The 133,032-nt window shown below is 34.9% G+C and overlaps 1 protein-coding gene across 1 annotated transcript; it reads left to right on the top strand.

The window, feature by feature from the left end:
- The first annotated feature begins 12,197 nt into the window (after positions 1 to 12,197).
- Positions 12,198 to 104,454, top strand: LOC122570126. Its single transcript, XM_043732043.1, has 4 exons — positions 12,198 to 14,665; positions 95,521 to 95,784; positions 99,246 to 99,475; positions 102,456 to 104,454. Exons 1-4 carry the CDS (start codon positions 14,533 to 14,535, stop codon positions 102,789 to 102,791), a joined length of 963 nt encoding a protein of 320 aa, XP_043587978.1. The 5' UTR covers positions 12,198 to 14,532; the 3' UTR covers positions 102,792 to 104,454.
- The last annotated feature ends 28,578 nt before the right edge of the window (positions 104,455 to 133,032 follow it).

Genomic DNA, 133,032 nt, shown 5'->3' with positions numbered 1-133,032 from the left:
AATAGTTACGCCGATGCGTATATATAATTGAAATAAATGAGTGATTGAAGGTAGGAACTCGGTAGAACTGTTGATGCCTGCTCGGAGGTGGACTGGGAATGATCTTGAGAGCTTGAGAGACTGAACTCGACTGCTGAGCTGCCCTTAAGGTGTCTCGGAGGAAAGCTTGCTGTGGGTCCTTCCTTTGACCGAAGAACAGCCTTTTATGATGTACATGTGTTGGGTTTTTCCCGTCTGATGACTGTCCGCTTTCTCCGTGATGTTTAAGAGCGCCTAATAAACATCAAGGATCTTTCCAAGACCCCGCCATAAACTGCAAATATTTCTAGAATTAGGGAATTCTCCAGACGTGCAATTAGACTGGCAAGCATTTATGGGGACAATGCAGCTAAAGGCTAATGTCTTTATGGTGGGTCATTGCGTCTATTGAGAATCGGGATGGCTGTAGATTGACCGTTGGCTGCCAGGTAGTGAGGGACGTCGCGCAGATGTCCTACGCGACGTAACACACCCTTATTTTCAAATGAAACGTTCTTTTTATCGGATTCTACTCTCCATTTTCATAGTATCAAATGTTTTCTATCATATGAGAGCACTAGCAAATGGTATAAAATACTTGGACCTAATTAATTACTATGCACACGTTATAATAAATGTAATGGCGCACCAATACTTTTTATTGCTATCGTACATATGTATATTTCTAAAATTTCTATTTCTAAACGATTGTGGAAATGTATACAAAAATCACAAGATATTTAGTACAAGCATATATTTTGCAGAGATCGCAAAAGTATTTAAGAAGGCAATCATCCCTAACATCCTTCAGTCTGATTATCCTCAATACTTATCATGTGGTTAAAGTGACTATTCATGCTGTATACTAATTTCTTGCTAAATATAAGTTTGCAGTATATATATATATATCTTGCAACTTCTCTATTTTCAGATTGGTTTCAGATATCACCAATATGATCATCGATCAGTCGCGTCTCGTTATAATGCCAATGAAATTTCAAACTGTTTTATATAACATGCACAATATATACGTAAAAGTTTTCTATAGTAATTATGCGAATACTTTTGCGAGCCACCGTAGTTTGATCAGGATACCTTTCATACTATTGTAGAATAGTACGTCGAGTTACAGTTGGACAGTTCGACAAACGAGGAAAAAGGATACGCGCTTAAAGATCTATACGGCGTGGCGTGGCGTGGCGTAGCGTGGCAGGTGCAGTGCGAGCTCTAGGTAAACTTTGCCACTCGATAAATAACAATTTGCGCGAAAGTGACGCGGAAGGATTTACGTAACGCGGCTTTGCGGCCGCGGAAGACACGTTTCGCGCTTGGATTTTCAAATTTTCGACGTCCATGTTGAAAACGTCGAATGAAATATCGACCGTTGAATCAGTGGCCCCTCGATTACAGGAATTAACGCAAAATGTACTAACAAACGGCATCGGCTAAAAATAATTGATGACGTCGCTTTTACCCTTGGACGATACGTTTTGAAATTCCCGCCATTAATCCTCGTTTTATTGTTATTCACTGTACGTTAGCGAAGAACGTGTTGTAAGTTTTGATTATTCGTGAGGTTTGTATCGTGATTGGTTATAAAAAATGTTTAATGAAAGTGATGTAAAAAAATGATAAAAAATTGAAATGCAGAAATCGATTCATGGTTGATTAGTGTGATTGTTCAGGTGAGTTACATTATTATTATTATACGAAAATATTATTACATGGAAATCTTAAAAGCGAAAAAATGAGTTGTACGAAATATAAAATCGTTGTAAGTTACAGATGTTAATGTAAATTCATTCCTAATAACATGAATTTATGTAAACATCTGCAGTCCAATTATTACATTGTAAGGTAAAATTAAAGTAGAATTAGGGTAAATTAGAGTACGAAAAGGAAGAGATACTAAGAAAATTTGAAAAGAAAATGTAAATATGATATGAAAATTTAGGCAGGATGTATAATGTGTATAGTACAAACATAAATGAAAAGAAATTCAAATGAATATAAAGGAAAGAAAGCTTTCCCCTAAAAGAGAAAAGTGGAGAATAAATCATGCAATAAAGATACATGTATAATACGTATAATAGATACGTGTAATAAAGATAAGTATGGTATTGAAACATTCACTTATTATATTGAGTTTATTTTTCACATATTTCCATTTTTTCTACATATAAATTACTAATTTGTCTGTGCTACGAAGAAAGTTGAATTAAAACAATATAAAGAGAAAAGTACTAAAGTTAAAAGTTAATTCCGAGGGATTTTCTTGATCTTCTTTGTTCAATTTTTAGAGATATTTTTATACAGATTAACATTGGATCATCTTCTTTTGCTGTTTTAAAATTTGTTTCAAAATGAATACAATATTTTCTGTATGATAAAATAGACGTTGATATATAGGTATATAAATTCAGCTACTTATTGTGCAAGAATACAGAGCAGAGCAGAGCAGAGCAGAGCAGAGCAAAGCAGAGCAGAACAGAGCAAAGCAGAGCAGAGCAGATCAGAGCAGAGCAGAGAGAGAGAGAGAGATATGTTACAGCTTCGCTGATATTTGCAAAGGTACAATAAATGTTTTCCCTTGAAAAGTATCTTGCATAAGTATTCGCGAAATAAGCGAAACTTTATTAACTCTTTTGTAATGTTGCTCTTTTCAGAGCGACCCGTGTTTTACATTTACAAAATTCCACTCCAATCTGCAATAATAAATTAACGTATACCTCATGGTATCGACGTCAAACACTCCTAACATAAATATGAAAATGTTCGTAAATCCATATCGAATGCGTAGCGTGAAACTAAACATTTTAATTATGGATGATTTATATTAATATGTATATTAGTAATTTCGCTCGTGTAATTAGTATTCTGCAATTTAACCAAATTTAACTAAGAATTTTTATCAAAATTGCATTCTTGTGTTAAAAATATATAACAGCGGTGGTGTGGCATTCTAATGTTGATACCAAGAATTTCCCGCTTTTCTCTAACTTCGCTTCTGGATCGCCCGATTTAACTGCACCGGACTTTTTCTTATGGGGTTTTCTTAAAAATAAAATATACCTCAATTGAGCCAAAAGGTGATATTCGAGAAGCGATAGCGAACATACCTTCCGAAACGTGTGTGAAAGTGTAATGAAAAATGCAATTGAGAGTGGTCGACTTTGTACAGCGTCTGGTGTTGAACATATTTTCTCACATTATCTTCCATACGTAACTTCCAGATATCAATAAAGTCAAACTTGTATTAATCATCCATACAATTACAGTAAATATAAAAATTAAAGAATCACTGAATTTTCACAAAAGACCATCGATATTTGAAATATTATAAACCCCTGCAATGATAAATAATCCCACATCATTCATTCAAGTATGGTTTTGGAAACAAAAACCTCTGGTTACGTCTGTCGAAATAAATCCATCCTCCTCGAAGCTGCTTTTACAATACACTAAAAACCTACTATGTACATTGAAAAACAAATTTCCTCGAACCGACGTTCAATTTTTCCCTTTCCGATTTCGCCAACCAATCTCCTCTAATCATCATCCAACATTCTGCAGACGCCTCACCCTCATCCTTTTTCCCTCGACCTCGAAACAACGAAACAGTTCGCTCGATGGGGGAAAAATAATTCGCACGAAGGTAACGCAGATTGATCTGTCCCGCGTGGTCCATTAGCCGTGGCTATGATGCTCTTCCGAATTAGACAAGGTCATCTCTATGTTCTGTGGTGAGGGATGGCCTATGCAGGATAGTCACGGATCATAGGGATCATCTTGAACGTGGAACAGGAGATAGGTGATTGAGCTTGGAGACGATTCCATCCGTTTGGAGGTCGATGGACCAAGTCGATGTGTAAAATGATAGTGACTTCGAGTCACCCTCTTTTGAACGTCGTTACATCTTCGTCTGTTCTGACCGCGATAACTATCGACCGAGGGTGAAAAGCCGGTGGTTCGAGGAGAAATCGTTTTGTTAAAATCATTCTCGTTGCTCGATGAACAGAGAAAATTGTGGGTTGAGAAGATTGCGATGTTTTTGGAATCGTTCCTGACGTTATCGCTGTTGGATGGTTCTTTAACATATTTTCATGTGTTTAGTATACATATCGTTTCGTAGCTTGAGTTGCTCTATTCATAGTTATTTCTTTAAGTGGTTATTAAAGTAAAATTTATCTGTGTTTATAATTAGAATATCTATGGAACAGAGACTGTATCTGGGAAATCACGAAAATGTTATTTATTTAGCAATTTATAAATGATTGAAATCTTAGATTTTAAAGATCTCCGCGTTCTACAATTTGAATTTTCACATTTAATCTCGTTTCTAAGTTTCGAAATATGCTGCATTTCCTGCGAATGCTAACATCTCGCTAGTAAGATTTAAAACTTGTATTTGAGAATCGTTTTATTTAAATTCTGGGTTACATTATAATGGAAAAATAACTTGGCTCTTAAAGAACCGGAAAAGTGCGAGTAATTGTGAAATAACGTATTTAGGGAAGGAAAAGTTCAAGATAAGTTGACAAAGTTTTGAAATTGTTACGTCACAAAGTATACTTCCGATTTGATAAAGGGTATAGAATTAATTGTTCCACTTTAAACACGCGAAACAACGGGAAATTCATTAACCGTCCGCTACAGTTCTATTTACATTTCTAGGTATTTCTTTCGCCTCATTTGCTGACTTGGTAAATTTGAACTGTGAGCTTTCACACTGAACGATCAACAAACAACTTTCTACGCTGTAATGCAATTTACAAACTAACTAAAGTATAAGAATGAGAATTTTTTCTTCGTTTAATACTCTGGTAAACAGTATCCAATGTAATCATAATGTAAATAATTATATAAACATGAATTACTGATTTATTAATTTTGTGCTTATGTTACTACGATATTGCATAATCTATATTCATGCATCTACAATTTTTATATTTGTATTGCTTCTATTAGTATAAATTAATCTAATCTACGTGTATACAATACTAAAAACAACCTCTCAGCTTTGAAAGTTTTTATTAGTATGTACATACCTTCCTTTTCATTAAAATCCATTTCTACCATTGCCTGACCAGAGCTATATTTATACTACTTACGCTCAACTTCAGAGTGTGTTTCTATCATACATAAATTCTAGCCTGTTATACATAAATCTTTGAATCCACGATCTTTCTATTCAAAACACTCTCAAATAGCGATGAACAAATAAAATTTCATTTTTGTTTTGGAAAAGAATTTCGTATAAAAAATAAAAAAGTGTTGTGAATAATAGTGTTAACGTGGTTTCAACAGAATTGTGTATACATGTACTGCGGGTTTAAAACATGAATATAGGCTGCCAGTGTAGTTGCAATTGTTTTTTCAAGTTACGTCGAAAAAGTTAAACTACACGGTATTTAAAAAAAGATAACTTTTACTATAGTCAAACACCACTACATCACTGTGCAATTTCATTTTAATTCATACACTGTTAAATCTTATTCTCTTTCATTGTGAAAATCAACAATTAGCGCAAGAATTCTAAAAGAATTCGAAGAAAGATTAATAAATTTTTGTTTTACAAAAAATTTTTAAATTACCAAATTTTAGTACCACCAAGAAAGATATACGTGGTATTTAAGAATTTAAGACTACAAACTTAATTAGGCTACTGTTATATGATCCTAAGCATACTTAAACTATGTTTACGGTAGACGCATTCTGAAGAATAAAATATCTAAAATCTGAACTACGTACTTATAAGAATATTACTCATAAGAATCTATTCGACTGGTTTGATGTATTCGTCAGGACACATATTCACTATAACCATAATCTTACTCAGAATTAAAACGATTGTACACGTTAATATTAAAAATAAAATTTTTTATGATAAATCTACTATAACACGCGTGATATGATTAGAAGTCCTTGCTATAGTAGATCGTACAACAAAACTAAGAGTGCGAAATTCCTTTTTACACCCAATACAAGAAAGATCGATAGTAATACAAAAACTTAAATTCCGTCAGCTTCGAAACCGTTTTATGTCCATTTTCGCGTTTCCCAATGGCATTGTATCGAGTTCAATTGCAGGCTGGGGTCATCAATGATCGTTTTATGACCCTAATTACCATTTACACCGAGATCCATTAATTAATTATTAATTTCAGCTGGTATTGTCCTTTCGAAGGGAGGCGGCGATTTACTTTCGTATCCTGTCTCGTTATAACGTGATATTACGAATACAGTTTATTATGTGTCCCTCGCTTTACCATGCGAACCAACCGTTGCCATCGAGATAATTTAAAGAACAATATGATAATAAGCGAGCAACCATGGTTACAGGTATCAACTCGTAAAACATTCATGTGCTTAATATCCACTTGCTGCGCTCATTATTCGTTACTTCGGAGATCTACATCGTGTATTATGTCTTTGGAGACTTCCGACGCGATAAGTTTGTATATTCTGCATAATGAGATAAGTATAAAGTATTTTCGACCTCGTTTTAATGGCAAGAATCGTGTTGATAATACTCATAGTTACATTTTCTTGTATAAGTCAGGTTCGAAGATGTTTCAGGTTGTATATGTATATTAAAATTTATAGAAAGAGTCTTCTGTGTTACAAGTTCAATTATGTGAAATAATTAATGGCGCTCTTCGTGGGTATGACCAAATAAGTTTTCGGATACTATGATATTTTGAGAGACTCTCGTGCGACGGAATTCAGAGTATGAATACTTGATGAGAGGAACGAGGGTAGAATAGTGAAGAGTCTTCATTTTATATTTAGTTGTACTTAGGGCGTGCGATGAATAGCGTGTGAATTTTCATAAGATGTATTTGTTGTTTAAATATCATTTTTTTAATATTATCTCTGTTAAGTAATTTTAAGCTTGAAACATATGTTGAAATGTACGACACACATCACACGTTTGATACTGTTTAATGAAAATTGTTTTGTTTTCGTCAACTTTGCAAATGTACATACTCAAGTATATAAAATTTGCTGTATTAAAATCCAACACACCGTCTCTTGCGTTAAGGAATTCTTCAAACATATGTCTTTCGGAAAATGTAAAGAGAAAGATCAATTTTGTGGAACAAAGCAACACCGATGGGATTTACTATCGAGGAGACCAATAAGTTCTATTTGCACAACGACTTTATTAAATTTCCCATTTCTTGTTTTCGCGCGATACTCGTACCTTTTCACATTTTTTTTTTTTTTACAGAATCGTATCGATTTGTTGTTTTTCTCCTCTTTTTTTATTCCTTTACTCTAGAGCACGACACGATACACTGTACACTATCGCTCATAAGTACCTGAATACTGTGATCAATTTGTAATAGCAATATCTGAATTTTATCAACGTGCATAAGTTAATAATGAATAAGTAGTTAGAAGCCACGCTAACTACTTTTTGGGAATTATTAGATATAAGTTTTACTGTTTAGTACTCTATATGCATATTACACTACTACAATATGTATATATATACAATATATTGTAGTATATATGTGTGTGTGTGTGTGTGTGTGTGTGTGTGTGTGTGTGTATGTATTGTACTAACACACTTCATTCATAAATATTCTATTCTATCACAGACGCCAATTTTATTACTACATATCAATTTAAAAAAACTGCTTAATTCGATTATAATATTCTGTTACACGTAGCTGGGATGGTTATAAGGAATAACATCATTGCAGTTTGATTTAATCGTAATTAAAGTACATCTTGTTAAAAGTAAGCAAATATTCAGATACTTTTGAGGGGTAGTGTATATCGAATCGATGGTGGAACGCGCGAGAGCATACAAGAGTCCTGGCAGCAGCGAACGGGAAACGACTTAATTTATAATCGTTGATTTTAAATTCAATACGGGCTATCCCCACGCAAGGAACAATTCTCCACGGTGATGAATATTAATCGATGTTTAATCGATATTCCAGGAAAGGTTGCCTACTACGGAAAGCCGGCTTATTCTATTCACCTTCGTCTTCGCGTGCTCGTGGAATATTGTTTTCTATTTTCCATGTTTCACACCTTGGTGCAAGGTGTTTTGCATGTGGATAATGAATAAAGAAGAGAGATAAGGGAATAAAATATACAGTGTGAGAATTCTTTTGTTGGGCTGACGAGTGTTGCTGCAGCACGTTGGATGATGTATTTTTTGGTAAGTTTTATCTGTTTTCATTTTTACCTCCTTATCTTTTATAGTTTAAAGGTATATTCATATACTTATATTATACATATTTTTATTGTATTTTGGTGTTGAAGTTGTCACCACTTCTAAAAAAACTCTGCATTTGGTCTTTTTAGCTTTCTCAAGCATTGAAGCCATCGACAGCGTATAGACAAAAGACTGGGACGAAGGCAAACCACAAATAGTAGACAGGCGACGTTGGCTTCGGGGTTTTCAGTTATAGGGTAACGCTGCTAGGATGCGGATCTGGACCAGCTCAAATTATTTTTCCTACTTGTACTTTCACTTTTGTATTTAAAATATATTTTTCTACCTTACAATTTATCCACGCGTTTCTCTCTCTTTATACATCTAATAACCTCAACATTTGGAAAACATTCTGTTCGTTTTATCGTGAGGGATTATCGTTTCTACTGTATCGAGAAAAGACTCTTACGATATGATTGTAAATAAATCTCGACTTTTTCTTTTGATATTACCGAGCTTTTACGATTCGCTTGTGAAGAAACATTGAGCTTATTAGGAAACAATATTGATTGCATCTTTTAACTTGATATAAAATTTGAAAATAATTGTTACAAAGAATTATTTGAATTTAATATAAAATGTAGAAAATATGAACATGTTGGTGTATACTATATGTAAGTTTAAAGTTACTGAATTTGAGAAAGGAAAAACATGATGTATAACTTGTCCTTTTAGTTGTCGTTTGAAAAAGAAATTAACAATCTTAACTTTAACTATTTATAAATTTATTTTACAAAATCAATCTGAATTTACGAACTTATCTGTACCGAAAATCATGAATACCATTCAAAGCTCAAGTATTCAGATGAAAGATCCGCGGAATATTATAATACTAAGAATGTGCTTGAAGATTACTAAGATTTACCAAATCTTCTCAAGACTTACGTTCACGAAAGTCTATTCTCATTCAATAATCAACTTCCTTCCTAATCGCTTTAATTCCTTCTATATTCTTTGCAATACGAAGTACGCGTGATTTAAAATCTCCAGAAACACTAAAAAATTTAGATATATAAGATATGCAAAATATTTGAAGGAAAAGTTTCGTTATAATTAGGTTATGGATGTTTATGTACCTATATAAATTCCTATTTCTATGAGAAAAATAAAAAAAATGGAATTTTATCCCACTAAATAGAGATTTGTTTCACTCTCTAAATATTATAACTGAACTTCGGATGTTTATGCACTTGTGATACAAATCTGTATCTAAGGTCCATTTCTTCAGTAATTCAGAAATATAAATTCATATAAATACCCGCAGTGCACGTATAAGCAAATAAAATTATATTTATAGACTTAACGACATCCAAAAAATTTCAGAAACGAGCTCATTAATCGCATGAATCCATGAACAGCGACGTATTCTACGATTTAACCCAGTTACTCGCCGCTTGAAGCTGGCCAAGATTCCCTCCCCTAAGAGTCTTCCACATCTATCCCTCTAGCTCATTTATTTTTCTTTTTTTTTCGAAATTCCACGAAGGGAAAGATGGTTAATGCCGTTTCTTTCAAAAGACTGCAGCGTGAGGGAATTTTTCAATTAGCTTCGTTCAGTGGCCGTTAGATAACTGCATGACAAAATGGTGCGAGTACCTACCAGCACGATATTCCAGGCAAACTTTCAGTTGAGTCTGCGTAATTAAAATCACGATCTCATTGAGTTTTCACTGTTTAACCATATCTCTCGTCAAAAAGTTAAAAATTAAAATATTATACGCGAGAGAAAATTCTTAGCTTTAAAAAACCATGTATAAAATGATCTACTTTTATACATATATTATATGAAACAAGAAATGACTATCGTAATTATATCGATTTTGAATGGGAGCTGAAAATATATATGGAAATTATAAGATATTACAGATCGCCAAAGTATTCGAACACCTAATTTTTCGCTATATTAAAAAGCCAAAATATTTAGCGAGACCATCTTTTGCACTAATTGTATGCTCAAGACTGTTCGCGTGTACTAATTTTTCATTAAATACAAGGATATGTTTGCAATAGATATCTTGTAACTTCGCTATACACTTTCGGACACTGTTTCACATTTAACTGTTATAATCACGATAGTCGTGTCTCGTTATGGCGCTAACGAAATTCCAAAAAATTGCATGGTAAGTGTCCGGATGCTTTCGTGAGCTACTGTATAAATATACATCTGAGAGAGAAACGAGAAATCTTGGAATAATCGAAATATTTCGATATTTGCCACAGAACGAATAACCTTATCCCATTAAAAATTCCATCTATACAATGGCAGTTTTCCGATTCGCGTTATGGATAATCGACGATTTGACTCTACTAATCAAATAAAGGGGTGAAATCGGGGTATCTGATGCATGTTCTATAACAGATTATCATCTTGGTGCTCCTACGTGACTTGATTAATCGTCCGATCTGTATATTTAATTCCTTGGCGTGCAATCGATAGTGACTCGCGTCGCCGACACCGGAACAATTATCCGTGAAGCAATACTCGAACGTACGTGCTATGAATTTCCGGAGTTGACGGCCGATTTGAATAGGACAGTCCGATCTGTCCCAAGGAGATCGTTGGTCGTCGTAGTTCCAGTGGAACGTGAGACAGATTAAATGAGCTCCGTGATCTCGAAATTGAAAATGAGCTTCTGGAGTTCTTCTGTATGTTCAAATTCCTTGGTTGCTTCGAGTTCTTTTTCTTTCCAATGAGTAACGAGCTAATGTCAAATAAGGGTCTTGATATGATTTTCAGATTTTACGAATTTGGGTTGAGAATATTGGGTTGGCTCAATAGTAACGTCAGATTTCTGCAGTAGATAGTGTTCTTTTGCTTTTCAATAGTAAGAATACAGTAAGTTACATATCTCAGTAATAACGATATAATCGGCAAGTGAGGGATTTTATGTGAAAAGGCAAGCATCGATACGATTCAAATAAAATTGTCAGTTTCGAAATGTTCGACGAATTGCTTCGAAGTGTCACGAATGTCACGAATTTTCAGAATACTTAAAGAGCTTCAAATATGTCCAAACGAAACTGTTGATGTAGCTAAAAAAATTAGCGAAGTGCTCAGATCGTGTCAAAGTATTGAAAGCCCTCGACACTTGCACGGTATTAAATATCTCCGAAACTTCCAAAGCGTTAAAAATCCCCAAAAGTTTCAAGATACTTAAATATTCAAAACACTCGAAACGTAGCGCGTCGCAAAGGAGACTCTCAATCTCTACCGAAAACCATCTTCAACCAACTCAAGTAAGCATCAAATACTCTCTTACAAAAATCTCAAGCGAGTATTTATTATTTCGGTTGGACTTTATGCGAGTTGTTTGCTTGATGATCTCATATTCTAAAGTTTTCTAATACGATTACATACCTCGAATTTTTCGTGTTAATCGATACAAATATATTATAATGCTTTATAGGATAAAACCACCGAACAAACATCTCCCATGTAATCCAACGTAAGCCACTATTCACGAGACCTCTCATCGCTTCACAAGCAATTGTTATTATCCACCATAACCAGGTAGTATCACGCAAACATCTGATGAAACTTGGCCGTTGCGGAGTGCAGAGTCGATTTTCAACTTATTTCCCGCATTAATTGGTTTATGGATCAGCCGGGTGGAGCGTGTAGCACGTGCCTGAGCAGCGAGTTGGTAGGGGATGGTTCGTGATCGACGAAGGCAATGAACGAACAGCGGGGTGAGGCGAAACAGAAAGAAAGCGCGTTCAAGCAAAACAAGAAACACGCGGGCGACAAGAGAGAACGGTGAAGGAGCGCGTGCACTGGAATGGGGCAAAAGGGCGAGGTAAGGAACGAGCAGAGAGAGCGATAGAGCGCGCGCGACCGAGAGGGCACGACGATCTAGAGTGGAGGAGCATGCGCGGGTGGGAGTGGCACCTTATTCGTCGTGCAGCTCCCGCCAAGGCTTTCTGTCAACTACGAACTCTCGGACGGAAAAGATACCCTGTCAACATATCGCGACGTATACGATCGACGTGAAAATTTCTCTATAATCCAGCAGTTTTATAGTGAAACGTTTCGTTGACAACGTGACACTCGGACAAAATTCGATACCGTGTGCGATTGTGAACGTCGGTTTATGCTTCGTTTTGTATTCCGTGCGTGTAAACGTTGGGTAACATCCTTCAGTGAGATTCTGTTTACATTCCAAGTCGTGCCCAAGTATCGACACAACTTGTTCAGAAGTGTATATAACGGATAGTGATAGAGGAATATAATTTAATTACGAAATATCTACATCTTACGAGGATTATATGGGTTCATGGAGGACAAGTGATCGGATGCAGCAAATGTGATTAGAGTGATACAGTGATACTGTTCGATCGTATTGATCGATAGGAAGAGAGATGGTGACAATTAACCATATCGCGAGACAGTGTCACGTGGTGTGCGGCTAAGTGGCACGTGGCTGTGTCTCGTTTGAATGCGTTTTAGGGTGACGCAGGAAGCGTCTCTTAGTTTTCTGCAGCAGGTTACCAGAAGTCAACGCGGAAGCCGACTACTGCAGTACCGTAAACACATTGTACAATAGAGTTGTACGTAAATCATTAGACGAAACAATCTCTTTGAAATTGTATTTAATTCCATTGGAACACCTAAATGTTGTTTAATTGGATGATTAACGAACCGAGAGGAATATAGTCGAATGGTATCGTCGGTGAAAAACATGTGTCTTTCAGGAAAATAGTGGATAATTAATCCTGTTACTAATTAGTCGCTGACCAAAGTGGTAAATACGGGTGGCTGACGAACTGGTTGGTTCGGCGGATTTGCTGATTAAACTCGCCATCGGATGACCTGGTAGTGTTCGGATGAAAGGGCGGGCTAATGAGACCGGGGAGACGCCTCGAAAGCTTCTCGTAAGAACGTGGTAGATACCGGAAGGACGGACAGAAAGTATCGGCAAGATTGGCAATTTCCATCGAGAGTGGATAGAAAAAAGATGTGGGTCACTTGAAGTATATGAGCAAGTGCAACCGGTTTCTCTTAGCTATTATCGAGCAACTAAGCGATCCGTGAGCTTCAGTAGTGCGTATGGTCAAGAGTCTGGGATAATAGTGTGGTGAGAATTTTGAAAAAATTAAATGTTTTATCGTAAGGTTATAAAAAGTGATCAAAGGTGATTTAAACATAGTGTCCATAAAATAAATTGTTAAGAATATTTCAAGAATGAATTTTTAATATAAGGATTAAATGTATGTAAATTTCTCGAAGTCGATCTATCGCCTCGATTTATGGTGATCGAACTGATCTAGGTATCTATAAATTCTAATAGATTGGATTATTGGAAACGTTTGAAGCTTGTGACCCAACGTTACACGAAGAAAATATATGTACATCCGTTAAAGAGAAGCTATTTCCTCGATTTACGTTCCAGCGTGGAAATATAATTATAAAAGATGATCGACGTGATTTGTGTGTCTATAAATCGGATTATCGGAACTGGATAAATTGGATTCTTGTTGAAACATAAATCTCCTAAAAACCATCTATTTCCTCGACATACGTTCCGCTATAAAAACACAATTATAAAAAGTGACAAAAGCGATTTAGGTATCGATAAATTTTATTAGATTGGATTCCTCCATCTAATCGAGTCTGTGATCCAAAGATACACGAAAAAGATACGAATTGTCTTATGAAGGTCTTATTTCCTCAATCTACATTATCCAGTTATAATTATAAAGTGTAATTAAAGTGATTCTATCTGTCTATAAATCCCTGCATTAAACTGGATTAAAACGAAAGAAGAAGAAAACCTAAATCTTCGAAGAGTGACTTATATTGCTAATTTTTAAGCAAAGGATCAATCCAAAAGAGAAAAATTCGGATAATAGCGATACTTCTGATCAAGCCCAAAAATCAAAGTTTCAATGATCTGGAATCAGGAATAAAGAGCGGAGGAAACGTTCGAGACGGTATTACATCTCGTCACCTCGATCCAAACGATCCGAATGTCCCCGCCCATCGAACGTTTCGACGTTCGGTGTCGACCACGAATTGCTGGAAGAATTCGAAGGAGCCTTTGAAATTCTAGGACGAGATCGGAAAAGAGCAAGAGGATAAAAGGGAGGAGAGGAAGTGTAATCTAGTAAGGTGGAAACTCGCCAAGTGGTAAAGAAGTGCGAGGTGTCCTGGATCGAGGCTATCCAGGTGTCCCAATCGGTTGGATTAACAGTCGCAGGGTGCAAATTACAAGACGCGAGTGGTTCCCTCGAGGGACGATCGGTCTGCGCGGAGACATTTCTCAGATGTCGAGCGAACGATGAAGCACTCGAGGCGAGCGAGTGGCTCGAGTGTCACTTCGATCGCGAGCGATTCGTGTTCCAGGTGCAAGAGGATGTGTCCGACGAAAATGCGGCTAGTGCTACTGCTGCTCTGCTCTCTGTTCGGGACAGGTGAGAAAACGTCTCCACTTCTTTCTAAGAATTCGCTTAACACTTATGGGCAGAAGTTTGCAGAATTAATCGGAGTCGGAACTGGGGCTATAGAGTTAATTCCTATTTTGGATGAAATTTCAGCTCGCCGCACATTTTTTCTTATTTTAGAAGTCATTAACAATTTAATATATTATTATTACTAGACTGTGGATTTTTATTCATTTGTGGAAAATTCGAAGGCACAAAAATACACAGAATGCACGTAACACGCAAAAATATAAAATGTGTGAAATATAATATTCCTTGCAGTATTTAGTACGTGAAAGAATTTACTACTTAGGTACCGCTGCTTAAATTATGTTTATAAACATACGAATCTGCGTAAATATTTGCAGTATAATTATTACTGTCTAATAATAGAGAAGGAGCGGAAGATTTATCACTTGCAGTGGATATAAATAGCATTACAATGGTATTATTATGAGACGACAGTATTGAAATAAAGAAAATTAGAATCACGATTGTAGAATTTTTGTTCTATTCAGTCTATGATGTAGATTTTTAAATCTACTATAATATCTATAATATTGACTAATAGTAATATGTGGATAATAGATTGTGGATCAATTAAATCAATTAGGTTATACAGGTATCGAAATGAAATTTTAATTTTGATATTGACACTAGAACTGAACAAAGCATGGACAAAATGATCAATTGAAGAGATTTTTGAAACAGATAATATTTTGTAAAATATTTGGATAAAAGCTTGTTTTTCTCGTTATATTGTGTATTTTCTTGTATATCTTTCATTTTAATTTCACAATAAATTTAATTTCAATTTAATTTGGTTTGGTACAAATTTCATACTTTAGTCATGAGCAGTTCTAGTGTTAATTGTAAATTGAAAGATCGATGGAACGCGCGTATATTTCATTGTTTTGCTTTAGATATTGTGTTAATGCAGGAAATAGCTAAAGCAGTACACCACTATTCACAAGTCGCAGAACATATACAATACTACGTTTACGATAGAGATAAATGAGAATGCTCTGGTTAGGAAATGAAGTACACACTTGTTAGCCGTGTGTTCGGATAATATTAGGAAACGTAAATTGTGTTTCTATTTTACCGATTATTTTTTCGTTTTACGAATTCGTGCAAACATTCGTAAATACGTGTACACATTATTAACTTGTTTGAATATTTAAAATTATAAAGATTACTATACTACAATGCAGTTTATTCAAAATGACTGTCTTCTTTTTTTCCTGTATATTTTTACATTCGGAATTTTTTTGAGTACTTACTTACGAGAATATTTGATACACGATATCCATCCATTATTTTCTCAAATGAAAGAAATTAAATCCAATTAAATCATAAATTAAAGATTGTTTCGAAATCAGCAAATTTTGAGAAAATGTTTGATGTGAGACTGGAATCTGGAAGCAGGTTCTTCATATTTTTCTGCGAACTAGGAAACTTTGCAGCGATTGGGTACAAAATGATGTAGTTTAAATTCTTCCCTGTTTCTTCCTTTCTGTTGAATACAAAAGGCTGATGGGCTGGTAGAAATTCAGACGACAAATTCATCGAGGGCCATAAATTTCCGTTTCTTCTTAACGCTTTAATCTCTGACGCCCGACAGGGAATTTAATCTTCGCCTAGGATAATTGAAACTTTTTCACGGGTTTTCGCCTGCTGTTTACCGGCTATCTGACCGGATAGCCGAACGGTTGGTAAATTGAATCGCGTTTTTCGTTCAGACTTTGGCTTTGAGACGCTTAATTGCTACGGCGCGATTCAACAAGCTCTGAGAAATATAGCCGGCTGCTATATTCACCCGCAACGAAACATCCTTGATCCCTTGGCGTTTCTCCTGTTGGAGAATTCGTTTATTTTAGGGTGACTGGCAACCGAGGCGTGGAAGTTATTAACGAATGTAGACACGAGAATGATTCACGGGACAAGATTCTTCCATTTGGCCAGCCATCTGTTGGATTCTATAGAACGTAGTTTTGAACGTAGTGTTGGGTCTGAAAATATGCGAAATGGATGATAGTTGAGCGCTCTTGGGTCTAGATGTTTGTGATTTTGAACAGAATTTTTGCGGCACAAGTGTTAAGTTGGGAAATATCGAACTGATCAGAACCCTTAGGATGAAGGTGTTAACTTTGTGAAATGTGAAAAATAGCTGACAGCTGAGTGTTCTTGGATTCAGATATTGGGATTTGTGTTGGTATTATATATATATAACAATTCGTAGGATAAATAATTTTAATTTTATTATTATAATTTCAATTTTCTCGAAAACATTACAATGAAGCGTGCAATGAAAAAATACATTTTTTATTTTCGATTTAATTTTGCACGTAGAATCGTTTCCTTGCTGTTTGTAATATGATTACTGAGACACCCTGTAAATGAGTAACACCCTGTTAATGGAAGAAAATCAATAGCATTCCATCAGTAATATAAATATTCAGAAAACTCAATTATAAAATGGAACACTGCGCCTACTAGAATAAAAATCAAAAGATTAATAGGGAACAATGAGAAGTACTTTAATTTAATCCGTGATTCCAAATCTTTATTTTATTTTGTGTCAATAATTCTATTATATCTTCGTTCGGAAAGTAGATGGACGAATTGAAACGAAATATTATATTAAAATGCTGACGAAAAAATAGATTTCTCATTGATATAGTGTATCATAACAGAAATTGACAGTTTTCAGTGTATTAACTACATGCTCATCAATTTCAACGTTTGTCGACATGTAACGTTAGAGTTTAATTAAATATACGTCAAAATGAAATTTCCATATCGGAATTGACACAATTTCTGTCATCTGGATGTTTACTGGGATAACATCGATCCTAAGAGCGTATTTCGAATTCTAGAATATTTTATAGTGAATTATGTATTGAGATGAATGACACTCTCTGTTTTTTTCACCATGTTTTATACACTCGGTGAATCTGACATTTTTTGTTCTATACGTAGGTGGTTACGAGAATACTTTAAATATTTTTATGAATTTCGAGTGTAAAATATACCTCTTGAAAATGACGTTTATCGATCATACCAATGGCTGCTACACAATGTCTAAACACTGACATTGTTTTGCATACGTATTGGATTCCATAAATAGCATCTTCTGAGAAGAGATGTTGAGAAGAGGCGATTATTATTATTAGTTCAATATACTTTCAAATATTTCTTGACGTTTGTAATATCTATTCTTTGATATTCTGCGTCGTTACATGGAGAGCAAATTATATTTACATTTGAAAAAATTTAAATCGACCCATTTCAAATTAAGTTGTCTTTATTAAATTTCAATTTCATACTTATGAAAATGCATGGTTCTGTTGTTAGGATCAATATTCAGATTAAATGATATACGCGAAACGTGAAATTCATAGCAATGTCCCAATTAATTAAAACGTCTCATTTAAAATATCTAATAAATTGAATTAAAAATATTATTGTTCCTTTCATTGTTTTATTATTTTGATAATGGCTTATACAGCTTATGCATTTATTGAAAATTGAAAATTATATAGAATGCACATATGAAAGATATATGAAATACCTAAAGTACAATACCAGTAATATTTGGTAATATTTTGTAAAACAATTTTCTATCGAGGTTCTATATTTTTAACTATGTTCTAAAAAACATGAGTTTTCACAAGAATTTAGATACAGCTTAAGAAGTAAAAAAAAAAAAAGAAAAAAAATGGAAAATTTAAACTATTTCGACGTATTAAAAAAATGTAAAGAAATTCTAAATAGAATATATTAATTAAGGAGCGCACTGCATTCGCCATCATTTTATTTAATTCGTTGTCATTTTCAAGATGCAAAAACTAAATAACATGCGTGAAACGCAAAATTCGCGCCAAATGCAGCGATTACAACGAACTTTTCTAATTCGAGCTATTTGACGCGAACGTTTTCAGACGCAATCGCCTTCTCTCAACTCGTACAAAAGAGCGAGTTGAAAATCGTGGGCGAGGCTTTAAAAGCATTCCGTAGACTAACCGCGGCACTTGTTAAATAATGAGTCCGGTAATCGTCGTTTATAACGTAACGTTTCAGCCGCGCGTTTCTGTAATTTTCATTCACGTCGGACGATAAATATGAACGGAAATATATCTACAAGTGAATCGCGAGATGTATCGACGAACGACTGGTGATAGCCAAAGAGCGTGGATTGGCAGAGCGACTGAAATCCCGTGTAATAAATATTTCAGCTAACCAAATATTTTAATATATTTCACTTACGCAATTCGTTGTTTGACGAAACGAGGTGTACCAGGTGCAATTTCGCTTTTTATCGGGGCGATATTTGTTCCACGCGTTGTAAAACTCAAACGCATGATATTTTGGTTGAAATCATAACTGGAAGTACATATAGAAATCCCAAGCGAATCGCGTTAAGTTTGACAGGTAATTAAATTTTGAAAAATATCTTCCTTTTCATTAAGATTTTATTCTTGCATCGATCTATTTGGCTCATTAGCAGCCACGTTAATTTACAGAAAGCTACAAATCAAATGAAGTATTCTAACATGTTTCGAGAACTTCGATAGATCTGATTTTGAATTTATAATCAGAATCACTTTGTACATTTGGTACAATCTTCCAGTAGACAATAGCAATAGTACGGTGGAATTTACGATAATGACATCCACTCCAATGATCTTAAATTTTCAGAGGGAAATTCTTTCTAATTTCTTTGTGCAAATAATACCTTCAAGTTCATCCTTGAATTTAAATTTAAATCTTTTTTTCAGCTGAATTTTGAGCTTCTATGATCAAATATTTTTAACCTCGTTTCAAAGAAAGAGCTTTCTGTTTAATCTTGAGTTTTCAAGCTCAAAGGTTTGTTCAAGCTCTCCACGAATATGTGAATAGTCTTCAGTTTGACTTGAAGCTTCCGAGTGTTCCTTTATTTCCTACTTAAATTTGTGCTTTAAATATTAAATATATTTGCTTAAGCTTAGACAAACGTGATTTTGAAATAATTATATTTGTTCCCTTTTATTTATTCGTAGTTTTTGCTATTTTTTAAATTAATTCAACTATGACTTTTACATATGTTTGTGTATTTTAGAACGCAACACGTTTCGTCATTTGTCACGATTCGTTGTTTACACTTAGTTACCTGTTATTTTTAACAGGAGTACCTGTTTGCTTTAGCCGTTGTTACATCTGAGTGTAACAAATTGCGCAAATTAGCATGATGTGCGTACCATGTTCTGAACTCTCTCATCATTTCCATTTATATTCATGAATTGCATCCTTAGAGCTGAATCTGTGTTCTTTCGTTCCTTGTTATAATATTTTTTACTTGCATTTTATGGACTTTGAAATAATTCGAGAACTACAAAATTTTGCAATCCAATTAAAGAAATTTAATTTCTATTGGTAATTTTGTCAAGTTTAAATATTTCCTACGTTCATTTTTTTCTAAAGATTGGTATATTTTCGTGAAATAATAATTTTATAGTGTTATCTTTCAGGACTTAAATTTCATAATATTTTTACACCATCCAAAAATATCGATATTTATGTGAAATAGCAACTTTAATATTTCCTTGTATGATTGTTTCGCAAATAACAGTAGAATACTTTCGTGAAATATGTACTAACTTCAATTAATTTCTTTTGACAATTAAGATTTTTCAGACATTATATCGTGCATATTTTTCTCTATTTATAAATGATACAAAAAATTACAAATATGTAATAACTTAACAATTCAGATCGAAGTTTAAATTAAGTGTAATTTCTTGCACTTATTCCATTATTCTATTCTATTCCATTATTCCATTGCGCTAAAGATCCCAGATTTTTTTCCATGTTAGCAAATATTAAAGTGAAATATGTTTCTACGCGCAAATCCTTTACAACTGTAAAGGAATAATGGCAAATGGGAAATCGACTCGTGGCATCGAAACACCGGAAACGTTGTTATACCGAGTCACGTAGTGAACAAAGGGTATGTTGCGAATAAATTCGTGAAACACGACGCGGAAAAAAAAGAGGAAGAAAAAAACAAAGGACGAAATGAAGCGAAAGTAGCGCGCACCGTTGAAATGGAGGAGGGAAATCAATTTATAGAGGAGTATTTAATGTGTCGTCACAAGCAACGTTGGATCATGAAGTTGGCGAACAAGGTTTCGAACTCGTTATTGAACTCATTACTGGCTTAATTAAGGAAGAATAGTCCAGGTTAATTTTGAGCATATTCCCGTTACGTAAAATTGGAAGGGAAAGTTGTACTCCACGTATCATTCGTACATTCCGTCTGATTAAAATCGTATTTCATTAATTTTTCACATCAATGTGAATATTTTCCAATTTGAAATGTGACTAAATTATGGAAAATCGTTTGTGAATAGTATAAAAAATGAAATTCTTTATTCTACGTTAGGGGAAAGTATTTCCTTCCTCTTTTAATGTAAACAACAAGTGTTTCCCCTCATCCGATAAGCTGTGTATATTAATTCCGTGTCTCTTGGACGGAAATTCAAATTTTATTCATGGACTACGTGATATATACAAACTTAGTTGTCAAAATATTCTCCTTTATTCAAGGAAGTCATCTGAAATTACATGAACATCGACAGTCTTCCAAAGCTGATGTAAAAGGATAAAATACTTAAATTTAATCATCAGAAATGAGTAAATTTAAAGGGATCGAATTAACTTATCCACTTAATATCGTATCTACTATCTAATATTATCCATTTCACTCTTGAGGGTGCAGCAGATCCATGCTAAATATGTTCACATTGAAAATTCCACGCTTCAATGCGAATGAGCACGCGAATTTCGTTGTCTCTGCGAATATTTCGTCCCTTTTGCCTCTACAAATCATTTATAGGTGCGTAACCTTTTCTATTGAGACAAAAATTGTAAAGAATTTTTGTTTCCATCGTTTGAAAGGAATTTCTCGAATGGGGGCAGAATTGGTCGTTTGCACGATTTCTCGCTATCGGTGAAATGGGAACTGCTTAGCTAGCGTTTCTACAGGAGAAGTTAAATGACGTTGAGTTGAAAGCGTGAAGATTTCCTCTTTGAAAATCTTGTTCGAATCTCATTGCGACATAATTTGAAACATATATACATGTACTGCCACTCATGAGTATTCATACATTTCTAATGACCTGTGATAATAGTAAGCACGTGAAATTTAGCAAAATCTATAAACTGTAAGAAGCAATATTTACTACCTTTTTATGGAATTAAAATATTTTATATGGGCATTTTAATATTTACGCTGTATATTACTACATACGCTTCCAATTTATCCGTAAGTTTTTATACTTCTGAATGGTAGTGTACATGTAAAATTCTAATTCCACAAAATTCTTTATCCGTAACAAATGGCTGACATTCCATGGAAACTATACATATAAAGTTTTGGAATGTGACTAGAAACGTGTATTTCAATCAATCTAAGATTTGAACATTAAATTAATATATACACTTGTCGTTACTTGAATTAAAGCAGATAGTTGTCCATTCGAAATTTAGAAAACGAATACTGACGAATCTGTCTCGCGAGTGCTTAGGAGTGCTCGTCATTAGTCACCTTGAATGCAAATCTGCTGAATGTAAATCAGGCAATATATCAAGTAGATAGGTGACCAGATTGATTTATTGGTCCTCTGTTATTGAGCTCCCTAAGGAGAGGAAGTAATAACGCCTTCTAGAGATATCATAGCTTCGACAACGTGTATCGATCATGACTTGTGTTTGAGGATCTTATGATCGCTATAGATGCTTTTGTCGTTCGTGATTCTTCCATGCTAGAAGATCTTTGACAATTAAACGTTGTATCGTAGACTGATTTTAATGATCATATTTGATAATAACATTTGATAATACAACAACGACCTGATCACGTGTATATCTATTTGATAAAACAATTTAAACAGCTCGATAATATTTATTGTTATAACATTAATTAGACCCTTGGTTCTGTTCACAAAACCTCAGCATTATCGTCTGAACTGATTTGTTGCCACCAGATGTATTAAAACAATTTTCCTTACACATGATTTTCAAATAAAATTAATCTTTCATTCCGAATGAGTCACAGTAGTAACTAACCAAACATGGCTAACTATCAGCCTTAAAGGAACAGAAGAAGGAAACGTAACTGGTTTTGAAAATTCTACTTTATTTACTCTACATATTATACGTATGATATATAACCACACAATACATAAATTTTCCCTATACGAATATGTGCTCTTCAAACAGAATTAATTGCCCATGCTCAACTAGTAACAAAAGTAAAAAATCAAACGTGATTAACAACCTTAAAAAAAACCTTAAAATAACGAAAGGAGGAAACGTAACTGACTTTGAGGATTCCAGGTGTTTTATTTACTTCATCCACCACACGTATGCTATATAATTCCTACCTATCAATTTTCTTTATGTAAGATCTTCAAACAGAACCAATCTCCCATCCTCCATGCAGCAACAAATAATAACCCAAACAGGTCGAAATATCCGCCTCAATACCGTGAAAAACGAACGACGCAGTCTTTGTAGACTCCATTCTATTTACCCTATCCATATATTATATGTATATACACATACGATGTATAATTCGAAAACGACGGCGTACGGAAACGATCTTGCTCCTGTGATCGGGAAATCGATGGCTCCTTAGGAGAGCAGTAGCGACTGGAATAAATCAGACTGCATCTGGTCGTAAACAGCCGCAACGAAAGGAAGGATGGAACCGCGAAACGTTTTCATCGGTAGTGTGCCAGAGAGTGGCGCAGCGAAGGGCGGAAAGGGGTGACGGCATGATAGAGGTTGTGCAGAAAGGGAAGAACCGGCTGAGAAGCGGAAAAGAAGCTGCCTGCACACATAGAATGCTTCGGTGTGCACGCGAAGAAGGCCGGAGATTATGCAAACGGCAGCCAATTCGATTGAAGTGCACCGCAAATAACTGCAGTTTTAACCCATTCGACTAAATGCGTTCATGGTCCGCATAAGGGTTGCCGCCCATTAGAATATCCAACGAGAGAATCAGCGTAGTCCCGAGGTCACGCGACTGAAGCGCAGCAGCTTGGTGTCGACTCTTTCATTAAGTTTACATTATCAGACCAACCCAATGATTTACGGATTACGAGCTTCTTTGAACATTGTCGCCAGTGAGCTTTAATTCGTGCCTGATCTCCAGGGTACTGGATCGAACCGTCAATGTTTGGTATGCTTTTAAGTCTGCTTTCTGGTTTTCGAGTCTTTAGTTTAAAGACTGATAGTGGGAATTGTTCCTAAATAAGTAATTGTGTGCGAGTGAGATGAATGTGGGTCACTGGAAATATTAAATATTAAGGATAGTAGAAGTATTTTAAGTATTTAATACGAGAGATCGAATATATGGAGACTTCAAGGGGCATCATTTCTGTTTTTAGCTTTAGAGATGATGTTACAAGTAGCTGATAAATAATGTCTGAGTAAGGTAAACGTAGATTATCGGAAATGTTAAGCATACCGGGTATTTGAAGTTTTCCACGTCAATTCTCTCATCTCGTGCTGAAACGTTCGGTTCTCACAAAAACTGTAACCAACTAATTTCATCTTATCTGAAACAGAAAGTCTCGATCATGAGTAATCGTGCTCGTAACGAGTACGAGATAATTTTTCATGTCCGGATGCACCGCAAGAAAAATTGCAGCGGATTCTCTCTGAAATCGATCAGAGTAAGCTGACCGATGGATTCACGACGGAACGCGATCAATCACTTCGTAGTGATCCGCCTGCGAGGTAAATGAGCTTCCCACTCTTTCCCATGATCAAGCAAGAAAATAAAGACCGAAGGACAAGCATGGAATCGTTCGACCTCTGACTAACGAACCTCCGATGAAATTGATTAAGATACGCTTGACTGTAGATTCGATCGGCAATTTTGTCAAGACTTATGTAACTACTTCCAATGCAACGCTGCACTTACTTTGGTCTTGGTATTGTAGTAAAATTCAAATAGTGTGAAATTATTACTAGACTGTGGATTTTTTATGCATTTATAGGAAATTTGAAGGTTCAACAACGCACAGAATATATGATTTGTAAAAATACATAGAATGTCCAAAATATAGTACTTTTTGTAATATTTAGTAGATAAAACAATAGATTGTTTTAACACAAGAAAGAAAACACAAGATGTAAGAGTATTTTGTTACTTATACAAAATATAATTAACCTAAGTATAATGAAAACACAATGAAAGAACAAGGTCGAGTTGACATCATTTTATTTGCAACTTTTCTCTATGAAATATATGTTTTTGCTTAATATTCTTTCATGCTATCTTCTTTTCTAACATTATTATTTTATAATTTTATAAAGTATGAAAAAATTAAAGTACCTACCCGTAGCATTACGGTAGGTACGTATACAAATTTCCTTTCTCACAAATTTTCTTTATATGGAATCCTATCTATTTAGCCCTCCTTCCGCCCCCTAGAAATACAACTAGAAAAAACATACAGAAAGTAGTGCTCTCTACTCGTCGTTAAAGCACGTTTCGTTTCAAACATATCGCTTTTCGTTTCTCTATGTTTTATTTCGAGATACTTTTTACTTATTCGTGAACGTTTAAAGCGGAAATGTAGAAAATACAGACCGTTTGTAGCGGTAATTCAGCGAAACAAAAGGCGTCCGAAAGATCGCGCGAAAGTGTTGAAGCGACATCGTTTCGTGCGTATTCATATCGAAATTACGTTTCCAGTCGTCTCGCGATCTGAATAGCATCGCCGCCAGTAGGGATATAAACAAATATCATTCGGGGAAAGTTGGTGAAAGAGAGCAATATACAGACCGCAATATTTCGACCTTATATTGTGGACAATTTTCTGGCTTTTATCGTTTTCATAAGCACCATGGTTGGTTCATCCGACTCTAATCCCGCCTCTTTCTTTCATTTCCTACCTTTCATTGACGCTTTCGAAAAGTTGTTCAGAGCTGGATGATAAGCCTCTCTTTAACATCCGTCTAACTTTCATTTTATCCTTTAGACTGATTACATATTCCTTTCAAAGGTTAAAATCTCCTTTTCGAATATCATTCGACGATATTTTCCAATTGGAAGTTGTTAACGAAATCAAAACTTCTTCAAATCAAAACCTCCGATCTTGTCTTTTTGTTTTTAGGTATTGAAGGATTATATGATGTGATAAAAATAAATTAATATACGTAGTCATGTTTCTTAATAAAACCCAATATTATATTAAATAACGTTAGATAATAAATTGTAAAGACAAGAGATATGAAATCAGACATTTTGATCGATTTAATAGATCTAACGTTGGAAACAATTGGAATTTATTGGAAAAGAAAATTGAAGATATTAAAGCGCACATTAATTTCTAAATATATTATTAAAGTTCTTTTTTTACAGAAACAAGGCGAAACTTAATAAAGGTCGCTTTTATCTTTCAACCTTTGCTCGAGATATTTGTCCTCCTTTTTAAAATTTGACAATTCAATGTCATATAAATTCAGTTGATCTGTGGGATACGAGCTACATCGTTTTTATTCAGGGGGAAAGCTATACGTGTATCTACATCTACTAAGAGATGTTTTATTAAAAGGTGTCAGTTCAAGTGAAAAGTTCTCTTTGCAGAGTTTAATAAAAACACGTAGCAAGTGCCAAGTTGTCGTCGAATAATCCGTGGACTTCTTATGAATTTCTCAGTTTGCTTGGAGAGAAGTTCAAAGTGCACCGTTGTTCAAAGACGCTTCGAGTCGAACTGTTCTGCCTGTGATTCTCCAAATTCTCTTCCGATGTCTGGATACGACAGAAAGTCCTCGAGGATCGTAGATCTACTAGGAATGTCGCATTGAATAACCTTTTGTCACTGAAAGAAGCTTTTTTCTTTTTCTCCTCCTCGAATCTACCATAATCTGCTATACGATCATCAAGATTACTAATGATTCTATTAGTATAAAAAAGAAATTTCTTTAATTCATCGACTGTAAAGTATAAATTTGTCCATTTTTCTTTATCTTAAAGAAAAACTCTTCGATATCGTGGTACTTTCAACTTTCTTATCGGCTAATTATATATTTTACATTTTCTGCTCTTTGAATATCTTTATCAGAGCAAAAATTGATCCTTTCCCCCGCCAAAAAGGTTTTTCAATTGTACGACATTGTTGGTTTTCTTATCAGGTGGCAAAGTAGTATTACCACCATCAAGTGCTCATGAAAGAAAATCTCCCTCTTTTCTCTTCTGTTGAATGTTCCTTTTCGAAACAATGTGAAAGATTGCTAATGAACGATAGAACTTTTTCTCTAGAGTACAAATTGATTCTTTTCTCTAGCCTACAAATTCCTCCTTGCAAAAAAGGGAGCTTTTAATTTCACAGCATTTTTAGCTTTTTTTACTAGGCAGCATTGTGGTATTTTCACAATCAATTGGTTATAAAAGAAGCCTTTCATCCATTGTTTTGTTACAATAGAAGATTATCGATGCTTCTACAGAACTCTAAAAGTTCCCTTATTAAGTAGCACAAATATTTTCTTCATCCCTCGAGCTTCTTTACCGAAGCGCATCATCATCCTGTTTTCCTTAAATAACCGATATTTATATTGCATAACGTTTTTCATATTATTCGAAATCTTCTCACCACAAAATTTCCGTGCAGCTTTTTCACCAAAGTACAACTTTACTTTTCTTCTATCAGTCCGCAAATAAACAATATCTAAATTCTATGACGTTTCTCATATTTTCATAAAAATTTCCCTTTTCCTTTATCCTTGAATCCTCTTGACAACAAATCTTTCCGGATCTTCTCTTCGCTTCAAGGAAATAAAGTCTTACTATAAATCGATCCTCGCTTCACGGAAAAACAAGTTTATCCCATTCTCTTTCAGCGAAAAAAAAAGTACAGGAATATATTTCAGTTTCATGCCACATTCGAATTTTTCTTATCGCAAAATTACTCTCTACGTCTCTCAAACATTTTGTCGATTTCATCCTTCATCCCCTCCGCTGAAACCTTCACTTCTGTTACATCCATCGTCCGTATGTATTTAAAACTTCCGTCCTCGTAGAATTAACTTGCAGTCCCAGTGGAAATCCATCCTAGAGGCCGACTCTCGATCGGATACCGTCTAAACGCTACGCATTTCAATCGTACGCAACAAGCAAAAATCAACTAGGGAAAAAGACAGAAAAAAGTAAAAAGAAGCATCGAGAGATTACGCGCAGTGTATTAATCACGATGTAGAGAGGGTCAATATCGGTCGTCCTTTTATCGAGGATACTCTGGCGTTCGTAACGAGCGGATTCTCGACGAAGACGACTCGTCTCGGCCATTAAACGTAGCAGAGGAACTGGAATTGGCCCGCGTCCTCCGGATTACGGTTGAAGACGAGCGAGGAAACGCGTTTCCCGAACGTAAACGCCACTCGACCGCCTTATTGGCCGTGTTACCGAACCTCTTGGTTCACGTAAAGCGAACGTTATCTCGCGACGAATTTCGTACTTCTATCTACTCGACGAGTATCGAAAGCACCGATTATCGTCTGGTAGATTGCGCGCGCAAGAGGAAGTGTTTATACGGTACCAGTTCGTCCTCGAGATTTAACGGCCGAAAGATTATGCTGCAAAGGGGGTTGAGTTTAAGGATGAAATAGCAGAGGAATCGTCGAAATAGCTTTCTAGATACGAATGATATATTTAAGCTCGTTTCTGTATAGTACGATATTATAGTTGATTCTGTGTTTGAGTAGTGGGTAGAATGTTTGAATTTATCTTTCAGGGGAAGGTGCTGGTTTCTAGGCTGAGCGGAAGTGGAACGGTTGAATTTAGTTTCGGTGGAAGTAAGTGAGATGCTAGGGGATTTAGTTTTACTTGAGAAAATTAGCTAGATACGTTGTTCGTTGCTTGTATTTTAAATTGGAGGTTGTTTGGTGAAATTTCGTCCTTTGGGAGGTCAACTCCGGAACTTTGTAAATGCTTCCCTCTGAGTTGCGGATAGCAGTTTGTAAAATATAATTTAAAACATAAAATGTATGTATCGCTCTCTTAAACGGGAAACTGTTTGAAGTACTTCCGTCTTTCGAGAGATGGATTCTGAAAGTTCGAGATGCTTTACTAAAATGTAATAGCCTTATAAAGAATTATACCAAATGAATTTGTATCTTTCTGACTGTGCCAGAAACTGTGTTTCCAATTTACGGTATCTCGAAACTTCATACAATTTCATTTTCTATTTTTGCATCTGTCGAAAAGAAAGGAAACAAAAGGATGCATACTCTTTAACATACTAAAATATGTGTTGCTCTTTGAAGTCAATCAGTCTGTTGACACCTACACCAGCAATTTCCAGGAATCGTGTAATTTTCGACCCATTACATCTCCGCGAGCCCCTTTTATTCCATTAAATGAATAAAAAATCCATTTGACGTTGAAAATGGACGGATACACCTGCAAATCGCTTTTCCGCTACATTGTACGATTCTCGTGAAATAGAAATGAAATTCCTCTCAAATTACGTTAATGACACGCAGTAGAACGTTTGATCCAATCAAAGTAAGCTTCGAAACGATGGAATCGGCGTTTTTCTTTTTAACTCGAAAACAAATAATGAAAGCTTCTACGGAATTTTCATCTTAATAGCACATTTTTCGAATTCTGAAGAGATGAAAGAGTGTCGCCAGTCTTACAGTACCGCAAAGAATGATTTACGACGAGCGTGGAACCTTTAACGAAACGTTGACGTGAGTTGAAGGATGTTACTACGAAGACTCCGGTTGTGACGCCATGAAATTTCAAAACAGACGACGCTACGCTTCTGTATCTTCTGCTTTATGTACGACTCTGCTTCTTCTGCGAAACTCTTGTAAAAATACACGTCGCGCAGCTACGCTTCAGAGGCGAATAAGAGTAAATTTTTGCGCTCGCGGCATATAGCGAAAATAGAGGGCCTCCTCGTGAATTCTGCAATTCGAGGAATAGTGACATTCTTGTTCCGTGCAATGTTTGCTTTAATTCAGCAGAGAGCCCGGAAAATTTTCAGTAACCATTCTTCGAGGTTTTTCAAGTTGCCCTCGTTTCGTTCTACTCACTCTTCCTCTTTTGACTTTAAACAAGGTTTTCTTTGTGACTTTTTGCTGCTGCAATTCCTATGAAATGTTCGTGTAGAAAGTATAGATCTGTGAAGTGGATCAAAAGTAATTTCATTTTGAATTCGTTATAAGAAGAACAAGATGCTTTATCTTTACGATTCTTTTTTGAAGCGTTTTTTTAGTTCGTGACCTCGGAAGATTAATTATTATTATGTCTTTGCGTGCTCGGCGAAGCTTATCGTTGTTTTACAATTATCCTCGATAATATTAAGCAGTGTTTTCTATTAACGACGGTTCTTTGTTCTTCCTCTAGTGAGTTACAGCACTTTTCTCATATCATATCGTCCTCCCTTTCTCTTATTCCAAATATTTACCGCATACTTCCTTTTCATAATAGCGAGTCAACAAATCTTCCGATTACTTTCTTTCGTTTCATCTAAATATAAACTGTCTTTACTACAATAACCTCCGCGAAGACCTCATTTTCCATTGCACCAATCGTATAAATAGCTCAGCATGATTCCCTTTTCGCTTCAAATTCCATTACAGCCGATTAACCTTTCCGATTATCAAACATCTTGCTCTATTTCTAACCGCGAGTCTTCCATGTTCGAAACGACTGCGAATTGTATCGACAACGAGGACGTTTGACGCGCTCAGCCACCGCTAACGGACTTTATAAATCAGTTAGCAACGCCTAATACAACCTTGCTCGTACGAGAATCTCGAAAGTTTCGAATCTGTCTCTGTCAGTTAGTCGTCGGATGTCTTCAGCGCAGCGATTAAAGTTATCTGTCTGCCGCAGCTCGGCGGCTGTAATCGCTCGTACAAATAAGCGAAATAGTTTATGTCGCGTTCCCATTAGGAGAAAAACGAATTCCCTTACGCTTGGTTAATGGATTAACGCAGGAATTATTCTTTCTGTCCACCATCGTCCCATAGTCGTAGTCGTGGAACGTAAAACGAATGCAAGGAATGCCAACAGAGGGGTGGATAGGAGCTGACACTATAAACTGTCACGGTTTATGAGCGGTAAAAAATTGCAAGGCGAATTTGAATGTACGCCAGGTTGGACCAGCTTTAATTACACGGAACGCGGCGGGAGACCAAGGATTAACGCGATGAACTAGGTTAGATGTTTTCTTGGGACGCTAATGTTACATTAACTTCCGGGCATATTGGAGAATAAGGACGTTACAAATATGGCTGTTTTCGATTAGAATCGGTAGACAGGAAGTCTTACGTAGCTAGGACAAGCTATAGCTCTGGAACTATAGGAGATAGAAAAATATTTAGCTTTAAAATATCATGAAATTCCTTGAAAAAAAGTAACGAATGGATACGAATAAGTACTTGTATAATAGATATAGTATACGTACAGAAGAGATGGTTGTTATATAGTCAGATGCCGAATAATGGTTGGTATAAAAGTTACTAATACTCACAGGTAAATACCAATATTAAAGTTTCCTTTTACCGTTCTTGTAAATATCTTGTAAATATCTTTCAAATTTGAGGTTTTAATTTTTGAATTTGCAATATGTATCGAGTTCCGTCAATATAGAGCGTAAATTTGCATTCGTAAATTCGCATTTAAAGTTAGAAGCAAAACATTAATATGGAGTTTTTGTTACATAGTAATTATTTGTTAGCTGTAATATGTATATTTAATGAAAATTTGATCTCTTCGGTAGAGATTCCTTGCTGAAGTAGATTCCTTTCATGCGTGTAATTTTGTTATTTAAACGTGAAAGTGTGTATATGTCTGTGTGTGTTAAGAAATAGAGGATGAATTTGTAATAAACATTTACACGTTAATTATTACGTATATAATCTACCATTTGATGAATTCCGTTGAAATAATAAAACATGTTTCAACTGAAAATTATATATTCCTGTCATTTTTTAAATTAGATAAATGTTTGCGAATAAATATTTATTTATTTACGAGAGCCAGAAAGTATTTTTAAGCTTGTTGCACTACTTTTAATTTGATGACTCTTTCTAACATTACTTTTCTAGGTCAAAATTTTAGGTAGCGAAGTTTAGCGAATAGATTTTCCCTGTTTGTGATTTTTTTTATTGGAATATCACTTACACCAGATGGTGTAACTTGAACTTTTGTAACTCTAAGCTTTATTGGAGTATCGCTTATACACCAGGTGGTGTAGCTTTAAGTTTAGCTGATAGGAATTTGGAAGGACGTTTATAACAAATTAGGCAAGTAAGGAGACTAAGCAGTGTGCAAGTCAGGGGTGGAAGAACGACGATGATATATCTATGTCAGGATAATAAAGTAGAATGATTGAGAAGGGAGTCAGTTGATAGAGAAACTGAAAGACTACTAGACGGTAAAAGAATTTTTAATTGTGAAATTTGAAACAATCAAACAGTATAAAGCAATATTATAAAAGAAGCCTAACACTTGGGATTCATATATTTTTCTAAAATAATAAACCTAAGTTGTGGGCTTGCAGATTGTAAAAGTTAATAAAACTTCATTCATGGTCAAGTACGACAAGTACGATTAATAATATTAATAACGACACTGCAATTAAGAATTTATAATAACAATCTCACAGAAATAACAGAAGTTGCGAACTAATAATTAGGCGAAGTTTCGATTTAGCGACAAAGAATCTTCCTGCGCACCCAAGTTTGCATATCTATTTTACCAAACGACCTCCCAAGACAGCTATGGTTCAAAATATCTGTAACAACATCCGGGAACCTTCAAACAATCGATACCTTCGTAATTATAGCGAGTAATATCTCTAATTAAGAATTTAAAATTAATAAAGGAAGGGAATTTCTGGTTTAACAATTATCAAAGCTTTGATTCGTCAAGAAAGAATCTTTTTCTTCCTATTTTTACTAAATAATCCTACAAAATAGCCACATTTTGCGATATCCTGTGATTACAGAATTAAAAACTACAATTAGTAGCGAAAAACGAAGTTTGAACTTGATACTTGCGAAGCTTTCTCCATATTCGAATATTAGTTAAACTTTCCCCATAATCAAATATGAATTAGAAGCGCGCAGCTCTTCTTTCGAGCGGATTCAGAAGCGAGATTACTGTTCTAATTTTAACTAGACATTTTTGAATATTTTTGTGGACTCTTCAGCGTGTAACAAGATTATTAATTTCACCTAATAATCCTACAAAAGAATAATCCATACTTCGCTATATGGGCAACGATATCCGGAAAACTTCAAATAACCAGTCTTCATTGATATCCTCGCATCTAATCCCTTTAGCTCGATAAATCTCACCTCCGGTTTAGCTGTCTTCTCGGAGAAAGGTAACGAAAGCAGCCAGAAGCAATCAGACGGAGCACACGTAGTTGGTCTGGTAATCCTCGCGTCGTCAAACTCTAATCCGGCGAAAGAAGTTTTGCCAAACAATCCCCGCTTTTTTCTCAGCCGTTTCCGCCAACAATACGTGCCTCACAACTCGCAACGATTCGCTCCTTTCGGTCGTGATTCGACCGTGTTTCCGTGTAGACGCTTCCGGTTAGGATATTATTGTTCCTAGAAATTTGTACAGTAAAGTATCTTTGTCACATGTTCTAGAGTTTTTGAGGCTGGGTTGCATTCGCTAATTCGACTCGGTGGATGCCATTTTATGTTCCAAAGAATCTTCTTGTGAAATTTCACGAAAGCGATAGTTTGTTATTAAAAGGACATTAATACCAAACGCTTTCTTTTATTCTTTGGTAGGAGAGATTATAGGATTTGACATTTTCCATATTCCTGTTAAGTACCTTCTTTTTGTACCTGTTTTTTAATCTACTATTATTTTACGAATTGCGCGATATAATCAATATTTATTATTGTAATCTGGTAAATTATGGACAAAGTAAAAAATGACACTCCTTTTCCTTTAGCTTTCTCAAAACCTTGTGAATTATTATATTTGCTAATAAAAAACTTTTGATAACTTATATAGCCTTTAAGTGTTAAATTCTCCATAAATGCATAAAAATTCGCGACGTTCTTATCTAATCATTACCGGTATCCATTCTCCATCCTCCATCTTCCAGAAATCATAACATCGCCTAGACATGAAGCGAAACCGAGCCACAGAAACGAGCTTAATTATGCGCGTCTCTTTAAATCTGATTAGCTGGAAGCAATTTGCGCTGCCGGTTAGTTCGCAAAGGTTCACGGTCCGAATGATTTCCGGATGTAATAATACCGTGGTAACGAACGTATGCGCGCGCGGAATACCGTTGTAATCAAAAAGAGAGAGGCGGACAGAAACTCAGACAGAGGAACAGAGATGGAAATTCTCGACAGGAAACACGAGTAACCCAGAGTAACACCGAGACGAAGAGAGTCCTTGCGTCTACTTGGGTCGCATCATTTTCATACGTAAACATGTACGAATAAAGAGAAAACGGACGGGGCTGGGATACGGCAATAAGACGAATGGTTGTTGCTGTTATCCCGGGGCGGTTTCGCCGACCTAGCGGATTTCTACTCTGTTTGAATTACCACAAAGATAATGCCACTGTCTGCTGGAAAATTCAATTTCACGCGGGCTATTAATTCGAAAGAGTCAAGGTGTTCGTCTCGTTGATTCTTAACTTGAAATTGTAAACTCGCTTATTCGATACAGATAATTCTTATACTATTGTTGTAGATTTCTATCGTTTTAAGGATAGTTGGAAAGCTGATGGAGAGTTGCTGGCGATGAAGGAATTTAGATGAAACTTTAGTAGCAGATAGAGGTAGAATGAATTTATTTGGTGATTTGGGGAATGAAGTGTAAAGTTTTGAAATAGTCTAGTGATTTCTGGCTGTTCTATTGTTTCAGCTTTTGTTCGAACTTTGGTGATACAGTAAGGATTCATAGTGTCTGCAGTTTCAAACAACTGACTTGATTAATTTACTTTATCTTAATAATAAACTTGGCAAAATTTCTACCAAATCAAAGAGTGATCTGGTTTTTAAAACTCCTCTATAGTATCATAGCAAGAAATCTGTAAATTTCGCAATAAAATTCATTCTCTTCATTCAAAGCCCAAATTTCAATTTCCTATCTGCAAAGCATCATCATACATCATCGAAAACTTTCTCGAACAAATCAATGACAAGAAATTCCTTAAATATTTCTCTCGGTCCTAGTTGGAATTGTTCGTGGACCGAAAGCATCTGTAACATCCTGGGAGCTAGACACTCTCAGGGGTTGCCATTACGGCAGCGTTTTCACCGAAGACTGCGCGATTAAAACGCCGCCGTCGTCGTAACGAAACAGTCCGGCAATTTCATTTGCCAGTAATTTCGAAATGCTATTTCTTCGCTGCCTTGGGCGCCGTCTTCGCAAAACGCTCGAAGATCAAAGAAACGCTGTTAACTCGCTCGGAGGAAACGGGACTAGGCAGAGTAGTACAAGATAAATGGAACTTTTATGATGATTATTTGGAAGTTCTCGAGTCTCGTATTCAACCTGATATTTTAGTAATCGATAAGTACAGTTGTTTTTAATTAGTAAATCTTGATGCACTGCTCCGATGCCTTTGATAAGATGGAAACGTAAATTCTCCAGGGTGAATTTTTACTGTATGTTATGTAAGCTGGCTTTAACTTCGGTATCCTTTGGTGGAGGGTGCTTTTTGTGAATTATAAAGCTGAAAAGGTATAATTGTTCCTTTGAAAGGAATTATGGGATTTAGATGTGAGATTAGGTACTGCTATTAAGCTTGGGATTTTAATTAGGAATTTTCAAGCATTCAAAGAAGGGTATTTTTATAGGCTTTTTAGCGGAGGAGATTGGTAATTCAACGTTGTTTCGCTCATTGAGTCATTTTCCATCGAATCTTTTTTTTTTTCTTTTTTTTCTTTATAAAGTTAAGAATTAAGTTTCTAGGTCGTGTTTTGCTAACCATAAATAAATATCTTTCTTGTTATTTTGCAGATGGTGGTATAAACTGGTATAAAGGGTAGAAACTGGTATAAACTCTTTCTGATAGGAACGTTTAAAGTTTAATGGAAAATTTAATGAGCTTCTAAAAACATATTATGTACGAAATTACTTCACTACCGATATTAAGTCTCATTATAACAACATAGAACTTCCGCCTTAATTACTTCACACAATCAATTTACATATAGTTCGTACACTTAATAAACAAACTATAATTAAAATTAAATATTTTTATTTCGGACAAATCTTTGAAAATTATTTTACTTGAGCCAATTTCAATTCTTGGAAATACATGTAATATATACAATATAATGTAAAAATTCCAGCTCGTGAAATACTTGTAAAATTATTATTTAAATAAATGATATACCTCTCTCTTTGGCTAGACTTTATTTTGAAATAATTATCTGTTGGCTTATTTGAACAAGCAAATGATATTTTTTTGAATTATTTCATTTGTAGCGGCATATGAGTGTAGAAAAAGTGAACGGAAAATTCGAATCTGGCAGAGACCCATATTATTATGCCTTTGTATACTAACGATTGTTTTGGTTTACAAGGTCTAGAGGCAAACGAATTCGGGACAGATTGTTATTGCCGTTTTTTGTAATCTTCAGCCGGAGTGACATAAGAAGTTTGGGACAGAGTATTGTTATTCTTTTTTCGATCGGCATAATAGCATTGAGCGAGCGACGATTATAACTGGAATACGCTATCTCTTGTACTTATACTGATTTTAATACATCGGACTATTACGAATTTATCCACTCGTTTCTTTACAAAACAAACCTACACGTTTAATCCACCTCACATTATTTACTTGTACTTTTGTACTTTAGTAATAGAAGTTTCCTAAAATAATATCTCAAATTCTATAATGTCGATATTATCAAGTGCATTAGAAATACCAAATTTACCACAGTATACACAAACTCAGACACGTATTATTCAAAAGTAATAGAAATTTTAGAATAATTTGGTTATATTGATTGTAATACAAACGCATGGAAAATATAATATCTAAAATTCAAATTATTAGTCATTTCAATTTAAAATAAAAAATTATTTATTTGATGTGGACAAAAGCAATTGCTCTATGTTAATTCTAGAGTAACATGATAAAATAGTTAGAACGATTCGTATATTAAATTACTATTTCGTGCCTCTATTTCAAATAATATTTCAAACTTACATTCATTCATGAAAATAAAATATTTTGTTCGGTCCAAAAATTTTGCACCGGTACCATACATACATACTCTGACAATCACACCATCCGTATTATACGATTCCATTAAAACTAACGATGTTTGAAATTGACTCAAATATAATATAATTCCTCGTCTAAATCATAATCACAGTTACATTCCAAATCAAACGCGGAAGGTTTCGGTCTACGAACGAGCTCCTCGGTTCCTTTTATTCCGTTCCGGCTCGACCTATGTCGTTAGCCTGAGGTAAGTCAATTATCTACTACACTTCCAACTTGGTAAGTTGATTATACACCGCCAAATTAGTAAGTGTATTAGCCATTATCACCAAAATGCAGAAATTATAAGATGTAACAAAATTACACTTTAAAACGATTCGTTTCAAATAACGATATATCAGAGATATTCTGTTTCTTAGCAATGACGGTATATGATTCGTTATCTCGACACAACCCCGCTCAAAAGTCTGAGAATGGTTTGTATTTTTTATATTGGTTTCAAAACTTTAATTTTTAGTTAAGTTAAGTTTATGTCAATTAATTGGAAAACATTGATTATCTCGTCATTATTCGAAAAGTACAGCAAATTTTTTAAATCTGTTCAGGACATCGTGTTGTGTATAAAACAAAAAGGTGAAGCTTTATCTTTCCTTGTTTCTCTCGCAAACTTGTCATTTACAAAGCAAATTAAAGGCTATATATAACGAAGTGAATACTATGTAATTTCGCAGAATTGGAAACAGAGGAATTAATGAACTTCTGGTGCGGACATGCGTTGTATAATTTGTGACGTTTTAACAACGTTATTAAAAATCTACAACGATAAGCATTGAATCGAGATTTAAAATCCGTGAAATGCCCGATGATTTATGTATGAGAGTGTACAGGGTCTCATACTACGCTCGTCACGATGCTCGGATTCGATTCGATACGCGCGCACAATGCATTTCCATCCTACTGTCGGTCTCTTTCGTTTGCCTGTAACCTGCACAAAACATGTGGCATTAACTTGGTCGGACGGCACAGTGACCCCTGGACAATTAACAATGAGACTCGCATAATAGCGGCGCATAAGCCGATTGCGAAATTATCGTCGCGCTGTCGCACGCGCCTCGAAATCGCGCAGCGTGTCGCGCTCGTTCCACGCGTGACTAATCGTGAATGATTCTGACAGAGTTTTGCGAGTCGCGGATCTGTTTTCGATTGACAGTCAATTGAAAATTGTATCGTGAATGTTTTATTTCGGAGTAGAATTTGACTTTTATGAAATTTTAATAATGTTATACATCCACTGATTCGTTTATGGATCAGTTGTGTTGCAAATTAAAAATCAGATACTTTATTTACGTAACAAATATTTGTATTTTCCCTCTTTTCATTCGTTACTTTTTCGATAAGCTTCAGGATATGCGAAGTACATTCTTTTCTGATAATTTTGTTTAATATATATACTTATACAGTGGTTTGCTTAGCGATACGCGTGTGTAGCTCCTCCGGATGTATACTTAAAAATTTATCATAGACATTACTAAATGTCTCTCGCCTACTGTCAAACCGACATTTATTGCTTCGTTGCTTTGAAAAATCTTCCAATTCCAAATACTGGAATTCTGATACTTTGCAATTTAAAAGCATTTAATTCCAAATATCTCAACTCTAAAATCACTCAATTTCTAATGCTTCGACTCAATCCTTCCAGTTCCAAATATCTCAATTTTAAAATTTTCCAAGTCCAAATACTTCAATTCTGAATACTTCGATTCTAAAAGGTACATTCTAAAATCTTCCAATTCTAAACCATTCCAATAGCAAACATCTTAATTGTAAATTCTTTCAACTCTAACGCCTTCCTAGTCACAAATATTTCAATTCTGAAATTTTCCAATTCCAGATATGTTAATTTAAAAATCGTTGAATTGTAAATACCTCCTAATACCCTGCAACAGCCTCGCGCCATTAACATTCCTTATTCAAACATCGAGAACCCCGTTGCATTCCGATAATATTCGTTGCTAAACCGGTCTGAATAGAATCGAAACCAAGTCCCGGTCTTAACGGTGCTAAGGAGATTCGTCTTTGATCAGCGACCAACTCGAAAGCGCTGCTGCGCGTGTCTTAAACACAGAAAGCCAACACGGTGGAAGCAGCGCGTTTCAAGGGATGCTCGAAGAGGTTTTGCTCCAAAGTCAGACGCAAGGAAATATGTAATTATGGTTGCGCGGTGTTCGCATGCATTTGTAACTGTTGTCCGTAGGAGAGCTTAAGGGACGAGAAAGGGCAAAAGCGGTGGAGGTTGTCTTTTGGGGGTTACCGTTGAACCGCTTTCTGTCGGTTGTTGCGTTCCTAAATAACTGTTTACTTTGCCTGCGCCTCTGCGCAGCCAACAGTAATACCTCTCGCAATGACATTGGAGAACTAGATTTACGTCTGTTTCGTGTCACGCGTGCTTTTCCCTGCCGTCGTTACCTATTTTCTCTCTCTCTTTCTGCTTTTTTTTATATTTTTCGTCTGTTTCAAATGTTTCACTGTCGAAGTGGGATCAGTCTACAGCAAATCTAACAGAGTTCCTGGCTTATCTGGCACTCGTGATTTTTATATCCACTCCCATTCCTGTCACTTCCTGTATGTTTCGTTTCTCCCTATTTTTTGGCTTTGGTTTTAGTTGTTTTTTTTTGTGATTTTGCTTCCTCTTTTTTTAGTTTCGGTCAAATTATATTTGTTTGTTTACGCGTGTGTATTGAAATTATGGTTTGGAAGGCGTTTTGGAGAAAAATTCGAAATGATGATTAACGAGTGTGGCAGCACAGTGCGGCTTCGTGGCGCAGCGTTTATCTCTTTTCCGATAGTCTGATATCCCGGAGCCAGGGAAAGAGGTTACTTTCTTTGCGACTTGACGGCGGTTAAATAGAAACTGTCGTTAAGACGTTGTTTTACGGAGACGCGTCGTCGTAATTTTGGTTTTATGTATCGAGAATGAAACGTTACAGTACTATTAACGGTTAATGTGAATTTAATAACACTGGACTTCCATCTCTTTATCTTGATTTTAATTTTTTCGAAGTCTTTAGTCTGCACACTACACAAATTTTCTTTCTAAACGCAATAGAACTTGAGAAATTTCGAAATTCTATGTAGAATACATACTCTTGTTAGTTTAACATTAAAACACTTACAGGAAATAAGATAAGCTTGAGAAATCATTGGAAATTATTAAGATTTTTATAATTGTTATTTTATTTTAGACTGCGGGTTATAGAAAATCCAAATATTCTATGTGATAGCAATAATCCGTAAATGATAGTCTCCCTTTTGAATCGCTGTTTTAATTCCACATGTGAAACTTAAATCTTACGGGCTTCACTGATTTTCCCGATAAATTTATCAAAAATTCTCTCAATGAAATTTAAATCTAAGGGTTATAAGCACCTATATATAATCGTCGACGTATTATTCGTCGTGGTTCGAGAAATGGCTTATTCAAATCTTCTCTGCATATCCTGGATCTATATTTTGCATGAACGCATAATTCTGATTGATTAATCATTTCCCCGAGAATCTACGACTACTATTACGTTTTTTGCGAGACAGCAAGTGTCTTTCAATATTTTTGAACGTTCTCCATAAACATACGTAAATACCAAAGCCAATCAATACGATCGCACGAGAAATTCCCGAAATTCGCGGTGAACCGAACTGATGGAAACACATCGCCACGGTAATAGAATCCTCATCAGAGGACATTAGAGACGCCTGGCGAAGTATCACAGGGAACACAGCGATGGAATATTCCGAGTGGCACAAAAGCAAAACGGGTAACCCGAGTTGCCTGATATCTCCGTGTTGCAGGAGACATTTGCGAAGAAGAAGTGTCCTGCAAACTTCATCCTTTTCGGATTCGCTTGAATATTTCAACGGCGCGGGTGTCAGATCAAAAGGCACACCAAGACACGAATTTCTACGATCTTTACAACAACCCAGTAGTATTTCTCTTTTTTCCTCTCCACGCAACATCGAGCCACGAATTTCAAGAAACCACGATGTCACCCGAAAATTCTAAGGATTCAAACTTATTCGCCCTCTTCAACCGTAGGCTTGAGTATTAAATTAAAATTATCCAGAAAGGCTCCTTTGGTAATCCCACGGAGAGAAGGATAATTAAACCGGAAATCAAGGATTATCCTCAACGAGGCTTTCGTTTGTCGAAGTTTCTGACTTTCTAATTGATTCGATGAGATAGCTTGAGTTTTCGGTTAAAAGGAATGGAACGCCAATTTGCAAGATATTGTAGGAGTTGCATGCATATTAGGTTGATCGAAAGTTTATCGTTAGGTTTTAATTGTGTCTTTCTAAGTAATTTACCTTGGAATCTCCGAAAATCGCGCGCGCCATCGAAATACGTATACGTATTTGTAATTATATGAATATAATTATTCTAAATAATTTTCATTTGTATTTTTACCTTACATTTTTATGTTTTTTTAAGGGCACATTCGTAGTTGAGTAAAAACTGACTTGCACACGCATTTTTCATCTGCATCTTCCTTCCCTTTTTTTAGACTTCTTTCACATTTGATTAAAGCAGACTCTGCAGATATTCCTACAGGACATTCAGTCACGTCCGCTGAAAATCTTGGGTGACCATGCATTTTACTTTTATACCTCAAATCTGGAATATACAATCCACTCCTAACAGTGAAAACTTTGTTACTCGCTTCAACGCATTCGCACGAGATACCTGTCCTTATAATATCTTTTAGCAGGTTTTTAATTTTAATAATATAAAGGTTAATGTTTGGAAGAAAAGGCACGTTTAATATTTTTACCCCCTCCTAAAAGCTTTTACAATCTTCGATTTTTAAGGGACTACCGTTAGTTAAAATTAGTCTGTTAAAACTAAAGCAATGAAGAAAAAAGTTTCCATAATCTCGTCTGTAAATTATAAGATACTTGGAAACTTTAAACACGATATTTATAGAAGTAGGCTTATAAAAATTTAAAATACAACATAACAAGTGTCAACTTTATTGTATAATTAAAATATTTATCTTTATCGTCTACTTAAATATTCTAGTTATAGGTACTGAGTAAATCATGCATACTTAACATACTTAAAAAGGTCTCAGTAAACCTTCTTATGTTGTTAAGGATACAAATCTATTTTAAGCAGTTCCTTCGCCCTTCGAATTCGAAATTAGATTCTTCTCAAATAACGGAGCATTAAAATTCAAATAAAATCAACCACTTCATTAACATCAAAAATTAATTCCGCTGGAAGAATCTTCTTCGGCAGTTTCGAACCGAAGAAAGCCAACTAAACAGACCTTCGGTTCTTCTTCCTGAATTCTACTTCTACCTTCTTCTACTTGCCTAATTTAAGCACGCAATATGACGGCATCCAATTTCAATCTGTAAGAGATCTTTCTTATGCATACTAATTTCTCTAGGATATTCATCACGAAGAATTCCTACTGCTTTCTCGTTTTCGCGAAAACGATGACCCGACGTGTTGAAAGGATTAAATTTAAAGTTGCAAATGTTTATCTAGATTAAGGAGTGGGGCCGAATGCTGAGGCGCGCCAGCTAATCCCTCAAATAGAAAACTGGAATCCGGACCTCGAATATAACCGGCAAAGTTGACCGGCTAACTTCATTATCTGTTTAGAAAGTTCGTTTATTTTTGGTAAATGAGCTGTATTTCACGTGGTATCTCCTGTTAGCGCCCGGAATACCAACGCGAAAACTCTCCACCTCGTAATTTATTCACGTTCACGCGCGAATGCGCAAACATTGCTATGGCTGCCCGAGAATCGCGAATTCGGGCGATATTTTCTTCGTTTTTTGGCATCCTTCCATACGCATCACCAGATATGTTTTGCATGTTATATTAGAATGAATGGAATTAGAAAAAAATTAATTTTCCAAAACGTATATATGTGTGTGTGTGTGTGTCTGTGTGTGTGTGCGTGGGAGTTTTCGCAGAATCTTTTTATTCCACATTTTCGGGCAGGAATTTGAAAATGAAGGGGAAAAATGTATTTTTGTCTGCTTACTGATGAAATCTTCTTGAGATTATTATTTCGAATGTATGCCAGGAATTATCGCGGATGTTTGATTAATTTCTGTTTTATTCTGTATTGAAGAGAATCTTTTTAAAAAATATTTCCATCGAAGCTCATTCTCGAGAAACATACGAAATTTCTCAGCAGAATTTTTTAATTAGATGTGAATAGAAGCTTGGCAATAAGTAAAATGGAAAAATATTTTGAGATGCGGAATGCAATCTTCTAATAGAACCAGTTTCCTCGCATAGATTCGATTTATATATGATTAAAATCGGCACGTAAGTAAGTAAGAATTGAAAAATAAGAAACGAAGGATTCTCTAAATAAGTTGAAAATAAAAATTCCCCTAAATACAAATAAAAATCCTCGAACAAGAATATCAATCGATTTCGCTGAAAAGAAGTTAGTTCGTTCTACGTACTTTGATAAACGTGAACGGCTTATTATCATCTTCTTCCGATCTAAGCAGAAAGACGTAGCTCCTCTATCCGATAACGATCTTCTTTTTCGCCATATTTATTCGAGGGAACGATACAAATGCTGCAGTAAAGTATTCGTAATATTCGAATAGTAGAAACATTTGTATGATTTATAATGTATGAATATTAGCGAATTTAATTCAGGCAGAAATCGCATAACTTTTCTAAAGAAAAGAAGATGGCAAGGAATAAAAGTCTGTCGACGTCTATTTGCGAGAGTGAAACTAGTTCGCAGCTGTTTTGGATTGTCGAGTTGCTACAACTTAGTGAATGGAAATCGACGATTGTTAATTAATATCTTGATTATGCCAATTCCAACAAGTTGGAAACGTCTCGTATCATTTTACTTAGAGACGAATCTTTTCCTTTCTTTCTTTGTCTTTCCCTTCTTTCCTTACGTTTCTCACTTTTATTTTTGAAGAAATGTAAACAGATTGCAATTATTAGATATTTATATTGTCAATAACAAGAGAATTAGTCCTTCCTTCCTTTATCTTTTACTTCTTTTTACTTTCATTTCTGGGGCAACGTAAAAAGATTTAAGGTATTAGTACGAGGAAATAGTAGAATTTTCATTTCGATGCTACACGTGTAGGATGGTACAATTCATTACGAAACATCAAGTTGATATTTGTATTACAGAATATGAGAATTTATTTTATTCCTCTCTCCGTTCAGCTTGTTTTTATGGAATCAACTTTAATTCAGACTGAAAACCGGAAGAAAAAAGTGTTGCGTTATTAATTTACATGTGAAGTGCTCTTATTTTGCCGTGGAAAAATTCAAAATGAAAAAGCGCGAGGAAATGCGAAATCGAGTTGTATCAACTATTCAATGCCGTAAGGAACGCGGAAAATTAGTAGATATGTGTTTTTCTCGTTGGCGTGAGAAATTTAATTGATACAACGTAATTGTATAGGACAATTACAATAAACTTTGTAAAACAGTAATTACAGACAAATTTATTTTGAAACAATTGACAATGCCTACTACGAAGATGAACGATCCGTGAATCGTCGATAATCTACGAACATCGAATCGTTTAAACATCAAAACACTCGTGGTGGAAGAATTCATATCAGAGAGTTATCGAATCGTCTTTCGGGCAAGTAAGCAGGAAATTAAAGTCTAAATCTGTGCGATGCAGCCGACGAGAAACCCACGATGGAATCTGCCATCAATAATTGTGCGCGTTTGGTCGCGTTTCCATCGGGGCGAAGAAATCGCGCTTCACGCGTGGATGTCGCGAAAATAATTCGCGACCTGTCAATTGATGCGACATTGGTGCGTGCTGACGCGTCATCGCGGAAAGAAGTATATAACGGAAGTTACCGCCGATTCATCAAAATCACCCTAGGCAATCGACACTCCGGAACTGAAAATACAACAAAAAAATATATAGGTATATACCTATACGGACGAAAATAAAAAACGGTGGAATCGCAGAAAGCGAAAACTTCCGAAAAAAAAGTGAGAAATGAAAAATCGAAGTCGAACAACCCTCTAATATCGATTCGAAATCGAAATGCAGCGATCCGTTTGACGCGAGATTATTGGACGTTCGATCATATAGCTCGAATTGTACGAAGAATAATTGGAAAACGTTGGATTGATTTCCTATCTATCTATTCCATAAAAGTGTAGCAATTTTTCGTTCATGATTATTAACTCATCATTAATTTGTACATTTTAGTTAAATTCACGTATTTTCACTACAAATGAATCAAAATGTGTCTACACTTATCAACGATAATATGTGTGAATAAAATCTTGCTTTCTCCCACGAATTATATATCTTTTCATATGTATTTCATTTTAATCTCTTTGAGATACAATCTTCGTAAGATTCGCGTTTTATTTATCCACAATTCCAATGCTTAAATTCAGACATGCTTTTTTAAATACAGCTGCATCTTTCCTGCAGTAATCCGATTGTTGTGTCGCACGTTTCACGTGTCGATAACAGGCAGTATCCCAACATTGCAAATATTTGTAGTGTCACTAATTTGATGACGAGGCAACTGGCATGTGAAAATGATCGTTAAGTCTGGTGCCGTACGTTCCACCGAGAGCCTGTTCGGCTGATTCCGATGAAACTCTCGTCGCGGGGATCCTCGATCCGCGTGACATCAATTTATCGAGCTTGTTCTGTTCAGCAATCGGCTTGAAATGCCCGACGATTGTCGAATAATCGGTCTATCTGGAGTTCGCCGCACGGACGTGATCGAGTTGAATCCGTCCAGCCGATTATCGTCGATTGCCGCTTCTAATTTATAATTTATCATGGTTTATGTTTCCCTATTGCCCACGCGGTACGTGTTCGCGCGATTGACTCGATTCGTTCGAATAAATACGGTGAGAAAATATGTATGGTTGTTGTTCGATTGTTTGATGTATCAATTAATTTCCAAGCCATATGTGTGCTATAGTGAATATTTAAATGAGCAGCATTCGATTTTTTATGTTTAATAAATGTCAAATTTGAATAATAAGGTTTGTTGTATTCTAGTATTATTTGGTGTTTGTTCTTCATGAAATGTTATGTTGAGTTGTTCCTAGAAATATTCAATTTGGATAGCTGAGTATGAATTAATTTCAAACGAAATTGGAATGATTGTTTGAATGGATTTTGGGTATTTTATACGACTTTGTATACTTTGAACGTTTTTATATCTTTAACAAATTTATGCATTTATTCGCAGCTTAATAAGAAAGATAAGATTAAAAATACAAATATCTTTCCACTAATAATGGTTAATGATTGTGTATATATAATTACTTTTCTTGGAAGAGGAAGAAATAAAGTTATCTTTTTTGGTCCTAATATGTACCGGTAATACCGAGAATACACCATTAGAAAAGACAAAATCATTCGGTATCTTTCATCATTTGGTATAGATGAAAACATAACTAAATAAAAATTCTCACGTTAATCAATACACCTATCTATAAAGAGATCAATGGACTGCAAAATAGAATTAAAATACCTCCAAATATAATGAATTCAACCAGAAAAACCACAATAACGAATTAAATCTCACAAAAAGCCCGATTCTTCATTCCCTTGCTAATCCAAAGTGCCAAAACCACGCTAAACCGCGACGGTTTGTTAACGCGTGAAAGTTTGCGTCCATAAAAAGTGGTGAAACGCTATTCAGACACGGTAGAACGGTAGAAGCGGTGAACTTTGGTCGCGTGTTTACGTCTGTACAGGCGTGACGGGGCTAAAACAATAGAGAAAAAGGGGAAATGAGAGATCCGATTATTATTCGCGTGCAGCCAGCTGTGCAGATCGTCGATAATTCGATATACAGCATCAGAAATAATAGATACTCTCTCTCTTCCATTCGCTTCCTCCGTCATATTTTCATTCCACGAAACAGTCCCCTCTCCGCTCTTCCACTTCCCTGTTTCAACATCCGGAAATCCGGAAATACGGAGAATACACGGAATTTTATATTTTGAATCAGGTACGTCCTTTGTCGTGTCTTTTAACGTACGAGAAGCAGTTTTCTTGCTAGAGTATCGAAAAAAACCTTATCTGAATTTACAAATTTCCGTGAAAATACATGTACGAAGATTGTATTAATAATAACCATTATCGTGTGATGTTCGATCTTTTCCATGATGCAAGAATCATTGAATACGATCAACGATAAATGTACAGATATTGATCTCTATTTTTTTGCCGATGTAAGACTTTGAACAAGCAGTGTCTTACGACAAAGAAAAGCTGTTGTAGAAATATTTGGGACACTACCCAAGAAGCTGCAGTTCAGTTTCGTCGATACTTTTCAATACCTCTCAGCAGTAAGAAGATTTCCCTCTATTCCTTTTGAAGCCATGCAACATTCATTCGATCCGACTTTATCACGAATAATAACATTATCTCGAATCTATTATAGTCCCTCCGATTCTACCATCGAAATCTTTCAATGTCATCCATTTGCTTCTCGAGCATCTACAAATCAAACGTATCGAAATCATGCGTCTTATCGCAGCGATAAATTACAGTAAAAGTCGAAGACGATCTTCATTGCTGAATCGCGTGAAATATTAGGGTAGTTGAAAAATTCTATCAGCTTTCTCTTGTATATTTATAACTAGGCTTGAGCAAATCTGAGTTGAGATAGAGATAAGAGATGATGAAATTATTTCTCTATCGTCAAGATTTCGTACATTTTTGTGCTTCTTCCTCCTATGCGAAAGAATAGTAGGTCTAACTTTTTGTAGAAAATAAATACTAATACTTGCGTTATGTACGATAATTCTTAAGCTATGAAATTTGCATATATTTGAGTCGTAAACAACGTAATCAAATTATTTTACAACTGATAATAATTATTCTACCATTGTTCTACAATAAAATAAACTACGATAAACACTTCGATCCTTTTACTCTTCGCGCAAAGACAGACCTGCAGTGATCACATAGACCCATAAAATCATGGATAAAAAGCTTATGATGCTCCCAAATGCCAAACTCCAAGTACCATTAAACGGTACCAAAAAAATTCATCTTCTCCAATTTCACCAACCAAGCGTAATCTCGACGAATCTCGGTATCCCGTGAGTTCCATTCGCATTTTGAAGAATCCACTCTCGTGGATATCTCGGCACACGAATAAATCGTCAGTGGCTGTAGGGGAACGCAATAAAACACGATGATCGTTCAACGTGGAACGCTTCCGTGGATCGATATAAAACGAGATATGCCTGGTCGCGACGCTGCGAATGGGCCTCTCTGATCGAACGAGAGAAAAGAAAAAAAAAGAGATAGCCAGAGATGAAACGACGATGATGTAGAATGAGATGGGCTGTGGGAAAAAAAGAAACGAACGAAAGCGAAGATCCGTTTATTGGCGGTGGCGCGTAACAATGGCACCAGGCCTGGTAATTGACAATGAGGGGAAAAGGTAATGGAGGCGGTTCTGGTGTCGTTCGCCAGGTTCCTCTGGTCGATCTGATCGTCGTGACTCTGATCGCCATTGTCCCTTGGATCTGTGCTGGACTCGCGAGTGGTCTGCCGAGTGGGAACTCGAATTTATTATTCGGCCGCGTGCTTCACGTCGGCCGCAGAAACAATAGGAAAACGAGAGAGGAAGCGGGCCGCTCCGCAAACGTTCGAGAGCCACTCTCATCTGTCGATCTCCTCTCTCCTTTCGTTTCTCATTCACTCTCTCTCTCTCTCTCTCTCACTCAATCTATCTATCTCTCGGTCTCGAGTTGTCTACTCTTGTCGGCAATGTGGCTGGTCCAGGGACGCGCTACTGCACGAGCTGGACAATCGATCAGAGCCATCGACGCGTGTATGAATCGAGAATATCTTTAGGGTTCAGTATGCATGGTGCCTCACGACAAGGTGAAATGGTTCGAGTATAGATTGAGTTTATACCCCTGTTCATGAGTTTGATGACAGCCAGCAAGATCGTACAAGATGCGATGATTAGTTCAGATTAATGATGTCTCATAATTAGACTGCGGATTTTTATGCAATTTTATATTTTCGTGAACACGACTAGAGAAATATTTGAATGGAGATTTGTTGTACTTCTTAAGAATTATTGTGATTCGGCCGTGGATAATTTATGCGTTTCTGTATATTATATGCATATAAAAATCCGCTGTCTACTCGTAATATATGATAAGTTTAATGTTCTGCGCAAAGTTTAAAATCGAAATTTAAACACAGATGACTCAAAAATAACTCTACCTTGCTATATCGACAGTTCCACTAAAAATCATATAAAAACTATATAATTTAAAATTTGTAGTTTATACCTGATAGAATTAGATAGATTTCTTGTTAAAAAGAAATAACACAAGGGTTTTGAGCGGGTGTGTACATTACCGTACACACACAGGTATATACATGTACATAAGACCGTATGCATCGTGCACGTACGTTTGACGATTAACAGCGTATCGTGTTAGCTTCGATGGTCCTGAAGATCGTGGAAGAGATAGAGAGGATGATTGGAATTTCATGCCTCGGACGATTTTCTTCTCTACATTCTTTTCTCTTGATTTTTACTTGGTTAGAAAGGTTGTGACCGACGGCACGCGAGTAATGAGATTGACGAAGCGCAGGTGACGCGTTAGCGCCGCTTCGGTAATCGAGATCGCTACATACAACCTTTGCTGGTGACACCGACGCTCTTATTTTAACGACAGATTGAAGATTTTATGGTAATAGTCTGTGTACCAGAGAAGCGAGCCGTGATAGGCTGTTGAACCTGAATCTATTCGCACGCGTGTTTTTATCTCTCTGTGCATGATATGAATATGTAAAATAGAAGACTGTTCCTCGTATAAGTTTGCATCGGTATTTGTATACTGGTATGCACTTAGTGTGTGGTATATTTTAGCTTTTTCGATATTTCTAGAATCGAGGATGGCTTTTAATTTGTGTTGAATCTGCGTCTTTTTTTAAATTTTAGATTTTTAGCATTTTTGTGGATTGCTGCGTTTAGACGTTTTTTGATTATTGCTGGTGTTGCTTGAATTTCTAGATTTGTAGAATTTTTTGTTGGACTATGTGATCAGTGTTTTTAGAACTTTAGAATTATATACGAATAATGTAAATGGTTTCAGTGTTCGATACTTTAGGTATTTAGTATCCTAGACTTTTGATCATTCCGGTATTAATAACTTGGCATTTTCAGTACTCTTGAAATTTGATGCTTCCCATGTTCCATATTTTAGCTATATATATTTTCGATTCTACATTTCTTGATGTTTGAGAATTTTCGATGATTTCTCTATTGGTATTTCTGGTATGTATGCAATACTTTCGATGACTTTCATCGTCGATATTCGCTTAAACGACTCGTCATACAATCGATCATCGGCTATTCTACTTACAAATCACAGGACCTACTTACAACACCCAGATGTCTCCACGATTCTTTCATCCGATTACTAAACCCCTGTTTACCAAAGGAACGAGCTAGAAGCAGCAACTTTTGTACGATTACCGTTCATTACGACGTATAACATTCATTCTCATCCAATATGACCGATAATCCTACCGGAACGAACGAGAACTTCGAATCACTTGGGTCCCATGAATGTACACCAAAAGCATCTCGGTTCGTCGGTTGGTTTCACACCCTTAACCAAACATTGATATTCATTTACTTTCATAGTCTTCAACGAATGGAGGAACATCAGGCTACACATAACTTGCAAATATGCGTAATTAATGGCGGACGAGCGTAGGTGGTGCTGTAGCCATTACACGTGCAACATGAAGCAACATCGAATTATTTTCACGTGGTTCCCAGCGCGACTCTGCAATTTCCAGCTTTTTTTTCGATATCAGAGTTGGTTTGACGATAGGAATACTCGTGGAAACACACACATCACGCAAAACTTTCATTTTGTTTAAAGTGTATACGGGAAACCGTGTAACTGTGGAGAATTTTTCGAATTTCTTTGTCGAGCGTGTAGTTAACGTTATCGTGTCGCTTTTGATTTTTGTTTCTCTTCCGAAGATTCGGAAACGTTGGGACGATAAAACCGTGTAATGGTCTCTGCATTGTTTCCAGTTGTTTCGAGTAGCGTGGCGTGGTTAGAAAGTTTTGAATGGTGGTTGTTATATTTTTCTGGAAGGTAGTGGAATTTTAAAGTGTCAATTAGAAGCATATTCGAGTATCGATATTTTTTGAAGTATTTATAATTTGAATTTATCTTTGTGCTATAAACAATCACCACAATGATTATCTATGAATTGAACCCTCTTACACTCTTGTAGACAATTCTTTAATTCAATTATTGATAATAGAAATATATTTCTCCTGATCTTAAATTAATAAATCTAACCGATTAATTACAACAAGTATCTTAACATTCGTAAACACGAACATAAATATGAGCACAATTAAAACGAACAAAATATATATCTAAATAGATTACAAAATATTAGGATTAAAAAATCAGACTGTATACTACCTGTGATACTGTGATACTGTTTTATGTGATACGTGATACGTGATACGTGTACGTGTTATATGTATGAATACAATCAAGTCAAAAAAATAACGTAAATAGACAAACAAATATTTAAAAAATCTTAATATACATACCATATCAATACACGAAGAAAATAAATTAAATCGCACGCCAAAAACTAAAATGTGCCAAACATCCGGACGACGATAGCATCGACGAGCCGGTCAAGCGAGCGAGCGGTCATGAGTGGACGTTAAATCAAAATGGAAGCATCCGTGAAACACGGTTCGGTTCTCTGACGCGCATTATTTACCGTATACTTTTACACCGTCCTGCCGATTGTTCGACAGAATCCACCGGTACGTTCGTTGTTAAATTAATGATTAAATCGGCTGACGAAACGTGGTAGCGCGCGCATATTACAGGCGTACGCATGAGGACCGTGCGTACGTGTGTGCAATATTCCACGACCGCGTTTTACGTATGCTTCACGGCAGATCTGAGCGATCTATAGCGCTCGAGGTCGTATGGTAGTGTGTGTTAGTTCACGCAATACGTTGCCGATTTGGTGCAACATTCTGGTTGACTTGCGTCGATGTGTTTTCAACACGTGCAGCAAAAAGGTTCCTTCGAATTTGTTTTTTCGTATTTTTTAATGTTTAATCGTAAAGCAACTTTGTATATTTCGATTCGTTTTACCGTAGTTATACCGTTTGATTAGTAAATCGAGAAATAGCTCTGTCCTTTTGGAAAAAGTTTCATTGTCTTCGATTTCGTTTGTCCTTTCCATGTCCTTTTACATTTTTTTATTTTAAGCATACAACGAACTTAGAAATGAAAACTTGTATACTTTAAAAATTCCATTATTTCAATGCTTTTTAAATAATTGTGTCCTTACACGCTAGATAAAACAATGAGTTTCGTATAATAAATGTTCCATCCTTTTCTGAACCACCATTTCCTTTCTTTAACTGTAAAGAGAATATTATCATGAGCTTTAATACTTTAGAACTTTAATTACAGAAAGTTTCATCCCCTTCCCTTAACTTACATTTTTTAATACTTTTTAGTCCATATATTTTAAAGGAACTTTTTATACGTTAAAACGAATGCTGTTACTTGAGAATTTTAATTAGAAAAAGTAGCTTCGTCCTCTTTGAATTTATCTTCCTATTACTTTTCGTTTCCTTTTTCTAATGGTTTATTCTTCCACGATGTAATGAATCAATTAATATGTATGTTCTCTGGTATAAAAGTATTGGAGGGTTTTAGCAGAAATTCAAAACCGAGTTGGAAAAGAACTGTGGAACGGATAATTGTAGGAAAACATTGGTATTTTGTTCTATTTTTTATGTGGAAGTTATATAGATCCTGTATCAAAGAATATTTTCGCTCAGCCGATGAAACTTTTAACTTTGATGTTCTACTTTACGTTATCCATTTGATCTGTACTTGCCATAAATTAGATGTTAATCAGAAATGAAATACATACTAAGAGGATTAAATTATGGGCAGAGATTTCTACTAAACGAGAACGATCAACATTTTTCAAGTTATCGATGCATTGGATATAAAAAGTTGAAGATTACGTAATCCAGAATTTTTAATGTAAAACATTGAAGATTGAATTACGGATAATATTCGTTAGATATTTTATTTCTTCTGTTTGTACAATAACGTGAAATTTTGTAATCAATTAAAAGAAAATTATGCTTAGAAAATTCATATGAAAAATTAGTTTCGACCATTTATAGATATAAATACCAAAATTATCATAATATTTCTTCGATATATTCAGAAAATTCAATAGAGGAAATTAGGTACAGATTTAATTGAAGCAAACAGAGAAGTTTAATCCCGTCCTTGCTTCGGTGAAAGTTCAAATTCTTCATTAAAGACAACAGCTTACAAGACAACAACACAAGTTTTCAAACCTTTGTTAGAAGTTTCCAGCCTTCGTTACAATGCTTCCACAAATTAAAACTTCCTTGTTTATATTTAATGTAAGTATAAACATAGACCATGTAAGCTCCATCAAGAATCACAAAACTGGAGCTACAAGACTACTCACTTTTTCCTGATGCTTAATTAGAATGTTTGAAAACACCAATTCTATGTCGTGCTAGATTGAAGTTTAAACAAGAAGATCGGAACGCGAAATTTTTCTGGAATTAGAGTTTATTTTGACATTTAAATTTAATTAACAAAACGAAGAAGAAGAAAATAATACAAAGAACGTAAGTACTTAATGTACAGAATTTGATAATCTATAGAGTGTATACAATGTGTTACTAAAATCCGAGAACGGCGGTAATGTTGTACAAGTGCGTATCAGTAAGCCGATTAGAATGAATGAGGCCGCGATTACGCGAAGCACGTAGATTATTCACTATTTACCGCCAGATCGCGATTGAAAGTGCGTAAGCCGGTTGCCGCAGCTTGTTGATTTATACCGCTCCGTGCCCTTCATCTCCGTGGCCGCGAAAAGAAAAATAATTACCGCCGAACACTGCCGAAGGTAGACGAGCATTGCCGTTAGAACTTCGGAATTCGAAGAACAATGATCAGCGGTTCGAAAATAATGTGTACACAGACGCGACGGCTTAGTCGGCTGGGATGCAAAAACTAAGCGCTAGGCCCAGCGCTGTGATTATCGAAGCAGAAGCGATCATTGCCTCGAACCTGCCGTTAGATTCCTTGCCTTTAGACTTGTTCTATACAAGAACATAAATTTTTATGACGAGTTACTACGATATCCTGTTACTTCTTAATTAGTAAAATTATTTACTACAAATTATTTACTAATTATTACTAAAAATTTTCTAGACTTATTTATTGAAACTTGTAAATCTATCATCGAGGTTCTTGGAAATTCAAGATTAACGTAGTTCATAATTTTAGACAACAATTGTTGGCCGCTAAGTTGTATGTACACAGCACAATCGGGCAGAAAGTTATTCTACATGCAAAATTAAGTTCGAAATTCCTGCAGAATACAATCGTCCCATTTGAAATCTCGTTTACGAGATAATAGAACTTAAAAAGTTATTCAGTATGCATGTATTGGACTAGCATTAAAAAAAAGCTACATTCAACATTTCAGAGATATTTTCGCATGCAGAATAACATTCTGTACAATTGTTCCCTCGTATCCTGCGGTAATTGATCAAATTCGCTATTTGACAAGCTTCCAAATTCAATTAACACTTTTATATTTTTGATTTCAAACGGAGCTTCGAGTGAAAAAATGTTCTTCTATATTTTTCAACTGAATGTTCGTACAGAACAATTTCCTATTTGGTTGTAACACGCATCCTACTACACGAGTATGCATAATAGAATACGTCGGTTTCCATGTTCATTCTACTGACCAAAGTCAGCCAGTTAATTTCACGTGGCAACGATAACGGATGGCTTCTTGCCGCATCAGTCATAAATTAAAAGCCGTGGACAGTGGACGAATGCAAATTAAGAGCGGTAAATAAATCAGTGCGCCCATACGCGCGCGTTTTATGTTCGGAGTAGCGCTAATTACAACCATCCTTTGGAGCGGTGGCGCTGTGTAATTAGATACGATCGCGTGGAACATACGCCCGCGTGAAGAAGAGGAAGGGGGAAAAGATGGGAGAAGAGAGAGAGAGAGAGAGAGAGAGAGAGAAATTAACGTCCACAGAACGGACGTTCAAGGGGTGCACTTTACTACGGTGAAACGAGTATGAGACACACGTTTGTAAGAGACGAAAAGGTGAATCGAGTGTCACTTTTATGTCGATGTTTATCGTGTACCTTTATGGTATTAGTTAGAATTGCCATTTCTTTGAAAAGTTACGTTCAAGTACTATTGCTTTGTTATACAATTGATAGGAGTAAGTTTTGTAGAGCATGTAGCAAATGCAGAAGTTTGAAACGTTATACAATGGCTACAGAAAATATTTGAACATACCTTTATTTCCCCCTGAAGCGACTTTTTGTTAGATTTTACATTTTATTACAAATTTAATATATTTGGACTTAATTAATTAGCATAAAAATTCTATAATAGATACAATGGTGTACAAATAGTTTGTAACCACTGTAGTTAGATTTGGGTGTATATTTTTGAAAATTTATAAACATTTCATAATTTTCATTTATTTTCATTGAAATGCGTGAAAATAGATCGTAACATCGGTTGTTGTATGTTCTTGTATTATTAGTAATTAATAATTAATTTGCGTATATAATGATTCATTATTAAAAGTAATTAAATCTGGTTTGCATAGGGGTGAACAAGCCAATGCAAATTAACAAATGATTATATGATTGCGGTGCACGATGATTGAAAAGCGTAAACAAAGTGATTAAAGAGTATACAAAATGAGTGTACCTGAAATATGTGTTTTAATAATTTTCAATAATATTTGAATTCTATTATTATGAAATATTTTTTTCTTCGTAGGTATATCTTTAAATATCTGTTATTCTATAATTAATTATACAAAATAATTAAAACACATGTTCAAACATTTATACGTATATTTCTGATTAAAGAAATTTTATCTCTATCTTTACGTACGGAACGTTTTTAATTTTAATTATATCGAAGAGTTGGAATTGGTGGAATTCTTAGATTTTGTAGAGAATGCTAAAATCTTAATTTTGCATTCCTTTTAACTCAAAGAACCCGCATGAAAAATTCAAAATTATTTTTTCCATCTCATTTTCTTTACGATATTCTACGATATGTAGGATTGAAAAAATGAAAAAATTTTAAAATTCGCATTTCGTAATTCGTAATAAACGTCAGTTATCGTTTATAAGTCTCCTACAGACATCTCTAATGACAGTTTCCAGGTTTAACGACCACTCCAACAACACTCTGTACTTTACGAAAGCTCCTTCATCATAAATATTAATTATCCATTAACGTGTGCTCCGTCCCGTCAAATATCTTCTCATTAATACCATTTTCCATTTCTCAAAGAAAACACAGTAAATTCCTACAAATCGTCTGCTAACTTCAACATCCACTTCGCAACTCCAAGATCCTTCAATCCCGGAAACTCGTGAAAATTACAATGAACAAATTCAACTCGCGCAATTTCCTTTGCAAGAGTTCCAAGAGGGGACAATATCTCACGGACATCGTTTCTCCTCAGTTTCTTCTCAGAAGAATTTCCTTATAAGATCACGTGACAACGGGGTCCCGCAATCGAATCTGGAAAGAGACGCTCAAGCAACCAGAGGACTTTCGCCAACTTTCCAAACGTAGAAGCTTCCCAGCCGTATTTAAATCTGCCTTCGAGAAGAAGAAGAACGAAAACACTGGCAACGAGCTTGTCTAAAAGGGGGAAAAAGTTTCGCGACAGCTCGTTGAACCGATAAGAACAATACGGTTGCGAGTTTCGCGGCTGACGAAAGATACCAGGACTATTTGGTTATCGCGTCGAGTCTCGCGCTGATTGGACAGTCTTGACTGTTAGCTTGTTACTTGGACGTTGGTCTTCCAATTCTCGCGATTGGTACCCCTAGAACTTTCGATTGAAATTGCATCGTGTCCCTAATTAACGGTAAGAATTTCGTCGAAGCGATCCTCCAGCCACAGAATTGCCCTGATTGCTATTTACCTTACGTGCTTTCTTGTACCGAATCAAAGAAATATGCTATATATAGAATATATATATAGAAAGAATAGCCTCTTTTATTGGTTGGTTGGAACTAAACGGGTGACTGGGGACGTGGGGACTCAGTTTGTAGTAGTTTGTGAAGGTTCGTGGGGCAGGTTAAGAGTAAAATCGTGAAAGTTTGATGGAGTCAGTTTGGCATTACTTGAAAACTTGGGTACAAATGAGATTGGTAAGATATTTAGAGTTTGAAGTTTGAATTATTTCTGGAGTTGTAGAAGTAACATTAATTCGAATGGTATTTTTAGAATTAAGAATTTTGTAATGATGGAATAATGACAATTTTTACATTAGCTTCTCTCGTTTTTTAGTCTTTAAACGAAGAGCATTTAGTAAGCATCTCTTATATGGATAAGAAGTTTCTTCTTTTCGATAGTTTTAATTATTATTTTATCTCCTACAGTATAACAAACTTATAGTATATATAAGATTAGTGTGATATGTATAGCGTAAATGCTACTAAAATACATAAATATTCCTGTCTTTCAATATATAAGTTTGATACCATATTGAAAAACATGTTGCACATATTTAATAAAAAAAAAGTGTATTGAATTTACATTACGTATTTGTGTCTCTGTACATTTCTGAGATAATCGAGAAAAAATTAATCTATATACCACCGCACGTAAATTTTTATTGTTTCACAATTTCTTTTCATTTTTTGACAAAGGTGGAATTACGGAAAGTATCAAGATTCGCCTTTCTCTTTATTGCCACGGATTAATCAAGGCTCAGAAACTTCTACCACCACGCGGTCAGACATTAAAAAATTATTCCTCGCTCTGAATCCATTAATTTACATAACTACATACTAATTTACCAAACACTTATTTTCCAATGTATCAGTCTTCCTCCTGCTCCATATTCAACCCAACCAAATTAATCGAAGCTAATAACTTACTGGTGAGATAATCACGAGCTGAACCTTTCCTTTTATCCCATTCACCTGGAAATCCCTCAAGGAAACCACTTACAAATATTAATCTTTACCGGTGATTCCTATCGAGCGTGTCGTTCGTTTCCGCGCGTATATCATATCGCGCAAATAAAACCACCTGCAAATCTCAGAGAACACGAACATGCGTTTGTACGAGAAAGAACAAACAAATTTCCAGCAAAAGCGCGGACGATCTCGGCATTTATTCCATACGTAACCGGAATAAAAATAACGGTCCCGATTTTGAACAAACCGTGTGTATCTATTGCTAAAAAGAAAAGTCTGTCGATACTGTGAAAATTCGTTCGAATAGGACGAACGCGAAACGGATGCACGAAACGACCAACCGAACGACAAACACGCGCGCAAAATTCCAACTACGTATGGAACTTCCGGAAAAATGAGAGCGAACGAAAACGTAGAAAGAAGAGTCGCGGCGGGAGAAAACGGGGCAAGCACATTGTACCGGTTCCCCGTACGACGTGTACTTACAATCGTTCATAATTATGAGAGCAACGCGGTTCTGCGTCCTAACAAGAAGCATTATTCAACGAAAATGCAACGGGGCTGCGATACATGTAGCAACTACGAGACTATGAAGGATCCTCTGCATATATTCTCTTCTTCATCTACGTGGATTCTGGTTATAGAGGAGATTGTGGTAAAATTTGAAGCTTGAGAATAAGGTTCTGTAAGTCTGATATCTAATAGAATATCGGTGAAATTAAGATTTCAATAGAATCGTTCGATATTAGTATAAATTGAAAAATATGCCTGAGTTTCTGAGTATGGAAATTGGTCTACTCTATATGTCTAGTAAATTTCTCAATTTTATTATTTAGTTTCTAAAAGACGTATAAACTTGCTTCAACGCATTTGTTTATTCGTTAAAAGAAAGTAACAGAAATGATCGTTTCAAATTAAATTTGAAGAAGAAACATTTGCAGTGACATTACTTTTGTCTTCTTTGTCAATTTATGAACAGTGATCAGTACGGTTTCAACTATTGCTGAAGGATGGGATCGTGTAATTTCGATGTTAACAAAATAAAAGGCGAAGAATATCATGTAACATTGAATTGGCCAGAAAATTCTATCTTCCTTTTCTGTTAAAAGATAGTAAATCATTTGTCGTTTATATGAAAGTTGTAAACATCGAAGGGCGAAGAGATGCGAGAAAAGAGCGAACTGGTAGAGCAAAATAAAACAAACAGTAGGAAACCTCGACAAGCCAGGAGAACGTGAATGAGAGCAGACAACGAGTCGTACCCCGCTTGAATTGGAGAGGGTGTGCAACGTTCTGGTGTCGTCGACGACGATGTCGTAGCTGCTTTTAATTGCGTATTCGGCATGTTGCTAAAAAGGACTTCGTTATCCTGTGTATCCACCGATACACACGAACGTGCAATAAAAGACTGCAAACGGAAGCATAATTAAAAATTACGAGGCACGTGAAAATCGTGATACCTCGTGAATGTCGTACCTTTTCGCGGCTGGCGGGTTGGGAATTTAAGGGAGATAAGAGAACAGCCTCCAGCAACGATCCATGATATGTATATACTGGCGTTCCCTCGTAAAATCGTCGCGAAACGTGAGATAAGAACTAACTGCCCTCTCCGAGTCTTCGAATGACGTTCGCTAATCTTGCGGTACAAGATGAGGTGATTGAGGTCTACACCAAGAAAACTTTGAAAAGAATGAGGGAATAATGGTGGTCAAGAAGATTACAAATGATTATTTTGTGCATCTTTCTTTACAAGTGTTTACAGTAGCCTGATGATTACTGTATCAATTTTTATTGCTTTCTTTGAGAAGAGATTTTTTATCGAACTCTTTACACGATTGTATAACTGAAATATCGTAACATCATATGATTTGAAAGTTGTGTATTCGTACAGGTATGGGTACATTTTTTAGTTCTTACTTTGCTTATTAATCGCTGGACCAGTATACTGTGCCATTGAATTAATACGCTATGGTGTATCAAATAATTTATTCCTGATGGTAATAGGAATTCTGACATCGATCAATTTTTGCAACCTGGCATAGATAAGAATTTCAAAAGTAATCCCAATTTTTATATAAGAACGAGAATCGCAGTAATCAGTCAAGCTTTAATCTCACAAGGAACCGTTTCAGTTATACATATAACCTGCAACGTAGAGAGGTAAAAAATTTCCTCCTAAAGACTTCCCTGCTCCAGAAAAGACAGTATCCCAATAAATACCTAGATACGCTAAATAAACCAAATAATACAATCTAACCAGGCGCCGAATCATTCGCAGTTTCCCATCGACTGTTCTTAGCCCCGTATGCTTTTAACATTCGAACTAGCCGTAAACGGAGAGCACGGCAGCAACAGGACGAAGCAATTCGAGTGACAAAGGTGAGAGGCGCGTCTTTGTCCGAGGCAGAACCGCGTGGAAATGCGAAATTTATCCGATGCGTAATGAGGCAAAATTAATCAATCGTCGATATTGCAGCTCGGCCGCTTCGGGAATCGGAATCCTTTGTGAATTACGGCCCCGGTGAATGGATGTGGCAACGTACGGACGCATAGATTACAAATTCTCGAATGCCCGATAGCTTCCGGTGTCGTCGCTAGAATGGAACTAGCGAATCGAAAACATCGAATTCATCCGAGACTTCCGGTATCTTTTTATCGTTCGAGATTAAAGCGTTCATGTTCCATCTCTCTCTTTCTCTCTCTCTCTTTTCTCTTGCATTCTTACTTTCTCCATTTCTTTGCGCGCTTTAGAAAAAACGCATTGTTCGTGGCAGACGAGCAAAGTGTTCCGTAACGTTAAGCCCCTAGATCCTTTTTTGTTGCGAAAAAGAACCAGGCTTCTCTTTCTCATCTTTTTTTTTTCTCTTCTTTACGATGTAATGAAAAATCAATCGAGCACACGCCGACCGATTAAATTATGTTATTAACGTTATCGTTATGAGGGAGAAGGGAAAAGCGATCGTGAGAGCAATAGCGAATTTTTTTCGTACAAACGCTGTTTTTGTGTGAGAGTATGTATAATGTATACAAGAGCGCTTAAAAATAGAAGATCTGCTTACCTTTGGTGGGATACAGCTTTATTATAAAATAATAGTAGGTAAAATGGGGGTTTAATAATTTCAATCTTTTTTATCTGTTATACGATAACTCTTAAAAATAACTTGATATTTGTCCATTTTCCATAGAATGATAATTAATCATAGTATTATTAGTAAAAGAAGGTAGGGCGATTTTATTTTTCGTTATTTACTTTTGTAATAACGTTGCAATAGAACTGTCCCAGTTGTTTGATATATAATATCGATTGTGCTGCACAAAAATAAAACTGGAAAGAATAAAGTCCCGGATTCTCTTAATGAAATGGATGGAACTGATTGTTATTCAGTAAGAATAAAATAAATTTCGATTTTGTAGATTTTTTGTGTTTGCATTCTGGTCTACGGCAAACACTGTATTTCGAAAAAATTGTATGGATGTGAATACATATGTGGCATGCGAATAAATCCTGTACGGTGTTGACCGACGCGATCCTATCTGAAGTAGGCCTGTGTTTATCTGGCACGCTATCATTGATGACATGAACTGTAGAATTGTTGTTGGAAAACATTGAATTGCGCTAAAATAAAAAAGATAAATAAAATAGTAAAATCATATAAAGAAAAAATAAAAATCGAGAGAACCATAGAATTTTTTATCTACGTTCATACGTGCTTTTCGTTTTTTATACCTATTGCATACATACGAACATTACACACAGTACATATATCTTTATATATATATTTTTTCGAGAAACATTTTTCACGCGAATTTTTAGTTATTTGAAGTCGTCAAAACCAAGATACTCGCTCCGTATATTTATACGTTTTATTTGACAATTTCATTTCAAACTATACCATTTTTTATTTTGATCTAGTTATATTTTATATAAAGAAATTGAATGAAGGATCACATTTTTACAAATATAATTTTACAAGATATGTTGCTAATACTTTTTTGTTCACTGCGCGCCTAAAGCTATTCTGAATAATGTTTAATCAAGATTTATGAATAAGAGTAATTAGAAATGGATCGCTATTTCGGAAGCTGCGAGTGTGATTAATAATTAGATAAATTCTTTACACTTGGAACAAACAGAGAAGGAATTTTTCGCTATCTGAAAATTATGCCGGTTGAAATTCACTTTTTATATTCTTCAACAAAATACACTGTAGGGAAGCATGAAGCCAGAGGAGAAAAGTTCATGGTGAAATCTCATTACTTTTAACGCGCCTGCATTGTTTTCGTATGAAAGGGATCCGTCGTTAGCCGAAAAATTGCAATTTTTCAAACGAAAGATCACGACGACAGAAGATCGAGCCGTGTCTCTGTGCCACGTGTAATTATCATGCTTTTCTCATTTGAAACCTTTACAGGATGTTTCACCATCGCAAGCACATGTGCACAATCGTAAACAGGCTTCTCAATTCCATTTTACGGAAAGTTATTTCTCATCGCGCGTGAAAAGCCATCCTTCGTGCCTTTTTAGTGTCACTGGACAAAAATCAAAAGGAATTTCCAAATTCTGTATTCTGAATGAAATTTTCAAATAATATATAATCAATATATCAAATAATAATATATAATAATATATAATGATAATTTAATTCAAATCGCCACGCAGCTATCCGATCTCTATTCCCAGCATCAAATTATACAATATGCTTTCATATCATATTGCAAGCTCAAATATCTCGGTTTTTCAAAGTTTGTTTTGCTCCAATATTCCATTCTGTATATTTTTAATACGAAATTCGAACTAAACGAAAAAAATGCGTAAAATGTAAATCTTCGCTTGCAACGCATGAATCGAATGTTGTACGAAAATGTTTCAAATATCTTGTACATACAATTTTTACAATGAAACATCTTGTAAAAACGATATAATTACAACTGTAGTTCATAGATCCACTTGCTTTGTTATAATAGCAAATGAATAATAAGAATATATGAATGTAGAATGAATAATAAGAATATAAGAATGTAGAATCTAGAATGTATGAACTAATGACAAGCCAATAATATAAGCCATACAGATTTTGGTCTTCTTTCAATATTTTTTACTCTTGCATTTTACTATTTTTTACTCCCTTATTATTAATTACCCTTGTACGTTCTTGGAAAAATAGAATGGACGAATAATTGCTTTCGCCGAATGAGAATTTTTCTATTGGTTTAAATTTTAATTGTGTTAAATAATTTAGTAAAACGTTGACTATCATCGTAGCAATCATCGTGTTAATCTTCATAAAACAACACAAAGACGACTAAAACAATAAGAATAGAATTTAACCAATTTTCATCAAGTGTAACCCTCTTTCTCGACATCAATCATCGCGACATACGTTACTCGACGCAAGAAGGGGCCAAGTAACCATGTCCCACGATGATTAAAAAATTAAAGCTAATTACGAGCAAGGTGCAGCCTTCGTCGCAGTGGAGGCAACGAGACGACGCGTCGCGTCTGATCCAAAAGGAAGCAACGGAAAGAAGAACGGGGACGCCTCTGAAAGGATATCCATTATATCCGTCGGTCTGCGTTTAAAATTACTGGCTGCACTCCGCTGCATTCTGCGTTAACAGACACGAGGGGAGTGCATGATTGTAACGCCACGGCCTGTAGAATGACAATGTGGGAGGACAGTAATCACGACAATGAAGGAATAACTGCGCTCGGTGCTTGCTGGCTCGTATAACGAGATTGCTGATGACGATGATCGCCACCGGGGACACCCACCTCCCTTCTCCGACTCGGCTGGCTATTAATTAACATCGAAGAAAGGGGGACTAGAACGTTCAAATCGACTCGATTCGATCTGTTTCGACGGCGTCGATCTATTTTTTGTCTTTTCGTCTCTTAACGCTTGATCGTGTTTTGGATTGGAAACTTTCTCCAGTGTATGATGAAAACACGTTTCACTTTAAAAAGATGTATATATATAGCAGTTTCAAGTTTGTGGTAATTTTTAAAAATATTCTTGTTGATTCTTATATTTAATCGATATTACATATCACTTGAATTCTTGTTTTAATTCATAGGAATACCGATACTAAAAGAGATACAGTTTGCATAAGAAGTTGTTGAAGATATGTTAAATTTGTTGAAAACGAAGTATAAACAAATGGTAAAAGGTAATAGTCATATGTTATATTATGTCAAGCTTGATGAAAGCATGAAGATATGTAGGGGAAGAAATATAAAAAAGCAGACACATACTGCGTTTAGAGCAATCATCAATCGTTTATAGGAAAGAATGTTTCTTCAGAAAATATTTTACCTGTGAAAATATTATATACTATATATGTATTAAATTAATTAATTTTGCCTTTCCTATGAATTTTAATAAATCACGAACTTTTTCGTCTTAGAAGTCGTTTGAATATGTTAATTTACAATCATCGCGAAGATAAATGTATGTACCGGTATTGTACTTTGAGCGCAGTTTAGAATTAAGTGGTCTGTTATGACTAGCGTGCTGCATTCCTTGCGTAAGTGGACTAGTTTCTTTGTCACAGGATGAATATGGCCAATTGTAATGCGTAAAATAACTACTTGATCCATTCTGGAGAGTATAACGGTCGATTCATAGTCCTTGAAGAAATATTTCATAATGTTTTTCATACAGGTGATGTCATGGAAGTGTTTGCTTCTATGTTATTAATTCATTTTTTTACTTCTATTACCAAAGCATTCGTGAACAATATTATTCCTTTTTGTTTCGATATAAAATATAAATTCCTAAACATTTGAAACTTTCGCGAGATTTTAAACAGTTCTAGAAATATAAATAAATAGTTTGTAGAAAGAGAGATTGCAGTTTTCTTTTACAGTTATAATTATGTAAGCAAAAAAATGTATTGCTCTCTTAAACGATAGAATATATATAGAAGTTTATTCTATTTGATTCCATTACATATAGAACCTTATTCTCTTTATTATATTTTTTCTTATATTCTTTCTATTATATTATATTTCTGTTTCTTTTATTGCTCATACTGCTGTAGTCTGTTTCTTGAGTCCCTTTCTTATATCAACTGGTACGTAATCAATTACGACGGAACACCGAAAAGCTACGGGACAGGAGGTTCTGCCGTTATCTGACCAAATTGTCGTAATAATCTCGTGACGTAATCGAACGGCGGGAGAGTTGCCCAGAAAGAACGAAGAAAACCATCCAAATAACGAAGCTCTCTAATAATATCAACAAAGATACGGGCTACGGAACACCATCTGTAGCTCTTCCATCTCTAGATCCACCAGCTGATTAACTACATTGTAATTCTCAAGTGTCACGAATAGAAAACCATTATAAAATATATTAATAAAATAATATTATTTGAAAATTATTGAAGAAGAAAAATAATAATAAGTATTGTTACATTATTTACGATGAGGTGGTACTAAACGTGTTGGTTTGTTTTATAAAGAAACGAGTGATGAAATCATAATAGTCAGTTATATTAAAATCAGTGTGAATACAAGTAAAGCGATAGTGTATGCCGGTTATAATCGTCGCTCGCTCAATACTCGTATGCCGATCGCAGAAGGGATAACAATTTAACTCTTCGACTCTCTAACTATTCAAATATTCAACTATTCTAGAGAGCACGTTCGTACATTTATATCGACATCCGATATACAGAAAGTTCAAAGTTAAAGTTTTTGTGTAACTCCGGTTGAAGATTACCAGTAACGACAATAATATTTTGTCGGGAGTTCGTTTGCCTTTAGACCTTGCAAACCAAAACAACGTTGGTATTCCAAGGCACAATAATACGAGTTTCTCCCGATTCAAATTTTCCGTTGACTCAAGTGCCGCTACAATGATAATTTTATTATAGAATATTATTTTAAATAATAACGGAATAAATTAACAAAAATTTTAATAATAAAATTCAATTTCAAATAATAAAGTAACTTTTTCCCTATGTAATTTTATTTTAATTAACCGTATCGCTTTCTGTGGAAAGGGCATTCTTTCAAAATTATTCTAAATAGCGATGAAATATTATTCAAAATAATTTTACTACGTGACATTATTTTAAATAACAATGTAATAAATTAAATATTTAAGTAATAAAACTCAATTTTGACGGTAATAACATGGAAATAGCAGAATAATATGAGCTTTTCATCGGACAAATTTTTCACACAAAGTTGTGGGGACTCGCAATTTGTCGCATCCTGTTCTTTAAAAAAAGAGAATGTTTCCACGATTTCAAGGTTTACATATCGTATTACACCACACGTATCCAAGCCGGATATAATATTCAACGCAGAAAAATTCTGGTTAATAATAAAAATTCATGCGGTCAAGGCACCGTAGAGCAGCGAAACTGCACTGCTGGATATGAAAACGCGTCCCTATGAATTAGTAAATTCAAACATTCCTCTAACAGAATGTGCGTTATGCTAAATGCGAGCGCGGCTGTGCGACGTTCAACCATTCTCTTTTTTCAGGCGTACAATGCGGAAAATTTTCCCGGTGTCTATGTATTTTTGTGATTACGATACAAACACACGAACGTAGAATAACTCAGGCTAAGATGAAGCTCAATTTTAGGAATGTTTCGTACTTAAATATTTCACCGATATTGAATATTATTATCTACTGAATTTATTGTTATTTCTTCACTCAGAGGTAGGATCACAATAGCTATTATTTTATTCAATGGATAAATCTATCACACCGTTCTGAGCCAAAAAAATTTTTATTGCACACTTCTACATGGACTAAGGATAAAAAACAAAAGATCATCTTAAACCTATCGATTAAATCTATCGACTAGAATTATCTTCCAGTTACTATTTCTTGTAACTAACGCATCTGCATATGGATGGCGAACACGAACTCACGTTGTCATTTTCAACAGAATTCATAACCAAAGTAAAAAAAAAAATTGTAAGTACGGTGTAAATGTATTTAGTATAATTCACTTATTACGTCTAGCCGTTAATATAGGTATATATTTTCTATTGCATTTATGGCTAGATAGGCTCACGCTAATGCTCGATGGTACTAATGCACGCATCGAATATTAATCTCTACCGATTCGAAACTACACTGTGTTAAACCCTGGATTATGTTTTAAATTAGGTAATTTGCGAATTGTTATCCGAATATGAATTACACTAATAGGCGTGCAGCTTTCTGTTAGGTTTTTGAAATTTTTCCGGAAATGTTTCTACGAAATTGCAAGAGGTTCTAGTTACCAAATTAACGAATTTTCTGATTTATCGTTCAAATCTTCGATATTTATGAGTAATTCCCATCATTTCTACTAATGAATTGTTAATGTAAACATGAATTATGCTTGAAACTGGCTAGATGCAACAATTCAACCTCGATGTTATATTATTTGATAGGATTTCGGGACTCTGTATATATCTAAATACACATTTCTACCAAAATGTAGATTTCTATTCTCTTCAAATTCTTTTGGCTTATTAGCTTATTAGTCAAAACCGTACGTTTTCCAATTTAACCATCAGAGCCACAAAATTTATGATTCAGTATGAGGAAAAGAAAATTTCGTAGCCGAAGGGAGGAATACATTTAAAGAATAGAACAATTCGCCACTTGATATTTACATTGCACGGGAGATTGTTCTTCGCACGATCGACAAACTAGTAGTTCCAAACTACATACATTTGAACTAGAGAATCAGAAAAAGGTGGGTTTACTCGTTAAACAAATTCAGTCCAACGGGAGCTGCTCGGAACTTTCTTCCGGAAAAAAAAGAAAAACACGCTGGGGCACTCTAACAAAAATATTCTCCGTTACTACTGTTCGTAAATTCTAACCCAGATTACTTTTACGATTCAACACTAGTGATCCGGTATTCGTCTGTGCTGAAACTTAATCAGGTATTTCCATTGTTCTTACAGCGATGGAATTAGGCTATCAGCCCTGAAACAAGTTGAATCTGCACCTCGATAGGGTTAATGGTCACTATATGCATTCGCAGAATACACACGCGTCTGGTTGCATTTCCGGGATGCCTGGGTGGTTGGAATTCGATTTCCATTGAATTATGCTAATAAACGGAGCAGAACGGGAAAGAATGTTGCGTCGTATCGGGGTACGAACGAACACGAAACGGAATAGAAAATGGACGACGGAATTGGATTTCTTTCGTCGAACAAAGGACGTAAGGAAACAGAGAAAAAGTTGTTGAATTCGAAATTATTCTCACATCGTGAATAATTAGGTCAGGATTTGTGTTTGAATATCACGGAACTGCGAATTCGACAGAATAATTTGCTCCTTTTAGATATTGTACGAGCTTGGTCAAACAAACAAGTTATTTTAATAGGCGGAATTTATACCTCACCTCTTCATTTCCGACAAAAATATTCCTTTTTTCCACGTTTTATCCAAACTGATCAATAGACAAAGTAGAATCGATCCATGTTTTCGACGAGTTGCTTACGCTGCATTCTAAGTATATATTATAAGTATTAAGATATATTGTTGCTCTATCTGTCTATTCAGCAAACTGACGATTCTTAAATTTTTCAGTAACATTGTAACAAATTTTCACAATTCGTCCCATCATATCTCATACTGCGCAAATGTTCGAATACTTACAGTGGCGAACAAAAGAAAGTTTATAAAATAAGGAATATAGAGAGGCCGCAGAATTTTACAAAATGTATTTCTATTTAATAAGAGCAATGAACGAATGCACATATATATTATCTATACCACAGAACAGACGACTGTTACCAATATGGTGAACACTTTTTAGTATAAAAGTTACTAAAATCCATAGTGTAACGAATTTTAAACTTTCGTGTATCCGCCACTGTGTACTGAACGATCTGTTACACGTGACACACGCGCTCTCCTTCTCTTTAAACCTACGTCGTATAATCGAGTTATCAGCCGCAATTCCGCTGCTATGTCCGTTCAACGACGCTCGTAATTCATCATAAAGTTCAACGAAACATCGAACGATGCCGATCAAACGGCGAAACTTTCGATCAATTTCCGTCGGCGGATGCCGAATCAAGCGGAGCTAGGTTGTAACTGGCTATCGAGCTCGAACAGATCGCTAAACGCGGCTAATCCACTTTCGTGACACCGATATCGGAGTCGATTAACTAATACTATAATTGAGCCAACCGCTGGAACGCGTTCGGCGGTAAAATAAATTTCACAATTAAAATTACGCGGTATACATGGCTCGTGTGTACGTTAATTGCGTCGAGTCGAGCAATAACACGAAATTAATTAGCCGTTAACCTGGTTTGCTTGATACGATCGAATTATCTCTTGGTTTCGTTGTGAACATTGCACCGTTCGCCAGATCTCTTGTTAATTACAGGTTTGTAAGGGGAGAGATACACGATGTGTGCCGTTGATTGTTGATTTTTGGGATTGTTTGCCTGGCATAGAGGCTATGTTATAATTAGGCTGCGAATCTTTATGCGGGTTTATATCTTTATGGACATAAATAAGGGCGTGGAAATTAAATAAAGATGTGCATCAGTTAGTGAATGTTATAAGGGATAGCTTAGCTTGGGGATTTTATATATTTGATTTGAGTAATTCCTCAAATAATTTTTTCGAAATTCTTTTCATGTTGAGCTAGTTTTTGATTATTATTGAAGTACGAATGAAATAATATCATTCATACAGTTGTAATTTTATTGCAAATTCTACCGTATGTTTTAATTAATCAGACAGCGATTTCATGGTAGAATTAAAAGAGTCGCAATCAACGAATGAATGTGAAATAGAAAATGAAGGTCTTTGATCTCGTAGTCGTCATTTAATGAGGCACAATAGAAAGAATCGTGATAATTGCGCATTTTTCTTACGAGATAAATGAAAATTTTCTAGTAAAACAGTGATTCGCGTTTATCATACTTCCTTTTTTCCTTTATTTTATTATGCGAAAAATGCTCGTCCTTTATGCTTTTACATTTGGTACGGTCGACGTCGAATAATAGGGAGGATTTATTGTACCACGCGATTTCTTTGAAAGAAAGACAATCAGACAGAAACAATTATAACATAATTACTTCTGTGGCAATGTTTCATGTTTCATTACGCTTTCGTTGGGAGATCATTGTTGTAAAACGTTTCATGACGTTTCTGTTACCGCAATTAGGGCAAATCGATAGCTAGTGGTTGCGTGGATAGCTCTGGGAATCTATCCCAATTCACTTCTCTGATAGTTTACTATTTTCTCTTTTTTCAGTATTATGTTACATGTTAAAATAATCTCCTAATTTTCTTGGATCATCTAATTTTAATTGTATGCAAATATACTTAATTTTATTTTTACGATAGAATCCCGAAAACGTATAACAGTGCATATAAGAGAATACAAACGTGATTTTTAACGTGAAAATTCAGTACAAACGGCTTATCTTTAATTAAATCCTTATTTTATTTTTATTCATTCGAGTACATTTCTTATTGTATAGAGATACACAAATAATTATAGATATACATGTAAAGACAATTATTCTTCAGAAAGAAAAAGTAAATTTAATTCACTTTTTCACAATGGACGAATTCTTTTACCCAACATTGATATTAAATTATTTTCATCGCTTGAAACATGAAATAACAATACAACAGAAAAGCTGTGAACACAAAGGATTAAAGTCGGTAGTAGCAATTTTAGTAAGGTATGATTTAAACCACGTTGGATCAAATTAAATCGTGAGAATCAGAAAAAGAGAATTTGATCGTGTTCCTAAATTGTATGTTAAAAAGATCTTTTCAGAAACAGAATTAAACGTATACATATTATCCCGTTTAAAATACATCCTAAAATACAGAAAAATGCAAGACAATTTCGTTTATTTATAAACACAATTATAATTAAGATATTTAAGATAACAATTCTATGTGTATCACTTCCCGAATTCCAAATTAATTATTTCGTTGAAATTATGCGACCAGACTGTTGCTCTTGTCGGCTGCTCTTGATTACACAGATAACAAGCTTTATCAAATAAATACTCTTAAATCGAAACTTTCGGGGTAAACATCGAGAAGCAATGTATGCTATAATTGTTTTACAAATATATTATTTATAACTAAATGTATATATATTTATAAATATATAATAATGTGTAAAACAAAAGAGAAGAAATTAAATCAAATACAATCTCTCCATACGCGACTTATAACTCCACTTTATAGCCAACTACCGATATTGAGTCCGAACAAAATGCACGAGATTCAAAATATCCAAACGATAATGTAACATTGAAAATTCTTCGAAAAAGTTACACGTTTCAACAATTTCCACGAACATTCTTTCCACACTTTCTACGTTTCCCTCCTTCTCACATGCTATAATAGCTTTCCATTACCTATGACTCGTCATACATATATACATGCAAAAGCGATTAGTCTCAAGGGAACTGTTAAAGATAGGTACCACAGTACGAGCACCTTCAAGTTTCTGTAGACTGTGGACCGGTGACGGCGTTTCAGTTTGCCATCGTTTCAATCCAAAGTTATCTCTATAGTGGCTGTGTTTGATTACTCAAACAAGGACGTGTAGATGCAATTATGCAACATGGTGGACCATCATGTATGTACTGTTAACAGCACAGTGTATAAGATGTCTAGAAGTAATTGAGAAGTTCGGGATTTTTAGATGATTGGAAATTGGTTGGGAAATGTTTCGGCTTATCGATTGAAAATTTCTCTTCTATGAATAAACGTTATTTATTCTGTTTGACAAAATTTATATAATTTCATAAATATAAATCTGGAAAACTTGATGAGTTCCATCGAACTAATTGCTATTAGAGTAGTTAACGTTACATCAAATCAAAATTTACTGATATGAATCTCTATTCCCACGAAAGATTACAAGTTCTAGTCTCAACTTTAAAATTTCGACTTGAATAACAACTTATTTTACTAACCCGGTGCTTCTTACAAAATCATTTAGCTCCATACCTCCTTGCTCGATCCATGAATCTGTGATTCTCATTTTTTATAGGAATCTATCTAAAGTACATAAGCAATGTTTTACAATATAGAGAAAGCCAGATAAAGAAAACCAGACAAATATTGAATCTACACAAATTATTTATTAACAGAACTGCGATCAAGCGAGAAAACACTATCAACGCGAAAATGCTACCACCACTACCTACTAAAGAACAAAATCTGTATTTCACTATCTACAAACACGCCATTGGACTCCGCCGGAATGGTCACGAAGCAAAGGATTGCTCATAGTTGAGTAAACTCTCGTAAGTAATTATCCGAGCGTGGCCAAAGAGCGGCTGATACGAGAACAGCACCGACGGCATTCCTTATTCCTCTCGCGAGAACATTCCCGAATTAATGCATAATCCGTGGCTAGAATATCAGTGCCGTTCGGTTCGACCAACGAACCAGCTATGAATTACTCCGAAAAAGGAAACGCAACGTAGGCGTGGCGAGCAGCCAGTGGACGCACGACTCTTGAGAATCAATTATCGAGACTGCTCTCTGTCCTTCTCTCTCATTAAAATAGAATTAATAAGGCTTTGCGATTTTATGCATCGCGCACCTTTTGGCCGCGATTTCCACGCAATCTCACGGTTTTTCATGTGAAATCCTTACTTTACGGGAGATAATGTTATTGCAGCGTTATTGTTACAGAGATAGGGAATGTCGTTTTTCATGGAGTGCTAACTGGTTTTGTTATTAAACGTGGAGTTAATTGTTTGGTATGTTTGAATTGGGAGCACAGAGAGGAAATTTAGGAAGAATTGTGATCACTAAGATGTTTCCTTGGTGATCTTAACCCTGTGACTTAATTCAACAAAAATACGAAGAATAAAACTCTGGATTATTAAAAGATTAGTATCGATTAGACTCATATATTATCTCGGAGTCATAGGGAACACAAAAAGTGCATGAAAATTTGAAAAATTCGAACTTCTGAACCAATTAATAATACTACTAATAATAATACCTAGATATGTAACAAGAGTGATGTGGAACTTTCTCGTTGGAAGCTTTGTTTTGTAGGAAATCGATATTGAAAATTGATCAGATGCACAAAACACTTGGCTATCGTGTTACACATTTTTGCATACATATTATATGCATTTTGTGCTTCTATAAACTTCCCATAAATGCATAAAAATCCGTAATATCTACCCAAAATACTTTGCTATAATTCCATGTCAGGCTTGTAAGAGTGTCCCCAGTCAATCAATTGTTGTCAATATTTCAAAGTCCTCAACGAAAATGCGGTTCGTTACTAAATATTGACAATATTTCATTGACGATACATATTTCCTTTTTCCTTCTGAATCTTGAAATATCGACAATATGTATTGATAGTCTGAGGGCTCGCTGATAGAAACACTACAAAAATTGTGAAACTTTCTTTCTCATTTCAACGAATGGAAATTATCGCCTTCAATTTTTCCTTATTCGCTCTTCTCTTCTCGGTGACGGTATTTTTTCATGGGAAGGAAATACACGTACAATGTGCGTGCATTGTTTGTCAAAATATTTTTCATTGCATTTCCTTCCTTTCTATTTCTTTTTTCATTCACGGTAAAATAAAGAAAAAATGTTTTAAACAGATTTGACCTCTTTGTTTCGAGAGAAAATAGTCGCGACTACTCGAAATATAAATGATCCACAAGATATAAAACGGAGACGAAGAAATTAGAAAAATTAGGGGTTAGTCTCTCATCGTTTGCAAGCAGTCTTGCAGCGAGCTTGCAAGACAAGTCGATCGAGCATTTCCTCGTTATACTTCGAGGGGTTCTTGGGAAAACTGTTCGGAACAGATTATGTAACTCAGGCCGGGTACGGGGTGGCTCATTAAAAGGACGTCCTTGGTACAATATAGATGCTCTTTCGCGAAGAAATTGTGAGACTTACGACGCATCAAAAAGTTCTCTCTTCGGATGAAACTTTTTTCAGGACGGTATCAATATTATTCGTGTCTCCTTGTAGAATTGTATTGTTTCGTTATAAAATACACGGGGTGGAACGAGATAAGAGACTTAAATGTTTATATATTTGTGATTGAGAAAATGAATTGATTTGATCGTGAAAAAATGTAAGTAGATTTTAATTTTATCGATATGTAATTGGTCCTTGAAAGTCCTTAAAATATTTAATATGTGTCTTTTTAGAATTAAATGCTTTCACATAACAATTAACTATTATTTTACTCTTCGATCCTATATTTTCTTAGCCCATGTTATTGTTTTCTAAGGACCTCTTTTAAATTTATTTTCTTTCTATTTTTTTCATTCCGTATTTATTTTCATCGTCTTTTATTATATCCTTTTAAAAATAAAACTGTATATACATATTCTTGCTTTATTAAATTCGATATCTTCAACCCTTTTCTTTATCTTCGAAGAGCCTTTCTATTTATTTTTCTTTTCTTTTCATCTTCCCTTACACGGTCTTTGTTTTTTCAGTATCAAATTCTACGCTTTAACCCGGATTATAATTTATACAATTTCCCCCCATTTTCATCTTATTTCCTTTTATTCTTTCAAACTTCTATTGCTCTACATTCTCACAGATCATTTATTTTTGTTACTAGACAAGATTAGAACAAACTGAAAGGATCCATATTACGACAAAAAATACATACCTGTAACAAATAAACATTAAACACTCAATAATAGTCGAGATTTTATCGAATCACCTTTGTGATATATTTTATTTTTTTATAAGTCATGCCGATAGCTGTGCGTATTAATCGAACAAAATTCGATTCCAACGAAGCATTCGAGAGTTCGATTTGTACGAGACACACATGAACGCGGCATAGCTAGCGAAATGGAATAGTTATCTGTGATCAACCGTGCGTATGTTAACTGATATTCTATCAAACTTTATCGCAGCTGGAGTAAATGCGGATTCGCGTAAATATACCAGTAAGTAGTGAATATCCGATGCTATAGTATACTCTGGTGAACCGTGTGCAGTGGCCAGTAACGTCGACAAGTTTGTCCGTGTCCTAAAATTATATTATCGCGCAAAGAACAAACGAAACTTGCCTCTGGTGAAATCGCCTTCGTTAGAATAGCAACCCTATGGTTATCTACGTGCTCAGAATTGATTTTATGAGACTTATCGGAGTTCACTGTATTTTGTGCTGTTTTCCCTTCTTCCTTTAAGATTATTTTAAGTTTCATCAAGTGGAAATGATTGACTTTATGAAGAAAGAAATTTAAAAGGTTCTAGAGCTTTGAAGTAAGAAATTAGGTGTTTTAAAAAGAAACTGATGGTTATTAATTTTATGGATGAAGAAATACGTGAAATATTTTCTTTGTGGAACTTATCTTCATTTTTATGTAAAAATAGAATATGTAATTAAGAAGATGCAAATAAAAAAGTAAACATATTTCAAAATTACAGGACGTATGGGGGATAAGACTGTAAAGAAAGTTTTATTTAAAAGATACGACTTTAGGAGTATGCAAAGGTTCGACTATGTGGAAAATTAAAAATATAGGAGAAATTTAAGAATATAGCACTATTGTAGTAAAATTATTTCATTTTTATAAGAGATTTTACTTACTACATTTTTTAATCTACTAATTTCTCTAGAAATCAAATACTTGTAAAAGATTAAAATGAAAAGAAGTTTTCAAATATTTAAAACTACCTTTTATTTAATATTTAAATATTTAAAACCTTTTACATCAAGTTAGGGTTTTTTTCAAAATAAAATATGATATAGTGGGCGTGAGATTAAAGGATGGTTTAAATCATCACTTCGCTAGCTTCGAATTTATTTAAAAATATATAGAGTTTCGAATTTTACAATTTTTAGAAACTGTTATAAAAACGCTGTTGAATTCAATTTTTTATTTTTTATTTTTATTCTTCGTTCAAATGTATAAGGTTTGACGCGTTCTAGCAATATTTTTTGCTACGTCATATTTTATTTAAAAAGAAAATCCCCGACATCCACGTCAAAAAGTGATCGATTTGACATGAAATGACCCGAATACCTAATAAGTCGGCAAGTAGACTTAAATATGAAAAATAAACAGGTAAAAGATTCTTTAGAAATATATTAAATATCCAAACTGAAATACTTGTCAAAATATTCGAAAAACGAAAAATACTATTTCTTTAGACATATATATATATATGAGTTTGAATGAACATCGGCTTATACAAGGTGAACGTAAGAGAGAATTAGCTGGATTTTAAACACTTCAATCTTTTGGGACAAGATCAAAAGCTCGCTCTTTCGCTGTCAGATAAATATAGCTATTATATTTCCTTTCGATGGATTCCGTGGATACAATTTCATAGAAAATGGAGAACAAAGATATATACGGCTTTGTTGCTAGGAGAGCAGAACAGGCGTTTCAATCGTTTTGTCATTTTCTTTTTATCCTGCTCCCTATATGCGATCTTTACGTGCGCGATCGATAATACATTGAAATTTATTTACGATATAACAATCGAGGATGCATCGACAGAACATGCTCGGACTGGCGACCTGAATTTTTGCATAAATGGTTGCCTTTGTTGTTGCTCACCAAAGATTTCCTTGTGAAAACGCAAACTGATTACATTCGAATTTATTCCCGGCGAAAAATCCTCGCAATGCAGGCGGAGGATTTATGTCCACCCTCTCGTAATGCCATTACAATAAATAACGACGATTTTCATATTATCTCAATGAATCAAATTCTGTGATCGTATTATACGAAGACGCTGGTTCCTTTTATGAATTGTAGAAACGTAAAAACTGTAGAGCAGAACAGGATTAGTTATATTTTTTTTTAGACGAGAAATTTTTAAATTTAACGTATTTGAATATATTAAACTTACTTGTATTTAATGGACTATTAATTTAAAAACTTTCAATGCTACTAAATTCTATATTGATCAAATTTTATGCTTTTCAAAACTATACTCTGTGTTAGTAAAATTTTATGCTATTCGTAGTATGTATTCCCCCTCAGCCATCAACTGACGCTAACATTAAAAAATCAATACAAAAAAATCTGGTCTTCATACGTATGTCTCTTTCAGTGATATATGCAGCGAGTTATAAACGGTTAGTTTCAAATACATTTTTTTCACAGTCTGTTTATGTTTTATCGTTCTTTTTTTATCACGTTGTCTGTTTCGAGCTCTTTTATGAACACGAGCGTTCAAGCCAGGTGATAACAGCTGGCCCAGTAAATCAATTCTTTTTTTACCACTCAAAACTGTCACAATGACAATTTATGTCGACGAAAGACTCTTTCTACAGATTCAGATCTGCCTGCTAACTCTATTGAAAAATTTGTGCATCAATGAACTGTTCTATCTTCAGATCACTAAGAAATTATATAAAATCGTAGATACTAAAGTAGTAAAGTAATAATTTCATACAGTAATAATATTATCACTATATTACTGTTAATTAAATAGAAAGATATAATACCTATACATTAAAGTAGAGGATGGCAAATAATAAAATTGGAAAATAAAAGGCAGTGAACTAGTAAATAGAAAATACCGAAATAGGGGACTCCATTTATCTAAATCGTTCGGGGAACAAGATGATTCGGACAATAGGAATTCATTAACTCTTTGCGCTATTTCTTTTTCGTTAGTATAATAAGAGCTGATGTTCATATAACTGGATTTACACTGATCTATTTAAATTCATAGACAGAGTTTGAGGAAACTCGAGTTTAAGGAAAAACGTCCATTGTCCTTCAAATGCGTTGCGATTGTTCCTACGAATGTCGTGAGTTCGAATGAGCGGTATACCACGGCAGTTGATTCACGCAAGAGCTCAACGAGTTTGGTAAATCGGCAATTCTGATTCTGACGACATTGATTTGGCTAAATAGAGTTTGAATAAACGGAATCCCATGGTATATAAAATAACATGAAATAGTAGAATAATAAATGGAGAAACACATGTTAAGTAACAAAAGACCAAATACTAAAACGATAAGTAATAAAATGTTAAACAGTAAATCACAGTAAATACTAAAATCAGCATGATCCATATTACAAAGTTTTCAATAAACGAAAGTTAATCCGCAGATAAATTATATTCGTAAACGAACGAAATATTTGCGCGATCAAATAATGGTCATGAGTGCGCAGGCTTGGAAAAGCATGGTGCGCGCTTGAAAGCCACGAAGGATTAATAAATCGACGAAGGAGTGGAGATTTCGAAATCTGGCCCTCGAACCACCCTCTCATCTGAACCGTGCTGCGTTTTAACGCCCTCCACGCCCTCTGAACTTATGAAATTCAAACGCGCACACCCTCGTGCCGAGCATTATTTTCATACATCACGGTTTGCTAGTCGTTATAACGTCATGCACATAACATACTATGTAATATGTATTAACTTACGTTAAGGGTACGTACTATTACTCCGCAGCGGAGGTCCTATTATCATTTATAGTGACACAGTCATGACACCCAGGAGGGCTCCATATAATGTTCAAGGTATATTAACAGGAGCAGAGTATGCGCGAACCGATATATAAAGTAGTATATCGGGACATCGATAACACATGCTGATATCTATCGAATATTCATATCTCGTGCCGTTATTCAGATTCGCGGATTATAATTTCGACGTTCCAAAGGCTTATACCACGAGGATTGTTACTTTGTAAGATATCTACGATATCTGAAATTTAAGATATCTGCGTTTCAAAAATCATTTCTGGGCTGATCTTTTGCTTTCAAGTATCATTGCTGTTGAGTTTACACCTTTAATTGGAAGGTTAGATGGAATTGTTGGAAAAGAAGATCTGTGTCAAGAAGTTTTACTTTTAGATCGATTTTTCGGTTTCAAGCGTTATGGCTGTTAAGTTTGGATCTCTGATTGGAAGGATGAGTGGGAAAGTTGAAAAAAGAGATTGTTGTTAATTTTTAAAATATATCCATGCATATATACGTTCCGAAAAGCTTCGTTTTTGCGTTGATTTTGGTTTGAAGTTAGATTGGTCTCGAGTTTGAATGTTTGATGAGAAGATTAAATAGAATTATTGGATGAAGTGGAGGATTTCTCTGATAGAGAGTATACATTTCACTTGAACGCTATAGACAATTTTAGCATTTCCATTTTTACAGACTTAAATGGAGAATATGTGATAAAAAGGTGTGTTATAGTTTAGTTAGCACTTATGTGTATATCATTACATGCTATCTTACGATAATCATAAGGAATAAAATTAATGAAAAATCAGACAATGGGGTAAGAGAATAAATACGAAAGCTACTTTCAGATAAAATAAAGTTAAATTGAGCTTGATAGCTGCTTCCTTTTGCGAAATCCGACCTTCCACGGAGTTCTCGAGTGCTCGCGAATTTGTTTCATTATTGAAATATCCATCCAATATATTGCTTTATCGTTGATATCAATTTATGTCATTATATTCTCTTCCAATCTCGTACATATATCACTATCGTTTTAAAATTTCAATTACAAATTTCTTTCGAATTATTAGAATTCAGGTAGATATGATAAAACTTAAGGATTAAGAATTATTGTTATTTCACTACTAAGCTTGCACATTTTATAAACGTATTACAGTAAAATCCAGCTATTAGAATTTAAACTCGCTCACTAGCAGAATCAGAATTTCACTGATGAAATTACAATAAAGAATGAAATTAACGTTAGTCTATGATAGAATTAAGCAGTAACAAAAATTAATTATGAAAAATAATATAATTATAATAAATTAATTGCAAAATTAAGAACGTGTTTAAGTTACAAAGATACAAGATAAAAAAAAATGTTTGACAAATTTCTTATAACGGTAAATATTAATTTTATACGCCATCGAAACGTACAATATACGTGCAACTTACACTTGGAAATTTTTGCTTCATGAAAAGTACTTAATTTCATTACAATAAAAAAAGAGATATTTCTCCGTTATCCTACTTCATAATCTCGTCAATATAATTTTTTCTATCTTTTTCTACGAAAGTAAACGAATGATTACTATAAATTAATTTCAACGACGAGCAAGCTTCTCAAACTCGTCTTAACAGAATTATTCGTCGTTGTGCAGCGTCACATTTGCCTTTACGACCACGCACTTCCGTTCGAGTTGTACGTCTTGTTACAACCTATCCTGCGTAGATCGGCCAATGAACGAGCAACTCGGACGACCAAAATTGGATAAAATTAATGTTGCTAGTTTACCCTCACGATTACGGCTGATATTCTACTCTCTTGGATGGTTCGAGTCAACTATCGTTTGAAAACTAATCGTTTTTAATAAGCACTAATCAACGAGGCCAACGAAAGGTTCCTATAGATGGAGGCCTGTTGTGGAACAGTTATTTATTTGCTTCGTCGTTTAGAGAATATTACCCACTGTGAAGAGAATATCAAGTGACGTAGAATATTAATTTAACAGAGAAATATATTTTCTTTTTATTGCGATGAAGTTAAGTATCTTTTTATGAAGTCAAAGTTTCTAAGTGTCGAGGTTAATATTTATTGTATCTTTGTGAAACATAAATATAATACATTCAAGTGCATTTCGCCAGTTTCTTGTGTCTATGTGAATCATTTTATGAAACGCTGAAAGTCATTACGAGAAATCAAAAAAATTAATGAATATTTCTCAAAGTTGACTATCTTCCATTTACGTACGACGACTCTACCTTATCACGTGCATTAGTTACTTTCTTTGTGATATAGAGTATCAGATTATTCTACTTCAGATTATTTATACTTTTCCGGCTTTGAAGCAAATATAATGACTGTTACAAGATTTTTAAAAGAGTTGGCTAATACTGAGACATTATTAGGAAATTATTTAAAAACCCCTTTTAAGAATTCAACATTAAAATAAAATTCTTCTCAGTTTTTTTCGTCTACATGTATTTACTGTAATTGTCGGCCGCTGTTGTTATCAGTTTTGGCATTCGTGTCATTAGCTTTTTCGTAGTATTTGTTATTTGAATCAAAGTGACTAACCCTATTCTATAAAATTTCTAAAATTTTGGAGCAAGAACACTTGATTGATGTTTATACAATTTCAGGAATTTTCTCTGTTATTTATTTTATGGAATTAACAGAATTGGCAAATAAGCGGTTCATTAGGCAGTTTACCATAATGACGTTATACTTATTCGATACTTTTTCATTCCCGGTTTGTGACACATCGTCAAAGGAATTTGACGTGGTGTTCGACAACTTTCAGAAAGGGAATATACCGTGAAAATTTCAAGACGCAACGTATAATACGTCGTGGAGGATTTTCTGGCGACAAGCAGTCAAGAAAGACTCAATTTCCTCCTTCAAGCAGCTTCCCTTTGCTACTGTTACAACTAGTTTTAAATGCAATCAGAATAGAACGACAGCGAGTTGCTATTGCTCGTTAGGCGAGTTAGGAAATTGTGAATTCTTCGAGGTTACAGTGGAACTTTCTCTGTTGCATAATAAGCTCCGCTGCTTACTATAAGCTTATGAATTTCCTTTTATATTCATTCTTTTAGGTAGCTGTGATATTGTTATTATCATAATGTTTATTTGGTTGTATTAAATTGGGAAACAATGCTTTACTCTGTAACTTTTCCGTATGTGTAGAATGAAATATCGTATTTCAAGAAGAGAGTATGTATTGTATTTCTCACAATGGCACCCACGATCTACGAGAATGTTTAACATAATTTTCATAAACGAACTTATATATGTATTAATGAAACAGCTGGGTGAATACTCGTATTTGGGAACAGAGGATAAAGTTTGTAATTGGGAATATTTAGTTGGGGAAGATGGAATATGGAACTGAATATTATTTCTGCGTGTTATGAGAAGTATTAGCTGTTACATTCTCACGAATTAGAACGTAAGTTAGTTATTACATAAGTCTATTTATTGCGATAGGATGTCGTAAATAATCAGAAATTCCCAGGTAAATTTTAATGAATAAGATCTGCAACACCATAACTTGTATTTGCTTTTCAATTTGTGGAATTGATGAGATACAATTCAAATTACATGATCTACAAAACCAATACTAAAAAGCATTAGATTAGTCTACCAAAAATCTCGTGTAAAACGTTCTAAAAAATAATATCTAAGCCCCAGAGCTAGTATATTCAGTCTACCTTTTAAAAAAATGACATATTTCCCGATATCAAATTCATCACTCTTCCCGATGATAACAATTTTCTACGGCTCTGAGATGCAAAGTAGTTTCGTGTCGCCGGAGGAATTCCGCTTTGAAGCGCGTCCGTTTACCCGAAAAAGCCTCTAAATAGTCAGATGATGCATTCGGTTACAGGCTCGTCTAAACACAGAGAACAGAATATTACTAAAGTAGAGGATCCGTGTCAACGAAAAACAATGAATGCCACGTTCACGTTCAATTAGCGACGCCACAAATGAGAACGTTGACGCTGGCTACGGAGGAGAGGGTGGGGCCTTCGCTTAAGAAACGCTCGCGAGCTCGTTAGCTCGCGATTTAAGCCGCGCGTTCGCAGCCGGCTGCTCGCCGGAAAACGGAATACGAGGACGCGTCGTTAAAGCACGCGTATATGGCTCGGTTTTAAAACGACGTCGTATATAGACGTCGTAAACGGTGACGACCACAGCAACGTCGACGAGGAAGCGTCGTCTTCGCGGCGACGAGCCACGACTTACGACGGCCAGCCACTTGACATCCCGACCCGCCCACATCTCGTACACTGCTCCATACAGCCCTTCCCACAAGTGGTCCAGAAATTTACAGCAATTCCCACTAATCTTCCCGCGTCCACGAGACACGAGTGCCTCTATTCCGTTGCCATTGCTAATTAATGGCTCGACCAAGGGAATTCTTCCAGATATTCCTTCGAGAAGAGTGCCATCTACATCCGGAAATTTCAATTTTGGTAATTGAAAGAACATTTTTTGTAGCGAGAGTATGCTTTATTTGGGTTAGTTCGAAGTTGTTTGAGAACACACGAATTTATTTAAAGGGATAGAAGGTTTTGTATGTCTTATGAGGGAACTGGATATAGAATCTTATCTCCGAATTATTTTATAATTTAAAAACACGATATGTAATATAACGTACAGTTCAAGAAATAATCTGAAATAAATAAAACAATAATAAGAATGAACGGATTTCTTCCAGATATCCCTTTGGAGAAAATACGATTTTCATCCGGAAGCTTCAATTTTGGTAATTGAAAGAGTTGTTTTTAATAAGAAGATAATATCGACTGAGTAAGGTGTATATGTTTGATTTAGTTGGGTTTAGTTGGAACTTGATCGAGAAGGTGTAAACGTGTTTGAGAGGATAGAAGATTGATACGTTTTACAAGCGAACTGGATATAGAATAATGATTTTACTCAGAAATTATTTTACATTTCGAAACACGCAATTTGTGAGACAACGTAATTCAGAAAATAATTTTTAAATTGCACATAACCTGTCGTTTTTTTCACCGACGTAATCTAGTTTGATCCACAACAAAGTATCTGATTTTCTTCCTTAAAACCCACCGAAATTCATTCACGACCTCTTGAGAAAACACCGTTTCGTAGACATCCCACGGAAATCCTACACGGTTAGTCCATAAATCGTTGTTTATGTATCGCTCGATTTAACCAGGAATTTATCCGGTCGCTAGTGGAACGATCGCGCAGAAGAAAGCAACAAAATCTGAGAAATAAAGAAGAGAGAAAGAGGAAATAGAAGAATCATAGGAAGAAAGAGGAAGGAAAAGAAGAAGGAAGAATCTTGAATCAAGTAACAACATGGCACAAGTCAATGGGTAAACGTGCGAAATAAACGGGGCACAAGCCGTTTCCAATAAAGCCTACCGGCTGTCTGTCGAATTTATTGCACGCTTAATTAATGGACAAATAACGCGATTAACGAGAGAACGACCGGCACGCGATAGGCTGTCGTAGCCGGTTGGGAACACCGAGGATGCCAGTGCTGGAAAACTGTTGCTCGCAGAAAAATGGCCGAAGTATTTTTGTCGCGGCACCGCCGCGAAAAATGGGAGACGACTAATTGCTCGATAGATTTTATTTTAACACGATGTCCGAACATATTGCCATGGATTCTTGTAATTTTTTATCGATAAATAATAATTTTTTTCGTGTATTTCCTTCTCTTCTTATTTCTTCGAGGGACTGTTTTTCTCGTCGTGACGCCACCACGAAAAATGGAAAACCACTAATTGCCTGGTACATTTCTTTACGCCATATTTAAACGCGTTGCTATCGATCTTTGTAATTTCTTAGAGGTAAATAGCGATTTTGCTCGATTTTCTCTGTATGTTTTGATAGGAGTTATTTTGTTGGAAATGAAAAAGAAAACATTGTAGCGGAAGCTTGAGATCGTGGATTCAAATTTTTCTTTATTTTCTTTTTCGTTTTTAGAAGGAAATTACTTCTATAAAAGACAAGAAGGTGGTAATAAAAGTTTGAAAATTAAAGCTGGGTTTCTTATGTTATGTTTTCATGCTTTGAAGGCAATTGATTTCACGTATATATTTTATATGTAAAGGGATATCTTATAATTGTATTGCATGGGGGGGGGGGGGAGTGGATGGAGAGTGATAAATGTGAAATTCTTATCTCCATGTTTTATGCAGAAGTACTTCGTTACAATATATGTAGAATAGGTAGATTATAAAAACTTTTTTAATGCGTAGGGGATCTTGGTATCTTTACTATATGCACGCGGAATTATTGTACTTACTGTTCTTGATTATGAAATATTTGTCGTTGGAATAGTAAAAGTTAAATTCGAAATTTATACCTTTAATAATCCTTTGAGACAAAGTAATAATACTCGTATCTAAGTTATACGAGTTCCTATAATTTGATACAAAGTAATTTTACTTTCTCCTCAATTCGGTTATATAAATAATTCCGAATAACAAAGCGACACAAAAAGACAATACATACGAGATTTTTCGCTCTCCTAAATGGAACAAGAGAGTTAATTTGTTAAATCGTTAAATCAATTAACTACGCATCTAGCCAAAATAATTCCAATTCCCAATCCCATCACTATTATCACCGTTCCATTACACATTTTTTAAAATAATGATAATAATAAGCACCTTTATTACACACATCGAAGTACACGTTATATCTATCAATCTTAAAATTTTAGAATCTATTAAAAAAGAGTGACGCAAGCCTTGATCCTAATAGAAATAAGTCTGTCAATCCCGTCTTCAGGGACTTCTACTCTCATGAACGCACACGCACACGTTTTCAAAGGTCCTTAATCAAGCAAGCAACGAACGGTGGTCGTTCAGTGACAGACACTCACTGGGAACACTGCTTTCAGCTGCTCCATCTATTGTCCTCTCGTCTCGTTCCGCCTCGTCGCGTGGCATGTTAATTAATCCGCTAATTATTAAACTAATTGCTGGCTTAATTGGCTCGCGAAAAGCTCGCTCCTATTCAGCTCGATCTTGATGCTAACGGAGGAGACGAAAGCAAGATCGAAGGTACAAGAGGGATGGAAAGGGTCAAGATAAAAACGAGCGAGAGGATAAAGAGAAGAAAAATAAGATAAAGAAAGGGGTGGTTGAATAGCAGCGTAGTTGGTCGCTTGGTTCAACATCATCGATTCGGTATTCTCGACAGTGTCGCGAAAAGCCTGAGGATTCTTGCGTTTTATGACTGTACAACTGCTTGTTGAGAACCAGAACACGAAGTCAGAAACGAAGTTAGCAAAATACCTTCTTTCTGTTCATATTTCTATATCCGATGATTTGAATATTTTTCGCGATCGCGTTTGTAATCTAATGTGGAATTTATTTTTATGGAATATATAAATTTGTGTGTTATTATATCATTTCGTTTTGCGTAATATAATGCACAAAAAAGAGATTGTACATGTTAGTTTTAAAAATTGTATAGTCTTACGCTGTATGGGCAAGTCGAATCCTCTTAAAATATTCTTCACGGAAAGTTTCACGAAATTCGTAGGAATTTCATCTCTGTCATGATACTAAATAACTGTACAGACTGCCCTCTCAGATCTTCAAGACCTCGTTGTTCGTGTCTCTAATTGCCATTGTGTCTGCTCTCTCCGAGGGTGCTCGAACTCGATGACGATCTGTGTCTCAACTCAAGAAGGGAGAACTGCTTTTCGAACGGCTTAACGTCAACTTTATTCAACTCCTATAATAAATTTGAATGAGTTTACTTTGAGATTCGAATGGTTTCTTAGAGTCAGACTATTTCCCATTGTTAATTTCAGGCAGCATGTATTATAGGTACTTGATACGATTAAGAATTCTTGCCATTGTGTAAACTTCGACAATTTGATTGGGTTGTTTCTATCGGATAATAGAAATAACATGTATGATGGAGGGAGTAATCGAAATGAAAGAGCCAGTTTTGAATGAAGACAAAGTTGAATAAAATCCACGCAATTATCGCGACGATCGCGCTTTTTGAATCGTCCTGTAGGACTGATTTAGTGCGTGCTGCGTAGCAATTGCTATCAAGATATTGCTTCAATTGATTCGTCGGTCAACGGCAAAGATAAAATACACTGGGTCGATGGAAAAATCGACGGATCAACAGGTTAAATTAATAAAGACTCGCAATTTTACACGGCGCATTGTATCATGAAAGCGTACGAATGCGTTTCAGTGGCATTAACAGTTTACACGGACCAGTCTATATGGATCAAATAAACTACGTATCTCAAATATCATGTATTAAAAAAACGTTCTATCTTTTAGTTTTTTAAATTTCGTAATTTCATGCTACACACAATATATCTGTGTGGACAAAATTAATCTTTATTCTTAAAACAATATTGATCGCAACTCTCACGAAAATCTTAAATATCCATAAATTTCTGTAATTAAACCAAAAATAATTTTCGAATAGAAATTTCATTTCATCTTCAGGATATGAACATTCGAAAAAGTAATATTTTAAAATAGTAACCGTGAGATTTTAAGCGTGCAGAAAATAATTTTTCAAACAGCGATTTTAAGACTATAAACACCGGAAAAAGTAACCTTTTAAAACAGCAAGTTCGTCGAAAAAATTCAATCTCGTCGACAAACCTACGCATCCATTCACTTCGACCGTATTCCTTCGCTTCAATTGAAATCCTTTTCCGAATCACAGAAAAATAATCGACGAACCGCCGTGAAACATCGTGGAAAAGTAACGTGGAACGAAAGCAAAATGAAAGAAACGTAGGAACGGAAGGAAACAAAGCAGGATCGAAACATATCAAAATTTTAACTGCGCCCTAGATCCCGGAGCTCTTCACTGGGAAAACGAAAGAGAGAGAGAGAGAGAGAGAGAGAGAGAGAGAAAGAGAGAGAGAGAGAGAGACTCCGACATTGTACCTCGTATTCACCAGGAACTCACGATTCGGCTTGCATAATGCAATAACTTGTCTCAACGAGCGACGGGCCCACGAATGAAACAGAAACAAAAGAATCGGTCGCCGGTATTTTTCTGTTTGCGCCAGACAAAGACGAAAAACATGGCAGGCGGCTGAGAAAAAAGAGGGGTGGAGTAGGTCCCGACGAAGTAGGAAGGGTACTCGAAAACCCTAAATGGAAACACCCCTGTTCGAATCGTAGCCTAACTATAAGGGGTCTGGCCTTCATTGTACCACGGTTTAACTGCTGCTTACTGTGGCATAAATCGTTCAAAAGACAACGAATTATTCAAAATGCCTCGTTATATTGTTCCCTAAAGCCGTCACGTCCATGGATCCGGAGCCAGACTGTTTGTCGCTTATTGGGTAAGAGAAAAATTGTTGCAGTTTGAGGATCGAGGATTGTTCCAGTTTGTTTGGATATGGGTTCGTCGAGCGATTGTCGGAAATTTTTTTACGACTCTTTCGTGTTTTCTCGTCTTCCTTTTGCATCTTTATTTGGAAAGGACGAGTTCGACAAAGGATTTTCGGTGAAGTCAATCAATCGATTGTTTCAGTCAACCGATAATTTTGCAGTTACCTTTTTCAAATGAAGTATTTTATATTTAGATTAATTTTGCATCGTTTACGTGTTTTATGCGAGTTGAATGGAGCAGGTGTGTGTGTTATATTTTAATCCTTTTCCTGTTTCTGTTTTGGTATTTTACTTCTATTTAGAGGGGATTCGTTATTTGTCGAGTAAGATGAAAAACTGTTACAACGTGAAGAGAGAATTGCTAGGGATTCGTTGAACGATTGTCGAGGTCTTTTTACGATTCTTCTAACTTTCCTCTTCCTCTATTTTTTGTTTCCGTTTGGAGAAGATAAGTTCAGTAGTAGATCTTTTTGTGAAATAGTTTCGAAGTTTTGTAGTTATTTATTTCCAGTTAAGTGAAAGATTTATATGAGAATTAAGTGAGAGATTTATGTGTGATGTATTTATGTGTATGTATTTTACTTCAGTATATATTTAATATATATCTAGTATATATTGTATTTTACTTTCATCTAGAGAAGGTTAGTTACTTATCGAATAAAAAGAAAGATTGATGCAATTTGAGAATCGAGGATTTGCTAGAAGTTTTTTTGGAATTGATTGGACGATTGTCGGAAATGCTTTTATGATACTTTTACGTTTTCTTTCCTTATACTTTCGTTATTTATGGATCTGAAAGTAAAAGGTACAAAAATATTCCATATTTTTATTTCCATTTGTAACAAATAGAAACTGTGGAAAATTGTATTGAAACAGATAAAAGTATTTCCATCAAGAAACTATCATTTTTTCATCAAATATAGAATAGAGATTCGATCTTCCAACGAGAAGAACTAGACGTATAGGCACTTTATTGGCCACTACCAGACAGAACTGTCGCTACAAATGGAACGCATCAATGAGTAACCGGTCGCTTGGGTCTTCGATCATAATGTTTCGTAGAAAGCAATCTAACTTGTCGGGCCATTCATTCTTGTACAGCTCCCCTAGTTTTCTGTTTATTTGCTCTTCGTTGATTCAGTAGCTCATGATAAATTAATCGTTATGGCGGAATAAAAGGAACCTGTCTGTCACTTTAAATCTACTTATTGTTTTATGAAATGATTTTTCTTTCTTTTATTATGTCCTGTTAATTTTACAAAATATAAGAAATGAAGTAAGAATAGAATGAATAAAATTCAACATGTTGCACTACGATCTTGATGTTCTTTAATTACGTAGCATATACTTGAAAATATTGAATATATAATTTTGTTTCGAAACTGATTTAGTTAATATTTAAATGAATGCTTAAATTTTACTTAAAATACTACTTTCGTGACCTATTTCGCTATTTAACATGGGATAAAAAAATAAAAAAATGGAATAAAAGAAAATCAAATGTCTAGTAAAGTCTTCAAAATTAAAAAAAAGAGAACTTCGTGGCTTCTTTCGAAAATTTTATTCATCACCTAAAAAAAAAAAAAAAAAGAACAAAGAAGTATATATTTAAAAAAAGGATTTTATGAAACTTTATAGTCTATAAAAGAAATTTTTATCATCTGTCGTCGTTCTGAAGTATAAAGCGACTCGAAACAATCTTGCAACTCGGCTCAAAAATTTCTATCATCATCTGCGAAAGAATACCTCAATTTACGTTGAAAGAGGTTTCTCCGTTTATTACGCTGGATGAAATTAATTCCATATTTTATTCGTATAATATCTTGTGGTTTCGATTTATTTTTCGACCGAAGCCCGGAGTTCTTCGGCAATAAATGTTTAATATGTCCGGCTTTATTTCGAGCGCGGTTCTCGTAATCAGTAAAAACCGACCAGAGAAGAAACTCGTTTCTGAATGTAAAGTATCTCGTCAAACTTTCATAACGCCGGATTAAAAAAGCACCTTGAATTTACAATTCCATCGCATTCGCAATTTTCTTTAATATAAACTGTGGAAACAATCGGGCGGTGTGAGCCAAGAGCGAAATATGTCATGTGTCGCACTGTCTTCAAATATCGTCAACCAAACTGATAAAACACTCTTTTGTCCTAGTGCCTTTAAAAAAATATTCCCTTGTGCTGCTTTATATTTTTGTTATTTGAATTGTTTTAGCTATTGATTTTTATTCCTCGTACTTCGAAACTGTTTTTATATGTATATCAATTATTTTTACTGTCCTTTGTTTCTTTTTCTTGAACGAAGATAAACGATTATATTATCTTGCTAAATATGGTAGGAAATTGAATGCTTTGCGGACAGTGTCTCGTTATCAAATTTTAAATGAAGGATACAGTAAAAACTCTAAAAAGTTCAGAGTATAATACGTTGCGCCCAGCTTTATTTTCTCTAAAATCAACGTTGAAAGCTTGCGGTGTAGGTGATGCACTTGACTAGAAACGCTTCGTAAACCTTTCCCGTGGACGTGAAAAGTTGACAAAGTCAGAAGTTAGCCCATTCCGGGGAAATGCATCTTTGTGTTTAACTTTTGTCCTGATCCCTTGCAATAATCCATGTGTCAGCTTAACTTATCTTCAAAAACTTTCGCAAGCATAAGATTCGCCGCAGGTAGAATTTTTTCTTTTCAATTCCTTTAACTGTTAAATCTTTTTGTAAATGCTTTTAGATCGACATATTGTTCTATGATCATGCGCTAATAATAAATTTTTATGAGTTCATCGTTCTAAATAGAGGACAGATGTGCAGTACTTTGCGGTAATCTTAGGTCATGTGTGATAGTGATCTCAGTATAGTAAAAAATCATATTTCCAAGAATTCTTTTGCATGTTGTTACAAAAATGTAATTCACGAAAATATTTAAACACTCATTGAATACTTTTATGAATATACTATGAACATATTACACAAAATATTTGAAAATATCATTAATACTGCACGTAAATATATTTAATGGGATACAAAATTCCGCAACTAAATGAATGAACAGTTTTAATAATATAGAATTTAGTCATATGTAATTAACTATCGAAATTTTTAATAGTTTGTCGTGTTCCTTTCCCGTGTATAGATTGCTCTTATTTTTATAAATTAAAACATCCTTCATACAAATATTGCCACAAATTAGACTCACCGCATTTCTCACGTACATTGCGATGTATCGTACGAAATAGATTCGAAGAATTGAGAATATCGACCAGAAGTTGAAATTTCTGCAAATAAATTTGCTTCCCAGGCAATAGTTATTCGATGCTTGAGAAATTTCTGCGTTTACGATTCGCCCATAAAACTATAAGCCTATTCGCGTCGGATCGTAAACAGAGAGTAAAGATTTCTAACAATGCACAGTTTCTCGCACGATAAGAGATTCAACAGACTGCAGAAATACTGGAGAGATTGCTGCGTGGAACAATCACGGCTTTACGGCCGTTTCATTGCCTTTGGACGACTTCTTTATGCCGTTAATTGACGGATTGCTGGAGGTATTTCCAAACAGAATGCGCGAATGAATTTCAACCATGGTTAAACCGCTGAGCAAATTTGTGCGGTGAAAAATTTGCGAATGCAATATCCGTATATGAAAGGTGGACGTGCGGTGAATGAATTTTTTCAAATAATTCTGCATATTTTTCTTTTGACAGTTTTTAATTTGAACGTGTGGATAAAGTTTAGATTGCAAATGTAAATCAGATGTAGATAAAATGTAAATTTTAAAATGTAATGTAATTGCTGTTGATGGGAATACAAAATATTGTAATAATACATTAGAAATATTTCGTACAGATGAGTAATATAAAATAAATAACTCGACAAATTTCTTTGAAAAATATTCTATATTTACTTCGTTTAATATATTGTGGAAATATAGCAAACAAGTGGTATAAAATAATTCATTTTCAGAATTCTGTAAAGCGTAACGTTATGTATATGTGCTGGTGAATGTAATTATAGTAAGTATAGTAAGAGCTTTTCTCTATATTTGTAATTCCTTTTTTCGAGAAATATTCAAAATATATATTTTCATTCATCGTCAATCCCCGATTGCTACATAGAACAATCGCGTCTTTGTCACCAACTTTTGCAATCTGTTTATGAATTCCAATATTATTTAAACTTTCGAAGAGATTAATCTACAACCGTGTAATCACTTTTTATTCTAAGATCCGTCCAAAAACTACGTCTTCAAATGCGAATGGGCTCTTAAAATAAAACGACACTTCTAACTGAGAACTTGCACAGAATCATTTCAGAATTCCAAGTAAAATGCGATTACTTTCAAAGTAAAAAAGCAGAAGAACAATAGTCTGGCCATTCGCCTGCTTAATACCGGGAACCAGTTCTTTGACGCCTTTGACGCAATCGTTTCGTCGCGATTGCCTCCTCCATACCATGGGCTAAGGTAATTCCGCTTGTTCTCGCAGTTTTATCGCATCCGCTGGCGGTTCGGCTCACGTGCCAAACGCATGACAAATTCGTACGATCTGAAAATCGTTTACGATCTCGCACATTTTGACGGTTTTAGCTGCACGTCGCGACTGCAGAATTACTTTTCACGTTCCATACTCCCCCTCCCCTTTTTTTCATTTTCCTTCCTTTTTTTTTACACCCGCTCTCTGTGTGGACGTGAACGACAGACTAGGTTATTGTTTTAAGTGGCACGTAGCTGGCTCGCGATTTGACGCGGAACGAGTGCTACAGCCTCCAGGAATATCGTTTTTGGCACTGGTCGCCGAATTCTTCTCTAGGTGGTCCCTAGAGGATGGCGATAAAATGGCTTACGTGAAATTGACAAGGGTATAGTTTGGAGTTCGGCAACTCGAGTTGCAGAGGAATTTCGGCAATTAAAAATCCTGGTAGTCCAGTTTCGTAACCGTGAAAACGAAATCATTAGAATGCTCAACATTTATTTATCCTTCACACACAGCCATGCACGCATTCCTCCAATAACAAGCTAGCTTTTAAACCCTAACAAAATACCAAATTACGCTAATAACTGTTATTAATAAACATACTTACCAGCCGAATAATAAATAACTTCTTTTAAACTTTAAATCTCGAGTAATGTCAAAATCCGAATGGGCTAGGTAAATGTAGAAATTACCGCGATTTTGTGGTACAATAACTCTCGATATCGGTAAAATCAAGTCAAAGGAATGTTATGCAATTAAACAAGCGTCCATTTTCTCCAACTGGGAAATGTATGCAAACGATATTCTAAAAATGTCGACGCGTTGAAATCGCACAATTGGCTGCAAAAAGGGAATATCGTGGCGCCATTTCCAAGCAGCACCCATTTTGGAGCCTGTTGGATTGCTTTTTGGAGGACGATAATTACACGAACCTCGTCGATCGGATATTTTTAATTAGCCAGACTATTCGCAACGATTGCTCGGCGAAGCAGGGGGATAAACAAATTAATGCAATCGCGTTAAACACTCGATCGAAGGAAGAGAGAAAATTATTCCCTTGTAGAGATTCGGAGTTCCACGATTTTTGTGCTTCTTTTTTTTCAACACCCACTCATTACGCCGATAATTGCTATTTTTTTTGCGTTCAACCAACCGATAAACGAAGTTCGACTAGGGGCGAGCTGCTTTCAATGTAAACTTTTTGTCGTTTGTTTACACGATTGGCCAGCTGAACAAATTCTGTCGCATTTACATCTTTCACACAGCCGTTCGTTAATGAACTAGCTTTTTTTCAACGCTTTAAATATTCTCTGTAGCTTCGCCCGGTGATCTCTTAATCAGAATAACGCCGATTATTCGAACGAAAGGATATTAAATGCGTAAAATGAAAACCTTTTATACAAAATTTGTTTTTCGAGAAATCCATTACGTGAATCTTTTGCCTACCTAATACATTTACTCCATTCACCAAAAATTTGTAATCGTTTTTCCAATTGTAGCTAGGATTGTGCTATATCGATTCATTTGCCAATTTGATATTAAAAAGTAAGAATATGAAGTTATTTGAGAATTAATACTACGCGTTTCAAAGACGATTTTCTCCGAAATGAAGCTTGAAATGAGTTAATTACTCCATATTTCTGATTTATTCTTGCATAAACGATCATCTTCTGCCTGTATAATACTTTTGACCTCATTATATGTAATGAAGGTACTTTAAAGTATACCACTTTCGTTAAAATCCTGTTATAAACTAAATGTGTTTAGAATCCTAATAGTACTTAGGTGTACATGCTACTGCTATGAAGGAACTTCTACGAAGTTCTCATTTCTTGGAAGGAAGTTCTGTTCTCTTGATATCCGTGCACTCAGTGCTAGCATGTCTAGTATATGCGTAGCTGAAGTATATATTTTGAAGTATCTGATTTGAACAAGACAGTAAAATATATGAATCGCACAGTTCAAGTTTAGTAATTGAGTGAATTTCAATTACTAAATTTTGGTTAAAATACGAGATTGATAGAATCGCGGAAATATTTCTGAACGAAAGTAATTAAAATTATATACATTAGAGTGCTACATAAACTAATAAATTTTCTTATGGATTAATTCTGGTAATATTAAATGTTTATTAATTCTTTGAGTTACACATTGACAACAAGAAATAAATACACGTAATAACAAAAATAGTGCAAATTAATTTTAACTTAAAAAATAATAATCCCTTTGACGTGTAGATAACAGCGTAGTATTTTTTCCTTATACATAATATCTTCACTGAGAAAGGGATCGTTGCAGTAAACTTTTACTCCCAACGTTCCGAAATCATCGAACTCAGAAGCATTGATTTATCTCTCCTATTTACATTCTTCGCCTTAAAGAAAACCGGTAGAAGATACCGATAAAAGCTCACCGCTCTTCTTTCTCCTCCCATGAAATACTCTTCGTCTCAAACATAGTTCCACAAGGAAAACCAAACATCAATGGAAACCAATTTCTCTTTTACTCTCGAGCTTTGAAATTTACTGCCTTTCTTTCACCAACTTTCGACCTTTCTATCCTCATAAAACACCCCTCCATATTAAAGAGAACCAAGGAGAAGACATTCGAACACTTTTCTCCACTTTCAAAATTTATATCGGCGTAACCATTAAAACTTTATTGACGCTTGATGTCGTAAAACGAGTTACAAAGTAAGATAAAAAAATAGACGAATTTGCATAAGTTAATTATCACCACTTGGAGTGAATTCGAGCAGCAAAAGAAAATTCTGTAACACGTAACTGCAATGGCTACAAAAACTACACACACTTATTCACCAACGAAGCATTATTTTAGCAAATCTTAGCAAATCATTTTCACAGTATCGATTTATTTCTAATCGTATAAAAGTACTATTACTTTCCTAATTTTTTACGGTCATACGAAGGTACTATTAATTACTTAATGTTTTATAAACATTATATGATATGAACGTACTACAAAATTTAATATACTTGAACCTAATTAATCAGTATATGTATGCTACGATAAATACAATGGTGCATACCTTTCGTAACCACTGTACATACGCACTGCGTATCTTCAAAATCGGATAATTTTTCGAATTTCCGAATTGAGGACCTTCCCTCCTTTCCACGCACGTCCTAAGGGAATTACGCCGTGAAACCTTAAAATTCTCAATTATGAAATCTAACATCATCACCGTGCTTTTTTCAAAAATTCTCAACGTATACGAAACTTTTATTTTTCCAGGAGCCTCCATACAACTTCTAAGGCTAGATGTGCCGAAGATGGCGGACCCAAGATGGGAGAAGGTAATACTAAAATGCGAGTACGATCTGGGCGGTGAGGATTTGTATTCCGTGAAATGGTACAAGGACGGGGCTGAGTTCTTCAGGTTCATGCCAGGCTCGAGACCTCCTGGCCGTAATTTCTCCGTTGATGGAATATACGTTGACGTGAACAAGAGCGACAGCAAACAGGTGACGCTGTTGGGACAGGCGAACAATCGAAGAGGTTCGTAGAGAAACGCGATTTGTCCCGTTTGCTCGATTTAACGATCGTTGTTCGTGCGTACTCGACGAGGCTTTTGCTTGTGCGATCGTAGTCTAAGGGGAAATTCACGAGCATCTGAGGATCGATGGATTTCGAGGAAAGGGGTGTATCAGGTGAATCATGCGCGACAATCGACTGTCGAGGGTTTGTCGAGCGAGAGGTCGTGAAGCTGTAGCATCGAAAGCACCGCAATTTAGCAAGAAATTATGCGGTTTAATGTGCATGGAGTGTTGATAAATTGTTAACTGCTGCGGGGAGTGTTTCGAGCTGAATTGAATGTCAACGAGGTTGCGCGTTTCAGGTTCTGTATTGGTTTGCGCATTTCAATGCCGATAAGAGTAAGATGCTCTATCGCGATTTGTTTCTACAGACTCTTAATTTTTCTGAGAGGTTTGAAGTATCCTGCATTTGAATATTATCTGGATTCTTTTGTAGAAGTAATATTGTTAGTGAAATTTAAAAAATTGTTTGGTATAATGATAATTGAGATTGGTGATAAAACAAGCGAAATTTTAAAAATAGATCTTGGTAGTTTTTGCAAGACATTTAATTTTATGAAAATCTTTTACAAGGAAAACTTAAGAAAAAGAGTATAAAATACAGAATCGTAAGTTTTTCTCTTCAACTCTAATGAATTTCATTATCAGTCCTAATATATCTTTTCTTCCGACTTTTCAACTCATTAAACTCGCATACATCTTTCCCATCATCTTTTATCCATTTATCATACAGGCTAAATTATTGAATTTGTATTTCTAGCTTTACATTTAATTATCTTTAGCCGTTCAGACACCTAGAACTCACGTTTTCCATCACTTCTTTACATCCATTTAAGTTTTTCATCCAAAATACGGTAAGAAACGCGAATAATAAGAAATTATCTGCACTATTATATTCTTTAATCTTGCAATTAACTATCTTCGTTCCCTCAAACTGTGAAAATTCATTTCCTTCTTTTTATCCCCATATCAAACTGTAATACTTTTTCTTAATGTCTAATCAAACGTGAAACAGGAGAAACAAATCTTCTTGAAACTCGATTTTTTCGCAATTTTAGATTAAAATCAAAACAGTAATTCTGCGAGATCTTACGAAACTTCAGGCGATGAAAGTTAACGGGCTGCCTGAAATTTCACTTAAATAACCAACGAACTTTCCTCGTCGCGAATGAAACTAGCCCCTATTAAATTTCTATTCCCCCCCCCCCCATTTTTCACTGGTCCACGAGGATCCACGTTCTTCCACCATCCTTACGCCTCCTATTAGGTTTCTAATCTTCAAGGTGCTTGCAATCGAGCTTTCAAAGTAGTCCGCGTAACTTTCTCAATTCATTATAATCGAAAAGGCTGATCTTGTGATGAATTTCCACGACGCGATGCCTTATTCTTTTCTATTTAGCTTCGTTCGTCGACGATGTTTTTCTAGAACAACGTTTCCCGACGTTTTGCAAATCTTGTTACTTAAATTTAAGAAAAAGTTGTATTTAATGGAGCGAAAACATGTTTTTTAGGACTTGAACGGGTATACGTCTCACCTGTATTTTTACTGCCATCTTATCGCTCTTTCATTAAAAAAAAAGGATTATTTTAAAATATTTGAAAATTGACTCTGTTCGTACAATAATATCTTGTTTACTTTGTAATTTATCAAGCTATAGAATGTAAAAATCTATGGATCCATGCTCTTTCGAATATTTAATTCAGCACAGATTAAACACCCAAAGGCATAAAAATAGATTTTTCAGAATATTGTAATTTAGCTATATCCAGATATAATTGTCGAAAATTTGTCTAATGAAATTTCGTTCGAAACAAAATTCCAATTCAAAATGATCATATTGATTTCCCAGAAAACATTTTGCAGTTCCCTCCAGAGTCACGTTTCACAGATTGGAAATCTAAATAAAATCTGAAGTATGCTTTTCAAATCAGTCTCGCAAAAAGAAGCACGAGTTCGTGTTTAACCTCGTCGATGGGGCAACGGCAACGATCGAACGTTTCCTTAAAAGGAATTAGAGCGTGTTGTAAGTCGTGAAAGAGAAAACCGACAGCATGGTAATTTTGTCTGCGCTAAGGCTTTTTTGAGATTGGTGCTATCGAGAAATGATTGGGAGTGCTACGTTTCATCTAGATATTGTTCGTATCGCGACGAAGAAAAGTTTTGGATAGGGGTGATCGATAGAGAGGCTGTGTAAAAGAAATTTTTCAAGTTATAAATTATGCGGAAATATATATCTTTTAAGCTATGGCATACAGTATTTGAAAACAACGTCTTTCTGATTTCATATCAAAGAAAGAAAGTGTAATACTGTATCATAATGATCACTTGATATCTCGAGATAAACGAAGATATAGAAAGTAAGAAAATAATTCTGTTTCCTTTTCCATTTCAAAACACTGGCTCGTCATTTCAATATTATTCCGTAATTGTTTAATATTTTTGAATTAATCCTGTTGTATTTCCCACTTTTGTGGAAATATCATACGAATATATAAAATGTCATATTGTGTTAAAAATAAGTAGGTCGAAACAATACCAAGACATATTGTAATATTTGAGAAAGAAGTTAATTTTCATGGTAATGAAGTATTGTTAATTCGATACAGTAAAGAGCAACAGATTAATTCGATTTATTCGTTTAAATATCCTCTTTTACTGTTATTCAGGGAATTTAGGTCTTAACAGAGATAGGGGAATGCAAATTTTTTTCAATTTAAACGCTCATTAATTAAACACGCGTTAATCGGTAGGACATCAGTGAATCCATTTGATACAAGCAGAGAGTACAATTTATTCGAATTTTTTACCTGTGCACATGATTATTATACGTTGTATTAAACGTTTTAATCATTGTTCGTGCATTGTTGTTATATAAATGCAGTTGGATTCATTATCAGTCACAAATGGATTATAAGCTTTGTTTTTCTGTCGCTATCCGTTATGTATATTATTTTACTCTTGTTTTGTTGATTCTATATTGACAGGAATTTTCTGTCATGAAATCTACATCCGAAAAATGTTCATTTCATTTAAAATCGATTAAAAGTCATTATATCCAATACTTTAGTAACAGAAACTCCTTATATTATCCCTTCGGTTCTCAATTATTCCTCTTCTTTTATATCCAACGAATATTCAATTCGTATACATATATAATATTTGTATTCAATATTTTTCTAAAAAGTGGCTCGAAAAATATTTTTCCGATATTCGAAAAAAATATTTTTGTGCTACTGGGGTAGGTTATACCTTTTTGAGTTTTCAAGGTTGCTTTTACTTTTTGAGGAATAGGATTTATTCATAAGAAAAAGATTCAGCAAAATTGACCAAGATGAAGGTACGAAGACGATCCAGTCACCAATGTATTAATCGAATAAAATAAAATAAAGAACAGCGATGTAATAAAGTAATTTACACGACAGGTAAGGTGAACCTCATGGGATCGTACGGTTGCGAGGTGTCCTCGGAGGGACCGAGTTTTCTTACAATCTACGGCGAGGCAAACATGAGCGTTGCTATCCCGCCAAAGGAACGACCCAGTCTGCGCGGTCTTCGACCGTCTTACGAAGTGGGTGAGACACTCCAAGCGGAATGCAGTTCCGCGGCCAGCTACCCTCCAGCCCAGCTCGTCTTTATCCTCAACGGGAAAGAGGTAAGAGAAAGAAAGAGTTTTATGAGAATGTACGGGTATTAGAGCCTGGAGAGACATTTCGTTGCCATCCGTGAACTTCAGAATTCCTGATTGTAGTCGGCCTGAAAAAACGACTCGCTCGAGGCGGACTTCTTTTTCCTCAACTCTCTTCCGCGATTCTGATTTTTCCCTCATGTGTCTTTACACTTGTGGGTTCGTTTACCTAGTTCAACGCTTTAACAGTGGATCCTGTTGAATTTCTTGCCATATTAGGAATTGCATAATTATCGATTTAGTTGTAATATAATTTAATATCATCCATATAATTCAATTAATTTTTATTTGTTTCTCTTTGTTCGTTTAATTTAAAGTTTCGGAAGTTTTGATTCCATTCTATTTCACTTAATATCACTTTGTTAAGCATTCGACCTTTCAACGTGGATCATAATTTAGACCTTCGATTCTTCATCCAAACGAAACTCGTCGATTTGCATCTTTGAGAACAAGCTGTCGTCATCCTTCTTACAAATTTTGGCTCGATTTAACCCGCTGAGAACCGCTGTATTTTCCTGACACTGTTATGAACGAGCACTTGCCCTGTTTCTCGCGATTTAACACACTGCATGTCGTGTATAAACATTTATTATCTGTAAAACAGCGTGAGATACGTGCGGTCCGTTTGATCGCGCGATATCCAATGTGAAATACGGTGCAGTCTATCCTAATGTATCGCATAGACCAGATACACGAAGAAAGGTGCTCTCAGGCGATTCTCTGATCCCAATGTTTATCGTTTCCTTGATAAACGATCGTCTGTGACGATAAATATGATTCCGTCCCACTTTGTTTTAAAGAATCGTTCTTGTATCGAGTTGGTCGATGTTTCACATTGCTTGTTTCAATAACAGAACTGTCCTAATTGCATTCTCCTTTTTCAAAAGATCTCCTAGCCATTAAACGAACGGGTTTTCTAAAGTATGTTTGTTTTAAATGTTTGATTAAGTAACTTTGTAACTACTTTGTAAGTAAAAAATACGAAAACATGTTTCGGATGAAAGTTCGATTTGATGGAGGAAACTTAACAAGATATTTTGATTTTTCTCTTATATTCTCATTTAAACAGATTTCAATGCCAATGTAGCTTTCTTAAATGGAATTAAGATACCTGGATCGAAAAATTTAGTTTAAAAGGTATTTTAACTCTAATCTCGCAAGACTTATCATATGAAGAACAAGGAAAAGAAATAATACCTAAATATAGAAAATAAATGGTGATATTACGTATTGAAGGGTCAATTTTTAGAAAAAAATACAGGTAATGGGTATGCATGGATATTTAATCTGTTTTTTCTTAATTGGAGAATTTTTTGTATAAAAATGGAAACAGTATTTATTCAAGTGGAATCATTTTAATTGAAAACAATGATGAATATTGAATTCTTTTAATTGAGAGACGATATACACAAACGATACTGAATTATTTTTAAATTAAAGATTGAACAATCGTTTCATGAATTTTTACTTATTTTAAATCGGGAATGACAACTCGAGTCCGGATGCTCAAACATTTCTGAGAAATTTCAAAATGCAAAAATGTCAGGACTGGATACAATGTACGCAAAACTATATAAAATATTTAGTGCATGTGACAAGTATATAAACAGTTACTTTGTAATAAAATAAACAAATATATATATGTATGCATAGAAGGATACTTTAGAATATTAGAATAAAATAAATATATCGATTTAAATAAAAACACTAATTTTTATAAACGTCTATAATCCGATAATATTGTACATCAATCTGTAACATTGCTGAGTGATCAAAAACACGATTAAATTGATTTTGACGAAAAAATTGATAGATTTTGATTGAGGCGTAGAAACTTGCAAACATAGAAACTTCCCCAGTTGGGATGGCCTCGCGAAATTGACGGTGTCGTAAACGCAACAACGTAAAACAACGAGCGCTGAACTGGAATGGGGTGAGGATTGAGAGTAGAAAGTCCTGGAAATTAAGAGAACGCGCTATGCCTTTGAATTGCAAATTCAACGCTAGCCAAGGATATAAAATCATGGGAACCGCTTAAAAGGTGCTCGTTTAGTGTTCTCGCGACCGCGCCCCTTTATTCAGGCCCCTTAAAAAGTTCGTCGTGGTGGGGCATGGAGAAATTAAAACCGTCAGTTTAGACTCGAGCATACTTTTAAAGTTGCTTGCTGTGCATTCAGCTGCTGTTTTCGTTTTTAAAAAAATAACAGACGGAAAGCTGCCCTATTAAATTTGCCTCAACCATCAGCCGAGAAAGTCAGTTTAGTTAGATGGTCGGTTAACGTCTTGCGTATTGCGATGGTGTTTTAAGAGCTGTTATTAATAGAAGGCGGATTTTTATGAAAATTGATATTTTTATGCACGCAACTAAAGAAACATGACTTAAATAGAAATTTGTTTTATGTACTAAGAATTATGACAAACACTCTACTTTGGATATTTTATATTCTTTTGTATATTATGTACATTCTATGCATTTTTGCGTCTTCAAATTCCCCATAAATGCTTGAAAACTTGCATTCTAAATATTCATTTCTTTTCTCTGCATTATAATATTCTGATAGAGAATTATTCAACGATATTTCTAAACAATTAATCATCCTGTTGGAATTATGATAAACATATCCAGCTTAATTTTATCTATTAATCTGTATCAATGGTTCCTATTAATTAATTCCTATTAATTTAAATTCACTTTAACATTTAAAATGACTCGTGTCTAAACCGCGCATTAATAATCCATTAAATCCATGCATCCCCTAATTGCTCAAATTTCTCTAGTCATCCAAATACGTTATCTTAGCGTCCCTCCATTAACCAGAAAATTTAGTGCAGAGTTCTCTAGTATACTCGCCATTCATCTCTCCACTCTTGCATGAAATTTCACCTCGAAAGACAAGGATCATCTCACTACCATCTCACTCTCACTATCACCCTCTGTCATCAACAGGTGAACAAAGTGTTGACCAGAGAATTGCCAAGCTCAGCCTCCTCAGAGGATAACATCGTATCCTCGACGCGACTAGGGCTGACTCTACGCCTGGAACGACACCATTTCCCCGGAGGAACTTTGAATCTCAGCTGTCAGTCCACTTTGCCAGGGATCATGGACGCGAGAGCGCTTGAGAGAACGGAAACCGCAACGTTGGCCGCCAGCAATCAACGACTGGCGCAAGAACCGCCTAGATCCGGATGCATCGTAAACCTTCCATCCCTGTTCGTCATGACCTGCTGTTTCTTACTGCGATCGTTTAATCACGGTATATTAGCACTTTCTTATGTTTAACCCACGACCAGTTGGAAATCGCCGCTGGAGCTCGTTCGATCGCTCTGGGATCACTTTGTTCGGTAATGTTGCTTTACAGGTTTGGGTATACTCTGATTGAAATATAAATAAAAATATTGTATCGTTTTAGATACTTTATTAGTTTTATTTTAGAATTAATCAAATGTTTAAAAGTAACATAACAACTATTTTGTGCCAAAATTCGATAATTGTATATTTTATGTTTTAGTCAATTCTTTCATACAAAAGCATAAATAATTTGGATTTTAATATAAAATTGAATTTTAAATGGCATGTGTTTGAAACTTATGTGATACAACTAGATTGTTATATAATATATATAACAAGATTTGCATTCAGAGTAATTTTATATGTAATTATGTTTTAATAATACGTATTTGAAAAATTATGAAATAATCGGTTCTTGAATGTTTTATTTACATAAAACACATTCACGACTATCAATCGAATATGCCCAAACTTGTTGCCTCCCAAATATCGAAAGAAGCCAAAAGATCCAACTTTTCTTCATTGCTAGTGTGTGATTTCGTTGCTTCTGCGGAAGCTCTTGTCGATATTTCGCGCGAGCAGTTTTTAAGAAATTTCCTTAATTTTTCAATGCAACTGAAAATAAAAAAAAATTAGATTTTACTAGCCTTTTTAAATTTTAGGCCGATATTAGCCATAAAAACGAGTTTTTTTTTTAATTCTTCGCTATCACTGTGAAATTCATCGTATTACAGAAAATTGCTCGCATTAGATGCCTTCTCGGTCACATTCGCGGGCAAAAATTTTTTCTTAACTTTTCACCGACAAAGAGAAAATCTTACAAAGAAAAGAAAAGATAAAATTACTGTTTCTAGGCTTTTTGAATTCGTTTGTTAGGCGAAAATTAGCCTCGAAACGAATTTTTTCTTCACTGCCACTATGAAATTTCGTTGCTCATGCAGGAAAGACTCTTGTTAATGTAATTTCGTGAAGTAATTTTACGTACGCGCATTTAATATGTTAATATACGTGTGAATAAATGCATAGGATGAATAAAGTACGTGAAGTATATGATTCAAGTATATCGATGGTCATGTAGAGGAGATGGAAAGCAAAGATGAAAAAGCCCTATAGCAATATAATTTAATTGAAACAGCGAGTCGTTCACGCGAGACGCGACATTGTACATAGTGTATGATTGTGAATTAGATTTACGACGGTGTGTAATTAAAAAAAAAAAAAAGGGAGGGTGGGTCGGGGTAAACACGGTGAAAGTAAGCAGGAGAATTCATTAGGAACTCGATGAGGATGGAGTGATATCACAATCACGCGACGTGTGATTTGTTTTACGAGTATTAAAAAATAAAGCGAGAGAGTGATTGGTATCGAACGACAAAAGGCATAAATTTGAATCGATTGGCGGTTGAAGTATAGGGTGATTCACGTTTATGGCGTTCGGGATAATTGAACTGTTCTTTTTTTTCTCTTGGATCTCTGGACGCATCCTTTTTGGTGGCGTACAAGAATTTATATATACATACATAAATATATTATATATATATATATACATATACGTATATGTATACACGATGATGAATTCGTCATATTTACGTTTTATTGTAATTTTACATGATCCATATCTGATCGTTATGATATTTCAAACAATAAAGAGAAACGTCAGGCAGAATTTTGTTCATGTCCTTTTACTTTGAAACCTTCCCTTCTAGAATTTGAGAATCAGGTAAGATTGCCATTTGACATTAAAATTTTTTAATATTCCACATATTTGTATATCGTATATCGTAATTTAATGTTATTTTAATTTAGGTCTGAGAAATTTTTATATTTTTAGACGCTATTGTACAATTGTACTAATACTATTGTATTACTGAAATTTTATAAATCACGAATCATCTTATTGTGCTGTTTGATATAAAATTGCAAAAGGGAATTCTATGATTTAAGTAACTTACATTTCGTCAATTTAATAATATATTAATTGATAAATTATTGTGCAAGAGTGTACTGTAGCGTGTATATATGCATATACTTTAATATACAATACATAAAGGATTATGAAAGTGGAGTTATGAAAAAAATGGATAGGTATTAATTATGTTTTCAATAAAAGATTACATTGCCTCGTCAAAAATGGCATCCTATTTCTAACAATTACAAAAGCATTATAATAAAATTGATAAATCTAATATTAGTTCAAATTAAGTATTTTCTTCATTCACAGATATACAACTTTCATATTTCTAGCTAGCTGCTAAAGTAGAGAATGTAAGAGACACATGAAGAGAAACAACGCAATTAAACATAGTAGAAAGCGGTGTTATGCGGTATTGTAACGTAAACCATAAATTACATCGGTTACTAGGTTTGGGTATTCCCATAAACCTCCCTATCTCTTCCTCGAATCATAATCCGAGCCCTTAGAGCCCTTACATAACATTAATTCACTCAATATTTTACGTAACTGCTTAAATACACTTCCAGGTGTTTCATGGGTCCGTTATGTGCATCTTATACTACGATTGCGTACGTATAAAATACAGTTCCTGTTAAGTTTCATAATCTTATCACTTAACACAATCGTAAATTCGCGCTAGACTCACTGATGCTTAAAAGCCTTCCAATTATAATTTTCGTATTCATATCATAATCTCGCGGTCGTAGCCACATTATGACGTTTATTGTATTAAAAAATACTGTTAGCTTCCCCTTCTGTCACTTTTTATTCCTTTAGCTTTACTCTTTCAGTAGATACTATCATCTAAAATAAATACTCTGTCTTTTATTATTTTTCTTTAAAATTGCCACACGATTCCCTAATACATTATTTTTCTCCTTAAGAATTTCATTTCTTCCTTTTTCTCCCTTTTTTAGTCATTCTTAAACATATTTGATACTATATCAAGTCTTCCATTAAAACTGTCATCTAAACTCTTAAAATATTACTTTCCCCTCTCAGAAATAATGTTCTCTACCTTTCTTCCCTTTTCTTAATAATTTTCTGAAATATCCGACACTACACCGACTATTCCATTAAGATTGTCACCAAATCCTTTAAAAATTTATTTTCCTTTCCTTACTTCCCATCTCTTAGCCACAAAATATTTCATAAAAATTTGACGTTTTCTATAAAAATTGTTACCGAAATTCTTATGAAAATTATCCACTTTTCCAGAACTTTCTTCTTCCATGTTTATCACTTTTTGCACAAACTTTTCGTTATTAACCCCATACGATGTATAAACTATCTTTAAAAATCTATTAAACTCATTATTATTACATATTAACTACATAACCATCAGATAAACTACTATACATAAGATCCACGTAAGACAACTTCTTCTAGAACCGTGCCGGGCTTCTCGCAGCACGTCACTGTTTTAATCAAGATGAAGCATCGGTCTTTCTCATTTAAAAAAAATAATAGAAGGCATATTTTCGCAAAAAAAAAAAGTAAGAAATGATACACTATCCCTATCCATGATACCTATCCTACCGAATCCCAATTTTCAATGTACATATTGTTCCTTCTCCGCCAGTTTTCATTTCCGGTAACACGAGTCTTCACCAATGAATTACCTTGGATCGTCAGGATCGCGGCCCTCCTCGATAACAGGTTCGCCGGGATAAAAGCGATTAGAGATGGCAAAAGGGGAGGAACGATTTAGCAGGCGGTAAACAGTCGAAACGGGAAATCCAAATCCCGCCAGGAGGGATTTCCGGTAGCTCGATCATCCCCTTCCAACTCTCAAACCATCCACTAGCCGAAGTATACCGACTTCGACCTATCGGCCGAGAATTCACAGGCTTCTCTTCCTTCCCGATTCGATTTCCAGATTAATTAAGGATAGCTGGCCTGAAAGGACGCCCTCGAGGATCCTTTCGAGCGTCGAGCTTCCGAGGAAAGGCGTAACGAGACACCGATTCGTGTCCGTTTCACGAGACACCGAACACGATAATGACATTTTTTCGCCGATTCTCAGCGACTAGGCCACGGTAGTACGTTAATGAGAAACGACCATTGGTCCCTCTGATACGAATTCGTGTCCCTGCCACTTAAGGGAATGGTTAACAGCTTCGATCGACAAAAGGGGCTCTGTTGGTCTACTCACGATCCGTTACAGCTAGGAGACGGGCTCGTTTGCAATACATGGGGAAACGGTTCGAGTTGATCGATTCAATTGATGGTTGACAATGGCCTACGGCTTCTCGATGCGGTCTGTGTGCTCGTTAGAATAATAGAACGTTGTTGTAGGGTTATTCTTTTCATTATTGATGGACAGAGTTTGAAAGTTTATCGATATTCTCGACATATTGGAATTTGTAGATAAAATCTTTAGTCGCTGAACATACAATTGAGTTATTATAAATTCATTACTATGGTGATGGTTGCAATGCATCTACGGCTACTTGCTGTGATCTGTGTGTCGATGGAGTTTAAGGGCTGTTTAGGGATAGTTTATTAATATCTCCAAGATGGTGGGATTTGCATAATAATATACAATACAATTAATTATATCAGTGAATTTTGAGAAAACTAGAAACTCGACTTAAATCACGGGGATTTCTATCGTACGTAATTTTTTCAACTTTATAATTCTGTAGAGCTTGACTAATTTTATTACCAAACTTTTACTGTTACTTAAAAGAATTTATTAACACAGGCGACTTATAACTCGCGAGTAAGAAAATTTCGCTAATAATATTAGCTCAATGTGTCCAAGTTTCCAGGTACTTCTATAATATTCGCTTTAAGTCTAGTTCAGAGTCTGAAGATCGTAAAATGATTCTTATTTCTTGATTCTTTGGACGAGAATCTCGTGTATATATATTTTACATTATTTATAACTGAATGTAGTCTCATATAACAGAAAAATTAATGAAGTATGCTTTTAAAAGTATAATATATTCTATGTTTAACATCGTTAATCCCTTTGCATTCACGAGCCTTGTGAAATGTTTCTCGAATATCTGAAAGAAATATCTCGTGTGTCTGTTCTGTAGAATTTCAAACTGAATGTTCTTTTGTGTAAATACAAACAAATACATACACATCCTACACATAGCTCAATAAATGGGCTGCGGGTATTTACGGAAATTTATATTTTTATAAACACAATTAAAGAGATAGAACATAAGCATAAATTTATTTCACCACCCTTCTAGAATTATGCTTTAAATCTCACAAATTGCATTTTCATCCAACCCGATTTCGAAATCCTTTGTTTCGATATTATATTCAAACAACGCTCGTTAATTCCTTCTGTATAAAAGCCTCTTGACGGAATTAACCGAATAAAAAATCAAATCAAATAAGTTAAAATGTAATTAGCAACACGATGTCGATCATCTTTGAACGAGGCCAGGTAGAGATAAATAAAGCTCGAGCTACTACTATTGAAAAAATAGTTCTCGAACGAAGGAAATATAACGCGACGAGAGCAAGCATAGCATATTCGAACATGTTTCAACGATTGGTTTCTTCATCGTGCAAAATGTCAATGAGTTCAATGAGTTCGTTTCACCTGGAACGACCTACATAATCCCCTCCAATCCTCTTATTGCCAATATATAGGGTGTTGTATTATGTACACTGTTTTGCGAATATTTATCAATAACGATATTAACCAGAAAACAGAATTTATTTAATACAAACATATATTTAGTAAAAGAAACTAATATATAGCACGAACAGCCATCTTAAACATATAATAAGTGTAGAGAAAATAGTGTCACTGACAATGAGCATCGTCTAATGTAACGAATAATTAACTATTTGAATTCGTTTGCGATCTCCACCAAATATACGTACCTATACTTGCACTAAATATCTCGTAACTTCTACGTTTAGTTTCGAACTTTACCAATATGATCCTGGTAGTTGAGTTTCATTACAGTGCTACAGAGTTAGAATGCCTTCGCGAGTTGCTGTATATTTTTTTATCCTTATTATGTCTTATCTACAACCTTCTATACATGTAAGTTTAACAAGTACAGATTAAGTACTTATTAAAGTCTTCCTAATGCAAGTATGGATTAGAGGTTGACAGCTCTAGCGTTCATTTTTTATTACATTGGTTAGAATCGATTTTATAAGCCAATATTTTCTTAACACGCTGTAAAAGGAAGGCTGTGGCTGTGAAGAAAATGAAACGAGATCAACGTGAATTCAGAAATGGCACACGCTGTTGGGTTCGAGACGTTCGAAGAGTTAACCCGCGATTATCTTGGAACTGCTTCATCGCTGTGATGACACGCCGGCAAACGCTAAAACACCACCCTGCTGGGTGTAAAGGTTAACTAGGCCGTGTTTGTGCCGGTTTGCAGACGAACTGGTGTTGATTCATCACACAGCCCGTTTTCGCATGTATAGAGTAGCGCACGCGTACGATTGTTCGTAAGCGGACGAAGGATTCTGCGTTTCAAGCGAATGAACGTACGGACATTGTTATTAACTCTTGCAATAGATAATAGTTGTGACGAGAAGCTTTTCTGTAAATTACGCATGATTTGATGTGATTGGTATTGGGATATAAATATTTATATATTTACGAGAAATTTCCAAATTTACGGAATGTGTACGATATACAGGTAATCTAAATATATTAATGTTTGAAATTAAATATTTAGATGGAATCGATGGTTTGCATGAAATTGTTAATAACGGATATGTACCTTATGCGGTACCGACAAAAACAGTAATTATTTACATAAAAGACTAATTTTGTTAAGGCAATGATGTACATTTTACAAGTATAATATTTAATACAGATTTAATGTTTAATATCATACTTTACAGAAGGATCTCGATATGAAATAAATGAGATAAAGTATATGGAATAATTGGAACGAAAGTTAAAAGCCTGGATGAAATTATTACGAACAACGTTCAATTACTGGAACAATCCTTTATTTCATGCACTATTGAGGAAGAGGAGAAAATTGTCTGTATAATGGTATGACTTTGCATCCTTACTTTGCATAGATAATATCGGATCGAACAAATTTACGAAATTATTATTGAAGTAATATTAATATCGGGAAAATGAGATAGTTGAGGTTGACGGTGAAATTATTAGGATGCATATGTTGAATTTTCCACGCTACAGAATTTCTGGTTTCCCTTGTTCAAACAAGTAATCCTTTGCATTTCTGGTGGCGCATACAGTAGTATATGTATGTTTTTGGTCGTCCCGTTTCTAATCTTTCCTGGCCTGAAATTTATTTTCAAAGGATTTATCTGTCTTCGACTAAGTAAATCCATTTGCATTTCAAATATCACCCTTGATTCGCTTCCTCCGACTCCATGTTTCTTCTTTTTTCCCCCGAATTTATCGTCGAAAGGTCACGTGCGCTTTGCCTAAAGTCTTTTTCATCTTTGGCCTCCGGTTGATTCTCCGAACTTCAGCAAGTTCACTAATAATCGTATAAATTTGTAATTTTTTAAGTCTTAACATAAATCGACGATGTTTCATAAATTGAAAATTTCTTCGAGAAGTACAATAATTGACACACTTATAACAGCGATTAACATTTTTATTAATCATCGTTGATCTATATTAATTTTAGCAAAAACACTGACCACTTTTATGAACTTCTGCCATTCTGCAGTACGTTTATTTTCATTATTTTATACAATTGCAACTTTACACATCCAATATTGTACATCGAATAATAATAATAATAACAATAATAACGTATCAATTCTGAAACAGTTTTCAGACCTCGATAATAATAATCTGTGCGACGATACAATCTAACAATCCCATCGAATCTTTCGAACCCATCATTATTCTTCTGGATATTAAATTTTTACACAATCTTCTTTTTCGATAAAGTTGTTCTCCGCAGAAAGTAAATTTTCTCTTCGTCCTTTCACCTTCTTAATATCATAAAAATGATCAAATTTATGCGTTCGAATCGAGAATATTAAAGACGAACCGTTGTTTCCAAATAATGTAACGCAAGATCACGTGAAATAATAATTGTGTTTGCAAACGCACCGTAGAATGTTCGCAGAAAACATCGAGCGTACGAATAATTAGCAACCGTGCGTATATATTGATTTCATTTACTTGGATTTCCAGGCAGACGGTCTCGTCCAGTATTCTTTTATGGTATGACGGAAGAGAAAGAAGACTTGATGCAGGCTTGAGCGAGCAACGCGCTCGTGCATGATGCACAAGTAATATGCACTACTTGGAAATCGAGTGAGACATTTCCATCGGTCACGAAACATAAGAAGCAATCGTTCGGAATTAACGCTGCTGCCTACGCTTATATTGCATTTACTCTCTGTTCGTTATTTCCACGGAAACGTCGCATAATAATTTCGTATATAATTTGGATGGAGAAATACTAAAAATATATTTAAATAATTTCGTCGTTTGTAATCGCTTGAAATTGAAATTTCACTTTCATCGTCAAAAATGATGTATCATTTTATTGGGAATGTTGTTTTGCACTCAACTTCGTTATACGTTATTATGTTCGTGGACGTGAAGGAGTTATTAAATGAATTCATTCTAAAATTTCCATTTTAAGCGTGAAGATGTTCCAGGTTTCTACGGTTAATATTAATCAATATTCGATATTTAACCATGTCAAGAGCACTTGCGTATAGCTTCAATTGTAGAAATGAAAATCTGTAACCCGCCATTTTAACAAGCATAGCAATTGCAACGTGAAAGTAACTACGTCGCCATACGTGTGATTACTAGATTGCAGATTTTTATGCAAATTTATATTTTCATCAACAAAATTTGAAAAGTGAAACGTAAGCAAAGATTTGCTTCAGCCACTAAATATTATGACCAGCAGTATATTTTGAATACTCTTTACATATTTGCGTATTACGTGTACTCTGTGTATTTACGTAACTTTCGCATAAATCCATAAATATCCGCGGTATATTGATTACAGTGATTAATTCTAGGGTAAGAATTTCGTTACATTAATAACGCTTCGGAAATCTGTTTATTAACTACAAGCGTCTGGTAACAAAATGCTATACGCACCTCTAACCTCGTAAAGTTAAGAAAACGATTCTTTCAAATATATTCTGAATATTCAATCCTAAACGAGTATACGACTGCATAAAATATAGCTGGATCGTACAACGCAATAAGGTACGGAGTTTGAAAGAAAAAAATTTCCTCTCGTGGTTTCGTTGCGGCTTTTAAAATTGAAAGGATCGTCGATCGGATCGTTTCCGAGAGGGTGTGCGCGCGGGCACCGGGTACAATTACTTTTGGAGAACGATGCAATTTGCACCGACGACTAATTTCAACTTCCTACGGAAACGTTTTGCCCCGAGGGCCGCTTGATTTATTTGCTTCGGGCTCCTTCTTCCCCGTGGAAACTGCATAAAAGACTTTGTGTAACGTACCAGAGAGAACATCTCGGCTGCTTGAATGGATACACGCGAGATAACGGGGACACCTTGATTCCCATTAACCTGAGTGTACTATGGTTCGGGCTCGAAACTAAATAAGTGGCAGATAACGCGGCGACGCTGCAATTTATTAGCGTCACCGAGGAAAAATTGCCGGGTACACTTGGCCACCAAGGAAACATGCTTACGAGAGATGATGCAAAGGTTGTCAAGATACCGGAGAAAAATAAATAAATAACTCCTACGGTTTTTCTAAATCAAATTAAAAATTATACTAATTTATTAAGCACCGACGTTGTATTAACGCGACCTTTCATTTGTAGCTTTTTTTTAATCAATTTGCCTTATTGAAACCTGTTGATTAACTTTGCAGCTATGAAAGGAAGTTCCAGAGATTCGCTTAATTATTTTTGTCACTATTTCTTTCATCTACATAGATTCTACGATTTTATGAAATTTAGAGAAATTCAAATGTTCGGAACCCTATGATAAACTGATTGATTACGCCTTAACGGGTTAAAACATACAATGTTAAATGATCAATTAGAAAATTCTTTCTTGAAATTACGAAATTTCTTGGATTACGTATTCGGTTTGCGGTAGATGAAGATAAGAAATATATTTTAGCATATTATGAGCTTATTATCTTCTTCGTTTCATATCATGTCTATGAACATCTCTATAAACTATTTTCTATGAATTATTTTCGATGTTTCGGCACAACAAATACATTCTTTAGTTATCGTGATGCGCTTCAAGTATCATATTGAATCAATAGAATAGATCAAAGTGGTCCTTTTGAGTAATTTGTGAAAAGAAATAGTTAAATTAAAATGTTGTTTCCTTTCTATATGTTAAAATCTTTTTTGTGCTCATAATTCACGATAGTTCACTTCAACATCCTGAAATTATCTTCTAGAACTCTACTTCCACGTTTCTATTGTATACTTGCATTGTATGCAATGACAAGATTGTTGTGCGACACATAAAATATTATTCTTACTCTGGTTCCATATTACCAACTCCTCTATTAATCTTTCAAATCGAATTTGTTAGAATCTATCGTGCAAAAATATTTCAAACTTTCACTAAACATTTGATGCTACATGATTGAAATGCAAAGTTTTTAAGAAAAGTGTACCGAGCAAATAGCTTCCGAAATTTCTTCATGAAACTTCGGAGCTCCGAAGCTGAAGATTTATGTTTGAAATTTGTAATTTTGATAGTTTGAGATTTTACAACGATACTCGTTATTTCAGCGTTGCGTGCAGGAAAATTGATTTAAGAAATCGAGGTCGTGGATTTCTCTTTTTCTTTCTTTCTCTTTGCAGATCCTCCGGTATCCGTGTACAAAGTGAACGGGATCAGGGGTCAGCGGAGCCAAAGAAACTGTAACTCAATCTTCCACTTCTTTATTTTGTTCATCGATGGTTTACTGGAAATGCTGGCCAGTAAAGAAGGCGTGCACTTCGAAGTAAAGTCTGAACTGAATTCTTCAGGCGTCGGGCACTATTTTCTTTACAGAAAATTCTTCTTGTCAAGGGAAGAATCTTACAGCAAATATAATCATTTAAGTAGAAAATTAAAAAATTCACGTGAACAAAAATGGGAATTATCAATTTCGTATAAAAATCCAAAAAGAACATTCTTGTCTCCGTTCTTTGCGAAGATTTAAACAAAATTTTAAAGCTGGGTTGAAGAGCAATTTTGAGATATTTTTTAGATCACAAAACACATTACGAAATTCTATTTTCAAAAATAATTTAGACCATATTTTCTTATATCAAAAATTCCACGCGCTTTCTAATTTTTCCTACGAAATTTTGTGCACGGTTTCGCTTAATTAAATTACGTCTTATATCGATTTAATTCAGGACACAGTCTCAAGGGTTTCCTTCATCACGCAAATCGAGAATCGGCGATAATGGACTACCTTACACTGGCGTCGTCTGCATTTAATCAGCAGTAAGACGAGCGACCTTAAGCCATACGCTGCTCGAAGAATATTCGTTGTACGATCTCGTGAGTCTTCCTTGTTTTCTTTTTCCTTTTTCTGGATACCTTGGCCGGAAGCGTCAAAGAGGAGGGGAAAGCATAATGTAACGACACCGAACGCTAATGAATTCGACAACGAATTTAAATTTGTTCGATGGAAATTCATAATTCATGCGGATCCGTCATTTATTACGTATTCCTTTTCACGGGACGCTTCATTAAACGATTTCATCGCGGACTATTTTGACAAAGAAAGTTGGTTAATTTTTTACTCGTGTAATGGATATGTTGGAACTTCGTAGTTTTCAGATTTCACGTGTGTTTCGAGGAATCTTTCTTATGGATATTTCATAAGAAGAACAGATAAAGAGAGAACACAAGGAAACAAAGTTTTGATAAAGCGTAAGAGATTTCCAATGATTCGACCTTTAAATCATATTATTCGATATTCACCTCTGAAACTTTAAAACATCCGCGTGAAGGGAATTATCAAACAGAAATGTTCGACTGGAGCACGAACGCGATAAAATGACGTCCTTCTTGATTCAATTTTTCCTTCAAACGTTCACCAAAGACATTAAACTCTCGAATATTAAACAACATTAGAGAAACGTCAGGCGAACGTTCTTTTTCAATCATTAAGTGCTAAACAGTTTTTTTCTTATCAAACATTAAACAATTCCATCTTTGATATTTCAATTCCATCTCTTCACCTTGAAATATCTTTTAAAATATCTTTCTATAATTCGAGGATGAGTGGAAGGGTACAATTGATCGATTATTAGCATTGACGAGGAGGTCTAAATGGTAACTGTTTCGTATTAATTTAAAAAAGGAGCTCTAAAAATATTGTCAGACACTAAACGACGAACACAAATGTGGTCGACAAATGTACAGCAGTTAAAGCATTCTACAGTGTGTCCCAGAACTTAAAGACCAAACTTCATCAATGTATTCTACAGTACAATGTATTCTTTACAATGTATGTACAATGGTTATACCTTTATTTGGTTAAAAGCGTTACGATAAACATGGGTAATTTATAACTTTATTAAAAAGTTATAATAAAAATACGAAAGAGGAGCGATAATGTTAATCTGAGATTTTTAACTTTCACGATATGTCACATTGTTATTCTTTGGATTAAGATTGTGTTTTTGATATTAATTTTTAATAGTTGCGCCTTGTTGTTGCTCGTGAACATTCCAATTCATTTCTTCAGTATAGACCAGTTTCAGGCCAGTAATGTTAATCCATCGTATTAATAAGCCTCGATATACGACGATCGCAAAAGGTATTAGCACATATTCTAATTTACCAATCAGGTTCTATAATATCAGGTTTATAATGTCAAATTTTTACAGTCGTATAGAAATACTGCTAAATGAATTCTAATATTTTTAGACCTAATCAATATGTTAATCCTATAACAATTGCAATGGTGTGCCAATGCTTTTCTTAGTCACTACAATCATGCAATACACTAAAAAAGTTAAATCATTAAACCCTGGTACACCCTGTATATTCATAAAACATTCTCGATTGCGTTTTTAAAAGACCATTTGTATCCGTCTCGTTCATTATCGAGGTCCACGTCGTCATGGACCCTCGTTAAACATTTGCGTTATATATTTATGACGCGATGCTACACATAGATTCACATGCATATTCAAATTCAAGCCACGTCCTTTACAATAAATACACGTTAACGAAGAAACATTAACGGATATAACACTTGAATCTTTCGAATTGAAAATACACCACAAGATAAATACGTTTCGCGGATGAAAAATATATACAAAGCAAGAGAGAAAGAGAGACAGAGAGCAGGAAGTTGGCTCGACGTTACTGAATTTAACAAGAATAAAAGCAAGCTCTACCAGCGGAGTGAGATACGCAGAAGGGAAGAAAAATAGAGGACGAAGAAATTCTGAAAAGATTAAAGCATTCGCAAGGATGGAAGCGGAGATACGAACGAATTTTTAAAGCGGTTGAAAAGTTCCGATGATGAATCGTTATTTTGAGGAAAAGACCAGTTGCTTTCAGAGAATGGAGGAGAAGAAGGGAAAAAAGATGGTGGAAGGTCTCTGACATGTTTCTTCACAGCTCCTGCCTTAATTCCTAGTGACTTCTTATTCTTTTCTGTTTCATGTTCTTATTACGTAATCTGTTCAAAAAGACTGATGCTTTGTTCTGTGTATGTTTCCTAACAAGAGTGTACGCGAACGCTATCTTTTCCATCTTCTTTCCTTGTTTAACTTTTCTGAATTGTTAATGACAAATTGATTGAATTTTTTAGAAAGAGATTCGGATCACGAAAACGTGAGCAAAATTACAGATTTTGAATTTTCTACTATAGTATACTATTTCCTTTAAATCATGAAGATCCTTGTTGTAATTCTAATTTATACAGAACATTTTTGCAAGATATGTATCTGTTGCTCTAATAAATATAAATATACGGTATTCATGTCAATTCGTATCTTTACGAATATAATCGAAGGAATGGAACCTAGGTAGACAATTTTACATATTCTTGCATATTACGTACAATCTGTGTATTTTGCAAATTTCTCATAAATGTATGAAAATCCGCAATCTGATAATAAGCTTGTTCTACCTAGACGAAACAGTATGTGACTTAATTTAATTACGTTTTCAATAACGTTGCATTAACACAACTTTTATACATAATTTCACTGCATGATCCTTAATGGATCAAACACTTAAGAGAATACTTACGGTTATGCCTCGATTTTCCAAGATATTAAGCAATGTGCCGAAACAAAGATATAATCCGCCTAATCACCGCAACCGATATTACCAACCGTAGCAGATGCTGAGTACCAACAAGAAATAGCCCGAGCAGGATCCTAATGAAGAAAGGTATCACTGTTTCACAGCGAAACTAACGGGATGAAACTCGTTCGACGTGTTGGTAAAAACTTTCTCTTCGAACTCTTAATCGCCTGTCATAACTACGGGCAGCGTAATCCCACGGGATTATTTCCTTGATCAGGAAAAGGAACTTTATCAAACAAACAGCGCAACGAAGAATCTAAGCTGTCAAAAAGCAAGCATTGAGAAAGCTAGTATACACAGTTAATTCTCGAAGTATTGATGCATACGAAATTAACGAGGACGAATCTGCTCCGAATTTTTGCATGCAAAAAGATTCATATAATAACAATATCCAAATCCAGATAATAGCTCATTTTTACTCAGTTGTATTTTACTGAGTTCTGAGGAATATTGATTTATATAAATGAAAGTTAATAAATCGGTTATACACGAAAGACATAATTTTTAGTTTTAGAGACACCATTCGAAATATTGGAAAATGAAAATTGAAATTAAAATCAGGAAATAAAAATTGGAGTTATATATAGAAATATTGTTCGGGATAATAATGCACACGAGATTACAATAGTTACAAGGAATACCAATCCTGGTAATTATATTTTTTATGTGGTTTGAGACAGTACTATGAAAATTCTCACTTTTTACATGAAAAAGCAACGTTTCGATTTTTAAACTATACATTAAGCGGTCTTTGGAGAGATAAAGATATTTGTTGTAAGAAAGAAGATTAAAAAATTGATATGACGAAATTTCCATTATATTTTCTCCCCTGACTTAGTTCGTAATCAAATCACTGTTCCGATATGCTTATTTACTTTCTCTGTTTATTTATATTTTCAGTTATCGTTTACATTTTCTCTTTCCTGTTTATATTTTCAATTATTTGTTTATTTACTTCCGTCTCCCCTCTGTTTGTTTTGAATCTTTTTTCTCACATTCCTCATTTTTTATTTAAATCTTTTTCCAGGCGAAAATCTATCATAGTCCATTCAGAATTGTCGAAGCGCCAGCAACTACATTTGTCAGGGTTAACCAAGATTTATGACACGTTCGGGGATGATGGCTATTTTTGAGAGTGTAAATTTAACGTTTTTATCATCTGCATGTCAATACTCAGATGTCGCGTGACTTAACATTTATTCGGAAGATTTTAAATAATCTGTTCAAGTTTTTGTATTTTCAGTTTTACATGGCTTACTAGCAAGTGATCCTGTCAGAAATGTCTATCTGTAATAACTCTTTATCTTCTGCAGATTCTTCAGTCTTTCCACAGTGTAATTACATGACGAGGAGTTCAGAATAATACATTTAAAAAATGATTCTCTTCTTAGGTTCAAAATTTACTACATTCTTGATATCAAATACGAGGAATGCATACTCTTTATTATTTATATTACGTGAAATTCATAGTACTATACTTGATGATTTACGTGTCTCTCTCAGCTCACGCTGTTAAAGGATTAAACTAACACCTTTAGAAATATATTGCTAGGAAACAAATATACATAGATATTTGCCATTCGTGACACGCATGTATAAGATATTTATTACGCCGGTAAATGTAGATTTATAATGCATTTAAGTAATATTTTTACTTACGATTACGATACATAGTGAGTGATTGAAGCATTCGTTCACCTACAATTGTCGACTTTCAGCAACCGATATTTTTTACAATAGGTATTTCGAAATTCTGATAAGAATGTATGTTAGATTAACCAATTTCAACGATTCGAGACAATTCGTTTATAAGATATCCTCAAGGGGTATTTTCCAATACAATAAAAACCACCAAAGATCTCGAATCCTATTGTAGAAATTTTTCAACGATTCCACGACTACCTATTTTCTTTCCGCGAACAGAGACCAGATCTTCAGTTTCATACTGTCAAAATTTCATAAGTCGACGAGCATGTTATCGAACAACAGTTTCCGCGAGTTTATATTTTAATATGTTCAGAAGCAAATTGTTTTTGTAACAGATCGTTTCGTACGTTGTGTAATATACAAATTTCATAAAGCACCAGATAAAAAGGATGGAAAAATGGGAAAACCAACACGTGCTGTTGCTCGTAATCGTTACGTTATTGTCGATTTCCTTGCTCTTCTACGGATTTCTTCCTGTTACAAATTACTTCCAGCAGTTCGATACTTTAACTTCTTTCCGCGGCTGATTGATAGAGGATTCCCAATGCTGAATTGCGAAGATAACGCTGTTTACAACCGCTGATAGCGCTTTAAATCCTGGTTAATACCCCGCTGGTCGACGAATGACCCTTACATAGGGTGACCATTTCAGTGTTAATAATTTGTCATTGGTGAAATCTTTTCAAGGAGAGGAAACAATAAGTTCTTTTTAGAATAAAAAGCTTTTCCGAGTAGAAAGAATTTTTTTACATGAAATATCGTAATTTTGATGTTTCTGAGAATCGTTATTTTTAAGCCGCCGCGTTTGTTCTCAGCGTTTCAGTATTTTGATTATTCTTAATCTTCTAATTAGTTTTCAATGCGTTTTAGGCATAAAAATGTTTCTGCCTGTAATTGTAAAGAGAGATTCAAATTTTTTTAAAGATACAGGTGCTTACTATAATTTTTCTGTAGGGTCCTGTGTGTTATACATATCATTTTCAGATTATCAATCTGATTTAATACGTAAATAATTTATATATATTATATATATTTATTTATATATGTATAAAAAATGAATTACAAATTGCCTTACAAATGCCTTCTAATTCTAAAGAATTTCTACAGAATCCTTTAGAAGATCTAACTCTATACGCAGTTCCGAAGAGGTTGAACAAAAAGTTCAGTACAAGTAGAGTGTGTCAAAGGAGTTCATATAAGAATGAACTTCTTCCATGAAGAAATATTGACAGTGATAAAAGAATTCTTCAGCTCCATGAAATTCTCTTCACCCTTTGTAAGCACGTTTATTCGAAATTTAAATGTATCAAGAAGTAACAGAATATACATAATATGCAAATAAATATAAAATAACCGGAGTAAAGACTTCATTGCAATATTAAAAGGATAAAGAAAATTTCCATTTCACAAGTTTTCAAATATGAATTTACATACAACATACTTATATCCGAGAAGCGAGTGTATGCAATTATGCGGAAATTCATGTATTTATGAAAAATTTGGACGTGTAAAAATTTACAAACTCCGTATAATATTAAAAAATGTATCAGATATATAAAATATAAAGTATATCTGTAAGTACACGTTGCAATATTTAGTAGGCGAAATAAATCTTTATTTAAGTTTCATCCGAAATATAATTACTATCGTATTGATAAAAATATGGATTTTCACAAACATCCGGATACTAGTAATTATTATTAATAATAACGAATGTCACTGTATTTTTTATTAGATAATATCCGAACACCCTGTAGAGGACTAACTCCGCGACAGGATTGCTTCATGCCATCTGTTTTCCCCACGGTCCACCGAAACGTCGGACAACGAAAGATGCATTATTCGTAATGGATTTGTTCACGCCGTTAATGCACGTTGCCAATAGTACCGAGAAAAAACGAAAAATAGCCTTTTGGTAGTATTGGGAACGTCAATGGATTAGCTCCGTATCGGTATCGCAGCAACGAAACTTTTCTTCTATTTCCATTTCTCTTTATATTTCTTTCTTTTTTTTTTTGGAAGAATAACGACACGTTGCATTTTTTACAGTACTTTTATGATACTCATGAACTGCACTGTGAACAAATATATAAGACCTGTGTGGGAGATCATCATATAACGCAATCAATTTTTCGAAGATTTTAAGTTCCGTATTTATGGAGGTTCATAGTTTTCAATAGAATCATCAAATCCTGCGTTGAATTTTTATGGTGACATGTTTTTTATAGCTAACTTAATGACTTGACATAATTAGAAAATTATTTTTGATTATTTTTACATCGAAATTAATGTTTAAAAAGCTCAACAAATTCGATCTTTTCTTATTTTCTAATCAATAATACAAAGCCACAATGTTGCTACAGCTACAATAATGAAAAAGAATATTTTAATTTCTTGTTCAAATTTAAATAGAAACTTTTATTTAAATTTCGTATCGCCGTATTCTTCTATAGACGTCGACCAACTGTGCATCGTCGGAATGACAAGAGACAAAAATAATTCTGTAGAGAAGCGATCATAGCTTGAGACGTGAACATAACGAGATACACGTAATCAGGATGAAATCATTAGCAAGTAGCATTAATTATAATTAGTCGCGTTACGTCGACTCGGGGATAGTCTAATTACCATAAATATAATTGCGTATTGAACCGCTTTTCACCGGATGAATATTGTTTAAACGGTTATAATTACATATTAAAATCAAGATATAGAAATGGTTTAATAATTATGACCCCGAGCTCGATCTCTGTATGTCGTTTTGCTTTCAAATGGTTCGTTCGACTGGCAAACCAAAAAATTTCATTTGTATTGGCGTAATTAATGGAATCGAAAACGTGTGTGATGCGGATTGTAGAAGGATGCGATTAAATACATAAATTTCAACGCGTGCGAAAACTGCAAAGGAATATTTATTATGTAATTTCAACAATGACATCTTACGCGCGAAGATGATAAAATTCTCCATCGTTGTTATGTACTGAAAAGAATTGCTCTGAAGCTGAATTCTCCCCTCTATTATAACCTGTTTGTATTATAATGATTATTAAACTTTTTAATGCGATATGATTCTACTGAGTTTACAATATAGAAAGTTCCTGGTAGTTTTTCGTACCTCTCACTTTTTAAATTTTGTTCTGTTCGCCACTGTAAGTATACGCACATATTGTTTTTTTTAAAAGACTGTTCCTTGTATATTTTACAAATACGCAATGTCGATGTCAACAACGTCTTTTACGTTAAACAATACCTTTCCTTCATTTCTTTTATTCCTTAACTTTATTTTACGCATTGTTATATTTTAATCTTATTTAATATATTGTTATATATCTTCTATATGTCCTATATGTTCTTTCTTTTATACCGTATACATATACATATATTCTTTCTGACATTTTCGAGATTTATAATGTTTATTTCAATCTAATCAACTTATTTATTGTAATAAACTTTATTACTTTTAAGGGCAATAATTTGTATTTATATTCCTTCATTCCAGTTAAAGCATTTGGTACATATACCATTAAAAACACAGACAATGTGATAAAATATCAAGCCAGAAAAGAATTGATGTATTTTTTAATTGGAAATGCTTGAACAAATTCTACATTTCGTGGAGTTAATTAAACGTGTTCTATCAAATCGATAATCGATGAAAATCCATGAAAATGATTTACAGATCGTAAACAATGCATTTAAATGTGATATGAAAGAAACGAGGGCGGAAAGGAGAGTTTCGTGTGAATAAGTAAAAAGTATCTCGCTCGCAAGACGCTAAATATTTGACCAGTATTTTTTACCAAGTAATGTAGTTTGTCGTGCGGACAGCACGAACCGTATACCAGAATGCCGGCTTTAATAACTTTTGTTTATGCCGCGTTAATTAAAAATTTCACTCGCGCGATACATTCTGGTAGATGAGTAACGCGAGCCCCGTGTCTAAATATGCAAAAAGCATTCGCCGTTCCAATAAACCGACGCAATACAAATACGTATTTGTTCGGTTCTGTCATTTTTACGCTTCCTTTGCCTGTAATTTGTACTACAAATATTCTGTTCTTTCTCATGGATCTCACGTATTTATTCTGCGAACTTTCATTAAAATATCGTAGATACAGTCTATAGAAAATTTTGTTGGGTCTCAGTGGATTTTTCCGAATCTATATCTGTGCATCAATTTGTAAATTAAGCATGGCGAACGAAGCATCGGAAGACTACACTTTTCTAGATTTATATCTTTGCAATAAATTCCACGTTTTATTAACCCACGCCTGGTCGAAGCCCTTATCGTTGGCCATAGCTGTCGCACATATCGGATGATTTATCTCATAGTAACAAAGCAAAGAGCCCGACGAAAGCAATTTTCGTTCCTATACGCATACTGAGTAAGTGACAATAAAATTTACTTGTGAAGCAAAATTCTTCGACATGGTACTTACAAGTGTTGCGATTACACCGACCACCGAGTGCCAGTCCCGCTGTATAAAAAGTTGGCCGCTAATGAATATTCCCCGAGTAACACTCACGGCCTTATATCCTATACGAAACTCTTCGAAATGACGAGAACAGACGCACTCGGATAAAGTCTGAAGCCTTGAAGGACTTGCAGAACCTCTACTTACGTAACCTCTTCATATGGAACGAGATCCAGTAGCAAGAGACGAGAGGTTAAAAGGGAATAGAGAAGTCTGACTTAATACACGCTTCGTCACTGTCGATGAAGAGGGTCGACGATATTTCCTGCACCGCGACCAACACCCCGCCGCAACCTCCTCACCAACCCCTTAAATCCAATTTTTCTCCCTTTCCATTTCCCTCGTTACGTGGCTTCCTCTTCCAATTTGATAGCAACGTTCCATTTTCGGTTCTACCGTAGCCGGATACGATCGCTTCCGCGGTCGCTTCGATCTCATTTACAAATGGACCGGTCATCTCACGCCAGATTTCTGTAATATACTTAACGGTGGCATACCCCCGTCGACATTGTAGTCGGCCATGTTCGAGCGGCGGACGATCGACTCTATTACGCGACAACTCGAGCGAATCGGACTGGCCAATGCGATGGCTCGTCGTTACGCGTCGAACTGGCTAATTTTCGCTGGAAATTCGAACCTCGCTCTTCGAATCTCGTTCGAGTAAGATCGGAGTCATCGTCGCGGGTTCCTGTGCCTCTGCTGTGGCTTTTACGCGGATGGTAATTAAGTGTATAGATATAAGCGTGTCTTTTTCTCTTTGTCTTCGAAGCATCCGAACGATAGTTGGATCAATTCGACTGATTCTTTCGTGGTTTATTAGAAAGGATTCGTTGAAGCAATTCTCTTTTGCTCGAAATTCGTTTACTTGACTAATATGTTTTATTAGTGGATCGTAGATGTTGGAGGAAATTTATATCTTTTGCGACTAAAAAAATGGGATCTAAATAAAGATTTGCTTGTTCGTTCGCGTCTCTGTACATTTGAATTTTCTAGAAACACATGCACATCTTTGTATAAGTATACTTATATGTTTTAGTTTTGTATACTTTTATTCCAGACAGATTATTCTTTTCAAAACCAACTTAACAATGTAATGATACAAACTGTGACACTGAAGTTTGAAAAAATTCATCATAATTTTTTTAATGAGATGTGAAGTTCCATTTATGACAGAATTCGTATGCTTTAATAAGTTACAGTGGTGTCGGAAATATTGTAATAATTCAGTCATTTTCATAAAAATGGCTTTGAAACCTATTGTACCATTAGTCTGATAAAAGGTAACTTAATTTTTGTGCAGAATTTTAAAATTTGTCGCATTTAAAATTTTTCCGCATTTAAATTCGAATATTACAAATGAAATTATCTTTTTAAACGAAATTATCTTCAAAACATTTCAGAACAATCTATTCAAGTTTCAATCCGTGCCACTCATTTAATACCTAATTTGGCTAACGTTTGTAATGGAAATGAAAATATCTTAAATCACTATATCACAAAACGAACGTACCAGCTCAGTTAATTTCAAGTTCCCAACTCTATCTCACACACATAACCACTTGAAAACTTCATTTTAACAAAGACTGATGAGAAGACGAAGTACGTCTGCGTCGCCAAAATGGAAAATAAAAATCGTGTATGAAACGTTTTGTTTCATCAATACAGGTATTGGCAGCGTGAACGATTATTTCGCAATTGTAGCAATTATCATAAACAGAACGGCCAGCTACAAACAAGATAATAATTTCCTCTATTTTCTTCCATGGTTGAGAATCGCGAAGAGGCGAGTCCATCGGCGGCGAGCCGATCGTAATTATTGAATTACAACGTCGTAAAAGTTTACGAGACCGTTAAAACGACGAGCCGTTTTCAATGGGAAGTCGAGCGGGCTTCCAATTAGGTGATTGACACTGATACAAGTGCCAATTTCCGTCAGCGGCCGAAATCCCGCTCGTATTACCAAGCATCGATACTAATTCGTCTGAATTACAGGACAATCGACGTGTTAACGCGAATAACTGACGAACAACGATGTCATCGTTGTCCTCATGTGACGTTTGGTAAACGTTCTCTAGCAAATTTATTAGACAAATTTTGAAGAAGTTTTTAATCTATCAAAGGACATTATTAATTGACAGAATTTATAGAACGGATCGCCTTTTGCATGTATAAATCTATGTTCGTTATTCTTAAAAATTATCGTAATATCGTGTTCTATCATTCTTACGAATTTTCCTATGTTTCATGGGAGTATATTCGAAATTTTGAAGAGATCGTGTTTTCTAATTTTGAGGGAAATTTCCTAAGTTTGAAGAAAGTTTGGTAAACATTTTGAAGGAAACGCATCTTATATTTTCCAGAGGAAATTTGAGAATTTAAAATTTCGGAAATAAAACGTTATATTTTCGCAACGGTAGCCATTAATCAGTTAATAAACGTGACGTCTTAGTTTAATCGATTTGGAAATATGATAGAATTCAATTTTTGAAAAGCATTGAAAATATTTCTAAACGAACAAAATCGTTCTCCAATCCAAAGTATATTTTTCTTGCAAATTATCTCTACCATTAGCGCTACTAACAGCTTTACAACAAAGCTGGTTGCCAAAAACTGAATGCAATTAGGTGTACATATCTTAGATGTACGAGATATGGCTAGTTAAAATTTCATGAAGTTCGGACGATACATTGGGGTCACTGTACTGAAGGATGAGGTTACGATGCTCCCTATTGAACGAGAGGGCCCAATTTTCAGAAAACTCTGACTGAAGTTTAGGCTAGTCCTTAAGTAATAACTCGTTCGACAGATACGAAGCACACTGACTGGACGGTGAATAGTTAATACCATCATTCGATCTTCTTATAACTTCTGGTTTATAATAAGAAGTACATTTATTGAATCAACATTTTCTATCAATCAAAATTTGTATTCCTTTATGAAATTTTTTGTGCACTCTTAAAAGCAGTGAAAACATGTTGAACTGTCAATTTTTAATGTTTATATAAATATGTTATTCATAAATGATAATTAAAAAGATAATTAAAAAATTAATTCAGTAATTAAAAAGCAATATGACAAAAGTAAGCTATTATGTGTAAACGAATAACAAATATATGTATTTTTACGTTTCTATGTCAGTGGAAAAAGATATTAATTTTGTCAAAAGTATGTGTATAGTATCACCAATTATAAATGAAAAAATTTGAAACGTGTCATCTCGACATGTTAAATTATCCTGAAGTAAATATTGATATTATTTTGCACTGCACTCGTTCAATAAATGAACTAAAATTATGTTCCAAATAGTACAGTAAAATAGATCATTTACAGCCAGTCATGTGTATACAATGCGACACAGAAGATTAAATACAATTACTGCGTGTAATAATATAAATTCATAAATAAATCATTAATATTTGTGTTCGAAATACGAATATGACACATATAATCGTTCATATTTCATTGTCCATATTCATTCATAATTAATAAATAAAGTTAAATGTTTCCAAGAGAGACTAAAATAAATGTAGGCTTTTAATAGGAGCGTACAGTAGTATAAGTCAAACATAGTTGGCCACAGGTACGCCTCTTAATTACAACGACCACTGTTCTGCACTTCTACTAGTTGTAATGCAACTGTTGTTCCAAATTTGTAGAAATCCTTTATCATTGTTTTAATTAATTTTTCTCTTTGCTATGATAAACACAAATATCTTCACTACATACCTAACAAATATATATTAAATCTCTTTATTATAATAACTAGAATCTTTGATTTTACGTAAAACAAAATCTATTTTTCCCATAAGGAACAAACGAACCATACATGGAATAATGACACTAAATATATAATACACCCTATTTTTTTTTTATATCGGGAAGGATATTCGTTTTCCTTTCGTGAAATTCTTTCTTCGTCACCATGTTGAAAAGAGAAGCCATATATGTATAATAAAAGTTTGCAGCTGCTTCTCTTTATCGCACTCTAAAATAGAGATTTCCTTTGATTTCCTTCTCCATACGTTTTATCACGCTGTCTGGTCGTTTAACGAAATCGTTTGACAAAACCTGACAATATGCGAGCGCACATAACATCGGGAAATCTATCGTCAAGCATATACTGCATTTATTATCAACTCTCGTGCTCTAAGCTATGATAATTTTATTTCCGCTAGAGCAACGCTTCGTGACGCGGTTTTATGGTACATTGTCTGCCGGTCATACTGTCAGATTTAATGCTTCCTTTTTAAGATTTAATGTTTCATTTAATTCTTTTTTCACAGAATTAAAACATCAAAAGGACGTTTAGTGTTTTATTACTCTAAGCAAAGCACTACTATCATTAGATGTTAGTTAATTCAGTAATGCATTCATTTACAAGAACTATTCTTCTATAATAACAGTATACAGCTAATTTATACGTTTTGCAATAATTAAATATATTTTCCTTTTATGATGGAATTAATAATATACGAACATTTAGTTGAACAGTGAAGCCTATTTTGATGATTAAGTTAATGTTATATGACATGTAAATAAAATCTGAACTTTTATACATTAATAAAATGCTATGTGTGTTTGTGTAATTTTATCAAAAATAGTTGAATAATGGGGACTATATTTATTTCGACAGAAGCCTCGAATAATAAAAGAAGCTTCGAAATAACTTTAATATACTTCGCCATTTTTGGTTACCAAATACATTTCCATACTAGTGACGAAACCTAACAAAAGCCAGCCCTTTTTTTCTTCATTCTAACAAGAACACCAGCGAGCCACAAATCCGCGTTAAAAAAAGCCTCAGATAGAATCGCGGAATAAAGCACCGTTTCTAACGGCCGCTAATTTCTCCTCGGTGAGTAACGTTTAAATCCTATTCACGAGTCGCGAGCCACGATTTCCACGTGAAATGTATCGAGGTGGTTCCGCGTTCACGTACACACGTACGCCGGAAAGCGGGTAGGAGATCGCCGGAATTGCAATGGCAGCATCGTCTGCGACAGGGAACGTTAAGGCCGTTCGTGGTCGAATTCAGTCGGAAGCACCACCTGCAAATGTAGATACGAGCGCGTAGAAAGCCATCTAGCATTCGTGGCGAAACACAGCGGCGCGAGGGGGGTTTCGTGAACTCACGAAGAGAGAACATTAATCGGTGTCGAGCTGTGTATGAAAATCCGCCGCAAGTATTTGACAAAGGTCTCTCTCTCTCTCCTTCCTCCGCATCTCGATTTGATCGAGAATTACTTCCGGCATGTGCACGTGCGCGTATTGACCGACAGGACGACTTAATAGAGACTACGTGTTTGAACGAAGCTCACCTCTCGCGATATTTGTCGCGCCACTGGCTTAATATACTCCTGGCTCTTTGACCGGACAGAGAGTTTCAGGATCTCTGTGTGTTTCGGAGGACCAGAATTGTGTGAAATGTTCGCAGTGAATCGTGCAAAATTGGGCTTGGATTCACGGCTGAGGTGGGTTACTTGCAGAGGTTAGAGTGGATTAGGATTGGAAAGTTTTAAGTCGAAAGAGAGAGACAGTGAGCTGATATTGTGGAACTCTTGGCGATATGTTTCTGAAGCGTTGAATTGCTGTATGAGAGTCTTAGAGAAAGTCCAGGGACAGGTTGCATCGGCGGAAGCTGATTAATCAATGAAATTGACGAATTTGTCCAAACTTTGGTAAATGGATTCGCATAGAAACTAAGCTGACCGAACCGATAAGCTGAATCGACTGTTTCGTGGAAACAAAAATGTTATAAATTCGAAAGCATCCGACACAACGTTATTACGTTACAGCGTCAATTCGCCATCGTTTGATCGTGTTCATGGAAAGGGAGGTGTGTCGTTATTGTTTGTGAGACTGGGTTGTGTAAGAGAAACAGAGCCCGGTTAAACGGGGCCTTTCCACGTTTAAATCGAGACGACAGTTATTATTATATCCACTAGGAATTTAAGCGAATTTAAGTTTCGCCGGTAATTTCAAACCTATTACTAAGTAAACACTAACTACTTTGTTCACGAAGGGAGAACGAGATGGGAATCGTGATTTCAGCTTAAACTGAAGTGATTCCTTAGTTGGAGAAAACCCTGCGCAACATGGTAATTGAATTTGACTTCAACTATGCCTGTGGTAAAATTCTATATTAATATTTTATCCCGCTGTTACTGTACGTAATGTAAAGTTACTTAATTGAAGGATAATTCGTGTTACATAACCGACATTAACTTCGGTTATCATTAGTTTAAATATAATGTTTTATGGATTAATTAAATTTGAAGTAATTCTCTCAAATTATTTTCAGCAATATGAAACAATAACAAGTTAACGACTGCTCAAAAGAACACTGATAAAACATAAAAGAACTGTACTTCGCGTTAAAATAAAATAAAACATTATTGCAACAATTATTTTCATGCAAAGAATTGTAAGAAATATTATAAAATAATAATTTTAAAAGACACTTGTAGTTTATAGAATCGAAATGATTTAGGATGATATCTCTCCAATTATCAGGTACGAAACAATAACTTCTTACAGAGGACGTTTCCAATTTAAACCTAAAACTTCCAAATAGAAATAAAATAAAACTAAGCCGAAAAAGGTCCTTGGAAGGAACTAACGACCACACTCGAATAGAACAAAACACGAAAGAACATGGCGGTACTTTGTGTTAAAAGGACCAACCAGAAACTCTGCCGGTAGCGCCGTTAAAAAGTCCCATTCCATAGCTTCGATTTACCCTCTCAAGAAGACCCGACGCCATTTTCCACCGTGCGCACCACTTACCCCGATACCTCCTTGTATTTTTGAGCCGTACACCGTTCAACTCCCATTACATTCCACAAAAGCGGAGCGCGAGGCATCTCGTTGCTTCTCAAAGGAGGAGGTAGCAACCCGTTTAAAGGAAATCCGCGTAGCCAACGGCGAGGTAAGCCTGGCTACGGATTTAATTCGTTGGATCTAGGACACCGATTACGAAAATTACCCCGTGATACCGAACGCTTCTGGTGTCCTTCGTTCGACGAGGGCATCTGAGACAGAATTCTCGAGGAAGCCCTAAGAAACGAACTGGCTGACTCACGGCTATCGTTCGATTCTATTTGCAATTAATCCCTCAGCCTCTTTATTAATAATTGCGCCAAGCTCTTGTTGATCTTTCGAGTTCGAAAGTTTCGGCTTAAGGAAACGATATATTATTGATCGACTGTAATATCTATTATGTTTTGAAGATGATTTGGAGTTGATAGCGTCTTATTATAATGGCTGTTATACGGTGATCATGGTAAAATTTGAAAAGGGCTGATTCTAATATATGATAAAAAAGTAAAGAGTCGGAAGTATAGGATGTATTGTGATGCTTCGTTTTTGAAATAATCGGTTTGATAAAACTTGCCAAGTGTACGTGAACTTGCCTAATTTCTAAATGCATCGTAAAATTATTTATAGAATAGAATTGTAGAATAATCGGTAAAGGATTATCCATTGAATTATCTTCTAAAGAATATCTACTATAGAATAATCTGTAGAACATTATCTATTACGTCATCTTCTACGGATTGTTCTACAAAATACGTGAAAATCGTAGAATAAGATTTATTTATTTGAAGTCACGTTTTCAAAAGATAATTGAACGAACGTTTCGGCGACTTCAATTATAAAACCTCGTTAGGATTAAAAACAATCAAGCGTAAAAACATGTTTTATTCTTAGTGGTGGAGCAGTAAGGTAAGCGTCGATACTCGATATAAAAACTCTTCTCGAAGCTCTTCTAAATCGATTTCCACCGCGTCATACTTGTCGAACATCTCGAGTGCCAAACGAAACAACAATGGCGCATCGATAATAATGGACAATTATCACAATCACGTGCCCGGTACATCGTAAAATCGCATAATGAAAGTGTATATCGATGTTAATATCCATTTTGTACGAGCGTAATTGATCATACGCTCCGCGAAATATTAATTATCCCATCTCGTATTTTCAATACGTATTAAAAGTTAACCATACATTTAATTTCATCAAAAACTGAAAAGTACGATTTTTAAACGTTTTTAACATTCACTTTTTCTTTTTATCTTTCTGCTTTTACGTAGTAAAACAATGAGTAAAATTATTTAGCGCAGATACCAAAGGATTTTTCACATTTTTCAACTTCACTTTCACTCTTTATACTTGCTCTTTTTTTACACTTTGTAGAGTCTAAATATCGTCCTCACCTTTAATAATACTGGAAGATGTTTAAAACAATTGCACATCTTAATTCAGTGATTATATCTGTTCGAACGATTTGGAATCATCAAGTGTTTCATAAAATTGGAGAAACAGAAAGAAAATGAGATTAAAATCTTGTATGAAAGAAAATACTAAAATACGTTCGAAAATCTATAGAATTAAAGAAAATTACTTTCGTTACCCATGTCATCAATTTCAAATTGATAGCAAAACTATCAGATTTACCGTAGGCATAATTAAAAATCTAATTGCAAATCTCTTCAGCGAGAAACTTCGCTATATGTGTAGCCGTCCTTCGCTTTAAAACAGACCTACCACATTTTATTCCCAAGTTATTTAATGATACAAATTTTTCTGCAACGTTCATTAACGTTGTAATTAAATATAATCATAATTAAAAAATGTCGGAGATTTAAATATTACCATATATTACGTTATAATTATTTCAAAATCTGGCCGCAATAAGAAAAATGACACGGCAGTAACATAGAAGTAATAGCAAGACCAGCATGAAAAATTAACCGCATGACTAATTAAGGGTCAACCGGCACTACCTTTCGACAGCCTTTATTTTCACCGGTACTAAATGTTCGTTTCGCTGTGGTACGCCGAGTCACAAGTTAATTAGCTCTTTACCCTCGCCCCACTCTTCTTTTTTCCATTCTTTTTACGAGGTCATCGTACACCCTTCCGCCACTTTATATGTTTAACCGTTAACTGCTTCTATAAAACTGGCAGCCCGGTCCCGGATTTATAGCGTAATAGCGTCTTTTCGGTAATCTAGCCATCCAATGGCCAAGAAATTCGCCTGGCAGAATCCGGGAAGAATTTATAAATGCTTGATAAGAGGGGGTAAAATTCGTTGCGAAAGTTGCGAGAGACGGGTCAATGGCTTGGGATATTCGAGAGGGTGGTTCGAGCGCGTCGAATAATAATAATGTGTGGGATGTTTGTGATAAAACTGAGTCGAAAGGCATAGAATCACAACGAAGATTTATCATTGGTATATTAATATTGAAACAGGCTTTGAAATAAGTTTTTTCATATTAATTGTTCCAGGCATGATTGCAAGAAAGATTTAGTCGAGACATTTCTGCAGGGTTGGAATTATTAGAAAGGCCGAAAGGTGGCTGAAGTGAAAATTGAAAGTTTAGGAAGATTTTATTGGATTTTTAAATGGAATTATAAATATATAGTGGCCGTGGAAATCAAAGAATATTCCGAAAACTTCATTGGACTTTTAAGTGGAATTATTTTAAGTATTGTAATATTTTTATTATTCATTTATTTATTTAGATATGATCACATACGTCGGAGTTGGAATTGTTATGGAAGTTGAAAAATTGTTTAAATGGAAATTAAAGAAATGTAAATGCGTTTCGTCGGATTTTTGAATGGAATTACTTTATTTATTCATTCTTATTATTTGAATTATTCATTTGGAATATTTATAAATGAAATATAATAACTACCAAGGATATTGGATATCATTAATTAACGCTTTTGATACAAATTATATTTTATATCACGTATTAATATCGTTGTAGTATTCAAAGCGGTAAATAATTTAAAAATTAACAAAAATAAATCATAAATAATCCCAGGAAAGATTATAACATTAATGAAC

This window comes from Bombus pyrosoma, linkage group LG8, assembly GCF_014825855.1.
Source record: "Bombus pyrosoma isolate SC7728 linkage group LG8, ASM1482585v1, whole genome shotgun sequence".
Taxonomy (NCBI): Eukaryota; Metazoa; Arthropoda; class Insecta; order Hymenoptera; family Apidae; genus Bombus; species Bombus pyrosoma.
The sequence above is the reverse complement of the archived record's forward strand: the minus strand, read 5'-3'. Positions and strand labels throughout refer to the sequence as shown.

Coding starts and splice junctions, on each gene's coding strand:
- LOC122570126 (XM_043732043.1), top strand. CDS start 14,533: ATGAAGCACTCGAGGCGAGCGAGTGGCTCGAGTGTCACTTCGATCGCG. Junction 14,666..95,520: donor CTGCTCTCTGTTCGGGACAG/GTGAGAAAACGT, acceptor TTATTTTTCCAG/GAGCCTCCATACAACTTCTA. Junction 99,476..102,455: donor TTATCCTCAACGGGAAAGAG/GTAAGAGAAAGA, acceptor TGTCATCAACAG/GTGAACAAAGTGTTGACCAG.